Raw genomic sequence first — 144,179 nt, 5'->3', positions numbered from 1 at the left:
TGAAGAGATTTGGCCTTAGGGGTAAGCTAGCTCCGTGATACATTGGACCTTTCCAGATCTTGGAAAGGATTGGAGCGGTAGCTTATCGTTTGACACTACCACCGTCCCTGGCAGGTGTTCACGATGTATTCCATGTGTCTATACTGACGAGATATATATCCGACCCGACAAATGTGCTGATAGATATCTCAGTTCCTATTCAGCCTGACATTATCTACGAGGAGGTTCCGGTACGGATTCTAGACCAGAAAGAGCGTCAGCTAAGGAACAAGACTATCCAGCTAGTTAAAGTCGGATGACAGCATCATTCTGACGAGGAGGCTACATGGGAGCTCGAGGATACAATTCGAGCTCGATACCCCCATCTTCACTTGAGGTATGTGAGTTAATTTCCGTTCAGCATTTATACTATCTATTTATTATTAGTACTTGCTGATGGTAATATCGAAAATTTGGGGACCAAATTTTTATTAGTGGGGGAGAATGTAAAATACTGAAAAAGGGCGAATAACCATTAGGAAATTTTTCAGAATTTTTAGAAATTTTTCGGAGCCCGTATGGCTTAGGTTACGGGGATAAATATAGGTCACGGGAAATCCTGTTTAGGCTATCCCAATACAACGAGGAAATGTTTGATTTTTTCAAATATTTAGTTTTAATTTTATTTTCTTCTTTTTCTTTTATTTCCTCCCCATGCCCAAACCTCCTTCTCACCCGACGCCGTTTCTCCCACCGCCGCTGCTGCCGCTCACGTCCCTTCCGTTTCTTCCCCTCCGGTATAAAAGCAGTGGCAGAGGGAAGCTTCGAGTCTTCCCCTTTCCTCTTCCTCACGAGTTAGCCCTAGTCTCTCCACCGCCGCACCCCCCCTTTCCTCTTCCCCTTAGTCGAGCTTGCGCCACAGCCGACGCCGACCCTCGATCATGCCACAGTCGACGCTGGTGTGAAGATGCCTTAGGGCTTCGAGGGTAAGCAACCGAAACCCTTCTTCCCTCTTGATTCATTGTCGGATCCTTGTTGATTCACGTATTTCACTAGATTAGGGCTCTGTTCTATGTTAATCTTTCTTGCTTGGATTAAGGGAAGTGTCGGATCACTCCATTCCTTTTCCTTCTGATCAGATCTTGCACCATCTCTTCTTTACTACGCATTGAGGTCACGGGATTGGAGAAAAGAGGCAAGGTGCATAGTTGTTGCTGGAAATTAGTTGGTGATAGGTTGTTTTGTTGAATTCTGATCTCTTCTTCTTGATCCGGTTAGTGGACAGCAACTTGATCAGGGAAGTGAGGTAAGGTTCTGTTCTGTGGGTTCTTTTCTTGTTTTCGGCAGCACTCCAACCAGCAATAACCACCTGGTTCCAGCATCAACAGCAGCTGAGATTGAGGTAAGGTATAGGGTTTTTAATCTTGTGGTCGATGATTGATAGATAGGTTAGTAAATATTGTTAACCTAGGTATATGTGTTGAATTAGGAATGAATTGGATCTTATTGGTTAATTGTATTTAGATTAGAACATGTGGTATATCATGTTTTAAATTAAAGGTTATAATGAGTTGTTTATGTGTAGTGGATTTAGGTTTGGATTTCTAATCTAATGGGTTGTTTAGGATTAGGGTAACTAATCCTAATTAACCATTGGTTTAATTTAGGTAGGATGATGGTGATGTGATAAGGATTTTACCCTAAATTAGTCGTGTTGGGATTTTCGAGCCGCAAAAACTGTTTTTTGCGTTGCGAAAACCTCAAAATCCCATGCCACCGGATCCGTGCGTAGTTATAAAACAAAATTTTCGTGTACATGTTTTCTAAACCTAGATCTACTCTAGATCTACATGGTAGAGAGATTACCCTTGATGCGAAGCCCTTCGCTTATCCCTCTCGTCCAAGTTTGCCGGATCTCGAGAGTGTTCAAGTGGACACTCCTCTATACGTATCCACACGAATGATTAGGTGGAGAAAAACCAAACAAAAGGTGTGCTAGCACCTTTGAAGGTTCAGCCAAGGTGGAGGAGAGGGAGAAGAAGATGAGAGGAGGAGGAAGAAGGAGGTTACAAAAATCAAAATGAAACTCACACAAGAGTAAAGTGGCTGGCCACTTCACAAAGCTTTTAAACCTCCATGGGATATCAAGAGTCAAGGCTCTTGATCTCCCTCATGAGGTGGCACACACATGTGCTAGCTTTGATGATGTGGCACATCATCATTAGTCCACTTAATGCCAACTCACAAATAAGGTGGCAATGGTCAAGTCAAACTTGACCTTTCATCTTCCTCTCAAGTCAAGTCAAACTTGACCACTTCTCTCCCATGGTTGATCAAATCTAACCATTAGTTCAAGTTAATTTTAATTTAATGAATCTCTATTCATCGAATTAAATTGGTTCAATGAGTCTAAGTCCAAATTAGACTCATTTAACACATGAACCAAATTGAGTCCAACTCAATTAGTTTACTTTGGATTACTCTTAATCCAATTTGATTCATCAAATGAACCTAATCCTCTTGGTTCATCAAATGAACCTAATCTCCATCTAATTGCCCTTTGTGTGTGACCCTATAGGTTCTTGTAACGTTGGCAATGCTCCTAAACCCATTTAGAAGCATAAGTAATTAGCGGTATCTAGCAACACATCATTACTACCCAAGTAACAAGAATGTTGAGATCCAACATCACTTTGTGACTACTAATTGTGACTCTTCACAATATGTGACAATGTCCTTCTATCCTAGACATCTAGATTGATCAATGTGAGGCATAGATCGTGTCATCCTCTAATCAATCTAAATCTTGAACTCCAAGTAGACTCACTCAATCAAATGAGCTCAACATCGCATATTGACTCATTTGGGCATGACCATGCACTTAGTGGTCTCACTCTATCAAGAATAATGATGTCACTCCCGTTATATAGGAGGGATAGATCCCATCTACATCACTCACATTCCTCCGCATAATTTGTTACATACCCAGTAATCGCCTTTATAGTCCACCCAATTATGGGTGACGCTTGACGAAGCCAAAGTATGCAACTCCTTATGTAGGGAACCATGGTGACTTCAGGTCCAAGGACTAATAGTCATACTAATAGACACATGAGAAAGTATATGACACTCATATAACAATCCATGATACTTTCTCATGGCGGGTCATTCAGTATACATTCTCCAATGCATACCCATGTGTCAACTTGATATCTCTATATCCATGACTTGTGAGATCAAGTCATCGAGTTGATCTACATGCTAGTCTCTTCACATTAACATTGTCCCTGAATGTTAATACTTGACTAGGAATGATTAAGAGTAGTGTTCCCTATATCATCTCACTATCGATTCAACCAATCGATTGATATAGGTAAGAACCTTCTACTCAAGGACTCTATTATACTTAGTTATTTGGCACCAATACAAGTAAGTATAATAACCATAAACAAATGCCTTTATATACATAAGAAATATGATACAATGAGTCCATAGAACAATCATCAAATGATTGGCTCTAGGGCTCTAACTAATAATCTCCCACAAGCACTAGTGTCAATCAGTGTAGGCTCTAAGGCGTAATGACCTAGTGTGACCATCATGCTTTCTCTGTGCCAAAGCCTTGGTCAAGAGATTTGCGATGTTAGCCTCTGTGGGTACTCTACAAATCTTCACATCTCCTCTATCGATAATCTCTCGAATGAGATGGAAGCGCCATAGTATGTGTTTGGTCTGCTGGTGTGAGCGAAGTTCCTTAGCCTGTGCAATTGCTCAATTGTTGTCACAATAGAGCTCAATCGGATCAGCTATGCTAGGAACCACCCCAAGCTCAGTAATGAACTTGCGGATCCAAATTGCCTCCTTTGCTGCTTCTGATGCAACAATATACTCGGCTTCTGTTGTAGAATCTGCAACTGTGTCCTTCTTCGAACTCTTTCAGCTCACAACACCACCATTTATGCAAAACACGAACCCTGACTGCGATCGATAATCATCCTGGTTAGTTTGGAAGCTGGCATCACTGTAACCCTTTACAGTTAGCTCATCATCGCCTCCATATATCAAGAAATATTCTTTAGTCCTTCTCAAGTACTTAAGAATATTCTTGACCGCTATCCAGTGACTTTCACCTGGATCTGACTGGTATCTGCTCATCATGCTCAAAGCATACAAGATATCAGGACGAGTACATAGCATGGCGTACATGATAGATCCTATGGCTGAAGCATAAGGGATCTGATCCATGCGGTCTCTCTCCTCTCTAGAAGAGGGACCTTGAGTCTTCGAAATACTCACACCATGTGACATCGACAGAAATCCCTTCTTGGAGTTCTGTATGGCAAATCGTAGTAATACCTTGTCAATGTATGTACTCTGACTTATGCCAAGTAATCTCTTAGATCTATCTCTATAGATCTTTATGCATAGAATGCGGGCTACTTCACCTTAGTCCTTCATTGAGAAACAATTCCCCAGCCAAGTCTTTACAGACTGTAGCAAAGGGATGTCATTCCCAATGAGTAGTATGTCATCCACATACAATACTAGAAAGACAACTGTGTTCCCTACAACCTTCTTGTAGACATAAGGTTCATCTTCATTCTTGATGAAACCAAACTATTTGATTGCATCATCGAATCGAAGATTCTAGCTCCGAGAAGCATGCTTTAGTCCATAAATGGACCTATGCAGCTTGTATACTCTGCCAGTAAGATGTGGATCTACAAAACCCTCAGGTTGTGTCATGTACACATCCTTGAGCAGGTTTCCATTCAGAAACACGATTTTAACATCCATCTGCCAGATCTCATAATCGTGGTACGCTGCAGTAGCAAGCATGATCCGAATGGACTTAAACATCGCTATTGGAGAAAATGTTTCATCATAGTCAATACCATGAATTTGCTTGAAACCTTTAGCTACAAGCAACCCTTATAAATAAGTCCATCCATGTCAGTCTTTCTCTTAAAGACCCACTTACACCCAATGGGTTTAACTCCTTTAGGTGGATCAACCAAAGTCCATACTTAGTTGGTGTACATGGATTCCATCTTGTATCTCATGGCCTCTAGCCATTTCTTAAAATCTGGGCTCATCATAGCTTCCTGATAGGAGGTAGGCTCATCCTCAATGAGCACAACGTCATTATGGTTAGACAAGAGACCCTTGAACCGATATACCCTATCAGACCTGCGAAGAGGTATGACTACTTGAACTGGTTGTTGTTCCTCAACTCCTTGTGGAACAATCTCATCATCCACAACACTTTATGGTTCCAGTTCAACTTCCATCAAGGCTTCAGTGCTATGGTCTATATCCTAAACTTCTTCAAGATTGAACGTACTCCCACTAATTTTTCTAGAAACAAAGTCTCTTTCTAGAAATACCCCAGTCTTAGCCACAACTACTTTGTGCTGACTGGGAATGTAGAAATAATATCCCTTCGTTTTCTTGGGATATCCAATAAAATATCACTTATCGGATTTGGGTCCCAGTTTGTCCGAGATTTGACGTCGAACATAAGCCTCACAACCCCAAATCCTCATAAAAGACACCTGGGCATCTCTCCCAGTCCATATCCTATATGGTGTCTTTATCACAACCTTGGATGGAACACGGTTGAGTATGAAGGCTGCTGTGTCCAGAGCATAGCCCCAAAGAGATGTAGGAAGATCTGTGTGACTCATCATGGACCGTACCATATCTAATAGGGTACGATTCCTCCTTTCGGATACACCATTCCACTATGGTGTTCCAGGAGGAGTGAGCTAGGATAGAATCCCACACTCAGCTAGATTGTCACGAAACTCATGACTTAGGTATTCTCCACCTCGATCTTATCGAAGTATTTTAATACTCTTCCCAAGATAGTTTTGTACTTCATTCTTGAATTCTTTGAACTTTTCAAAGGATTCTGACTTATGTGTCATCAAATACACATAACCATATCTACTGAAGTCATCAGTAAATGCAATGAAGTACCTATAACCACCTCTGGCAGCGCCATTGAAAGGGCCACATACATCACTATGTACAAGTCCTAACAAGTCAATCGCTCTCTCGCTGTGTCCACTAAAGGGAGTCTTGGTCATCTTGCCTAGTAGGCTTGACTCGCATGTCTCATAAGATTCAAAATCAAATGAGTCCAGCAAACCATCTTTATGGAGCTGGGATAAGCGTTTGTCATTTATATGACCTAAGAGACAGTGCCAGATATATGTCTGGTTCATGTCATTTGACTTGAACCTCTTGGTACTTATGTTATAGATAGGGTTCTCAAGGTCTAGAATATAGAGTCCGTTATTTAGAGGTGCACTACAAAAGAACATATCATTTAAATAAACTAAACAACATTTGTTCTTTATTATAAATGAAAAGCCTTTCTTGTCTAAACAAGAAACTGATATAATGTTCTTAGTCAGAGCAGACACATAATAACAATCATCCAATTCTAGTACAAGCCCAGAGGGCAGAGATATAGAATAAGTTCCTACAGCAACAGCAGCAACCCGTGCTCCATTGCCTACGTGTAGGTCCACCTCACCCTTTGTCAATGCTCTGCTATTTCTCAATGCCTGCACATTAGTACAAATGTGAGAAGCACGTCCGATATCTAATACCCATGATGAAGAAATAGATAGATTGACTTCTATAACATATATACCTAAAGTGGAAGTCTCACTTCTCTTCTTCTTAAGATTTTCTAGGTACACTTTGCAGTTCCTCTTCTAGTGCCGGGTTTGATCGTAGTGGAAGCAGGTAGCATCCTTGGCAACCCCTCCTTTGGGTTTCAGTGCCTTGCCTTTACCCTTGGCTTGGGACTTTCCCTTACCTTTGGGCTTGCCCTTGCCCTTGTCTTTCTGAACCATCAGAATAGAGTTGGGCTTAACCTTCTTAAGGTTGAGCTCAGCAGTTCTTAACATGCGAAGCAGCTCGGGCAGTGGCTTGTCAATTTCGTTCATGTTGTAATTTAGAACAAATTGACTATAGCTATCTGGCAAGGATTGCAAGATCAGATCAGTGGCCAACTCTTGGCTAACTGGGAATCCCAACCTCTGTAGGTTTTCTATGTACCCAATCATCTTGAGTATATATGGGCCTACGGGAGTCCCGTCTTGCATCTTGCACTGAAACAGTGCCTTAGAGATCTCTAATCTCTCATGCCTCGCTTGTCCTTGATATAGTTGACAAAGATGTTCAACCATATCATAAGCACCCATCAACTCATGTTGCTTTTGAAGCTCAGAGTTCATGGTCGCGAGCATTAGACATGACACATCTAATGCGTCATCTTGATGCTTCTTGTAAGCGTCTCGATCAGCTCGTGTGGCAGTGGCAGGAGGTGCCTCGGGAATGGGCTGCTCTAGGACGTACAATTTTCGTTCCTGTGTGAGAACAATTCTCAGGTTCCTGTACTAGTCCAGGAAGTTAGCTCCATTGAGCTTGTCCTTATCAAGGACATAATGCAGGGAGAAGGAGTTCGTGTTTGACGACATGACAATCTACAACAAAAAAATATAGAAAATAAATATCATATTCTATTAATCATTTAATTAGGCCTTTAATTAAATGATGCTCCCATTGAATTATAGAACTTTTGTAGAATCAAGTTAGTGATGTGGTCAAACCACACTTACTAGATTCTAACCAACTAGCAATAATTTGTGTGGGACAAGATCCACATCATGCTATGTCTTGAGTTAGCTTTGGCTAAATCGCCCAAGACTTAGTATGATCGGTAGGTAACTAATTACCAATTACATCTCTATGCAACTCTTATTTATAGGATCAAGATCCGCATTTATATTAAAACATGAGTTAGCTTTGGCTAAATCGCCCAAGAGTTAATATAAATGTGATTTCGACCTATCTACCAACCATTAGAAAATGCCTATAGTTAAACTCGATCCAATTGAGTTAACTAGTTACTCAATCTAATTGAGTTGTACTCACCCATGCGTTGATAGGCGGGACCAAGATTGTCCCTCCTCACCCTACCAAGATAATATGCGTTGCTCTGCTTTGGCAGATTCAACAACAACATGTGATCGAGGTAGTGATGGGTATCACGACATGGTAGGCAGTTCGAGTTGACGCGATTGAGATCTAATCTAATCGATGATGTATATCATATACGCGATTTAGATCTAATCTATTCGTTAAGGAACATCATGTACATGATTTAGATCTAATCTAATCGTTAAGGCACTAATTAATTACTCTACTAGCATGCATCACATATACACACACAAGCAATTAATTAATTGTGATTAGTCATGACCCTACTACGATCTTCTCAAGCCAATGAGATGTTGGGTTTTTCGGGCCGCAAAAACCGCTTTTTGCGTTGCGAAAACCCCAAAATTCCCAAGCCACGGATCCGTACGAAGAAATAAAATTTCGTAAAGACTTTCACATACGAGTTTTCTAAGCCTAGATCTACTTTAGATCTACAAGATAAGAATTTACCCTTGATGCGAAGCCCTTCGCTTAATCCCGCTCGTCCACGGTTCGCCGGATCTCGAGAGTATCAAAGTAGATACTCCTCTATGTGTATCCACACAAGCAAGAGATGGAGAAGAAATCTTGAGTGTGCTAGAACTCCAAGAAGTCTCGGCCAAAGAGGAGGAGAGGGGGAGAAGATAAGAGAGCAATGAGGAAGAAGATGGGAGTTACACCAAGCACATCAAATGCACACATGAAGTGGCCGACCACTTCATGAGGGGATTTTATCTCCATGGGATACCAAGAGTCACAACTCTTGATCTCCCTCATGAGGTGGCACACCACTTAAGTAACCATGATGATGTGGAACATCATCATTGGTCCACTCCTTGCCAACTCACCAATGAGGTGGCAAATGGTCAAGTCAAACTTGACTCTTCATCTTCCTCTCAAGTCAAGTCAAACTTGACCACTTCTCTCCCTTGGTTGATTTAATCTAACCATTAGTTCAAGTCAATTTTAATTTAATGAATCTCTATTCATTGAATTAAATTAATTAAATGAGTCTAAGTCCAAATTAGACTCACTTAACACATGAACCAAATTGAGTCCAACTCAATTAACTCAATTTGGATTACTGTTAATCCAATTTGGTTCATCATATGAACCTAATCCTTTAGGTTCATCATATGAACCTAATCCTTTAGGTTCATCAAATGAACCTAATCTCTATCTAATTGTCCTTTGTGTGTGACCCTATAGGTTCTTATAACATTGGCATTGCTCCTAAACCCATTTAGAAGCATAAGTAATGAGCGGTATCTAGCAACACATCATTACTACCCAAGTTATAAGAATGTTGAGATCCAACATCACCTTGTGACTACTAATTGTGACTCTTCACAATATATGACATTGTCCTTCAATCCTTGACATCTAGATTGATCAATATGAGGCATAGACCATGTCATCCTCTAATCAATCTAAATCTTGAACTCCAAGTAGACTCACTCAATCAAATGAGCTCAACATCTCATATTGACTCATTTGGGCATGACCATGCACTTAGTGGTCTCACTCTATCAAGAATAATGATGTCACTCCCGTTATATAGGAGGGATAGATCCCATCTACATCACTCACATCTCTCCGCATAATTTGTTACATACCCAGTAATGGCCTTTATAGTCCACCCAGTTACGGGTGACGTTTGACGAAGCCAAAGTACGTAACTCCTTATGTAGGGAACCATGGTGACTTTAGGTCCAAGGACTAGTAGTCACACTAATAGCCACATGAGAAAGTATATGCCATTCATATAACAATCCAAGATACTTTCTCATGATGGGTCATTCAGTATACATTCTCCAATGCATACCCATGTGTCAACTTGATATCTCCATATCCATGACTTGTGAGATCAAGTCATCGAGTTGACCTACATGCTAGTCTCGTCACATTAACATTGTCCTTGAATGATAATACTTGACTAGGAATGATTAAGAGTAGTGTTCCCTATATCATCTCACTATCGATTCAACCAATCGATTGATATAGGTATGAACCTTCTACTCAAGGACGCTATTATACTTACTTATTTGGCACCAATACAAGTAAGCATAATAAACATGAACAAATATCTTTATATATATAAGAAATATGATACAATGAGTTCATACAACAATCATTAAATGATTGGCTCTAGGGCTCTAACTAACAATCTCCCACTAGCACTAGTGCCAATCAGTGTAGGCTTTAAGGCCTAATGACCTAGTGTGACCATCATGCTTTCTCTGTGCCAAAGCCTTGGTCAAGGGATCTGCGATGTTAGCCTCAGTGGGTACTCTACAAATCTTCACATCTCCTCTATCGATGATCTCTCGAATGAGATGGAAGTGCCGTAGTATGTGTTTGGTCTGCTGGTGTTAGCAAGGTTCCTTGGCCTGTGCTATTGCTCCATTGTTGTCACAATAGAGCTCTATGGGATCAGCTATGATAGGAACCACCCCAAGCTCAGTAATGAACTTGCGGATCTAAACTGCCTCCTTTACTGCTTCTGATGCAGCAATATACTCGGCCTCTGTTGAAGAATTAGCTACTGTGAACTCTTCCAGCTCACAACACCACCATTTATGCAAAACACAAACCCTGACTGCGATCGATAATCATCCTGATCAGTTTGGAAGCTGGCATCACTGTAACCCTTTACAGCTAGCTCGTCATCGCCTCCATATATCAAGAAATATTCTTTTGTCCTTCTCAAGTACTTAAGAATATTCTTGACCGCTATCCAGTGACTTTCACCTGGATCTGACTAGTATCTGCTCGTCATGCTCAAAGCATACGAGATATCAGGACGAGTACATAGCATGGCGTACATGATAGATCCTATGGCTGAAGCATAAGGGATCTGATCCATGTGGTCTCTCTCCTCTCTAGAAGAGGGCCTTTGAGTCTTCGAAAGACTCATACCATGTGACATCGACAGAAATCCCTTCTTGGAGTTCTGCATGGCAAACCGATGTAATACCTTGTCAATGTATGTACTCTGACTTAGGCCAAGCAATCTCGTAGATCTATCTCTATAGATCTGTATGCCTAGAATGCGGGATGTTTCACCTAACTCCTTCATTGAGAAACAAGTCCCTAGCCAAGTCTTGACAGACTGCAGTAAAGGGATGTCTTTCCCAATGAGTAGTATGTCATCCACATACAATACAAGGTTTATCTTCATTCTTGATGAAACTAAACTGTTTGATTGCATCATCGAATCGAAGATCCAACTCCGAGAAGCTTGCTATAGTCCATAAATGGACCTATGCAGCTTGCATACTCTGCCAGTATGCTGTGGATCTAAAAAATCCTCAGGTTGTGTCATGTACACATCCTCGAGCAGGTTTCCATTCAGAAACACGGTTTTGACATCCATCTGCCAGATCTCATAATCGTGGTACGCTGCAATAGCAAGCATGATCCGACTAAATTTAAACATCGCTATTGGAGAAAAAGTTTCATCATAGTCAATACCATGAATTTACTTGAAACCTTTAGCTACCAAGCGACCCTTATAAATAAGTCCATCCATGTCAGTCATTCTCTTAAAGACCCACTTACACCCAATGGGTTTGACCCCTTCAGGTGGATCAACCAAAGTCCATACTTGGTTAGTGTACATGGATTCCATCTCGGATCTCATGGCCTCTAGACATTTCTCGGAATATGGTCTCATCACAGCTTCCTGATAGGAGGTAGGCTCATCCTCAATGAGCACAACGTCATCATGGTCAGACAAGAGAAATGAGTATCTCTCAGGCTAACGATGTACCCTATCAGATCTGCGAAGAGGGAGGTCTACTTGAACTGGTTGTGGTTCCTCAACTCCTTGTGGAACAACATCATCCACAACACTTTGTGGTTCCAGTTCAACTTCCATCGAGGCTTCTGTGTTATGGTCCACATCTTGAACTTCTTCAAGATTGAACGTACTCCCACTAGTCTTTCTAGAAATAAAAGCCCTTTCTAGAAATACCCCAGTCTTAGCCACAACGACCTTGTGTTGACTGGGAATGTAGAAGTAATATCCCTTCGTTTCCTTGGGATATCCAATAAAATAGCACTTATCGAATTTGGGTCCCAGTTTGTCTGAGACTTGACGTCGAACGTAAGTCTCACAACCCCAAATCCTCATAAAAGACACCTGGGCATCTCTCGCAGTCCATATCCTATATGGTGTCTTTATTACAGCCTTAGATGGAATTCAGTTGAGAATGAAGGCTGCTGTGTCTAGGGCATAGCCCCAAAGATACATAGGAAGCTCTGTGTGACTCATCATAGACCGTACCATATCTAATAAGGTACGATTCCTCCTTTCGGATACACCATTCCACTGTGGTGTTCCAGGAGGAGTGAGTTGAGATAGAATCCCACACTAAGCTAGATAGTCACAAAACTCATGGCTAAGGTATTCACCACCTCGATCTGATCGAAGTATCTTAATACTCTTGCCAAGCTGGTTTTGTACTTCATTCTTGATTTCTTTGAACTTTTCAAAGGATTCTGACTTATGTGTCATCAGGTACACATAACCATATCTACTGAAGTCATCAGTAAATGTAATGAAGTACCTATAACCACCTCTAGCAGCGACATTAAAAGGGCCACATACATCACTATGTATAAGACCTAACAAGTCAATCGCTCTCTCACTGTGTCCACTAAAGGGAGTCTTGGTCATCTTGCCGAGCAGGCAAGACTCGCATGTCTCATAAGATTCAAAATCAAATGAGTCCAGCAAACCATCCTTATGGAGCTGAGATAAGCGTTTGTCATTTATATGACCTAAGTGACAGTGCCAGATATAGGTTTGGTTCATGTCATTTGACTTGAACCTCTTGGTACTTATGTTATAGATAGGGTTTTCAAGGTCTAGAATGTAGAGTCCGTTTATCAGAGGTGCACTACAATAGAACATATCATTTAAATAAACTGAACAACATTTGTTCTTTATTATAAATTAAAAACCTTTATTGTCCAAACAAAAAATTGAAATTATGTTCTTAGTTAAAGCAGGCACATAACAACATTCATCTAATTCTAATACAAGCCTAGAAGGCAGAGATAGATGATAAGTTCCTACAGTAATAGCAGCAACCCATGCTCCATTGCCTACTCGTAGGTCTATCTCTCCCTTCATCAATGCTCTGCTATTTCTCAGCGCTTGTACATTAGTACAAATGTGAGAAGCACATCCGGTATCTAATACCCACGAAGAAGAAATAGAGAGGTTGACTTCAATAACATGTATACCTGAAGTTGAAATCTTATTTCTCTTCTTCTTAAGATCTTCCAGGTATCCTTTTGGAGTTCCTCTTCCAGTGCCCGGTCTGACCGTAGTGGAAGCAGGTAGCATCCTTAGCGACCCCTCCTTTGGGTTTCAGTGCCTTGCCTTTGCCCTTGGCTTGGAACTTTCCCTTACCTTTAGGCTTGCCCTTGCCTTTGCCCATTTGCACCATCAAAATGGAGTTGGGCTTAACCTTCTTAAGATTGAGCTCAGCAGTTCTTAACATGCTAAGAAGCTCAGGAAGTGGCTTGTCAATTTCGTTCATGTTATAATTTAGAACGAATTGACTATAGCTATCTGACAAGGATTGCAAGATCAGATCAGTGGCCAGCTCTTGGCCAAGTGGGAATCCCAAGTTCTGTAGGTTTTCTATGTACCCAATCATTTTGAGTACATATGGGCCTACGGGAGTCCCATCTTGCATCTTGCACTGAAACAGTGCCTTAGAGATCTCTAATCTCTCGTGCCTCTCTTGTCCTTGATATAGTTGACGAAGATGTTCAACCTTATCATAAGCGCCCATCAACAAGTGTTGCTTCTGAAGCTCAGAGTTCATGGTCGCGAGCATAAGACATGACACATCTAATGCGTCATCTTGATGCTTCTTGTAAGCATCACGGTCAGCTCGCGTGGTAGTGGTAGGAGGTGCCTCCGGAATGGGATTCTCCAGAACGTACAGTTTACGTTCTTGTGTGAGAACGATTCTCAGATTCCTATACCAGTCCAGAAAATTAGCTCCGTTAAGCTTGTCCTTCTCAAGGACGGAACGCAGGGAGAAAGAGTTCATATTTGACGTCATGGTTATCTACAACATAAAAATACAGAAAAAAAATAAATATCATATTCTATTAATCATCTAATTAGGTCTTTAATTAAATGATTCTCCCACTGAATTCTATAATCCATGTGGGACAAGATCCACATCATACTATGCCCTGAGTTAGCTTTGGCTAAATCGCCCAAGACTTAGTATGATCGGTAGGTAACTAATTACCAATTACATCTCTATGCAACTCTTGTTTATAGGATCAAGATCCGCATTTATATTAAAACTCGAGTTAGCTTTGGCTAATACGCCCAAGAGTTAATATAAACGTGATTTTGACCTATCTACCAACCATTGAAAAATGCCTATAGTTAAACTCGATCCAATTGCGTTAACTAGTTACTCAATCTAGTTGAGTTGTACTCACACATACGTTGATAGGCGGGACCAAGATTGTCCCTCCGCACCCTACCAAGATAGTATGCATTGCTCTGCTTTGGCAGATTCAACAACAACATGCGATCGAGATAGTGATGGGTATCACGACATGGTAGGCATTTCGAGTTGATGCGATTGAGATCTAATCTAATCGACGATGCGTATCATATACTCGATTTAGATCTAATCTAATCGTGGAGGTGCATCATGTGCGCGACTTAGATCTAATCTAATCGTTAAGGCACTAATTAATTACTAATCTAGCATGCATCGCATATACACACACAAACAATTAATTAAATATTTTGTGATTAGTCATGGCCCTACTGCGATCTTCTCAAGCCAATGAGAAGATCGGATGGTCAACCTAAGGTCAACAGCTTCTCAAGCTCCTTCCTTTGACCACCTTGTGTTGCTCGCGCCCTCCTCGTAACTCCGTCTTGAGTGGACCTTCCACCGCTCCATTTTGTACATTACAAAAGTGAAACTCGAGTTACATTCGAGTCTAAACTATTTACAACAGGAATAAATAAAAAGAAAGGCACGACGCGCAGGTCGCGTATCAAATATACAACACGCACAATCACATGACGGCACGCAGGCCGTATTATGAATTACAACACACAATATCCAATCAAATTGGGTCTTCTGGGCCATGACCATCAAAAAATAATACATAATTCTAAATTATGTAATTTCTATAAATTTCTGTAATTTTTCTTACAATTTTTATAATTTTTATGAGTAAAAATTCCCGGCGGTCCCGTTTAGCGATTTTCGGGCGCAATCGCGGAACGAAGCCCCTTGCGGGGTCAGGGGCAGCACCCCTACCCACGATATTGTTGGGTTCTTCGGGCCACGAAAACTGCTTTTTCGCGTCGCGAAAACCCCGAGTCACCCAAAGCCATGGATCTCGTGCAAAGATTCGTAAACAAAATTATCGAAAAACCTTTTCTTGTACGAGTTTGTAAAAACTTTAGATCTACACTAAAGTTAAGATCATTACCCTTGTAGCGAAGCCCTTCGCGTTCCCGCTTGTCCAAGATGTCGCCGGATCTCTAGTTGTCAAAGTAGACAACCTCTATATGTATCCACACGGATACAAGAAGAAGGAGATGACCAAAACACAAGGTGTGCTAGCACCAATGGAGTGTTCGGCCAAGGAATGGGAGAAGGAGAAGAGAGAGCACCCAAGGGAGAAGAAGAGTGAATCAATCAATGAGAGGAAAATCAAAAAACCCCTTAGCCATCAAGTGGTCGGCCACTCTAGGAGGTGTAAAACCCCCACATTAATTCCAATTAATGTGGAGACCATTAAGAATTGTAACCCCCATGAGGTGGCACTCTAGGATGATGTGGATCAACACTATTGGTCCACATCTTGCCACCTCACTAAATGACATGGCAACAAGTGTAACCTCCTCATTTAATGTGGGTCAGCCACATTAAATGCTATGGAGGCTTGTAACCTCCATGAGGTGGCACACATTGATGATGTGGAGCAATCCTATTGGTCCACATCTTGCCAACTCACTAGTGATGTGGCAAAAAGTCAAGTCAAACATGACTTTTTCTCTTCCTCTCAAATCAAGTCAAACTTGATCAAATCTCTCTCATGGTTGATCTAATCCAACCATATGATTCAAGCCAACTTAATATAATGAATCTAATTCATTAAATTAAGTTGATTTAATGAGTCATAATCTAAATTAGACTCATTGAATACATGAATCAACTTGAGTCTAACTCAATTAGCCCAATTTGGATTACTCTTAATCCAATATGATTCATCAAATGAATTTAATCCTCTTGGTTCATCATATGAACCAAATCTCCATCTAATTGTCCTTAGTGTGTGACCCTATAGGTTCTTGTAACGTTGGCAATGCCCTAAACCCATTTAGGAGCATAAGTAATGAGCGGTATCTAGCAACACATCATTACTACCCAAGTTACAAGAATGTCGAGATCCGACATCACCTTGTGACTACCAATTGTGACTCCTCACAAAATATGTCAAATGTCCTTCTATTCTTGACATCTAGATTGATCAATATGAGGCATAGACCGTGTCATCCTCTAATCAATCTAAATCTTGAACTCCAAGTAGACTCACTCGATCAAATGAGCTCAACATCTCATGTTGATTCATTTGGGCATGGCCATGCACTTCGTGGTCTAACTCTATCAAGAATATTGATGTCGCCCCCGTCATATGGGAGGGATAGATCCCATCTACATCACTCACATCCCTTTGCATAATTTATTACATACCCAGTAATCGCCTTTATAGTCCACCCTGTTACGGGTGACGTTTGACGAAACCAAAGTACATAACTCCTTATGTAGGGATCCATGGTGACTTCAGGTCAAAGGACTAATAGTCATACTAATAGCCACATGAGAAAGTATATGACACTCATATAACGATCCATGATACTTTCTCATGGCGGGTCATTCAGTATACATTCTCTAATTCATACCCATGTGTCAGCTTGATATCTCTATATCCATGACTTGTGAGATCAAGTCATCGAGCTGACCTACATGCTAGTCTTATTGTATTAACATTGTCCCTGAATGTTAATACTCGACTAGGAATGATTTAGAGTAGTGTTCCCTATATCATCTCACTATCGATTCAACCAATCGATTGATATAGGTAAGAACCTTCTACTCAAGGACGTTACTATACTTATTTTATCTGGCACTAATACAAATAAGCATAATAACCAAAAACCAAATGCCTTAATATATATACATGAATATGATATACATGAGTCCATACAATCATCAAATGATTGGCTCTAGGGCTCTAACTAACAATCTCCCACTAGCACTAGTGCCAATCAGTATAGGCTCTAAGGCCTAATGACCTAGTGTGACCATCATGCTTTCTCTGTGCCAAAGCCTTGGTCAAGGGATCTGCGATGTTAGCCTCTGTAGGTACTCTGCAAATCTTCACATCTCCTCTATCGATAATCTCTCGAATGAGATGGAAACGTTGTAGAACTGCTGTGAACTCTGCCAGCTCATAGCACTACCATTCAAGCAAAACACGAACCTCGACTGTGATCTTTAATCTTCCTGATCGGTCTGGAAGCTAGCATCACTATAACCCTTTACAGCTTGCTTATCATTGCCTCCATATATCAAGAAATATTCTTTAGTCCTTCTTAAGTACTTAAGAATATTCTTGACCGCTATCTAGTGACTTTCACCTAGATCTGACTGGTATCTGCTCGTCATGCTCAAAGCATACGAGACATCAGGTCGAGTACATAGCATGGCGTACATGATCGATCCTATGGCTGAGGTATAAAGGATCTGATCCATGCGGTCTCTCTCCTCTCTAGAAGAGGGACCTTGAGTCTTCGAAAGACTCACGCCATGTGACATCGGCAGAAATCCCTTCTTGGAGTTCTGCATGGCAAACCGTAGGAGTACCTCATCAATGTATGTACTCTGACTTAGGCCAAGCAATCTCTTAGATCTATCTCTATAGATCTGTATCCCAAGAATGCGGGATGCCTCACCTAAGTCCTTCATTGAGAAGCAACTCCCTAGCCAGGTCTTGACAGACTGAAGCATAGGGATGCCCTTCCCAATGAGTAGTATGTCATCCACATACAATATGAGGAAGACAACTATGTTTTCTACAACCTTCTTGTAGACACAAGGCTCATCTTCATTCTTGATGAAACCAAACTGTTTGATCGCATCATCGAATCGAAGATTCCAGCTCCGAGAATGGCCTCTAGCCATTTCTCGGAATCTGGTCTCATCACAGCTTCCTGATAGGTGGTAGGCTCATCCTCTATGAGCATAACGTCATCATGGTCAGACAAGAGAAATGAGTATCCCTCAGGCTGACGACGTACCCTATCAGACCTGCCAAGAGGTATGTCTACTTGAACCGGTTGTTGTTCCTCAACTCCTTGTGGAACAGCATCATCCAAAACACTTTGTGGTTCCGTTCAATTTCCATCGAGGCATTAGTGCTATTGTTCGCATCTTGAACTTCTTCAAGATCGAACGCGCTCCCACTAGTCTTTCTAGAAACAAAGTCCCTTTCTAGAAAGACCACAACTACCTTGTGCTGACTGGGAATGTAGAAGTAATATCCCTTAGTTTCCTTGGGATATCCAATGAAATAGCACTTGTCAGATTTGGGTCCTAATTTGTCTGAGACTTGACGTCGTACGTATGCCTCTCAGCCCCAAATCCTCATGAAAGACACCTGGGCTTCTCTCCCAGTCCATATCCTATATGGTGTCTTTATCACGGCCATGGATGGAACTCGGTTGAGAATGAAAGTTGTCGTGTCTAGAGCATATCCCCATAGATATGTCGGAAGATCTGTGTGACTCATCATAGATCGTACCATATCTAATAAGGTATGATTCCTCCTTTCGGATACACCATTCCACTATGGTGTTCCAGGAGGAGTGAGTTGGGATAAAATCCCACACTCAGCTAGGTAGTCACGAAACTCATGGCTTAAGTATTCACCACCTCGATCTGATCGAAGTATTTTAATACTCTTGCCAAGCTGGTTCTGTACTTCATTCTTGAATTCTTTGAACTTTTCAAAGGATTCGGACTTATGTGTCATCAAGTACACATAACTGTATCTACTGAAGTCATCAGTAAACGTGATGAAGTACCTATAACCGCCTCTAGCAGCGACATTGAAAGGGCCACATACATCACTATGTATGAGTCCTAACAGATCAGTCGCTCTCTCGCTGTGCCCACTAAAGGGAGTCTTGGTCATCTTGCCTCGTAGGCATGACTCACATATCTCATATGATTCTAAATCAAATGAGTCCAGCAAACCATCCTTATGGAGCTGGGATAAGCGCTTGTCATTTATATGACCTAAGCGACAGTGCCAGAGGTAGGTTTGGTTCATGTCATTTGACTTGAACCTCTTGGTACTAATGTTATAGATAGGGCTCTCAAGTTCTAGAATATAGAGTCCGTTTATTAGTGGTGCACTACAATAGAACATATCTTTTAAATAAACAGAACAACATTTGTCTTTTATTATAAAAGAGTATCCTTTCTTGTCTAAACAAGAAACTGAAACTATGTTCTTAGTAAGAGCAGGCACATAACAATAATCATCTAAATCTAGTACAAGCCCAGAGGGCAGAGATAGCTGATAAGTTCCTACAGCAACAGCAGCAACCCGTGCTCCATTGCCTACTCGTAGGTCCACCTCGCCCTTTGCCAATGCTCTGCTATTTCTCAGCGCCTGCACATCAGTACAAATGTGAGAAGCACATCCAGTATCTAATACCCATGATGTAGAAATAGATAGATTGACTTCTATAACATATATACCTGAAGTGGAAGTCTCACTTCGCTTCTTCTTAAGATCCTCCAAGTATACCTTGCAGTTCCTCTTCCAGTGCCCGGTCTGACCGCAGTGGAAGCAGGTAGCATCCTTGGCGACCCCTCCTTTAGGCTTCAGTGCCTTGCCATTACCCTTGGCTTGGGACTTTCCCATGCCTTTGGGCTTGCCCTTGCCCTTGTGTTTCTGAACCATCAGAACAGAGTGGGGCTTAGCCTTCTTAAGGTTCAGCTCAGCAGTTCTTAACATGCTAAGCAACAGGAATAAATAAAAGTGAAACACATTGATGTGGAAAAAAGTCACACATTGATGATGTGGAGCAATCCTATTGGTCCACATCTTGCTAACTCACTAGTGATGTGGCAAAAAGTCAAGTCAAACATGACTTTTTCTCTTCCTCTCAAATCAAGTCAAACTTGATCAAATCTCTCTCATGGTTGATCTAATCCAACCATATGATTCAAGCCAACTTAATATAATGAATCTAATTCATTAAATTAAGTTGATTTAATGAGTCATAATCTAAATTAGACTCATTGAATACATGAATCAACTTGAGTCCAACTCAATTAGCCCAATTTGGATTACTCTTAATCCAATATGATTCATCAAATGAATCTAATCCTCTTGGTTCATCATATGAACCAAATCTCCATCTAATTGTCCTTAGTGTGTGACCCTATAGGTTCTTGTAACGTTGGCAATGCCCTAAACCCATTTAGGAGCATAAGTAATGAGCGGTATCTAGCAACACATCATTACTACCCAAGTTACAAGAATGTCGAGATCCGACATCACCTTGTGACTACCAATTGTGACTCCTCACAAAATATGTCAAATGTCCTTCTATCCTTGACATCTAGATTGATCAATATGAGGCATAGACCGTGTCATCCTCTAATCAATCTAAATCTTGAACTCCAAGTAGACTCACTCGATCAAATGAGCTCAACATCTCATGTTGACTCATTTGGGCATGGCCATGCACTTCGTGGTCTAACTCTATCAAGAATATTGATGTCGCTCCCGTCATATGGGAGGGATAGATCCCATCTACATCACTCACATCCCTCTGCATAATTTATTACATACCCAGTAATCGCCTTTATAGTCCACCCTGTTACGGGTGACGTTTGACGAAACCAAAGTACATAACTCCTTATGTAGGGATCCATGGTGACTTCAGGTCAAAGGACTAATAGTCATACTAATAGCCACATGAGAAAGTATATGACACTCATATAACGATCCATGATACTTTCTCATGGCGGGTCATTCAGTATACATTCTCTAATGCATACCCATGTGTCAGCTTGATATCTCTATATCCATGACTTGTGAGATCAAGTCATCGAGCTGACCTACATGCTAGTCTTATTGTATTAACATTGTCCCTGAATGTTAATACTCGACTAGAAATGATTTAGAGTAGTGTTCCCTATATCATCTCACTATCGATTCAACCAATCGATTGATATAGGTAAGAACCTTTCTACTCTAGGACGTTACTATACTTATTTTATCTAGCACTAATACAAATAAGCATAATAACCAAAAACCAAATGCCTTAATATATATACATGAATATGATATACATGAGTCCATACAATCATCAAATGATTGGCTCTAGGGCTCTAACTAACAGATATAACCATCGTGAGTGTTCCTAAGCGATCCTACAGTACCTTAGCCCGCTGTCCCAAAACGATTTGGGACGAAATCTTGTCATTTTGGAAATATTTTCTCGGTAGTCGAAGCCTACAAGTGTCTAAACACTTGTGCTTCGCTTCTACGAGAAAATTACCCATAAAATCTATAAAAATCAAAAAACACAGAAACTTACAGATCTGTAGAATTTCATAAAATTCAAAATAAAACTCGTACGCGCTTCGCACGTGGCTCTGATACCACTGTTGGGTTTTACAGGCAAAAAAAACTACTTTTTACGTTGCGGAAACCCCGTAACCCCGCCACCTGATCCGTGCGAAGAAATAAAATTTCGTAAAAACTTTCACGTACGAGTTTTCTAAACCTAGATCTACTTTAGATCTACAAGATAAGAATTTACTCTTGATGCAAAGCCCTTCGCTTAATCCCGCTCGTCCACGGTTCGCCGGATCTCGAGAGTATCGAAGTAGATACTCCTCTATGTGTATCCACACAAGCAAGAGATGGAGAAGAAATCTTGAGTATGCTAGCACTCCAAGAAGTCTCAGCCAAAGAGGAGGAGAGGGAGAGAAAAGAAGAGAGCAATGAGGAAGAAGATGGGAGTTACACCAAGCACATCAAATGCACACATCAAGTGGCCGGCCACTTCATGAGGGGATTTTATCTCCATGGGATACCAAGAGTCACAACTCTTGATCTCCCTCATGAGGTGGCACACCACTTAAGTAACCATGATGATGTGGAGCATCATCATTGGTCCACTCTTTGCCAACTCACCAATGAGGTGGCAAATGGTCAAGTCAAACTTGACTCTTCATCTTCCTCTCAAGTCAAGTCAACCTTGACCACTTCTCTCCCTTGGTTGATCTAATCTAACCATTGATTCAAGTCAATTTTAATTTAATGAATCTCTATTCATTGAATTAAATTAATTAAATGAGCCTAAGTCTAAATTAGACTCACTCAACACATGAACCAAATTGAGTCCAACTCAATTAGCTCAATTTGGATTACTATTAATCCAATTTGGTTCATCACATGAACCTAATCTTTTAGGTTCATCAAATGAACCTAATTCCATCTAATTTCCCTTTGGATGTGACCCTATAGGTTCTTATAACGTTGGCAATGCTCCTAAACCCATTTAGAAACATAAGTAATGAGCGGTATCTAGCAACACATCATTACTACCCAAGTTATAAAAATGTTGAGATCCAACATCACCTTGTGACTACTAATTGTGACTCTTCACAATATATGACATTGTTTTTTATCCTAGACATCTAGATTGATCAATATGAGGCATAGACCGTGTCATCCTCTAATCAATCTAAATCTTGAACTCCAAGTAGACTCACTCAATCAAATGAGCTCAATATCTCATATTGACTCATTTGGGCATGACCATGCACTTAGTGGTCTCACTCTATCAAGAATAATGATGTCACTCCCGTTATATAGGAGGGATAGATCCCATCTACATCACTCACATCCCTCCGCATAATTTGTTACATACCCAGTAATCGCCTTTATAGTCCACCCAGTTACGGGTGACGTTTGACGAAGCCAAAGTACCACTACTACAAATTGAGGCAAAGATATCACCCCAAAAGTGTTGTTTTTGGTCATATAAATGTTGCATTATACCTAAGATAACAGTTTTCATTCTATCTTATCAGGTCCTGTCATGTTATTTATAACGCAACACTTTCATTATTTTATGTAACACTTTCTTGAACTGTCGCAATACATAGCGAAGGCAACACTTCTCTATATGCAACACTTTTTTCTTCCAACAACAATACTTATTCTTTTGTCACTCTTAAACAATTGCAACACTTTTGACTATTAATAGCAACACTTTTTACAATTTTTTAACCCAATAATGCAACACTTTTTTAATTAAATGCATCACTTTTTATTAAAAATTTCACCTCTTAAACGCATCACTTATTGATACATATGCAACACTTATATTTGTGTTTTATTTTTTTAAATGTAACACTTTTATCCATTAATAGTAACACTTATTTTTTCACCAATATATTATTGATAATGCAATTATATTATCCAATCAAACACATTTGTATAAAATAGATTATTCTAAATATGATCATTGTATTACAAAAGTTGTACCACATTATATTCTGCTTAAGAATTTTACAAAAACCCAACAACTGTCATCTACAAATATATAGACAGCAAAAGTACTATACAAAAGCCACCAATTAATACCTTCATAAATTCCCCCAAAAAAGGCAACTATACATTTACAAAAAGTTAACAATACAAACTCTTTGCTTGCCTTAATAAAATTACATAGGTATCCAAAATGTAACACCCATTCCCATTTCCAACTATAATAGCTGCTTAACTATCCAAAATGCTTGCTGCCTACAAGAAAAGCATCACAATGTGGACAATAAAAGTAAGAATAGAGATTTAATCATGTAGCAAAAGTAATAACCTTTGTGCTCAATTGACAATATATCTAAACACACCTTATCCAACCACCATCCTTCAGCTGGAAAATAACATCTACTAAATTTAGTATGGGAATACTCAAATTTGGCAGTACACATTGCAATGAAAGTTAAAAATGAATATCAGAATAAGCAACCGCAAAGAAGTACCAAACCCCATAGCACAACTAGGAACCAACTATATAAAGAATGATAAACTAAGGCAGAGTTACCAGAATATGAAGTATTATTTTTTAGTCTGCTTTGTGAATTGTCATGATATGGATTGTTTTGGTCTCTCTGCTATTAAGACCAAGAATATGAAGTTACCAGAATACGTGATTTTCTCATATGGAGTAAAGGCAACTATACATTTACAAAGGCAACTATACAAATTTTTTGCTTGCCTTAAAAAAATGTTGAAGATCAATCAACAGAAAAGAGAACCACAAAAAAACATGGAAGATCAAGCAACAAAATATAGTTTACCTCTTTTGGATGTACTATGGGCATAGAAAAATATAAATAAATAAATTTTGACAATGAAACATCAATGATGTGATACTAACAGATGAAGACTTTCAAAGGTATTCATGATAGTAAAATGAGATATTAAAATGCCATAGTTTGGATTGCATGAGTTATCTAGAAAATAAGAACAGATAATAGAGTGCAGTAAAAGATACCTAAATATTGGACCAACAATATTGAAGTTGATATAAGAACTACTCTCTCAAAATCTCCAAAGATCACTAATTTACTCAAGTATCATCTATTCTGACTATTTTTGAAAGTTAATAAAATTATTCAGTAAACCATAATAACATGAAAGAATCTTATAAATCTTACACAAAAGGTTGGAACCTTATTATTAACATATGATCTAGTAACTGAAACATATAGGTAAGAAATTACATATAAAACTATAACATACCTTAGGAAAAATATTGTTTTGCAATTTCCGGAGGTAGTTTTGCAAGAACTTTCTGGATTGCATCTTCAACAATTTTGTCACGTTGAAGGTCAATGTCCCTTCGCATCTTTTCCAGCTCCAACCTTTGCCTTTCATTATTAGCTTCAATTTTTTTTTGCAAGTGCTCTAATTCTGCCTTATCTCTCTTATATCTTTGTTCAATCTCAGTGGTACTTCTTAGAGACTCAAAGACCTCCTCAGATACCATATATGATGGTGTCGGCGCACTGACCTTCTTCAACATCTTCCTAGTAACTCCTCTACCATAAAGTCTACAACGTCCATCATAATCCTTGCCCATAACGGCAAGAAAAGTATCTGCATCACCACTTTCCATAGCTGAAGGCTTGTAGTTCTTTATAGCTTCCTACAATATTATTAATAATAGATTTTTACATATATAATTAACTATTTCAGTCAAAACAATCCCAACAGTGAATACATATACATGTATATAAAGAGAAAGTGGAGTAATTTAGTTACAATAGTTTTCACGATGTCATCATATGGTTCATCATAATGCCTTCCCTCTACTCGTTGGCGTGTGCGCTCAAAAAGTTGAGCTAAAGAAGGTGGGTTATTGTCTGGATTTTCATTTTTCTGTTTTGATGATAAATGTATATAATATTAAAAAAATTGCTATCAAATGAAACCAAACAATAAGACGATAATAAAGTTTGAGAAAAAAAACCTTTACCATTTCCTCTTGAACCCTAGCAAAACTCTTCGGACCAGTCGTGTGCCTATTCCTTTGAGACTTACATCGTTCTCTTGCAATAGAAGAACATTTCTACCCAAAGAAGTATAACAACTTGGTATCTTATGTAATTAAGAGTTGAAAACAAGAAGGATAGTATTGAAAAAGAATATCAACAAGACTAGTACTAAATATACATTCACTTCCTTTTGGTTCCATACTCCCAACAGTTTAAGAAAATCCTTTTCTGGAATTGTCTAAGGTCGATTGTTCCATCTAGACTTGTTATCTTTGTACTTGGAGAAGTGTTTTCGCTTTACCCGACATTTGTACCCTCTCCATGCAGCACCGATAGATTTCAACACCCAACTTTTACATACATCAGGTATAATGTATTTCTCCTATGCACATAGTTAAAGATAGGTAGTTAAATAGGTGCCAAAAAAAAAAAAAAGGAATCAAGTAATTGGAATACATACCAACACATACTCCCACATCTTCTCTTTATCAGGTACCTTCTTCCAAGATTGATAAACCAAGGGTGCATATTTATACTCACGATCTATTGTGCCCAAAAATTGAGATAACTCAATCACAACATTTTTTTGTTGTATCACTGGTCCAATAGGTTGCCCAAACTCATTGCAAATGATGACTTTACGTTCATCCACTCCGCGAATGTGAACATGATGCATCATGGTTGGCCCTCGTTTTTTTGCATCATCTTTAGCTGAAATTAGAAACCATGACGTAAAGCTGAATCTTGCATATGAATATATATATATATATATATATATATATATATATATATATATATATATATATATATATATATATATATATATATATATATATATATATATATATATATATATATATATATATATATATATATATATATATATATATATATAACCACAATGAGTTATGCACTGAACACAACAAAATTCACAATCTTCTGAATAAAAACAATCCCTACGTTCTTGTTACAACCACTACTTTTCCCTGTTCTGCAGGCCAGTGTTGTTTTCCTTGCCAAGCTTTATTACGTTCTAGAAACTAATTCAGATAATGTAAAAATTACAAATATTTTAAAATTTTAATTTATTTAATAAACAAGTCGACCTGTCTATCGTAAAACATAATTGTCTCAAGTCAGTCTTGTGTTCTCTGTAACTTGTAGTTTAGGTCGCATGGGACAGTGTCATGACTTCCCAATACTGATAGGTCTAATTAGTTTCGGGCAATAAAATTTTGTTATCATTTTTTCTCTTCTTACTAGAGAGAGCAACAGGCAATGAGGAGTTAAAGATAAGGGATACAGTGCACTAGATCCCCTATAAATAGAAAATGCATAAATTCAAGAAAGAGGATAGTCTGATCATGGCCTACCGAGTGCAAATCTACACTGAATTAATCAATATATGAGGCATGGAAAGTTCAACGATAGACTTATTGGCATAAACACGACATAAAGTAACTTCTAAAAAAGTTGTTTACCTTTTTTGGTTAATTTATAATTTGTTTTTATTTTGTTTCAAAAAAATTTAGTCCACAAGATCTAACATTCAAAGAGGTGAAGTTCTAGTTCACTCAATTTGATAAAAGAGGTCGTCTAACACAATGTTGCATTATTGAACAATATTTCAATTTTCTATGTTCAGGTGCATAATTTCACAGATTGAGAACCCACAACACTATGAATCACTAATTGAGGAAAGCAACCACACCACTTCTACTATAATAGATACTAGTCCTGACATCATTGCTTAAGATACTAGGAGACAAAAAAGAGTAAAAGGTCTCACCCTACCCTTCAATGATAGAATAACATAGTGTTTTCATTATCACCACAAGCATATCTATCGTAGAATGTCCACATCTCATTTTAGCAATAAAGCCTAGTAATATGGAAAACTGAAAATAATGAAAGATAAACAAGGGGTTAATTGGTTGATTGAACCGTCTTATAGAGACGAATACTAGGAAGAAATTAGTACTTATTATTAAGAACTGCATCTTAGCCATATACTCACATTAAATGATACACAAAAGAGAAATAGTATGTTGTATATATATGATAACTATGAGGCTATATTTTTAAGGTTCACATAGGGGAATTTAGAGTTTAGGGACATATTTGAGTCATCCTCTCCATAGGAAGTTGCTAGATGAATCGAATCTCTTTATTAGTCACAAAGATGCCTATCAAATAAGACTATATTTACAAATATACTGATAGAATGTGAACATGATGCATCATGGTTGGCCCTCGTTTTTTTGCATCATCTTTAGCTGAAATTAGAAACCATGACGTAAAGCTAAATCTTGCATATATATATATATATATATATATATATATAGTTTTACTTGGTAATTCATGAATAAATATACCTGTAGGTTGTGACTGGATGTTTAAAAATGCTTGTTCATCAAGTTCATTGGTGTCATCTTCACTAGACACACTTTGTTCTTCAATGTTCATAGATTCACATCCAATGTCATTCACATTTCTGTCATTTGCATCATCTTCACCTCCAATCTGATTTTGCTCTTCATTATCATTGTTATCCCATGAATTCCCTTCTATATCATCCAGGTTAGCATCTAATTTCCATGAAATGTAAAATAATGCATTATCAATTTTTTACAAGAGTTAAAACATCCAGGTTAGCATCTAGATAGAATGGTCCTTAAATTAGTGTCAATAGTTAAAACAAATATATTAGAGAAAATATATACCTTTATCAGGAGATTCAGTTCTCATAAGTGATATCCTAGGCCTTGTTATGTCATGGAGCACTTGCACTGAATCTCCTTTCTTGGACTGCACAATTGGTGTTTTTAATTGTTTTGTCCGTGAGAGTATTTCACCAACAGTAGTTGCATCTCCACTCATTTTATTTTTTACAGCATTATCATGCACAACTTGACGAGAAGTCTGATTGTGTCTCGCCTTCACACGTGAAGCAATTGGTAACTCCTTGCTCATTGGAGGAGGTGTTCTATGTTTCTTACGTAACTCCATATATTTTTGGACTGACATCGGTGGAATGTATTTTTGTCTGGCAGTCTGTACCTATACAATACCATACACATCACAGAATGTGATCACACTGAATAACCAAATAAAGCAACAACAACTATTAATGTTATAAAACTGGACAAATAAGTTTTCAAGTTCTCATAAGTACATAACAGAATACTTGGTTACCTTTGTTGGAATAAAACCATCTGTGGAACTGCTTTCATCATCATTGCCACTACCATTTTCATCCAAAAACTGTTCAGTGTCATAGTCACTGGTACCCAATGATTTTTTTTTTGTTCTTCAATTTAGTACTGGTCGCCAAAGATGGCATAGTATTACCAATATCCTTTAGTCCAAGCTCTCTCATTTTTGCCTGGTTCTCTTGAACCCTTAGCATTCTAACTCTCTCATATGCAGTCATACTATTTTTCTCTAAATCATCCTTCTGGCGTTGAATTCCCATTAGTGATTGAATTGCTAGAATTGAAATCAGCAACTTTAATCATTAGTGTAAAGCATTTTGTAACATTATAAAATAAGATAAGAATACCCCAGCAAGATGATATAAAACATCATAATTTATTTAACATTTAAATCATTAACTGTCATTTGTTCGAGCATTACAATAGCATAACATTCAAATCATTAATTATCATGGGTTGATTACATATCACAGCATAACATTCAAATCATTAATTGCCATTTGTTCAAGCATTACAACATCACGATTTAATCATCATCGGCTTCTTGTTCTTCATCGGCATTCATCCAATCCCATAAAGTTTCATCAACAGAATCATCATCATCATTGTCATCATCTCCATTTATGTCTTCTAAATTTGTATTTGCACAAATAAAGATCGGACGCATATCCTATCTTGATAACTGAATGTCTTCAACCCCAACTTGTAAAACTGGATGTATCTCATTATCATGAAGTTCGGACCAGTATGTGTTTCCATCATTTATACGATAATCACCCTCATATAGATCTCTAGGAACACGATTCATAACATATTGAAGGTCGTCTACTAGAGGATCTGATACATAAAATACTTGATGTACTTGAGAAGGCATGACATAAGGATCATTCAAAGAGCACAACTTCTTCATATTAACACAAGGAAGACCATAGTCATCTTTCTCCACTTGGTACCACTCACAATGGAACAAAACTACTTTGGATATGGACCAATAATTGAGTTCTATTATTTCAATTATTGCACTATAGTAGTCAACATCTCCAACCACAGGATTTTTGTCCCTTGAGCTTGCAAAGCTAGGAGTTGATGCTCTTACAGAAACTCCACTATTCTGAGTCTTACATTTTGCGTCACGCACTTTTGTATAGAATCTACATCCATTGACATAATACCCAGTAAATCTCCTAGTCGTAGGACATGGACCTTTTGCTAACCAAAAAATGTGATATGAAACACTATGGTTAATCACTTTTTCTCTCAGCCAATTAGTAAACTGGTTGCTGTGGTTTTGTGCTCGTGCCCATCTACTTCTTCCTAGCTGTCTATTAATATGAATTTGATGTTCACTTCATTAATCAAGAACATGTACATTACCAAATGATGTACACTTCATTATACAATTAATTATTTATTGAAAAAATAGAAAAATCATGAAGCTAGTTTATAATGGCTAGTTAAAATATTTACCTTATATAATTGTCAAGCTCTTTACAATCAGAATTGAATAAGGCATATCGATGAGCTTGTTCACCACACACTGGATCTAGAGTGAAGAGTTTGCCTTTTCTTCTTTTCTTTCCTCCTAAAGGGTGTCCAGAATTTTTAAAAACTGTTGTGTTGGATTCATTTGAATAAACACAAGGCATATTTGAATCTTGAGCACCCTTGTTTAGTCTAGTCTTCACACCTTCATCCATATACCGTGAACAAAAAGTTGCACATTCTTCAATCAAATACCCTTCAGCAATAGACCCCTCTACATACCTTCGATTTCGTACATAAGACTTTAATTTACCGAGATATCTTTCGACAAAAAACATCCATCGATATTGCACTGGTCCACCAAGCCTAATTTCATTTACCAAGTGAATCGGTAAGTGCATCATAATATCGAAAAGGGATGGTAAGAATATCTTCTCAAGCTCACATAATATTTCAACAATTTCTGTTTCCAATTGATCGAGGTCTTCAAGCTTAACAACCTTACTGCACAAACATCGAAAGAAAGCACCCAATCTAATCAAAGGGATAGCAACATGTTTGGGGAGGGATTTCCTAACCGCTACTTGAAGCAGGTATTACAATAAAATGTGAGCATCATGACTTTTATAACCAGCCACTTTTCTTTCTGAAGTGCGTACACACCTTGCTATGTTTGATGCACACCCATAAGGCAATTTGACTTCCTTTATGGCATGACAGAAAATATCTTTTTCAATTTTAGACATAGCATAACATGCCTTTTGCAAAACAACATGCTCACCATCAAGAGATAGCTCAGTTAAAGTTTTTCTTTCATCCCCAATTCTATAAGGTCAAATCGAGCTTTTGCATGATCCTTTGACTTACCAGCTACATCCAACAATGTCCCTATCAAGCTATCACAAATATTTTTTTCAATGTGCATCACGTCAAGATTGTGCCGACATAAATTGAATTACCAATATGGCAATTCAAAAAATATTGACTTCTTTTTCCAAGGACATGTGGCATCATTTTTTTTCTTTCGAGTCTTCCCAAATTCATTCTTAAAGCTAGACAAGTCTCTCAAAGCCTCAACCCCGGACAAAGGGGTTGGAGGTGGCCTATTCTCAGTATTCCCATTAAAAGAACTCTTATTACGACGCCATGGATGGTCCAAGTCTAAAAATCTGCGATGGTCCATATAGCATGTTTTCCAGCTTTGACTCAAGTACAAAGAACTAGTTTCATAATTACAACAAGAGCAAGCAAACTTGCCTTTAGTTTTCCATCCCGACAACATTGAGTAAGCTGGGAAGTCATTAATGGTCCATGTTAGGGCTACATGCATTTGAAAAGTTTCATTTTTTAACTTATCATATGTTGCTAACCCATCATTCCACAACTCATTTAACTCATCAATCAAGGGTTGCAAGTAGACATCAATATTATTCCCAGGAGATTCAGGGCCAGGAATTAGCAAAGACAAAATAAAGTACTTTGGCTTCATACACATCCATGGTGGTAAATTATAGTTAACCAACACCACAGGCCATGTACTGTGAGCAATACTCATTGTTCGAAATGGATTGAAACCATCACTAGCAAAGCCTAGCCTTACATTTCTAGGTTCTTTTGCAAAATCAGGATACAACATATCAAACTCTTTCTAAGCTTTCCCGTCAGCCGGATGTCTTAAATTACCATCTTCAGGACGTCCTCTATCATGCCATGTCATATACATAGCAGATTCAACACACATAAATAATCTTTGCAATCGGGATTTTAGAGGAAAATACCACAATACTTTAGCTGGAATGTTTGACAGTTTTTTCTCAGCCTCATTATTTGGTTTTTTGCCATCTTTTTCTTGTGATTGTTTCCACTTAGAAGCATGACATGTATGAAACTCATTATCATTTTCATGCTCTTTCCAAAATAACATACAATCATTAGGACATGCATAAATTTTTTGACAATCCAAACCCAAATTTCTCAATATGTTTCTAGCTTCATTAAAATTTGGTGGAAGCTTTGCATCTGGAATCATTTCCCTTAAGAGCTGTAGAAGATCATTTAATGCTACATTACTAAGTCCATGAAGTGTCTTGTAAATAAACAACCTAATGATAAAAGAAAGTTTAGAAAAATTCTGGCACCTAGGATACAACTCTTGTTTACCCTCTTCAACCAACCTATAGAACTTTTTGGCTTCCTCATTTGGACCTTGTTGTACATTACTTGTTTCCTCTACGACATCTCTAAATCTATCATGCAATAATTCATCAATGTTATCATGCATTCTTGGAACATCGTCATCTAAATCTCTTGTAGTTTTCAATGATGATGGATCCTCTCCGTGAAAAATCTACAAATCATAATTTTCCACAAACCCCTCACTTTTCACATGATTATACACCTCATCTCTATGATACCAATATCGATTTTTACACCGCCTACAAAGACATTTAATTTGACCTCCCGAAGATGCTTTAGCAAATGATATGTTAAGAAAGTTCAACAACCCATTTTCAAATTCAGGCACACATCTAGAAAAATACATCCATCTTCTGTCTTCACCCATCACTCTAAAATTCTGCAACTACAAACAAAGAGCCATAAATTGCTAGAACAATCTTTAATAGTATGAGCAAATGACTTTTATAAACTGGCTTTGACAAATTTGGTCACCTATTAGGCATAAAACCACCATTGTTAAATAGAATGAAGATATTTTGAAGAATTTGATAAAGATATAAGCATTTGTAATAATGTCACATTAGTGCTTTCTATTAGTAACAGAATTACCCAAGTCAAAGCAAGACTGATAAAATGAATTAGGAGCCTCAAGGAATAAGAACAACAATAGAAGCTGAATCAAATGGTTTGATGCAATATGATCATGAAACTGAATCAAATACCTCATCAGTGTTCAATCTAAAGTTGTGGTTTCATTTTGCATAACTCATTTTGTAAAGCTTAGAATGGCAGATCCAACCTTAGAAGAAAGACAACATAATACAAGAAAAATAATACAAGAAGAATAAGGATTGGGAGAAAAAAAGCTTGAGGGAGCTGTAAAAACATAATACCCTTGGCAGCGGTCCAAGGTGTTCAACGGAAATAAAATACAAGAAAAACAAAAGCAAATAAGTGAAGATCTAACCTTAGAAAGACAGTGATTGCAAGAGAACTAAAAAAGGAGCCCGGTGAAGATGTTCAGTTCGCAGAGAGGGCATCGTCGGAGATGTTCGGCAAAGACAGAGTGAGGAGGTTGCGAGATTAGGGTTAGCGGGAGAGAAGTTCGGTGGAGGGAGGGGAGGAACTCGCGATTTAGGTTTTGTGAGTGAGATCGCGAAATTAGAGAAGTTGGTGTGAGGGAGGTCGCGATTTAGGTTTTGTGAGTGAGCTCGCAAAATTAAAGGGAGTTCGCTAGTATTTTGTTCACAAAGGCAGGCGGTTCCCGAGAGTTACTTGGCAAAAAATAATCCTACGCGCGCCATTCATCAATTGCAACAGTTCTACAAAAGTGTTGCCTTTACTAATAACAAAGGCAACACTTCTAAATAATGTGTTGTATTTTAGTTATAATGCAACACTTATTTGTAAGTATTGTATGTTTTTTCTAAAATTTGATATATAGCAACACTTTATTAAAGTGTTGCTTCTAAAGTGATACCTTAGGCTCATTTTGTAGTAGTGTACATAACTCCTTATGTAGGGAACCATGATGACTTCAAGTCCAAGGACTAGTAGTCATACTAATAGTCACATGAGAAAGTATATGACACTCATATAACGATCCATGATACTTTCTCATGGCGGGTCATTCAGTATACATTCTCCAATGCATACCCATGTGTCAACATGATATCTCCATATCCATGACTTGTGAGATCAAGTCATCGAGTTGACCTACATGCTAGTCTCGTCACATTAACATTGTCCTTGAATGCTAATACTTGACTAGGAATGATTAAGAGTAGTGTTCCCTATATCATCTCACTATCGATTCAACCAATCGATTGATATAGGTAAGAACCTTCTACTCAAGGATGCTATTATACTTAGTTATTTAGCACCAATACAAATAAGCATAATAACCATAAACAAATGCCTTTATATATATAAGAAATATGATACAATGAGTCCATACAACAATCATCAAATGATTGGCTCTAGGGCTCTAACTAACATGAGAAGATCGGATGGTCAACCTAGGGTCAACAGCTTCTTCAAGCTCCTCCCTTTGACCGTCATGTGTTGCTTGCACCCTCCTCGTAACTCCGTCTCGAGTGGACCTTCCACCGCTCCAATTTTGTACATTATAAATTTGAAACTCAAGTTACATTCGAGTTTAAACTATTTACAACAGAAATATAAAATAAAGGAAGACACGACGCGCAGGTCGCGAATCATGTACAACATGCACAAACACATAAAATGGCACGCAGGCCATATTATGAATTACAACACATATTTCCAATCAAATTGGGTTCTTTGGGCCATGACCATCACAAAATGATACATAATTCTAAATTATATAATTTTCATAAATTTCTATAATTTTTCTAATATTTTTACGATTTTATGAGTCGCAACTTCCCGGCGGTCCCGATTAGCTATTTTCGGGCGCGATCGCGGGACAATGCCCCTTGCGGGGTTAGGGGCAGCACTCCTTCTCGCGAAATGAATCTCATGAGTGTCCTACGATGATCTTACAGTGCCTTAGCCCGCTGTCCCAAAATATTTTGGGCGAGACCTTGCCGATTCGGAGGCTGTTTCTCGGTAGTCGAAGCCTACAAGTGTCCAAACACTTGTTGCTTCGCTTCTACGAGAAAAATACCCATAAAATACATAAAAATCATAAAATCACAGAAACTTAAAGATCCTTAATTTTTAATAAAAATTAAAATAAAACATGTACACGCTTCGCACGTGGCTCTGATACCAATATTGGGATTTTCGAGCCGCAAAAACCGCATTTTGCATTGCGGAAACCTCGAAATCCCATGCCACCGGATCCGTGCGAAGTTATAAAACAAAATTTTCATGTACATGTTTTCTAAACCTAGATCTACTCTAGATCTACACGGTAGAGAGATTACCCTTGATGCGAAGCCCTTCGCTTATCCCGCTCGTCCAAGTTTGCCGGATCTCGAGAGTGTTCAAGTGGGCACTCCTCTATACGTATCCACACGAACGATTAGGTGGATAAAAACCAAACAAAAGGTGTGCTAGCACCTTTGAAGGTTCGGCCAAGGTGGAGGAGAGGGAGAAGAAGATGAGAGGAGGAAGAAGGAGGTTACAAAAACCAAAATGAAACTCACACAAGAGTAAAGTGGTCGGCCACTTCACAAAGCTTTTAAACCTCCATGGGATATCAAGAGTCAAGGCTCTTGATCTCCCTCATGAGGTGGCACACACATGTGCTAGCTTTGATGATGTGGCACATCATCTTTAGTCCACTTAATGCCAACTCACAAATGAGGTGGCAATGGTCAAGTCAAACTTGACCTTTCATCTTCCTCTCAAGTCAAGTCAAACTTGACCACTTCTCTCCCATGGTTGATCAAATCTAAGCATTGATTCAAGTCAATTTTGATTTAATGAATCTCTATTCATTGAATTAAATTAGCTCAATGAGTCTAAGTCCAAATTAGACTCATTTAACACATGAACCAAATTGAGTCCAACTCAATTAGTTTACTTTGGATTACTCTTAATCCAATTTGGTTCATCATATGAACCTAATCCTCTTGGTTCACCAAATGAACCTAATCTCCATCTAATTGCCCTTTGTGTGTGACCCTATAGGTTCTTCTAACATTGGCAATGCTCCTAAACCCATTTAGAAGCAGAAGTAATGAGCGGTATCTAGCAACACATCATTACTACCCAAGTTACAAGAATGTTGAGATCCAACATCACTTTGTGACTACTAATTGTGAATCTTCACAATATGTGACAATGTCCTTCTATCCTAGATATCTAGATTAATCAATGTGAGGCATAGACCGTGTCATCCTCTAATCAATCTAAATCTTGAACTCCAAGTAGACTCACTCAATCAAATGAGCTCAACATCTCATATTGACTCATTTGAGCATGACCATGCACTTAGTGGTCTCACTCTATCAAGAATAATGATGTCACTCCCGTTATATATGAGGGATAAATCCCATCTACATCACTCACATCCCTCCGCATAATTTGTTACATACCAAGTAATCACCTTTATAGTCCACCCAGTTATGGGTGACGTTTGACGAAGCCAAAGTATGCAACTCCTAATATAGGGAACCATGGTGACTTCAGGTCCAAGGACTAATAGTCATAATAATAGCCACATGAGAAAGTATATGACACTCATATAACGATCTATACTACTTTCTCATGGCGGGTCATTCAATATACATTTTCCAATGCATACCCAAGTGTCAACTTGATATCTCTATATCCATGATTTGTGAGATCAAGTCATCGAGTTGACCTAAATGCTAGTCTTGTCGCATTAACATTGTCCCTGAATGTTAATACTTGACTAGGAATGATTAAGAGTAGTGTTCCCTATATCATTTCACTATCGATTCAACCAATCGATTGATATAGGTAAAAACCTTCTACTCAAGGACGCTATTATACTTAGTTATTTGGCACCAATACAAGTAAGTATAATAACCATAAACAAATGCCTTTATTTACATAAGAAATATGATACAATGAATCCATACAATAATCTTCAAATGATTGGCTCTAGGGCTCTAACTAACAAGTCGTAGGGATTTTATTTAGCTATTCATTGAATTTTAGCTAAATAAAAATGTATATATTAGTGACGCAGGACTCTGATTCGAGATGAGTATCTCGACGTCGGATTTGACTAGATTGGACCTTCTATTTGTGACAGGTACCTTGACTTATCTTTTATATAATGTCATGTTGATATGCTTAGTAGATTTTAATAAATAGTAATAATTATGTTTATATCTGCATCGGTATGTCACTATTTGTTTCCGAGCATGTTTTGTTTGTTACCTGTTTAGCATTCATGCCCCTGTATATTATTTATGTTATAGAGGTAGTGACATACCATGCCATATGATATACCGGACTAGTCATTTACCATATCTAACCTGTGTACCTAGATCTATTTATTTGATGCATTTATTTTTGGTATATGTTTTATGGAGGTAGATATGGTCAGGATTTATATGCTTAGTATCATGTACCATCTCGTATGATTACATGCTGTGCGATAGTGGGCTCCATTATTGTTGAGCACATCGCCAGTTACATGGATCTGCACACACAACCACTCATGGGTTAGTGGTTTTTATTCAGGTAGGGTGTGTTGCAGCAGATTGCTCTGTTTGGCTCCGTTGGTCTGCTCATGGGTAGTGTGACGTAGCGTTGTAACCGGCAGGGATCCCTCCTCTGGATTGTCTCAAGGAGATGAGAGCATTGCGCTCCCCTACTTATGATTTGGGGTAGGAGGATAGATGTACTCTGACAGCATCCCGTCCACTCAGTCACTCATCAGGAGCAGTGACGGCAGAGTGCACGGTTGTCACAGCCCTACCCACTCGGTCTCACCATGTGTGAGATAGCTAACTAGCGTCAGGGGTGACTAGGATATGTCCTTGGCATCATATGCATATTTGCATTTATTGCATGTGTTTGCTCCACTTTATTTGCTGCATATTGGATGGATGCATATGATTGACATGCATACAGGGACATGTATTTTCGGTCTAACGACCTTGTTATCCTGATAGGAGGTTCTGGTGAGTACAGCTTCTCCCCTTATCTTCCGTTTTGCATTATTTTATTACTTCTGGAGACTATATGTATATTTATCAGTGTTGGTTATTATTTACTATGCATGTCAACTAGGTATTTGCTGGGTGTTGGACTCACCCCCCGTTATTACCATTTCAGGTTGAGGCTGTTCGGAGGAGTTCCAATGGCTAGTTTCCCCCTCCAGGTTGCGAGGATTTCTGTTTTGGATTTTCTCTTTGGTTTTCTTATTATGTTATCATCTACGTTTCCAGACTTGTACCTTTTGGCATTTGGATCTTGTATGATCCCTTATTCTCGATTGGTTTTCGTTTGGATGTATACTGGTGATTTAAGTTTTATGGGTGTAGTTGAGTAGGATATAAGATTTGAGTTTTATGGGTGTAGTTGAGATGTTTTCCTTATCATTTCTTATGTTTGGTTTTTACTATTAAACTGCGTTGGTGCTTGCTTAATATATATTGTTATTGTTCCAGCCGTGTTGGCTGAGGTATATATGTGACCCTGAGGGCATTGTAGGAAGTTTCATATTATCACCCGTATAGGGGAGATGCTGTCGAAATTTCTTCTGGCAAAGACTACCTGGGGCGTGACAATATTTTTGGTATCAGAGCCCCGAAGCCCCAGAAGTACCCTGACCTGGCCGACTGCGACCACTCACTACACCAGATATGGGTCCAGAGACCACCTCACCACAGCCTGCTCCCTGGGGCAGTCAGTTTGCTTTTATTGCAAACTGCCTGGGCACCTGAGCTGAGATTGTTCGCTAAAGGCTCAGCATATGGCTTCTGGAGTGTCTGGTCATGGAGGATACCCCAGTCAAACAGGGACTTATCGAGGAGGGCAGAGAGCCCAATCTTCGCATAGCTAGCAGAGGACAGCTCCCCCGACAGTAGCTGCATATGGCATGCATGGACAGGAGCACTCCAGTGCCCTTATGGTACCACAGGGTTCTGATGTGGGACCTCGGTATCAGCTGTAGCCCCAGCCACTGGTACAGTACCAGTCATAGCCTCTAGTCCAGTATCAGCCATAGTCACAACCACTGGTCCAGTACCAGTCACAGCCCCAGCCGCCGGTCCAGTATCAGTGTCAGCCTACATATCCATCTCTGGCTCAGTACCCGGCACCGTCACAGTGTTAGGATCAGACTCAGGCGCAGTAGCCTTTTGCGACACTACCACCTCCACCACTGCAAGAGACTAGCCGTATTCATGCAGTTACTAGAGAGGATGCACAGCGGGCCGACGGATCCATTTTCTGCGGTATGGTTTTACTTTATGCATTATCCGCTGATATGCTGATAAATATTGTAGCTCACATTGTTTTATTTCTCGTGCCTTTTTGAGGGACATAGGTAGACTACCTACTCTTAGAATGCAGCGACTGACTGTCTCCCTACCGTCCGATGATACATTGGACGTCACATAGGAGGTCAGAGGTTATCCGTTAGACTTTGGCAACATGATAGTTACGGTAGATCTTTTAGTACTGGAAATGGTCGAGTTTTATATTATTCTTGGCATGAATTGGCTGTCAGCATATCATGCCACTGTTGATTGCCAGACGAGGGTGGTCACATTCCGGCCTCTGAACCAATCCTCATGGAATTTCACTGGCATCAGAGATGATGACATATCAACTATTTCGATGATTTAGGCTCAAAAGCTGCTGTCACATGGCTGTCAGGGTTTTCTATTATCTTTGATTACTATTGAAGACTGCAGTAGTTCTCAACTCTCCGATGTTCCAGTAGTCCGAGAGTATCCGGATGTATTTCCAAAGGAGCTACTAGGTTTGCCTCCCAGAAGGTAAGTGGAGTTTTCTATTGAGTTGATTCCGGGGACCGCACTAGCATCGAAAGCTCCATATCGTATGGCGCCGAAAGAGTTGGATGAGCTAAAGGTTCAACTCCAGGAGTTATTGAACAGGAGATTTATTCACCCTAGTGTTTCTCCGTGGGGTTCTCCGATATTGTTCATCAAGAAAAAGGATGTTACTCTGAGGTTATGCATCGATTACTGACAGCTAAATGCAGTGACTGTTAGAAATAAGTACCCTTACCATGGATGGTAGATTTGTTTGATCAGCTCAGGGGTACATCAGTATATTCTAAGATTGATCTGCGGTCTGGATATCATCAGCTGAGAGTTAAGGAATCTGATATTCAGAAGACAACATTCCGTACCAGATACGAACATTATGAATTCTTAGTAATGCTATTTGGGCTTACCAATGCTCCAGCGGTGTTTATGGATTTGATGAACCACATCTTTCTGGAGTATCAAGATCAATTTGTTGTTGTCTTTATCGACGACATTTTGATCTACTCGCGTTCTGAGGAGGAGCATGTGTTGGTTCTTTCGGGCCGCGAAAACCACTTTTTCGCGTCGCGGAAACCCCGAAACCCCCTCCATGAATCCGTGCGAAGAAAAAAATAAAAACAAAAATACGAGTACGAGTTTCTAAAGTCTATAGATCTACACTAGAACTATATGTTAAGAGTTTTACCCTTGATGCGTGCCTTTCGCGAATCCCGCTCGTCCAAGGTGTCAGATCTCAAGTTGTCAAGATAGACAACTCTCTATGCGTATTCACATGAACAAAGAGGGAGAAAAACCAAACTAAAGTGTGCTAGCACCTTAGTAGGGAGAGAAGAAAGAACTCAAGGAGGAAGAAGATGTCAATTAGCCTTGAATGAAAAAAAAAAATGAATTCCCATTCATTTTGAGTGGTCGGCCACATCAAGTGTAACTCCTCTCATTAATGTGGCCGGCCACATTAAAGCAAAGGAGAAGATGTAACTTCCATTAGGTGGCACACTTATGTGTTATCTATGATGATGTGGCACACCATCATTGGCCACTTAATGCCAAGTCACAAATGATGTGGCATAAAGTCAAGTCAAACTTGACTCTTCCTCTTCCTCTCAAGTAAAGTCAAACTTGACTTAATCTCTCTCATGGTTGATCTAATCCAACCATTTAATTCAAGCCAATTTAATATAATGAATCTAATTCATTTAATTAAATTGATTAAATGAGTCATAATCTAAATTAGACTCATTGAACACATGAATCAACTTGAGTCTAACTCAATTAGCCTAATTAGGATAACTCTTAATCCAATTTGATTTATCACATGAATCTAATCCTCTTGGTTCATCATATGAACCTAATCTCCATCTAATTGTCCTTAGTGTGTGACCCTATAGGTTCTTGTAACGTTGGAAATGCACCTAAACCCATTTAGGAGCATAAGTAATGAGCGGTATCTACCAACACATCATTACTACCCAAGTTACAAGAATGTTGAGATCCAACATCACCTTGTGACTACTAATTGTGACTCCTCACAATATATGACATTGTCCTTCTATCCTACACATCTAGATTGATCAATGTGAGGCATAGACCGTGTCATCCTCTGACCAATCTAAATCTTGAACTCCAAGTAGACTCACTAAATCAAATGAGCTCAATATCTCATATTGACTCATTTGGGCATGGCCATGTACTTCGTGGTCTCACTCTATCAAGAATATTGATGTCACTCCCTTCATATAGGAGGGATAGATCCCATCTATATCAATCACATCCCTCCACATAATTTGTTACATACCCAGTAATCGCCTTTATAGTCCACCCAGTTACGGGTGACGTTTGACAAAACAAAAGTACATAACTCCTTATGTAGGGATCCATGGTGACTTCAGGTCTAAGGACTAGTAGTCATACTAATAGCCACATGAGAAAGTATATGACACTCATATAACGATCTATGATACTTTCTCATAGCGAGTCATTCAGTATACACTCATATAAATATTTTTCGGAGATATTTATTTTCCTGGAGAAGCAGATAAGATATCTAGGCATAGTGGCATTTTTATACCACCGAAAACAAAAAAAAATTCTAAGGAATCAAAAAAATTGAAAAATTGGATCTATGTCCAACGGATCACACCCACAAAGAAAAAGTATTTTGTTTTGGTTCGACCCGTAGTCACATATGAAATAACTGATGGCATAAATTTAGCAACACTTTTTCCTCAAGATCTCTTGCGGGAAAAGGATAATGTCCAACTTAGAGTTGTCAATTATATCCTTTATGGAAATGGCAAGTCAATTCGAGGAATTTTTCACACAAGTATTCAATTAGTTCGCACTTGTTTAATATTGAATTGGGATCCAGAACAAAATGGTTCTCCGAAAGAGATTCGTGCTTCCTTTATTGAGGTAAAGGGAAATGATCTGATTCGAAATTTCATGAGAATTGAGTTAGTAAAGTCCAGCATTTCGTATATCGGAAAAAGATATGATAGGGCAAGTTCAGGATTGATTTCCGATAATGGATTAGATCGTACAAATATAAATCCTTTTTACTGCAAGGTTAGTATTCAATTACTTACACAACATCAAGGTACTATTGGTACATTGTTGAATCGAAATAAGGAATGCCAATCTTTGATAATTTTGTCATCATCCAATTGTTCTCGAATTGGTCCATTCAATGGTTCGAAATATAACATGATAAAAGAATCGGATCCCATAATCCCAATTAAGGATTTGTTGTGTCCTTTGGGGACTATTGTCCCTAAAATGGTAAATTTATATTCATTTTACCATTTAATAACTTATAATCAGATTTTGTTAAAGAAATATTTGCTACTTGGTAATTTTCAACAGACTTTCCAAGTACTTGAAGTACTTAAATACTGTTTAATAGATGAAAATAGGAGGATTTATAATCCCGATCCATGCAGTAACATCATTTTGAATCCATTCCATTTGAATTGGCATTTTCTCCATCACGATTATTGGGAAGAGACATCTACAATAATTAGCCTTGGACAATTTTTTTGTGAAAATATATGTCTATTTAAATACAAATCGCACATAAAAAAATCTGGGCAAATTATAATTGTTGATGTTGACGCTTTAATTATAAGATCCGCTAAGCCCTATTTAGCCACTCCAGGAGCAACTATTCATGGCCATTATGGTAAAATATTTTACGAAGGAGATACATTAGTTACATTTATATATGAAAAATCAAGATCTGGTGACATAACACAAGGTCTTCCAAAAGTGGAACAAATCTTAGAAGTACGTTCAATTGATTCAATATCAATGAACCTTGAAAGGAGAGTTGAAGGTTGGAACAAAGGTATACCAAAAATTTTTGGAATCCCCTGGGGATTCTTGATTCAAGCCGAGCTAACCATAGCTCAAAGTCGTATCTCTTTGGTTAATAAAATCCAAAGGGTTTATCGATCTCAGGGGGTACAGATCCATAATAGACATATAGAGATTATTGTACGTCAAGTAACATCAAAGGTGTTGGTTTCAGAAGATGGAATGTCTAATGTTTTTTCACCTGGGGAATTAATTGGATTGTTGCGAGCGGAACGAGTGGGGCGCGCTTTGGACGAAGCGATCTCTTATCGCGCAATCCTATTGGGAATAACAAGGACATCTTTGAATACTCAAAGTTTCATATCCGAAGCAAGTTTTCAAGAAACCGCTCGAGTTTTAGCAAAAGCTGCTCTACGAGGTCGTATTGATTGGTTGAAAGGCCTGAAAGAGAATGTTGTTCTAGGTGGAATTATACCTGTTGGTACAGGATTCAAAAAATTAGTGCACCATTCAAGTAAGGACAAAAACTTTTATTTGGAAATCAAAAGAAAGAATCTATTTGACTTGGAAATAAAAGATCTTTTGTTACACCATAGAGAATTATTTTGTTCTTATGTACCAAACAATTTCCATGAGACATTAGAACAATCATTTACGCGATTTCATGATTCCTAAGAGCGGATTCTTTTACTTTAACTATCTTTTAATTATCTGTTTTTTAATTATCTGGTCTGGCTTTTCTTTTAACTTAACTATCTTGTTCTTGTTTGAATATTGATAAAAAAATAAGTAATTAAAAGACATTAATGGTTTGTACTGTGTATTAAAGGTCAATTCCCGGCAGAAGGTTCCATCGGAACAATTACTTATTTCAAAGTACCTCGTCTCTTTGTTAAAGTTAAAAAAAAAACAAAAAGGAAGTGTGAGAAAAATGACAAGAAGATATTGGAACATTAATTTAGAAGAGATGATGGAGGCCGGAGTTCATTTTGGTCATGGTACTAAGAAATGGAATCCTAGAATGGCCCCTTACATCTCTGCAAAGCGTAAAGGTATTCATATTACAAATCTCACTGGAACTGCTCGTTTTTTATCAGAAGCCTCTGATTTAGTTTTTGATGCGGCAAGTAAGGGAAGAACCTTCTTAATTGTTGGTACCAAAAATAAAGCAGCAGATTCAGTAGCATCGGCTGCAATAAGAGCCCGGTGTCATTATGTTAATAAAAAATGGCTTGGTGGTATGTTAACAAATTGGTCTACTACGGAAACGAGACTTCAAAAGATCAGGGATTTAAGAGCAGAACAAAAGATGGGTAAACTCAACCGTCTTCCCAAAAGAGATGCGGCAATATTGAAGAGAAAATTATTTACCTTGCAAACATATCTCGGCGGTATCAAATATATGACGAGGTTGCCTGATATTGTGATCATCGTTGATCAGCAAGAAGAATATACGGCTCTTCGAGAGTGTGTAATTTTGGGTATTCCGACGATTTGTTTAATCGATACAAATTGTGACCCGGATCTCGCAGATATTTCGATTCCATCCAACGATGATGCTATAGCTTCAATCCGATTGGTTCTTAACAAATTAGTATCCGCAATTTGTGAGGGCCGCTCTAGCTATATAAGAAATCCTTGATTATGATTAAGGGGGGATTTTTGGATTCGGTTACTATTCTTGAATTAAATAAAAAAAGCAAAAAGGTAAGTGCGGGCATATTGATAATATGTTATTATATTACGTGATTTCTTGGTATCCTATGTAAATTCTTGATATCTTAAATATACAATTAATGAATACGATTTTTGATTCATATTGGTGAGTTGAAAAAGAGATAGAGATGGTTGAATCAAAATAATTTATTTTTTGAAGTTCAATTTCTGCTAGAGGACAATATGAATGTTATACCATGTTCCATTAAAACACTCAAAGGGTTATACGATATATCGGGTGTAGAGGTAGGCCAACATTTATATTGGCAAATAGGAGGTTTACAAATCCATGCCCAAGTACTTATCACTTCTTGGGTAGTAATTGCTATCTTATTAGGTTCAGTCATTATAGCTGTTCGGAATCCACAAACCATTCCGACCAACGGTCAGAATTTCTTTGAATATATCCTTGAATTTATTCGAGACTTAAGCAAAACCCAGATTGGAGAAGAATATGGCCCTTGGGTTCCCTTTATTGGAACTATGTTCCTCTTTATTTTTGTTTCTAACTGGTCAGGTGCTCTTTTACCTTGGAAAATTATACAGTTACCTCATGGAGAATTAGCTGCACCCACGAATGATATAAATACTACTGTTGCTTTAGCTTTACTCACGTCCGTCGCATATTTTTATGCGGGTCTTAGCAAAAAAGGATTGGGTTATTTTGGGAAATACATTCAACCAACCCCCATCCTTTTACCAATTAACATCCTAGAAGATTTCACAAAACCTTTATCTCTTAGTTTTCGACTTTTCGGAAATATATTAGCCGATGAATTAGTAGTTGTTGTTCTTGTTTCTTTAGTCCCTTCAGTAGTTCCTATACCTGTCATGTTTCTTGGATTATTTACAAGTGGTATTCAAGCTCTTATTTTTGCAACCTTAGCCGCGGCTTATATAGGTGAATCCATGGAAGGTCATCATTAACTAGCTTTTCAAATAGTCTTTTTTTTTTAATTCTATTATTAAGCAAGCTTATCCCACATGATTCATGATAATCCAATTGGATGGGTAAGATAATAGTGTATGATTCCATCATCTAGAATTGTAGGAGAAAAGATAGACAATATTCCAACAGAATTCTAAAAAAAAGAAGGGCTGGGGAGGTTATAGTTAGAGTATAATATATGTAATAATGTCTATAGGCTCTAAACCCCCGTCTATTTTTCTAGGAATTATTCTATTCCAGAATCAATTAAAAAAATTAGGATGGTTTACATTATGGAAGAAAAGAATGGATATGTGATATTAGAATCACATTAAATATTTTTTAGTTATATGAGATAAGTCTATCCATAATATCGCTATATTACATAACTATATAATATTTATTATTATATTTATTTTTTTATTTTTATTATAGTATTGTAAGGCTATAATTTATATTTTTCCTAATTACAACCAATCCTATAATCATAATCTGGATCCTCATTATTCATATTTGTTATGTTATATATGAACAATATACAACATAAAATAAATATATATATATTCTTAATTCCTTAATTCTTATATTTTTATATTAAAATATTCAAAAATTTTGTTATTATTTTATTTATTATTTGATAATATGTATAATATACAATACAAATTACAAATAATATAATTTATTATAATTATAAATAAATAATTAATATTATAAATAAATAATTAATAAATAAATTTTTAATTTAAGTTAAGATATTAATAATTAATATCTATTGGTACTTTTTTATTACTATTACATATTAATATATATATATTTTTTTATTATATTAATTTTTATTTATATTAATTTATATTTATATTGAATTAATTTGGTATTAAATTAATTTGATAATTTGATTGATATTGATTGCAGTTCACACTGTATTTAGATAGATTTCAATATCAGTCCTTCTCTTCTAGCAATTTTTTTTGAATGAAAAAATAAATAAACTTAACAATAGTGTAGTGTAGTAAAGAACGAAGAATTAAATGAAAGAATGGTTCGAAACAAAGAAATACAATAGTTACAACTGTATGCATATGGATTTACAAAAACTCTATGATAGTTAAAAACTAAAAACGAGATAGTTCTGATGATTCCGTTTTTTAATTTAAAAATTAATATTATTATTTCAACTTGTGGATCTTAATTAAAAGTAATAATTGATTGGTTGATTGTATCATTAACCATTTTTTCTTTTTTGTTTTGTGTGAGGAACTTACCATGAATCCACTGATTTCTGCCGCTTCCGTTATTGCTGCTGGATTGGCCGTGGGGCTTGCTTCTATTGGACCTGGAGTTGGTCAAGGTACTGCTGCAGGCCAAGCTGTAGAAGGTATTGCGAGACAACCGGAAGCAGAGGGTAAAATACGAGGTACTTTATTGCTTAGTCTAGCTTTTATGGAAGCTTTAACAATTTACGGACTGGTTGTGGCATTAGCACTTTTATTTGCGAATCCTTTTGTTTAATCCTCAAAATATAAAAAAAGTCTCTAAGAGACTTTTTTCTTATTAACTCTTAACTTGGAATTTTCCTTTGCTTCTTAGAATTATATTAACACGTTACTAAAAAATTACTTATTTATTGAGACAATACCTAGGAAGGGTTGATTTGAAGATGAGGAATTACCGCATTCACTTGCTTTCTTCCTTTCTGTCTTTAGCTTAGTACAATAGAAAACTTTTTTATTTTCATTGTTTGGAAGTGTTTCAACAAATGAAATATTTTTCAATTGATATCAGATCTAAAACCTAAGTCTAAAGTCTAAGTAAAGTATCTTATTAGAAAACTTTTAAAAATGTAAAAAAATTTAAACAAAACAAATGAAATTACTAGATTTCTTTTATTCTCATTAAATAAATAAAGTGGAAATAAAAAAAAAAAAGAAATCGATCAAAAAAAGGGCGATCGGAGTGATACAAAGAGAACTCTGTTCTTTGTTAGTCCTATCCAAAAGAAAAGAGAGGAGAATATATGAAAAATGTAATTGATTCTTTCGTTTACTTGGGCCACTGGCCATACGCCGGAAGTTTCGGGTTTAATACCGATATTTTAGCAACAAATCCAATAAATCTAAGTGTAGTGCTTGGTGTATTGATTTATTTTGGAAAGGGAGTGTGTGCGAGTTGTTTATTTCCAGAATAGGATGGATCCATCCATCTGCACTTATGGTATTTATAAGGGATAGGGGAAATAGTAAAAAAGTGCACAATCTCGACGAATTTCTTCTGAATAAATTAAGAAATTATATGCAAGAACCATAGCATTTCGTGATTTATTGGTAAATCCACTTTGATTCTCTATCAACCAATAATGCGAGACCTTTAACATGGTTAAAGCTAAATTGTTTAAAGTCCGGACAAAACATGGTATTCTTTCTACCACTACGTTAGTAACCAAATAGTTCAAAAAAATTGGTAATTTATTTGATTTTGATATATAACACTCATATCAATAAATAAATTGAAACTATTTACGAGATAAAAAAAGGAAACAAAGTTCCTTTTTTATCTAATGCCGAATCGACGACCTATGTATAAAAAAGAGGAATTTTTGGACTTGAAGAAACAAAAATATAATATAATTATTATTATTTTAATTTTTATTATCATATTTCCTTTTTTCATTCAAAAAAATGAAAAAAAAAAAGTACAAATAAAAAAACAACTTTGCTGACAATTTTAGATTTTGATCTGGTCTAGTCGGAAGAGTCTTCCTAATATTCTGGTTTTTTATTTTATAAGTTTTGATATGTTTAACTACAAACAGAAAAGAGAAGGTAGGCTCATTACATTAAAAAAGCTATGGGAATACTCATACCATAAATAAATAATTGAGCGTGAGAGCCAAATGAATCGAAAGATTCATGTTTGGTTCGGGAAGAGATCATGGAAGTTGTGAAATTAATGGTAAGATAATCTACTTTCATTAAATGATTTATTAGATAATCGAAAACAGAGGATTTTAAGTACTATTCGAAATTCGGAAGAATTACGTAAAGGGGCCGTTGAGCAGCTCGAAAGAGCCCGGACTTGCTTACGTAAAGTGGAAATAGAAGCAGATGAGTATCGAATGAATGGATACTCTGAAATAGAACGAGAAAAAGTAAATTTGATTAATGCCACTAGTGATAGTTTGGAACAATTAGAAAATTACAAAAATGAAACGCTTCATTTTGAACAAGAAAAAGCGATTAATCAGGTCCGACAACGAGTTTTCCAACAAGCCTTACAGGGAGCTCTAGGAACTTTGAATAGTTGCTTGAATAGTGAGTTACATTTCCGTATGATCCGTGCTAATATTCGCATTCTCGGAGCCATGCAAAAAATAACGGATTAGCCTTAGTTTCTAATTTAGGCATTATTTTTTTCCTTCCTAAAAAGAATAAAGAAACGCTAATGGTAACCCTTCGAGCCGACGAAATTAGTAATATTATCCGTGAACGTATTGAACAATATACTAGAGAAGTAAAGATTGTGAATACCGGTACCGTACTTCAAGTAGGCGACGGAATTGCTCGTATTCATGGTCTTGATGAAGTAATGGCAGGTGAATTAGTAGAGTTTGAAGAGGGTACAATAGGCATTGCTCTGAATTTGGAATCAAATAATGTTGGCGTTGTATTAATGGGTGATGGTTTGATGATACAAGAGGGAAGTTCCGTAAAAGCAACAGGACGAATTGCTCAGATACCCGTGAGTGAGGGTTACTTGGGTCGTGTTATAAATGCTCTGGCTAAACCTATTGATGGGAGAGGTGAAATTTCAGCTTCTGAATCTCGGTTAATTGAATCTCCTGCCCCAGGTATTATTTCGAGACGTTCTGTATATGAGCCTCTTCAAACGGGGCTTATTGCTATTGATTCTATGATCCCTATAGGACGCGGTCAGCGAGAATTAATTATTGGGGACAGACAGACCGGCAAAACAGCAGTAGCCACAGATACAATTCTCAATCAAAAAGGCCAAAATGTAATATGTGTTTATGTAGCTATTGGTCAAAAAGCATCTTCTGTGGCTCAGGTAGTGACTACTTTCCAGGAAAGAGGGGCGATGGAATACACTATTGTGGTAGCCGAAACGGCGGATTCACCTGCTACATTACAGTACCTCGCTCCTTATACGGGAGCGGCTCTGGCTGAATATTTTATGTATCGTGAACGACATACTTTAATAATTTATGATGATCTCTCCAAACAGGCACAAGCTTATCGCCAAATGTCTCTTCTATTAAGAAGACCTCCCGGTCGTGAAGCTTATCCAGGAGATGTTTTTTATTTGCATTCACGACTTTTGGAAAGAGCCGCTAAATCAAGTTCTAGTCTAGGTGAAGGAAGTATGACTGCTTTACCGATAGTTGAGACTCAATCTGGAGACGTTTCAGCTTATATTCCTACTAATGTAATTTCCATTACAGATGGACAAATATTCTTATCCGCCGATCTATTCAATGCCGGAATCCGACCTGCTATTAATGTCGGTATTTCTGTTTCCAGAGTAGGATCCGCAGCTCAAATTAAAGCCATGAAACAAGTAGCCGGCAAATTAAAATTGGAACTAGCGCAATTTGTGGAGTTAGAAGCCTTTGCACAATTTGCTTCTGATCTCGATAAAACTACTCAGAATCAATTGGCAAGAGGTCAACGATTACGCGAGTTGCTTAAACAATCCCAATCAGACCCTCTCGCGGTGGAAGAACAGATAGCTACTATTTATACCGGAGCGAATGGATATCTAGATTCGATAGAACTTGGACAGGTAAAGAAATTTCTCGGTCAGTTACGCAACTACTTAAAAAAGAATAAACCTCAATTTAAAGAAATTATATCTTCTACCAAGACATTCACCGAGGAAGCGGAATCACTTTTGAAGGAAGTTATTCAGCAACAGATCGAACTGTTTTTACTTCAAGAACAAACATAAATTTCTCACTTTTTTCTATTCTTAGTACAAGAATAATCGTTGAGAAATAGTTCTAATTCGAATGATTCAAAAAAGGTTTCTTGGTATAGCCATTTTTAAAATGGATGTAAATAAATTGCGTCCAATAGGATTTGAACCTATACTAAAGGTTTAGAAGACCTCTGTCCTATCCATTAGACAATGGACGCTTTTCATTCCTATTTTCTTCTTTTGTATTCTTAGTTCATATAAAAGATATTACCGGGAAAATCCTTTATAGAAAAAAGGATGTATATCTAAATTGATGGTGCATGTATTTATAATACATAATATGTAGCGGGTAGCGGGAATCGAACCCGCATCGTTAGCTTGGAAGGCTAGGGGTTATAGTCGACGTTGGTTGATCATTTTTAACGTCTCTAATTCAAAACTGAACATGAAATTTTTATTTCATTCGGCTCCTTTATGGAAGATTGATGTATTCATAGAGAAAGAATTACATCCATAACATCTATGTCAGCCTTTCTGTTTGAATGTATCCAAAACTATTTGCTTACTAGATGATCCCTCTAGAGGAGAGGGATTATATGAAATCCGTCTAGTCTAGTTACTTCGTTCTCTATTTCTACTGGCAGGATCCTGAGGAAAAGAATTTCGTTTCCACCGAGCTGAAACAATATGCGATGCGGATGGTTCTAGTAAACCAAAACCACTCTCTTCCAGCTTGTTTGGCTTCAATTTCCCTTTTACAACACCAAAATAGAAGATCTAGTTACGATTGGAACTAAATTTTTGTATCTTCATCCATGGATCCTTAGTCATACTTATTCAATTGGAAGACTGGATCCAGTTCAAAAAAATTATGTTTCACGACTACATAATCCATTTTTATTTTTAATAGGACTTTGGATACAAATCGTGAGAATGTATGTTCTTCCTCAAATATGCTATTGAGAGGTAAAGGATTAAACCTTTTTAAGAAATAAAGTTTTTGATCGGAGTATGAAAAAAAACGGAGATACCCCTTCCCTTAACTATTTAAGTTTTTAATAGAACGAATCACACTTTTACCACTAAACTATACCCGCTACATATACATTATTGTATATAAATGGACTATTTGTCGAACAAAGGAGTGAGACGCAATCAAGATAGGATCCAAATTATGGTGTTGACGCATATTTAGTCCTGTTAGCCGGGGACTTAAAAGGGTAAAGGGCCCAAAGCTTTTCAAATTTTCGAATTTTTTAAATAACATACATAAATTTCAATAAGACTATATATATCCTTGTTTTGTTGGATTGCTAGTATTTTCGGATTGAAAGGGTCATTGAAGCTAGACAAAAAGAGGTACTGGCCTGGCCGGTACTTAACTAAGACCCGGCCTGGGCCGGGGGAATAAATCTTTCGTACAAAATCAAAGAAGTAAGGTATTCTTTCTATTGTATTGTAGATACTTGTTTCGAATCATTATCTAAATGTAATTCCTAATCAAATTCGTTCTTTATTTACTCTGAACTTACTTATTTTATATTAATGAAAAATAGGAAATTCCTAATATAAAATTTTATAATTGCATTTTATTTAATTATAAAATAATAATTTATTTATAATATATACATATATATTTATATATTATAAATATATACTATATATGTAATAGTAATATATATGTAATAGTAATATATATTAATTAGTAATATATATTAATTCATAATATATGATATGAAATATGAAAATAAAATAAAGAAAATATTGAATTTTCCGTAATTTCTTTAATTTAAATTATTTCGATTTTCTTTTCCATTTGGAGTTTGGAGAGATGGCTGAGTGGACTAAAGCGTCGGATTGCTAATCCGTTGTACGAATTATTCGTACCGAGGGTTCGAATCCCTCTTTCTCCGCTCGCTCTGATTACTCGACCCGCTTGATACTTTCAATTTCGAACTTTCAAAAGGAATTGAAATTCCTTGAATTTATCATAGGTAAATTTATAGAATAGATAAAATAATAAGAAAAGTTTAGTAAGAAAAGTTTAGAAAAAAAAAATTATTCCTCACGTCCAGGATTACGTCCTGGATCATTAGATAAGAATCCGAAGATGAAGAGAGAAACAAAGAATATCACTACTGTGTAAACAAAGAGTTTAAGACTAAGCATTACACAACCTCCAAAATAATCTTATTTTCGAAAAAGGGAATAGATTACCTATTTTTTCTTTTCAACACATCTACTATTTTGTTTAATTTGTTTGTTTAATTTTACACGATCCCCTGCAAAAAAATTCAATTTTGGAAAAGAAAGTCATTTTTACAAATTTCTTTGTATTGTATGTAATAAGATTTTTCTTTCTTACTTACAACTTACAAAAAACTTCTTGTCATATCGACAATTAGGTATTGTAGGGGACCTAGACCCAGTAAACTCTTTGCTCACTGAAAGGTGAGAACGAGTAAATAAGCTGATCCAAATTCATCTTTGCGGTTATTTAATTAATATACAATAATTGAAATTTTTGAATCGAGGGTTTATAATAATAATGTAATACTTAGTCGATCTTATTCATTTTTCGAATTTTATTATCGAATAAATTATGAATCGATTTGGATTTGGCAAAATGAGTCTATTTGGCAAAGTATTAAAAATTTTATCGAAAACTTACAGCAGCTTGCCAAACAAAGGCTAATAGAAAAAAGAAAAGAGGTATAACAGGCATAACATCTACGATTGGATTGAAAACCGCATAAGCTTCAGGCAATTTGGCAAAGAAAAAACTGTTCGAATAAAGGACAGAATTAAGACAGATACAGATTAAGCTAAAGATATTAAGCATAACAAACATTTCGTTCTTGTGTATTAGATAATTTTATTTTGATTGAATTATTTTTATAAGGGAAAAATGAAAAAGAAAGGAATTCTACTTTCATACATTATCTTAATTGAATTCTACGTAATGATCAATGAATTTTTTACATTATATATAATTTATATGTCTTAAATCCTAGCAACAAAAATATGCTACATATGTATTTCATATATATTTATTTTTCATATGTATTTATTTATGTATTACGTATTATGTAATGTACTTTTTTAGGTATTTTTTTTGGGGGGGGTTGACCAATAACTAATAAGACTAGTAGTCTTTATTAGTGCCAAAGGATAAAAATGGGGCGTGGCCAAGCGGTAAGGCAGCGGGTTTTGGTCCCGTTATTCGGAGGTTCGAATCCTTCCGTCCCAGATCCTATCTATCAGAAACAGAAGATAGGATCACACTGTATCCCACATAAAAAAATCTTTAAGAGAACAAAAAGTTGTTCTGAATTCTTAGAATGTATTTTTTTTTTTCATTTTTAATTAAAATTATTTTTTGGTTTATCATTCACATTCAGAATATGCTCGTACTATGTTATATTCATTTTGAAGACTATGTTATATTCAATTTTAAGTTAGTTACCCATTTAACTAAATTGAATATAACATATTCATAAAATGTGAATTATCACATAATGCATTCTGAATTGCAGCGTGAAACAAAGGCATCCCTCTTCCCTTCCATACAACGCCTAAAGTAAAAAATCGATATCCCAATTTTTCTATGTGGAGATGATACTAAAAAGTAGCGAGTTTTTGTTACTAATTTCATCAGTTTCATCATCAGTCTTAGAAAACCTCTAAAGTTGTGGTATGGTAACAAAATAGGAGAATTGTCGGAATTCCATTTCTTTCTATCTTATATCTTAGATTCCTCAAATAAAAATTTTTGGAAATATATGTTTGTAAATCCATGTAATGTAAAGTAAGGATTGGGGGAAATTAGTATATTTCATATACTTGTACTTGAACTTTTTTATGAAATTGATGGAAAAATTCTCGAACCTGAAGTAAAAAAATAAAAAAAAATCCATATGATCATATAAAATAAACAAGGTAAAGTCCTATACTCATATATATAATATAATTGTAATTATATAATATATAATTTATATAATTGTAAATAATTACAATATGTTTAATAATATTTTTTTTATTTAATATTAATAATATTTAACATTTTTTTTATGAACTCTTGGTTGGTACTTGAAAAAGTATGATAAATCAATAGTTTCTAGAAATTTACGACCTTTTCTTTTGTTTTGGGGTCGTTGGACGAGTTTATTTGATTAATAATGGATTTTGCTCCAGTTTTTTAAACTAAACATATTAAATTAAAATGAAGAAATTTTAGTTTTATAGTTTTTTTGTTTGTTATATTATATAAATATGTATCCTTCGTGATTGACTATCCTGAACAATCTGTTGGAGATGTAAATGAGTCTTTAGCAAACGTTTTTTTTTATAAATATGTTTTATTCATATGATAGAATATCGAGGTAAATAAATTTGATCCTTACTGAACTTTACCCTTATCCCAGATTTGCAAAAAGTATATAGAATACTTTTCTATCCATAGCTAGAAACTATCCATAGGTAGAAAGTATGGACTATTATATACTGCTTGTTGAGCCAATGACTATTCATGATTACACATATTAAATGAAATATAGTTAAGGTTAAATATATTTCATCGTGGTTTGAAATTCAATTGAATTTTATTTTTTTATATTAGAGGAATGTTATGGTAAAACTTCGTTTGAAACGATGTGGTAGAAAGCAACGTGTGACTTGAAGGACATGATCGGCTGTGGATTTTTACATCCACCATTTTCCATAAAAATGAAGATGCTCTTGTCTCGACATAATTTGTTCTGTTCCATTAGGAATCTAATTTGTCTTAGATTGATAGTACGTGATGGAGCTCGAGTAGAAAAGATTGATTTATTTATCAAGGGGAAGAATCTAGGGTTAGTGCTAATCAATCAATAAGTTCGACCAACTTTGTAAATATATCCTCAATATCAATATAAAAAAATCGAAAGGTTTAAACTTGAAACAAGTTAAAAAAAAAGTTTTTTTCTATAAAAAGAAAGGTGTATCCTAGGAAATCAATTCTTCGTATTCTATTTCTATAGGTATTCCATTTATATAGAAGAAAATAACAAAAAACAAAAGGTATGTTGCTGCCCTTTTGAAAAAGGAGTAAGGATCACCGAAGTAATGTCTAAATCCAATGATTTTACAAAGGAAAGATAAAGGATTCCGGAACAAGGAAACACTATTTTCAATTGTCTCAAGAAAGGGATCAGAATAATTGACTCGGATGAGACAAACAAAAGAGGTTAGAGACGGCTCAATAAATGTTTAAGGATTGACTATGTCAGAATTACCCAACTTGAGTTATGAGTACGAATGAAAATTTTTTTTCTCGAGTTCGAGCCGTATGAGGATAAAACCTCTTATACGTTTCTGGGGGAGATTGTTTATGTGCATCTATCCCAATGAGCCATCTATCGAATCGTTGCAATTGATGTTCGATCCCGACGAGAAGGGAGAGATCTTCGAAAAGTGGGTTTTTATGATCCGATAAATAATCAAACTTATTCAAACGTTCCTGCTATTCTATATTTCCTTGAAAAAGGTGCTCGACCAACAAGAACTGTTTCTGACATTTTTAGGAAAGCAGATTTATTTAAAGAAAAAATTTCGAGTTAGTTAAAGTTAATTAGTTAAAATGAAAAGTTAATTAAAAGAAAAAAGACCAAAATAAAGAAAAAAGGGGGGAGGAATAAATATATATAGTGTAATTATTTACATTTACCTACAATTTATTATCTATAATTTGTCCTTTTCCTGTTATAGGAATCCAGCAACAAACAAGGAATTAATCTTGTTTATCCTTTATTGATTGAATAAACCTGTCTGTCTTTATCTCTTCCTTATTTTATAAAAATTTATGATTTATTTATATTTTTTTGTTTGTGCCAATCCAACAAAAATATTTATTTGATTTACTTCAGTTTTTTATTCGTTTTATCACCATTCTAGTCATATTTATATTGACAATGTTATATTAAACAAATATAATTGATCGTAGATAAAGAAATCTTCTTATCCCGACCCTATCCTATATTGTATTATTGGATTTGGTTTTCAATTCACTTCAGTCAAATGACGGGTTTGTATTGCCGGGTTTACTGTCATAGAAGATGTTTTTTTTTCCTTAACTCGGGTTAAATAAAAAAATGTATAAATAAATGGTTGGTCCGTCGGAATTTTGGCATTTCTATTAGGAATTTAGTGCTTTTTACTATGATCTATACATTTTTTCTAATTGATCAATAAATCAACAAGAAAGATTTGTTCTTAGTTCAATGTTTTGATGGGGTCGCGCAGTCTAATTCAATTGGTTTTTTATTTCGATCGTATCTACATATCCGACTTTAATTTTGAAGGGTTGGGTTGCTAACTCAACGGTAGAGTACTCGGCTTTTAAGTGCGACTATGATCTTTTACACATTTTGATGAAGCAATAAATTCGTCCAGACTTTTGGTAGAGTCTATAAGACCACGACTGATCCTCAAAGGTAATGAATGGAAAAAGCAGCATGTCGTAATACATAATATAATAAAAATAAAACTATAAATCTATTATTTTATTTTTATTGAAAAAAATTCAAATTTATAGTTTGGTCTAGTGAATAAATGGATAGAGCTTCATGGCTCCAATTCCAATTCTGATAAACCAAAAAGCAACGAGCTTATGTTCTTAATTTGAATTAAATGATTACCCGATCTAGTTTTAGACGTTAAAAATGGATTAGTGCCTGGTACGGGAAAGGATGGGGTCTCCCGTGAGGAGACCATTGATTCTTTTTCTTTTATGAATCCTAAATATTTATTATTATGGGTTAGAGACGATTGTGTAAAAGAAACAGTATACTGATAAAGATAATTAATTCCAAAATCAAAAGAGCAATCAGGTTGCAAAAATAAAGGGTCATTATCCTCTTGTAATTATAACGAAGATAAACCATTTTTGCTAGAAAAAGGGGAGTAAAAAAACCTATTGATTGGATTTCCTCTTTCCTTTACAGGTTTATTATTATTATTGTAATTGTATATATACATAATCTTCTTTATTATACATAATATACATAATACTCTGTTTTGACCATATTGCACTATGTATCAGTTATTTTATAACTCAAGAAATTCTTTCTACCTTTGCTTCACGTGGAAATATAAATGGAAGAATTACAAGGATATTTAGAAGAAGATAGATCTCGGCAACAACAGTTTCTATATCCACTTCTCTTTCAAGAATATATTTACGTATTTGCTTATGATCATGGGTTAAATAGTTCAATTTTTTATGAACCCCAAAACTCCTTGGGTTATGACAATAAATTTAGTTCAGTACTTGTGAAACGTTTAATTATTCGAATGTATCAAAAAAATTATTTGATTTATTCGGTTAATGATATTTACCAAAATATATTTGTCGGGCATAACAATTATTTTTATTTTAATTTTTTTTCTCAGATTCTATCTGAAGGTTTTGCAGTCATTGTAGAAATTCCATTTTCGCTGCAGTTAATATCTTCCCTTGAAGAAAAAGAAATACCAAAATCTCACAATTTACAATCTAGTCATTCAATATTTCCTTTTTTAGAGGATAAATTATTGCATTTAAATTATCTGTCCGATATACTAATACCCTATCCCGTCCATATGGAAATCTTGGTCCAAATACTTCAATCCTGGATCCAGGATGTTCTCTCTTTACATTTATTGCAGTTCCTTCTCCACGAATATTATAATTGGAATAGTCTCATTATTCCGAAAAAATCTATTTACGTATTTTCAAAAGAAAATAAAAGACTATTTTGGTTCTTATATAATTTATATATATATGAATACGAATTTCTATTAGTGTTTTCTTGTAAACAATCCTCTTTTTTACGATTAATATCTTCTGGAGTCCTTCTTGAGCGAATACATTTTTATGTAAAAATAGAACATCTTGGAGTGTACCGAATTTTTTGTCAGAAGACTCTATGGATTTTCAAGGATCCTTTCATACATTATATTCGATATCAAGGAAAATCGATTCTGGGTTCAAGAGGGACTCATTTTTTGATGAAGAAATGGAAATACCACCTTGTTAATTTTTGGCAATATTATTTTCATTTTTGGTCTCAACCATATAGGATTGATATAAAGAAATTATCAAACTATTCTTTTTATTTTCTGGGTTATTTTTCAAGTGTACAAATTAATTCTTCGATGGTAAGGAATCAAATGCTAGAGAATTCATTTCTAATGGATACTCTTACTAAGAAATTTGATACTATAATCCCGATTATTCCTCTTATTCGATCATTGTTTAAAGCTCAATTTTGTACCGTATCTGGGTATCCTATTAGTAAACCAATTTGGACCGATTTAGCGGATTGTGATATTATTAATAGATTTGGTCGGATATGTAGAAAGCTTTCTCACTATCACAGTGGATCCTCAAAAAAACAGAGTTTGTATCGAATGAAGTATATACTTCGACTTTCATGTGCCAGAACTTTGGCCCGTAAACATAAAAGTTCAGCACGCAGTTTTTTGCAAAGATTAAGTTCGGGATTATTAGAAGAATTCTTTACGGAAGAAGAACAAGTTATTTTTTTGATCTTTCCAAAAATAATTTCTTTTTATTTATATGGATCATATAGAGAACGTATTTGGTATTTGGATATTATCCGTATCAATGACCTGGTAAATTGTTTATTAGTCACGACATAATACAATACAATATAAATATAAGATCCATAGAAGATGTACAAATGATCTATATTTATACTATGGATCAAGAGAAAAAATATTCAGAGAATTATCATTCTGAAATGCTCATGTAGTACTGTACTGCTTGAATCAACTGAGTAGTAAAAATTCTTATTTGCACTTTACTTTCTTCTCGGGATGTTTTTTATTTATATGTATACATAGGGAAAGTCGTGTGCAATGAAAAATGCAAGCACGTTTTGGGGAGGGATTTGTTACCTATTATACTAAAAGGAAAAATATCTACTCCATCCGACTAGTTCCGGGTTCGAGTCCCGGGCAACCCATAGAAAAAATACAAAAAAATATTTATTTTTTTTATTCACTTCATTTACAAATTGTTTAGTCGTAGATATATAAGATGGATATACGTCTGTTCGGTTGATATTGGTTGACATTGACATATAAATCGTGTTATACTGTTAGATAACAAGCCTTCTATTATCTAACTCATAATTATGAATAGTTAATACATATGCTTGGGAGTCCTTAATAAATTGAATAAACCAAGATCTTACCATGACTGCAATTTTAGAGAGACGCGAAAGTACAAGCCTATGGGGTCGCTTCTGCAACTGGATAACCAGCACTGAAAACCGTCTTTACATTGGATGGTTCGGTGTTTTGATGATCCCTACCTTATTGACCGCAACTTCTGTATTTATTATCGCCTTCATTGCTGCCCCTCCAGTAGATATTGATGGTATTCGTGAACCAGTTTCTGGTTCTCTACTTTATGGAAATAATATTATTTCTGGTGCCATTATTCCTACTTCTGCAGCTATAGGTTTGCATTTTTACCCAATTTGGGAAGCAGCATCCGTTGATGAGTGGTTATACAATGGCGGTCCTTACGAGTTAATTGTTCTACATTTTTTACTTGGTGTAGCTTGTTACATGGGTCGTGAGTGGGAACTAAGTTTCCGTTTGGGTATGCGTCCTTGGATTGCTGTTGCATATTCAGCTCCTGTTGCAGCAGCTGCTGCTGTTTTCTTGATCTATCCTATTGGTCAAGGAAGTTTTTCTGATGGTATGCCTTTAGGAATATCTGGTACTTTCAACTTCATGATTGTATTCCAGGCAAAACACAAGATCAATTCGTTCTTTTTTCTCTGACAGATGGTCAGAACTTCATCTGGGTTCAGGGTTTAGGGTTTAGGGTTTAGCTGCAGAGAAAAAAGAATTGATCTTGTGTTCCGCCTGGAATACAATCATGAAGTTGAAAGTACCAGATATTCCTAAAGGCATACCATCAGAAAAACTTCCTTGACCAATAGGATAGATCAAGAAAACAGCAGCTGCTGCTGCAACAGGAGCTGAATATGCAACAGCAATCCAAGGACGCATACCCAAACGGAAACTTAGTTCCCACTCACGACCCATGTAACAAGCTACACCAAGTAAAAAATGTAGAACAATTAACTCGTAAGGACCGCCATTGTATAACCACTCATCAACGGATGCTGCTTCCCAAATTGGGTAAAAATGCAAACCTATAGCTGCAGAAGTAGGAATAATGGCACCAGAAATAATATTATTTCCATGGTTCACGAATACCATCAATATCTACTGGAGGGGCAGCAATGAAGGCGATAATAAATACAGAAGTTGCGGTCAATAAGGTAGGGATCATCAAAACACCGAACCATCCAATGTAAAGACGGTTTTCGATACTTTCGCGTCTCTCTAAAATTGCAGTCATGGTAAGATCTTGGTTTATTCAATTTATTAAGGACTCCCAAGCATATGTATTAACTATTCATAATTATGAGTTAGATAATAGAAGGCTTGTTATCTAACAGTATAACACGATTTATATGTCAATGTCAACCAATATCAACCGAACAGACGTATATCCATCTTATATATCTACGACTAAACAATTTGTAAATGAAGTGAATAAAAAAAATAAATATTTTTTTGTATTTTTTCTATGGGTTGCCCGGGACTCGAACCCGGAACTAGTCGGATGGAGTAGATATTTTTCCTTTTAGTATAATAGGTAACAAATCCCTCCCCAAAACGTGCTTGCATTTTTCATTGCACACGACTTTCCCTATGTATACATATAAATAAAAAACATCCCGAGAAGAAAGTAAAGTGCAAATAAGAATTTTGACTACTCAGTTGATTCAAGCAGTACAGTACTACATGAGCATTTCAGAATGATAATTCTCTGAATATTTTTTCTCTTGATCCATAGTATAAATATAGATCATTTGTACATCTTCTATGGATCTTATATTTATATTGTATTGTATTATGTCGTGACTAATAAACAATTTACCAGGTCATTGATACGGATAATATCCAAATACCAAATACGTTCTCTATATGATCCATATAAATAAAAAGAAATTATTTTTGGAAAGATCAAAAAAATAACTTGTTCTTCTTCCGTAAAGAATTCTTCTAATAATCCCGAACTTAATCTTTGCAAAAAACTGCGTGCTGAACTTTTATGTTTACGGGCCAAAGTTCTGGCACATGAAAGTCGAAGTATATACTTCATTCGATACAAACTCTGTTTTTTTGAGGATCCACTGTGATAGTGAGAAAGCTTTCTACATATCCGACCAAATCTATTAATAATATCACAATCCGCTAAATCGGTCCAAATTGGTTTACTAATAGGATACCCAGATACGGTACAAAATTGAGCTTTAAACAATGATCGAATAAGAGGAATAATCGGGATTATAGTATCAAATTTCTTAGTAAGAGTATCCATTAGAAATGAATTCTCTAGCATTTGATTCCTTACCATCGAAGAATTAATTTGTACACTTGAAAAATAACCCAGAAAATAAAAAGAATAGTTTGATAATTTCTTTATATCAATCCTATATGGTTGAGACCAAAAATGAAAATAATATTGCCAAAAATTAACAAGGTGGTATTTCCATTTCTTCATCAAAAAATGAGTCCCTCTTGAACCCAGAATCGATTTTCCTTGATATCGAATATAATGTATGAAAGGATCCTTGAAAATCCATAGAGTCTTCTGACAAAAAATTCGGTACACTCCAAGATGTTCTATTTTTACATAAAAATGTATTCGCTCAAGAAGGACTCCAGAAGATATTAATCGTAAAAAAGAGGATTGTTTACAAGAAAACACTAATAGAAATTCGTATTCATATATATATAAATTATATAAGAACCAAAATAGTCTTTTATTTTCTTTTGAAAATACGTAAATAGATTTTTTCGGAATAATGAGACTATTCCAATTATAATATTCGTGGAGAAGGAACTGCAATAAATGTAAAGAGAGAACATCCTGGATCCAGGATTGAAGTATTTGGACCAAGATTTCCATATGGACGGGATAGGGTATTAGTATATCGGACAGATAATTTAAATGCAATAATTTATCCTCTAAAAAAGGAAATATTGAATGACTAGATTGTAAATTGTGAGATTTTGGTATTTCTTTTTCTTCAAGGGAAGATATTAACTGCAGCGAAAATGGAATTTCTACAATGACTGCAAAACCTTCAGATAGAATCTGAGAAAAAAAATTAAAATAAAAATAATTGTTATTCCCAACAAATATATTTTGGTAAATATCATTAACCGAATAAATCAAATAATTTTTTTGATACATTCGAATAATTAAATGTTTCACAAGTACTGAACTAAATTTATTGTCATAACCCAAGGAGTTTTGGGGTTCATAAAAAATTGAACTATTTAACCCATGATCATAAGCAAATACGTAAATATATTCTTGAAAGAGAAGTGGATATAGAAACTATTGTTGCCGAGATCTATCTTCTTCTAAATATCCTTGTAATTCTTCCATTTATATTTCCACGTGAAGCAAAGGTAGAAAGAATTTCTTGAGTTATAAAATAACTGATACATAGTGCAATATGGTCAAAACAGAGTATTATGTATATTATGTATAATAAAGAAGATTATGTATATATACAATTACAATAATAATAATAAACCTGTAAAGGAAAGAGGAAATCCAATCAATAGGTTTTTTTACTCCCCTTTTTCTAGCAAAAATGGTTTATCTTCGTTATAATTACAAGAGGATAATGACCCTTTATTTTTGCAACCTGATTGCTCTTTTGATTTTGGAATTAATTATCTTTATCAGTATACTGTTTCTTTTACACAATCGTCTCTAACCCATAATAATAAATATTTAGGATTCATAAAAGAAAAAGAATCAATGGTCTCCTCACGGGAGACCCCATCCTTTCCCGTACCAGGCACTAATCCATTTTTAACGTCTAAAACTAGATCGGGTAATCATTTAATTCAAATTAAGAACATAAGCTCGTTGCTTTTTGGTTTATCAGAATTGGAATTGGAGCCATGAAGCTCTATCCATTTATTCACTAGACCAAACTATAAATTTGAATTTTTTTCAATAAAAATAAAATAATAGATTTATAGTTTTATTTTTATTATATTATGTATTACGACATGCTGCTTTTTCCATTCATTACCTTTGAGGATCAGTCGTGGTCTTATAGACTCTACCAAAAGTCTGGACGAATTTATTGCTTCATCAAAATGTGTAAAAGATCATAGTCGCACTTAAAAGCCGAGTACTCTACCGTTGAGTTAGCAACCCAACCCTTCAAAATTAAAGTCGGATATGTAGATACGATCGAAATAAAAAACCAATTGAATTAGACTGCGCGACCCCATCAAAACATTGAACTAAGAACAAATCTTTCTTGTTGATTTATTGATCAATTAGAAAAAATGTATAGATCATAGTAAAAAGCACTAAATTCCTAATAGAAATGCCAAAATTCCGACGGACCAACCATTTATTTATACATTTTTTTATTTAACCCGAGTTAAGGAAAAAAAACATCTTCTATGACAGTAAACCCGGCAATACAAACCCGTCATTTGACTGAAGTGAATTGAAAACCAAATCCAATAATACAATATAGGATAGGGTCGGGATAAGAAGATTTCTTTATCTACGATCAATTATATTTGTTTAATATAACATTGTCAATATAAATATGACTAGAATGGTGATAAAACGAATAAAAAACTGAAGTAAATCAAATAAATATTTTTGTTGGATTGGCACAAACAAAAAAATATAAATAAATCAGAAATTTTTATAAAATAAGGAAGAGATAAAGACAGACAGGTTTATTCAATCAATAAAGGATAAACAAGATTAATTCCTTGTTTGTTGCTGGATTCCTATAACAGGAAAAGGACAAATTATAGATAATAAATTGTAGGTAAATGTAAATAATTACACTATATATATTTATTCCTCCCCCCTTTTTTCTTTATTTTGGTCTTTTTTCTTTTAATTAACTTTTCATTTTAACTAATTAACTTTAACTAACTCGAAATTTTTTCTTTAAATAAATCTGCTTTCCTAAAAATGTCAGAAACAGTTCTTGTTGGTCGAGCACCTTTTTCAAGGAAATATAGAATAGCAGGAACGTTTGAATAAGTTTGATTATTTATCGGATCATAAAAACCCACTTTTCGAAGATCTCTCCCTTCTCGTCGGGATCGAACATCAATTGCAACGATTCGATAGATGGCTCATTGGGATAGATGCACATAAACAATCTCCCCCAGAAACGTATAAGAGGTTTTATCCTCATACGGCTCGAACTCGAGAAAAAAAATTTTCATTCGTACTCATAACTCAAGTTGGGTAATTCTGACGAATCCTTAAACATTTATTGAGCCGTCTCTAACCTCTTTTGTTTGTCTCATCCCGAGTCAATTATTCTGATCCCTTTCTTGAGACAATTGAAAATAGTGTTTCCTTGTTCCGGAATCCTTTATCTTTCCTTTGTAAAATCATTGGATTTAGACATTACTTCGGTGATCCTTACTCCTTTTTCAAAAGGGCAGCAACATACCTTTTGTTTTTTGTTATTTTCTTCTATATAAATGGAATACCTATAGAAATAGAATACGAAGAATTGATTTCCTAGGATACACCTTTCTTTTTATAGAAAAAAACTTTTTTTTTAACTTGTTTCAAGTTTAAACCTTTCAATTTTTTTATATTGATATTGAGGATATATTTACAAAGTTGGTCGAACTTATTGATTGATTAGCACTAACCCTAGATTCTTCCCCTTGATAAATAAATCAATCTTTTCTACTCGAGCTCCATCACGTACTATCAATCTAAGACAAATTAGATTCCTAATGGAACAGAACAAATTATGTCGAGACAAGAGCATCTTCATTTTTATGGAAAATGGTGGATGTAAAAATCCACAGCCGATCATGTCCTTCAAGTCGCACGTTGCTTTCTACCACATCGTTTCAAACGAAGTTTTACCATAACATTCCTCTAATATAAAAAAAATAAAATTCAATTGAATTTCAAACCACGATGAAATATATTTAACCTTAACTATATTTCATTTAATATGTGTAATCATGAATAGTCATTGGCTCAACTATAAGAAACCCACCGATCCACATGTGATGGGTGAACAACGAAAGTTGTGTACCATAGTCAATAGCTAGGTATGGATAGGGAGGCATGGAATACATATGGTGAGCTACAACAATGGTTAAAGAACCTAACATAGCGAGGTTAAGAGATAATTGAGCATGCCACGATGTTGTTAGGATTTCATAGAGTCCCTTATGGCCCTGCCCTGTAAATGGACCTTTATGAGCCTCTAAAATATCTTTAAGGCCATGACCAATGCCCCAGTTAGTTCTATACATATGACCTGCGATCAGGAAAAGAATTGCGATAGCTAAATGATGGTGTACAATATCGGTCAGCCATAGACCACCCGTTATTGGGTCTAATCCTCCACGAAAAGTCAGAAATTCTGCGTATTTTGACCAATTCAAGGTGAAAAAGGGGGTTGCTCCCTCGGCAAAACTAGGATAAAGTTGAGCCAAAAGGTTCCGATTTAAGATAAATTCATGAGGAAGTGGTATTTCTTTAGGATCAACTCCAGCGTCGAGAAATTGGTTAATCGGTAAAGATACATGGATTTGGTGTCCCGCCCAAGAAAGAGACCCAAGTCCTAATAACCCCGCTAGGTGGTGATTTAACATGGATTCCACATCTTGGAACCAAGCCAATTTTGGGGCGGCTTTATGATAATGGAACCAACCGGCAAAAAGCATTAACGATGCAAAGACCAATGCCCCAATGGCGGTACAATAAAGTTGTAATTCATTAGTTATTCCAGATGCTCGCCAAATTTGAAAAAAACCGGAGGTTATTTGTATTCCTCGGAAACCCCCACCCACATCACCATTCAATATTTCTTGACCCACTATTGGCCAAACTACCTGGGCACTGGGTGCAATGTGAGTAGGATCACTTAGCCATGCTTCATAATTTGAAAAACGGGCGCCATGGAAGTACATCCCACTCAACCAAAGAAAGATAATGGAGAGTTGACCGAAATGAGCACTAAATACTTTTCGAGAGATCTCCTCCAAATCACTGGTATGACTATCGAAATCGTGAGCATCAGCATGTAGGTTCCAGATCCAAGTGGTAGTATCGGGGCCTTTAGCTATTGTTCTTGAGAAATGGCCGGGTCTGGCCCATTCCTCGAAAGAGGTTTTTATAGGATCCCTATCTACAACAATTTTAACTTCTGGTTCCGGCGAACGAATAATCATTAAGTCCTCCTCTTTCCGGACAACACATACAAAGAGACCCGCCAATCATCAAGTTTTTAGTGAACCTCCGAAAGATAGCTATTTTTTTTATGATTAATCCTTTTTTTCCTATCTCTCATCCATCTATTTAGTTATTCACTAGAGCAATTATGATATGTCAATCCGAGGCAAGTGTTCGGATCTATTATGACATAACGATTAGGTGCCCAAGGGGCCTGTTTTTCCTTGGAAAGTACTTTCCCGGCGAAACGAAAAAACAATTTTTTTTGCAACCTAAACTAGTACACTTATATCTGAATGTATAAGTACCCATATGAATCTACTTCTATAAAATATTCTATTCCTTTACTAGAAATCACAAGATCATTCATTAGAATTAATAAGATCCATTGCTATATCTTATCCATATTTAGTCATTCCACTGTATCTTGTATCTTTCTTTTACTAGCTTTATTAGTTTTATTCTATACCGTTTTATCCCTATGAGATACCATACAATGATTTTATAAAGAAAGGATATAATGAAACTCTTGGTTGGATCTTTTCATGGGAACACGATCTATTTTATTTGATTGATGGATCCAACAACTAATTTTAATGAATTAAAAAGGGGAGTGGTCTTATTCAAAACGCCTCGTGATCTTCAACCAATTTTGTGCTTCAATATAATTACCCGGACTAAGCGCTATAGCTTGTTTCCAATACTCAGCAGCTTGATCGGACCAAGCCTCTGCAATTTCAGAATCACCTTGTAGAATGGCCTGTTCTCCCCGGTCGGAATAGGTAACTCCTTCCCTTCGAACCGTACTTGAGAGTTTCCTACCTCATACGGCTCGACAATCGATTCTTTTTGCTTGCGCCCCGTCTTAATCTACCTTATGTTAATATGTTAATTGAATTAAATTTGTCATATTGTCATAAAAGTATCCCATTTTTGTTGGGTTAGCCAGAAGAAATTAATTACATAAGTTTAAAACTCTAATTTTTTGATCAATAAAAAGCTTTATCTTTTCTCCCACCTTCAGAGGAATGAAGTATGGATCGACCCTATATCCTATATATAATAGTGTTAAAATATAGTGTTAGAATTCTCTGAAAGGTAACTATCTCGATTGCATATATGGAATTTATATAATATAGATATAGAATTTTTGAAAAAGACTTTCCTCCCTAATATCCTAACTAATATAATATAAGAAAAAAGAACTTACGATCTTTGGGATCTGATGCTACACCGCTGCTCAATACCTTAGTGGATCAACTCTATTACATAATTTGATTCCTAACTTTTATCCTGTATCACGGGATAAGTAAGCAAAGCAGTTCTTAACTCTATCAACCAAATAGCTTGCTAATTGATCTTTACGGTGCTTTCTCTATCAATTCAATCCTTTATCCATGGAGTATATAGGCTTTATCCATTTCTTCTTAATTTTGGTTCTCGTGAAGTCTCTTTACTTGCTACAGCTGATAAAAACCGTTGCTTTAGACGACGCATATGTAGAAAACCTATTTCATTCTAGTATTTACTAGTTAATTGGATCTTTTTTTCTTCTTTCTATAGTAGAGATAGTCGCACGTAATGACAGATCACGGCCATATTATTAAAAGCTTGTGGTAAGAATGGATTTCGTTCCAGTGCCCGGAAATAATATTCCAAAGCCCTTGTATGCTCTCCGTTGCTTGTGTGTATAAGTCCTATGTTATAGAGTATATAACTTCGATCATAGGGATCAATTTCTGGTCGCGTAGCTTCATAATAATTTTGTAAAGCTTCTGCATAATTTCCTTCGGATTGAGCCAACATCCGTTACGGTCGTTCATTCTATTCAAAGAATCTCCGTTCCAGAACCGTACGTGAGATTTTCATTTCATATGGCTCCTCCCTTCTTTCTGCGCATAGTACTAAGGGAAATAATCCATGAAATTCAAATTTGACTATTCTCATTATGAACTGAAAGGAGCTAGTATTTTTACAAGAAATCTCTAGCCAGCCTTCCTGCAAGAGGTTTTTTATTAACACCAACTGTATTAGTATATTAGTACTAGATGGAAATGGTAACTCCAACAATTTCTTTGTCCTCAACGCCCCCTATTTCCAGGAATTAGTCACTTCAACGATCTTTGATGGTTATACGGATACCCAAAGTACAAACGAGATGGATGTTTGTTGTCCCAACCATTCTTGTTAGCCCCGATACCGATAAGGAAAAGGGTAATTTATAACAAAGTTTTCATGTTGTTGATTCCTAGGTGTAGTGCTTCTTCCCCTATGCTGCCTATTGGTACTAGTGGAGTAGGGTTGACTCACAATATGGAACCCATAGGTGTAACCTTTCGCTAAATACTAAAATCAACAATTGAAGCATCCGAGGCAGCATCAATCGAGGATACACGACAGAAGGAATTGTTCTATCTAGAAACTTCACCTTCACCAAGCGTGGGTTTATTTTAATAATTTGGTTTTTTCTATCTCGAACTATGTCTCTTTTTAATACTGGACCTAAAAAAAAGAATCAAATCGCACCATCTCTGTAATAGGTAAATGCCTTTTTTTCTCCGGAAGTTGTCGGAATTATTCGTAATAAGATATTGGCCACAATTGAAGAGGTCTTATCAATAAAATTTGCATTTATCTGAGATCTTGGCATAATTAACAATCCATTCTATAATTCTTTTCATTACCCTTAGGGTAAGGGGAAAATGATCCCGCAAACTAAAGGAATTGTACGGTACGAAATAACATAAAATAAAAACAGGCTAATTATAAAAAAAGATGTTGACCTTTTGTTTGGATTGGACAAGGAGAGATATGAAATATTAAAATCAGATTCGATTTCATTCGAATTTCGTAGTATAACAACGAACGGAACTATAATAAATATTTCATCTAAGTTGAATAACCGAGGATTGTACTGCGGATTCTGATAATTCGAGAAGTTTTTATTTGGTTATGATCCAAAGAAGAAACAAAAAAACAAAAAGGATACTTACCTTAGTCTAATCCATTTTTTTTATAGAAAAATTATTTCATTTTGTTTTTTTGTTTGCATAACATGCATATGTCATGTCATACAATTTAAATATAAAAATACACGGGACGATTCAATAATTTGTATTAGATCTATGGGATAGCTAATGAGCTAAATTTTTGTTGAGAAATAGAAAATTTTATTTGATTTGAAAGGAATTTTTCCTATGGAACTATTCATCAGTCGCACTTGTACTGCAATAATATGAATGACTCGCTATTCACTATTCACTCGGTTTCTGGTCAATAATAAGATTATGTAGGAGAGATGGCCGAGTGGTTCAAGGCGTAGCATTGGAACTGCTATGTAGACTTTTGTTTACCGAGGGTTCGAATCCCTCTCTTTCCGTTTATCTTAATTCACCAACGTTACTGAATCAAATCAAATACCATCATCTCAACAAGAGGACCCTTATTTGATATAAATTCTCAATTCCTAATAACATTACTTTGATACGTAAAATACAAATATCGGAAAAAGAAAGAGCAAAAAATATTACCGCTTGTCCGTTTGTGATAGGTGAATAATAAAAATTCGGACCAAGGCCCTTAGATCTATTTATTTTTATTTCGGCGAAAACAGACAAAATTCTATGAATTTTTCTTTGTTATTTTTGTGAGGTTCAAGTCTGACGGGAATAATATTCTACGACTAACAACTCATTTATTTTCAAACCAATCCATTTACTATCTACTATTTGATTTACTACTCCTTTATATTGGAATGAGTCAAAAGTCAAATGTTTTGGCAATTCCTCGTGAGGGGATAAAGAAATATAATTTTTAATCAGAGTTTTCGATCTTTGTTTATCCTTCGTAGTAATAATATCTCTCGGTTTACAACGATAACTTGGTATATCCACTATACCACCATTAACTAAAATATGTCTATGGTTAACTAATTGCCTGGCTCCAGGAATCGTCGAAGCTATACCCAATCGGAAAAGGATATTATCCAAACGCATCTCAAGTAATGTAACAACCACCCAATTTCTTTCCTACTACTCTGAGGGTGACCGCTACTGTTTCTACTAACTACTGTAACTTGTACTACTTGCATTAAGACTAGGGAAAATTTAAACTATTGGGAACATATCACATATCAGAACATGCCTCTTATTAGTAGCATAAAATTTCTTGATACTTTTTTTTTTTCCAAGATTTAACATGCAACATGTGTAACAGCAAGTATAACATATAGACAACTAATGCTCAAGTGTCTCTACTGCTTATTACTTCCTTAACTATATTGCATTTATATCATTCTAAATCTTAACAGGAATGAAAAGAAATTACTTAAACCTTCTGTTCATTCATTCCAACAAAACCGAACAGCACACATATATCATGCAATTTCTATTTGGTATGGCAAATGAGCATGCAGATTTTTCTGTATTTAAGCAGCAGTGTATCCCAACACAAATAATGCTACAACGTTGATAACAGAACAACACGTACATGGCAGCTCAAATGCAAGAAATTTCAGAAATAACTAAACTCCATTAGTGCAAGGAATTACAATACTGCACCAAATTTTAGCATGCAACCAAAGCAATCAAGTCCGGACACACTTTCAGCAACATCTAACAATCCTTTAACAGATTAGCATATATGGCTATTACTCATCTTTAGCAACTCATGCATATCAGTGTTCACAGAAATTTCTTTGCAAATAAAAAGAAACAAATTTCCAGCAGCAACAGATAACACAATAGCAGATAAGTATCACAGCCGAAACAGTTCCCAAGCTTAAGCAATGCAAATCAGGCTACAATAATATAGAACCTTACAGTTTTAAGCAACATGAAGGATCTGAATTTACCAAACTCCACGGCAACAAACTAAAACTCCAGATTTAAGCAATGCACCAAAACCGAATTCCATATAACTCAAACAATTCATATTGTACTCAACAGAACCAACGTATTTAATCAACTTCAAAACAGTAAAATAGGGAGAGCATAAAGAATCTGAATTTTTTATTAATCCTCCTAGTTATTTATGAAGAAACCTAAATAACTTAACTTGCAGAAATTTAAAAGCCAGGTCCCCAAATCTTCCATCCCCGCCATCCACACACACATCACCAGTGTCTCCTTGTCGCCTTCTTCTATGCCATTTTAGCCTTTCCTTTATTTTTATCTATATCTGCAGTAGGAGGAAAAAGTAGTATCTATAAGCATAAAGCTTAGTAAGTGCTTTCTACTCACAAAATCCGATACGGAATGCATAAGCATAAAAGAAAGCAGGGAAATACATGCTCAACATGAAAAATAGCAATTAACTACATCATGCATCTCTAAAGGAAACAATAATTTAACTTGCTAAAATTTGCAACTTAGATAAAGGAACTCGTTCTATTTGTTTCCAAATTTATACTTTTATACTTTAAAATAATATTCAACTTAACTTGGGCCCGACATTGTACCACTTTGCGCGCCTTTCTTAATGAGAATTGAGGTAGCTAATCCCAAAACCATTAAGACACTTCTAGACCTTATGTCTAGGGGCAACTTGGAGCCCATCCCTTGGACATTGTGTCCGGTACATGCCTTTTAAAAGTAAAATACTTTTCTTTATATCTGTCTTTTAATACTCCTTCTAATAAAAATGCCTTGGCATTTATTAGAGGCAATTTAAGCAACTCATTTAGCAGCTCAATCACATGCCACGTTCACATTAAGGGTTTAAGCAATTTAAGCATATCCCTGTTTCACTTTAAGCTACAGAACTAACTCCAATACCAACTTTTCATACCTAACAGATGTAAAGGTAAGAATTCTAGAAATAATCCAAAAATATAGCCTCATGAGACATGGCTGAATCAACTCAATATATATCACATCTCAAGAAATCAGTTTTCTACTGCGAAACTATCCATAACCAATTATGATCAATTTGCATGCTTTAACATGATTGAATTGCTAGGAAGACTAAAGTTCGAACCTACTGCATTCATCACTACAACTAGTTTCTATTGAACTAAAATTTGCTTCCAATAGAAAACATCTGAGGATGATGGCATCCAAACAAAGCACTACTACATCAGCACTAGCATTTCTAATTCGGTACTAATACATGAGGTTAGCCAATTCTATCAACAATAATATTCCAGGTAATGCAAGATAGCATAATTCCAGTGGTAACACAACAGGCTTAAACTAGAATATATCTACTTAAACATGCTTAATGTGTAAGGTAAATACACCTAACTAGCATGCTGTAGTAATCAAGGAAAACCCTCAAAACTTCGGTTCGTGCCCTAAATAAAACACATTAACAGATTAAAATCAACTTAAACCGAATTGGCTAGAGCAAGGATCAAATCCGAAACCATATGCTAAGATGAAAGGCTACTGTTATCATTTTACAACAAAACGCAAGATAACAACCCGAGAGCTACTCCTACCGCAGGTGAGAAGCACTTACTTTGGGTTCTTGGACTTACAACCGAAGAGATAGGGTTGCTAGGGTTCGGAGAAGTTGTTTCCTCAACGATCTCTTGGTATCTACTTGTTCTTCTCGACGAGGGAATCACGAAGGTGTGGAGATCTCGTCGGAAGAAGTCCTCGCCGGCCGCCGAAGACGAGCCCTAGATTCGGCTCTGTTTCCGCCCGAAAGAGTCGGCGCCGTCGCGAGAGAGAAGAGGAGTTTAGGTTTTTGTCCGAAAATCACTAAAGTCCTCTCTTTATAACTTAGGTAAATTGTTCTCTGTTAACCCTTAAATATTGTCCGTTCTCTCCTTAATTAACTATAGCCGCTGGCACAGTTGGTTGGCTGCGTTCTGCTTAATACGCGGCTCGCGGGTTCGAGTCTCAGCTGCCACTATTTTTCTTCCTATTTATTCTCTATTCATTAACCACTGCTTAGATATCATTCGCTCCATATAAGGTTAACAGAAATCGTGTAGCTCAGTTGGTTGGTTGGGCCGATTACAGCTTGGGCCCGAGAAGCTGGGTTCGAATCCTAGCTCTTGCAAAATTTTTTTTTTTTTTTTTTTTTTTTAAACTTTCTCCACTCGGTAATAATACCAAACGGACTCCAAAAATTGCATAAAAATACTCTAAAAATTCCTAAAAATCTCTAGAATATTTTAAAAGCATTTTCAAATATTTTTAAAGATATTCAGAATTCAAAATAGGGAAAATTGGGTCGTTACAAGTAATTGTAGTAAAACCTGACCTATTGACCCTTTGGCTTTTCCAGCAATATGCACATATTTAAGTAATTGTCGCTCTGTCAGACCATAATGAAACCGCAATTTCTGTTTTTCTTCTAGGCGAATACGATATTGCGATCTTTTACCAGAACGCAATTGGTTTTTAGGATCACTTCTGGAACTAGGTCTTTTACTAGTTAGTCCTGGTAAAGTCCCCAGACGACGTATTTTTTTGAAACGAGGTCCTCGGTAACGAGACATAAAGACTCCTTTTTTATTTTATTGAAATTTCATTGTTTAAGAATAAACAAAAATGAAAACTGAACTCTAAATTAAGACTGAACTAAAGGATAAACAAAGCAAAGTTAAATTTATTGAAATACTACAAAAAAGTAGAATAAAATATAAAATAAATTGTATCACTATCCGTATTTTTGGTATATATGTATATATATATATAATTTCTATATTCTATATATAAATATAATTTTAAAATTTTTTGTATATATAGGAAGTTGTGGCTACGTTTTATAATTTGTTCTTTTATGATTTGTTCTGTAGAAAGACCACGACATAATAGATGGATCAGTTATTCAACATTTTGATAAAATGGGGAGAGAGACTCTCAATCACGTAAAAAATCGATAGAAAAAAGCCGGCTATCGGAGTCGAACCGATGACCATCGCATTACAAATGCGATGCTCTAACCTCTGAGCTAAGCGGGCTCACATATTACATACACATATCACATAACATAAGAGAAAAATAGTATATAGAAATCAAAGAAGCTACCGGATTTCATCTATTAGCCAATCTTAGCTTAGTTATTTATTTTAATTTTATAATACTAACTATATTTATATTTAATATGAACTAGAACCATATAGTTGTATATAGTTCATATTTTATTATATAGTATAGAACTTAGTATAGAACTAACTATATCTAACTATAGAACTAATCTAACGATATAGATAGAATAGTTAGAATATAATATATAGAACTACTTCTAACTATAATGTTCTAACTATAATGTATAACATAATGTATTTACATATATACATATATGTATTTTTTTTATTTTCCAAATAATTTCTATATTAGATAGATTTTATCTATATCTTTTATAAAAAAATGATATAAAATAAAAAAAAATGGAATTTTACTTATTTAATTTAATTAATTATAATATGATGAATATCAATTTAATCAAATTGTAATTTACAATTTGAAAAAATCGAACTCTTTCTGAAAACTTAAAATTTTTTAAAGCAGTTCTATAAAATTATAGAAATTTAATAGTTATTAACTAGTAACTTATAATTTAATTGTTAATTATATATAGTTATAGTGAATAATAGGTGCTAAGATAAGAAAAGGATAAAGAAAAGATACAATCTAAATTAAAATGAGACATTCCTCTGGTTTGATTCGGAAAGGGAAGAGATAGGACGAAAAAAAAGAATGAATATCGACCGTTCCACTATTTAAATTCGCACTGTAAAAATGAAAGGTAGGGGGAAAGGTATATATGTTGGATATACCTATCCATATTGAATTCCGAATACATCAATGATAGAATCAATTTCTTATTGAAACAAAAAGTTCATCCAATAAAAAATATATATATATATGAACTGATGGGGGATAGACAAAAAAACTAGATAGGAGCATACAATACACTTTTTCAATATAGAAAAAATTATCTAACGAATTAAACAGGTCCAAACAAACAAAATAAGTAAAAGAAAATTCCAACTGGATCTTGGTATCAAGGGGGATATGGCGAAATTGGTAGACGCTACGGACTTGATTGGATTGAGCCTTAGTAAGGAAACCTGCTAAGTGGTAACTTCCAAATTCAGAGAAACCCTGGAATTTAAAATGGGCAATCCTGAGCCAAATCCTTAGTTTTATCAAACTAGAATAAAAAAAAGGATAGGTGCAGAGACTCAATGGAAGCTGTTCTAACGAATGAAGTTGACTACGTTTCGTTGGTAGTTGGAATCCGTCTATCAAAATTACAGAAAAGATGTTCCTATATACCTAATACATACGTATACATACTGACATATCAAATCAAACGATTAATCATGACTCGAATCCATTATATTATATGAATAATTATAATATGAAAAATTCAGAATTAGAGTTATTGTGAATCCAGTCCAATGGAAGTTGAAAGAAGAATTGAATATTCAATTCAATTATTAAATCATTCATTCCAGAGTTTGATAGATCTTTTGAAAAACTGATTAATTGGACGAGAATAAAGAGAGAGTCCCATTCTACATGTCAATACCGATAACAATGAAATTTATAGTAAGAGGAAAATCCGTCGACTTTAGAAATCGTGAGGGTTCAAGTCCCTCTATCCCCAATAAAAAGGTAATTTTACTTCCTAAATATTTATCCTCCTTTTTTTCATCAGCGATTCAGTTCAAACAAAATTCACTATCTTTCTCATTCACTCCACTCTTTCACAACACAAATGTATCCGAACTAAAATTCTTGGATCTTATCCCAATTTTGATAGATACAATACCTCTACAAATAAACATATATGGGCAAATAATCTCTATTATTGAATCATTCACACACAGTCCATATCATTATCCTTACGCTTACTAGTTAAATTTTTTACTACTTTTTAGTCCCTTTAATTGACATAGACACAAACACTACACCAGGATGATGCATGGGAAATGGTCGGGATAGCTCAGTTGGTAGAGCAGAGGACTGAAAATCCTCGTGTCACCAGTTCAAATCTGGTTCCTGACATGTAAATAATGTATCGGATAGATATTCATACAAATTCATCGTAATCAAGATGGATCGGGATACATTTTCGTTAATAGTATAGAGCATACAGTTACTAATCTAGATGTATAGATATATATATTTCCTCTTGGAGGGATTAGTAAAAAATATATGTATGGTTGTGGTAAAGAACAAAGTGAGATTATAGTGCCGTCTCCTTTTTCTTTCTTGTTTCATCATACTGTATTTTCTTTCATTTCTTAATTTCATATTTTTTTTACATTTATTCCATTTCTTCACTCTTGCTTACGTTACTTTGACTTTCCGGGGTCCATCTAAGTAAGTTATGTGCGCGGTACAAAGTTCATGGTGCAAAACTCTTTTGATTCATTCTATTGTTTCTGCTCATATGAAATGGATATAACCTTTTCCTAATTTTTGAATATAAATGAAGTTTTTTTAGGTTATTCATAATATGAATTAAAGTCCGGTTACTTTCTTTCATCTAGAACGGGGCGTAAAAATCTTCCTTCGCTTGAATGAAATCTGGAATCGTGTCATAGTCGTATAACTAAACATTAGTTTCTTATTCTTATCATTTAATGAGCATCTTGTATTTCATAGAAATTGGGGATAATATAGTCCTTACGCAGGGGCCAACCTATCCAACTTTCAGGCATCAAAATACGTTTAAGGCGTGGATGATTATAATAAAGGATTCCCAACATATCATAAGATTCACGTTCTTGAAAATCAGCACTTCTCCAAATCCAGAAAACAGACGGGATTCTAGGATTATTCCTAGGGGCAAATACTTTTATGCATACTTCTTCGGGTTTATCTATATCATACTCTATTCTCGTAAGATGATACACACTGGCTAAAAATCCCCCCGGTGCTACATCATAGGCACACTGGGAACGTAAATAATTGTAACCATATACATATGAAATGACAGCAATGGAATCCCAATCCTCGGTTTTTATTTGTACTATTTCTATTCCTTGGCAATCGAAGCCCAAAGATCTATGAACTAGCTCATGTTTTACTAACCAATCAGATAAACGATCCTGTTGCATCTTCTTGATTTCTCCCACATTTGTATTTATTTGTATTGAGTATTTTACAATGAAATTTTTAAAGAGTGACTCTTTTTTTTTCTTATTCTGCACAAAAGAACCTTACCTTTCCTGATTCACTAATTCGGGGGGAGATACTGAACTTTTGGATTGAAAAAATGTTTTAGAAGGTATCTCTGAAGTAGATGCGGATTTATAGAGCAATTCTTGATCATAATTTCCAGTATGAATACTACGCCGAACATAAAACTTATGATTGGTAGTAAAACATCGATTTTCCTGTTGAGACACAGTTCTATCTTCAAGGATTTCTCTAGATATCTTCTTACGAAGTTTCGTTATAGGATCTATAACAGCCTCTGGTTTAGGTGGGCAGCCCGGCAAATAGACATCGACAGGAATTAGCTTATCGACTCCACGAACAGTACTATAAGAATCAGTACTGAACATACCTCCTGTAATAGTACAGGCTCCCATAGCAATGACATATTTTGGTTCAGGCATTTGCTCATATAATCTTACTAAAGAAGGAGCCATTTTCATTGTTACTGTGTCGGCTGTTAAAATTAGGTCTGCTTGCCTAGGACTCGATCTTGGTACCAATCCATAACGATCAAAGTCGAATCGCGAGCCTATTAATGAAGCAAATTCAATGAAACAACAACTGGTACCATAGAGAAGTGGCCATAAACTGGAAAGTCTTGACCAATTCAAAAGATCATTCAATGTAGTTGAAATAACTGAATTGGTAGTTATTTTGTCAAGTAAGGTAAACTCAATCAAATTCATAACTGTCTCAATGTAATCTTTTCCTTCCTTTTTATTTTGATTGTATGAATATTTAGTTAAGACCATTCCAATGCTCCTTTTCGCCATGCATAAACTGAACCAATAATTAAGATAAGCACGAAAATAAAAGCTTCAATAAATACGGATACACCCAATACATCGAAACTCATTGCCCATGGATAAAGAAATACCGTTTCAACATCAAAAACAACAAAAACTAGAGCAAACATGTAATAGCGGATTCGGAATTGTAACCAAGCATCCCCTATGGGTTCTATACCCGATTCATAACTAGATAGTTTCTCCGGTCCTTCCCTAACCGGGGCTAAAACTCCGGAAATTACAAATGCCAAGATAGGAATAATGCTTGATATTATCAGAAATGCCCAGAAAATATCATATTCGTGAAGCAGAAACATAAATGTACTCCTATTAATGTGGAATATGCTGAATTATTCGATTCGAATCGGAAGTGTCAATTTATCCAGAACTTCTTATCTTAGTTTAGGCGAAAGAAGAATATATTTTGATCAAACGGCATAGTTTAGAGTTTCTGTGGGACATATCTTGTTTAAAGATTCACCTAATAAAATCCCACTTACATTTTTTATTTCGATTCTATATTCGATTCTATATAGGGTGCTCCTTCTTACAAAAACAAGATTCTCTCACTTTGTCTTGGGTTCTCTATCCTCTATAAAAAGATAATTCTATAAAAACAAGTTAATAAAATACTAAAATATCCTATATTATCCTATATATCCTAATATTTATAATATCCTACCTAATATATATATTTATATATTATTATGATTAATATCTATATTATAATCCTAATACCTAATATATCCCAATAATAATTAATTAAATACTATGAATAGTCTATAATTAGTATATTCAAATTATTTATTTCATTTCCTTTTTTCTTAATTAATTTGATTCAATCCGTTGAATTGAGAGGTGACATATAACAAGTTATATCTTTCTCTACAAAAACAAAAAAATTGGAAACTTTGAACCTGTACCATCCCACCTTATCAGAAATAAATAAGAAGGATGGAGTTATTTCATTAGAGTTAGAATAAAAGATTCTTTCTATTTTGGAACAATCTCTAGTAATAAACTAGATTACGATTTGGAATGAATCAAAATACTCGTTTGTTTTGTTATGGCAATAACACTTAATATTAATAATATAATGATAACACCAAACAATGGGGTAGATTCCGACACAAAAAAACTTTTACAGTACACCTATACTAGATACTAGACAATGAAACATAGCAAAGAGTGGAGTAATCTAATCGACGGAATCATAAAAGATTTACATAACATTACATTTTCTAATGAAAGAATTACATATTATCGAATGATTCAATAGACCAAATCAAACCCCCAACCCAACCCCCCCAACTCATAAAATATAGAATAAGAAACGTTAATCCTTTAGTACCAATTCATTATCTCTCCATTATTTGTGAATCAATCAATAAGGTTTCTCTTGTTCTGCCAAAAAAGATTAGTGATTAGTCAGGACAGGGGTTTTCTACAAATACAAGACCTAAGACCAAGAAAAGAATACGTCTTAGACCCATGCTACTTAGGATTAGATTTCGTTGGGTCAGGTTGAAGTTTTTAGTCGGAATCATGTCATGATTTCCACTTCCTAAATTGATTGGGATTCGGTATACAAAAACAAAAGCGTGTCGCTAAACTCTTTGATCATGTACAGGAAAAGAGAAAAAGTAATATTTAATTCATCCACAATTATTAATGAAAAAGGGTGAGTAATTTATACAAAATTTGAGAAGTACAGATTAGATCTATTGAAATTTTTTTCTGTACTTATCTTATGTATTTACATGAAGATTTGGTAATGCTTTCATTTCTACGATATCTGGCCACAACTATGAGGAAATGAAAGCTATACTAAAATAATATAAAATATATTAGATAAAATATATTAGGATTATAGGGCTATACGGACTCGAACCGTAGACCTTCTCGGTAAAACGGATCAAACTTATTATTATCGAAATGATTTGAACTGTTTCAAAGACCCAACATGCATTTTGTTGCATTGGGCTCTTCCATCAACTGATGTAAAGATCAGTTATTCTACCATATTTTATCTTTAGAGGAAGATAATGAGATGGCTCCATGTGCTATGATTCATTATTTGTATTCTGATCTAGGAGCAATACCAAAGTGTTTCAAGGAAGTATTACGTTGACTTAGGTCTGCCTTCGGCCTAGATTAACCTAAGTTAAATAGAATCTCTATCGCCTCGCTGGAACAGTCGAATATGAGACTTCATACACCTTCAAGTTCATTGTAACGACCACCCTTCTTACTACTACTACTATTCTCTAAGAGTGACCGTTACTTAACTACTAACTCTACTTAACCGGTATAATTAAAAACCACGAGGAATCTCTACCGAAAAATTTCGACAGAGTCTCCCCTGTACCGATGACTAAATCATCAATACAAACAAACTATACTCAGCCACAGGCGGCTGGAACATATATCTTCACAACCACGCAGTATAATATCACAAATAAAGGAAGGAAACTACCCTAATAATAGCAAACAACAATATCACTCCATCAATAGAACCCAACTACAAATGCGGAATAAACTTAATTACAATCTTGACTCATAATAGCATTTAAAGAAAACCAAAGAACTCTAAACAGAAAAGTCTTAACAATTCCTTAGCAAACTCTTGATCTCCCCATAGTCCGGCCATCACACACCTTCATCACCACCATCTTGTCGCCTTCCTTGCTAAATCTTTTCCTTTCCTTTATCTGCAGTAGGAGGAAGTGCAGTCTATAAGCATAAAGCTTAGTGAGCGCTATCTACTCACAAAAACTCGATATGCATGTATGTAAATAAAAACATGCTAAAACTGAATGCTAACATGTAAAGCTACTCATGCTCATAAATAGCAAAGGAATCATACTATCTGAAATACTAAACATGTATAGCTAATCATGCTCATAATCCAATGAAGGAATCATACTAACTGAAATACTAAACATGTATAGCTAATTATGCTCATAATCCAATAAAGGAATCATACTAACCGAAATACTAAACATGTATAGCTAATCATGCTCAAAATCCAATAAAGGAATCATACTAACTGAAATACTAAACATGTATAGCTGATCATGCTCATAATCCAATAAAGGAATCATACTAACTGAAATACTAAACATGTATAGCTGATCATGCTCATAAACCAATAAAACTATAACTGCATGCTGAGAGCAAATAAAGCTAAACATGCTGAATAATCTAATAGCAAGAAACAAATAAAACTACTACTGCATGCTTCAAATAACAAGAACTAAACTTTCTAATTCTAAACATATTTAAAGCTTGTTTCATTTGTTTCAAAACTTATACTTTAATACTTTAAAATAATAATCAACTTCTCTTGGGCCCGGCATTGTACCACTTTGCGCGCATTCTTAATAAGAATCGAGGTAGCTAATCCCGAAACTACTAAGATACTTCTAGGCCTTGTGCCTAGGGGCAACTTGGAGCCCATCCCTTGGACCTTGTGTCCGGTACATGCCCTTTAAAAGTAAAATACTTATTATCTTAATTACTTCTTCTTTAAATGCCTTGGCATTCTAATAAGCACCTTGTGTGCCAAAAAAATCCCTAAAGTCTTGACTTTGGGATCTACTTAAGGCCTTGGCCTTTTTCTTTCTTTTCTTTATCTTTCTTATACTTGTTAATACTTCTAACAGAATACTTCTTTAAAGAGAAACTGAAATGTTTAAGCAAATTCTATCTTTGAAAAACCAAAAACCTGCCTAATATGCCAATAAAATTCTGCATATTAAGCTTAATAAAAATCTGTCCTAAAATTGAAGTTCTGCATGCAATACTTATCAAAATCAGATAGCAATACTTATGAAAATCTGCTTATTAAAAATCTACATACTATACTTATAAAAATCTGCATGCTATACTTATAAAAATCTGCTTATTAAAAGTCTGCATACTATACTCAACAAATCTGCTCATGCACATCTATTAGCAAAAGAAAAGAAATTTGCTCATGCTCGAATATTAGCAAAATGGTAAACTGATCATGCTTAATTATTAGCAAATGGAAAATTTCTCATGTTTTACTAACAGCAAGTAAAACTAACTACATGCTCCAAAATTTAATCAAGCTATCTTATGTTCATGGCTTATTAAAGTAGCAAATGAAACTAAGGATAGATCTACTCATGCTTCACTCAAAACCTGTTCAAAAACCCAACAGCAGTAACGTTAGCAAGGAAGAAGGAAATCCAATTGAAAGTATTCTTAAGCCTGATCAATTGTATAACAACAGTAACCCACAAAATGGCAACAATAGATCTATCCAAATATACTAAGGTACCAAGTTGTGCCTGCTCATTAAGGAAACTACACTACTGTTCATGCTCAATTAATTAGCAAGGAAGAAAAATCAAGAAAATCAACACTGCAAGCTAAAGGCCGACTGTTCATTCTCGTGCAGTAGCAAAGAAAGGAATTTAAAGATATCAATGTTGCAAACTAAAGGATCGACCGCTCATGTTCAACTAGTAGAAATCGAAACCACATGTTAAACCTAAACAACTTATTCATTTATCTCAGATTTCAACAAAACTAAATCTGCACTAAACATGCTCAACTGAACTAACACTTCCCTTTCTTTCTTTAGGGTTCACGGCAGCAAGTAAAAAAAACAAAAGCTCCATGAAACATGCTCCGAATTCAACACAATAACTAACATAAATCCGAAACAAAAGACATGCTGCGGATGATAAGGAATGAAATCGAATTCCGAAATCAAAAGGAAAAGAAGATCGATGTCGCGGAACTACTCCTACTGCAGGTGAGAAGCAACTCACCGAGCAATCTTGGACTTACAACCGGAAAGGAGAAGTCTAGGGTTCCGGATAGGTGAAGATTCCCGTGATCCCTTGCGGCGACACCTTCTCCTCAATGAAGGGGACTCGCGATTGTGAAGATCTCACCGGGAAAAACCCTCGCCGGCCGCCGGAGACGAAGCTAAAGCTTCGTATTTCCTTCGCTCGGCAGAAGCGGCGCCGTCGCACGCAAGGAGAAGAGGAAAAGAATTTTGAGAGAAAATTTTAGGTTTTCGAAATAAGATTTAAATCTTATACCTTAGGTTATTTTCATTTCTAACTTTACCTTATATACTTGTCGCTGCATATCTGATCAGCAAAGACCGCTGGCGCAGTTGGTCCGTTGAGTTTTGCTCGAAGCCACAGGTCTGGGCTTCGATTCTCAGCCGCGCCCCTTTTATTTCCAATTTATTTTACTGTTCCTAACTACTAGTTAAATATATATCGCTCCATATATGATTAACAAAAATCGTGTAGCTCAGCTGGTTGGGCCAGTTTTGCTTGGGTCAGTCCGACCCGAGATCGTGGGTTCGAATCTCACCTTCAACATTTTCTTTTAAAACTTCTTTCTTTTTGTAACCCTACTAAACGACCTCCAAAAATTACGTAAAAATACTCTAAAAATTCCTAAAAATCTCTAGAATATTTTAAAAGTATTTCCAAATATTTTTATGGACTTTTAGAACTTGAAATAGGGAAAATTGGGTCGTTACAATTCCCCATACCTTATAAAAAGTTCGTCCTCGAACTTAGAATAGCTCTGGATACTTCTGTCTCATACTGTCCTCCCGCTCCCAAGTGACTTCCTCGTGCTTCTGGTTCTGCCAGATAACCTTCACTAGTGGCACTTCTTTATTTCTTAGTCTCTTGACTGCTCTGTCCACTATCTGTGTAGGTCTACTCTCATAACTAAGATCCTCTTGGATCTGCACTGACTGAGGCTCAATCACTTGACTAGGGTCGTGGAGGCACTTCTTTAACATGGAGACATGAAACACATTGTGTGTTGTTGACATGTCTTGTGGTAAATCCAGCTTGTAAGCTACTTTCCTAATCCTTTCTGTGATCAGGTAAGGTCCTACACAACGAGGACTTAATTTGCCCTTCTTGCCAAATCTCATCACTCCCTTCATAGGAGCGACCTTAAGAAAGACTGAATCCCCTACTTGGTATTCAAGTGGCCTACAGCGTGTTTTTTCTGCCTACTCTGGGCAGTCTCAATCCTCTGTCTAATCTTCTAGATAGCCTGAGTGGTCTCATCTATCATCTCAGTCTAAATGCCCAGCTCTACTTCCATTTCTTTTCTTTCACTCGCTTCTTGCCAGCAAATAGGTGATCTGCACTTCCTGCCATACAGTACCTCATAAGGAGCCATCTTGATGGTGGCTTGATAGTTGTTGTTGTAGGCAAATTCAGCTAAGCATAGATACTTGCACCAACTTCCTTTGAAATCTAGTGCACAAGCTCTGAGCATATCTTCTAGAATCTGATTTACTCGCTCTGTCTGTCCATCAGTCTGAGGATGGAAGGCTGTGCTGAACTTGAGTTTGGTGCCTAGTACATTCTGAACACACTCCCAGAAGTGTGAGGTGAAGCGTCCATCTCTATCAGAAACAATAGATTTAGGAACTCCGTGAAGTCTGATCACCTCTTTAACATGCAGCTGTGCTAACTGCTCTATAGAGTGGGACACCTTGATGGTTAGAAAATGAGCGGACTTGGTCAATCTGTCCACTACTACCCATATTGCGTCATATCCATTTGTAGTTCTTGGAAGGCCTGTTATGAAGTCCATGGATATGTCTTCCCACTTCCACTCTGGTATAGGAAGAGGCTGTAGAACTCCTCCTGGTCTCTGGTATTCTGCTTTGACCCTCTGACATGTCAGGCAGGTACTGACATACTTAGCTACATCTCTTTTGAGTCCAAACCACCAGAACCTCTGTTTCACGTCTTGGTACATCTTGGTAGAACCAGGATGCATGGAGTAGGGTGTACTATGAGCTTCTCTATAATCTTCTTTCTCAACTCTTCGTCATTAGGGACACAAAGGCGGTTCCCCTGGTAGAGGATTCCACTATTTGATACCCGAAACTCTGAATTTTCTCCTTCTTGTATCCCTTGCTTGATCTTTTGGGATATCTGGATCTTCACTTTGCTTTCTCTGTATATCCTCAAGCAGGGTTGACTCTAAGGTCAATGCAGAGAGTTGCCCATAAATAATTTTGACTCCAAAGTCTGACAACTCTTCCTGCAGTGGTAGGGCTAATGATGACAGAGACATCAGGGATGCACTGGACTTTCTGCTTAGTGCATCTGCCACTTTGTTAGCTTTACCTGGGTGTATTACTTCCTTTCGCTTTCAACTGATGATACCTAGAGCGCAGGTCTATCTTTGAGAACGTTGTTGCCCCTCTTTAGCTGATCAAATAGATCATTTATTCTGGAAAGAGGGTACTAGTCCTTAACTGTTACTTTGCTCAGCACTCTAAAATCTATGCACATTAGCATAGATCCGTCTTTCTTCTTGACAAACAATACAGGAGCTCCCCAAGGTGAGTGACTAGGGCAGATGAAACCCTTGTCAAGTAGCTCCTGAAATTGTTCTTGTAACTCTTTTAGCTCTGCTAGAGAAATTTGATACAGGGCTTTTGAAATTGGGCTGGCGTCAAGAACCAATTCAATTTCAAATTCCGCTTCTCTGTTGTGAGGTAGTCCAGGTAGCTCTTCTAGAAATACCTTTGGATACTCACAGACTACCCGAACATCTTCCTGCTTGGGTCTTTCTTGTTCTTCTGTACTCCAGTTCTGATTACTTGACTAGGGTCTCTGTTTCCCCACTGTATTGTCTTCTATCTTGACTGGCTTGTGTTGTGTTTGTTGTGCCTTGTTGCTGTTCAGATAGTGCTCACTAATGCCCTGCTGACTAGCTCTTCACCAATCTATGGTCGGTGAGTTTCATTACATCACATTAGGTGTTATTTTTGGTCTCAGCATTAGGAGCATCAGTCTGACTCATTCTTTCACTGTACTTACTAACTCTAGGCAAAGGTGAGCTAGCCTGTTAAATCTTTTAACCGCTTCTTCTACTGGTAGGTCACCTTATCTGAATTCCATAAGCTCCTCATACTGTTTATTGGTGATCCGTTGACGGAAGACTTCTTCGTAAAACTCTGTCTCGAAATCAGCCCAGCTCATCCGGTTGATGCTCTCTTACTCTTAACTCGCTCCCACCACATACGAGCATCTCCAGATAGGTAGAAAGAGGCACACTTGACCTTCTCGACTTCGGCCAGTCAAGAAGCTTCATGGTGCTCTCCGTGTCTTGAACCAAGCCTGGCATCCTGGGGCTCGATCGTGCACGAGAAGCTTTCGGTTTCGGTTTCACCCATGGATGAGGTATGCTTCTTGTCTTCTAGGTGTTGTGGCGACTTCCAGGGCAACTGATGGGACTTCAGTCACCACCAGGGTCTCTACATTAATGGTTGGGGGAGTGGGAGGAGCCGACTTCTGATTGGCCATTAGATTGGCAATCACTTGCTGCTGCTCGCTACTTGTCTCTGAAGTTGAGCAACAACTGCAGAGAGAATAGGCCCAGGGGTTCTGGGCTCTTCGTTCTCCTGAACTCGATCCTCAGTACGAACGGTACGGGGACGTCCTCTTCTTGCCATCAAGTCAGGCAGAGGAAAAGAAAACTTAAAATTATCACTATACTTTCTAGATATATCTTACTTATACATGATTCTTGACTATCAACACCTATGAGTAGGTACTTCTAAACATTTCTCTATCCTTTCTAAACATACATATTTGTATATGAAGAAAGAAAACAGCAAAAACTCTTATCTTACTTAAGCACTTATAAGCAATCACTCTATACTGCAAATAATAATAAAGGAAAGCAATAAAGAAAGAACTTAAATACTTTCTTACTTGAAGACGGCAAGGATGATGCTGATGTGTGTGTGATGCTGGAGAATGGGAACTGCTCTGATACCAACTGTAACGACCACCCTTCTTACTACTACTACTATTCTCTAAGAGTGACCGTTACTTAACTACTAACTCTACTTAACCGGTATAATTAAAAACCACGAGGAATCTCTACCGAAAAATTTCGACAGAGTCTCCCCTGTACCGATGACTAAATCATCAATACAAACAAACTATACTCAGCCACAGGCGGCTGGAACATATATCTTCACAACCACGCAGTATAATATCACAAATAAAGGAAGGAAACTACCCTAATAATAGCAAACAACAATATCACTCCATCAATAGAACCCAACTACAAATGCGGAATAAACTTAATTACAATCTTGACTCATAATAGCATTTAAAGAAAACCAAAGAACTCTAAACAGAAAAGTCTTAACAATTCCTTAGCAAACTCTTGATCTCCCCATAGTCCGGCCATCACACACCTTCATCACCACCATCTTGTCGCCTTCCTTGCTAAATCTTTTCCTTTCCTTTATCTGCAGTAGGAGGAAGTGCAGTCTATAAGCATAAAGCTTAGTGAGCGCTATCTACTCACAAAAACTCGATATGCATGTATGTAAATAAAAACATGCTAAAACTGAATGCTAACATGTAAAGCTACTCATGCTCATAAATAGCAAAGGAATCATACTATCTGAAATACTAAACATGTATAGCTAATCATGCTCATAATCCAATGAAGGAATCATACTAACTGAAATACTAAACATGTATAGCTAATTATGCTCATAATCCAATAAAGGAATCATACTAACCGAAATACTAAACATGTATAGCTAATCATGCTCAAAATCCAATAAAGGAATCATACTAACTGAAATACTAAACATGTATAGCTGATCATGCTCATAATCCAATAAAGGAATCATACTAACTGAAATACTAAACATGTATAGCTGATCATGCTCATAAACCAATAAAACTATAACTGCATGCTGAGAGCAAATAAAGCTAAACATGCTGAATAATCTAATAGCAAGAAACAAATAAAACTACTACTGCATGCTTCAAATAACAAGAACTAAACTTTCTAATTCTAAACATATTTAAAGCTTGTTTCATTTGTTTCAAAACTTATACTTTAATACTTTAAAATAATAATCAACTTCTCTTGGGCCCGGCATTGTACCACTTTGCGCGCATTCTTAATAAGAATCGAGGTAGCTAATCCCGAAACTACTAAGATACTTCTAGGCCTTGTGCCTAGGGGCAACTTGGAGCCCATCCCTTGGACCTTGTGTCCGGTACATGCCCTTTAAAAGTAAAATACTTATTATCTTAATTACTTCTTCTTTAAATGCCTTGGCATTCTAATAAGCACCTTGTGTGCCAAAAAAATCCCTAAAGTCTTGACTTTGGGATCTACTTAAGGCCTTGGCCTTTTTCTTTCTTTTCTTTATCTTTCTTATACTTGTTAATACTTCTAACAGAATACTTCTTTAAAGAGAAACTGAAATGTTTAAGCAAATTCTATCTTTGAAATGCTTAAACCAAAAACCTGCCTAATATGCCAATAAAATTCTGCATATTAAGCTTAATAAAAATCTGTCCTAAAATTGAAGTTCTGCATGCAATACTTATCAAAATCAGATAGCAATACTTATGAAAATCTGCTTATTAAAAATCTACATACTATACTTATAAAAATCTGCATGCTATACTTATAAAAATCTGCTTATTAAAAGTCTGCATACTATACTCAACAAATCTGCTCATGCACATCTATTAGCAAAAGAAAAGAAATTTGCTCATGCTCGAATATTAGCAAAATGGTAAACTGATCATGCTTAATTATTAGCAAATGGAAAATTTCTCATGTTTTACTAACAGCAAGTAAAACTAACTACATGCTCCAAAATTTAATCAAGCTATCTTATGTTCATGGCTTATTAAAGTAGCAAATGAAACTAAGGATAGATCTACTCATGCTTCACTCAAAACCTGTTCAAAAACCCAACAGCAGTAACGTTAGCAAGGAAGAAGGAAATCCAATTGAAAGTATTCTTAAGCCTGATCAATTGTATAACAACAGTAACCCACAAAATGGCAACAATAGATCTATCCAAATATACTAAGGTACCAAGTTGTGCATGCTCATTAAGGAAACTACACTACTGTTCATGCTCAATTAATTAGCAAGGAAGAAAAATCAAGAAAATCAACACTGCAAGCTAAAGGCCGGCTGTTCATTCTCGTGCAGTAGCAAAGAAAGGAATTTAAAGATATCAATGTTGCAAACTAAAGGATCTAGTAGAAATCGAAACCACATGTTAAACCTAAACAACTTATTCATTTATCTCAGATTTCAACAAAACTAAATCTGCACTAAACATGCTCAACTGAACTAACACTTCCCTTTCTTTCTTTAGGGTTCACGGCAGCAAGTAAAAAAAACAAAAGCTCCATGAAACATGCTCCGAATTCAACACAATAACTAACATAAATCCGAAACAAAAGACATGCTGCGGATGATAAGGAATGAAATCGAATTCCGAAATCAAAAGGAAAAGAAGATCGATGTCGCGGAACTACTCCTACTGCAGGTGAGAAGCAACTCACCGAGCGATCTTGGACTTACAACCGGAAAGGAAAAGTCTAGGGTTCCGGATAGGTGAAGATTCCCGTGATCCCTTGCGGCAACACCTTCTCCTCGATGAAGGGGACTCGCGATTGTGAAGATCTCACCGGGAAAAACCCTCGCCGGCCGCCGGAGACGAAGCTAAAGCTTTGTATTTCCTTCGCTCGGCAGAAGCGGCGCCGTCGCACGCAAGGAGAAGAGGAAAAGAATTTTGAGAGAAAATTTTAGGTTTTCGAAATAAGATTTAAATCTTATACCTTAGATTATTTTTATTTCTAACTTTACCTTATATACTTGTCGCTGCATATCTGATCAGCAAATACTGCTGGCGCAGTTGGTCCGTTGAGTTTTGCTCGAAGCCACAGGTCTGGGCTTTGATTCTCAGCCGTGCCCCTTTTATTTCCAATTTATTTTACTGTTCCTAACTACTAGTTAAATATATCGCTCCATATATGATTAACAAAAATCGTGTAACTCAGCCGGTTGGGCCGGTTTTGCTAAGGTCAGTCCGACCCGAGATCATGGGTTCGAATCTCACTTTCAACATTTTTTTTAAAACTTCTTTCTTTTTGTAACCCTACTAAACGACCTCCAAAAATTACGTAAAAATACTCTAAAAATTCCTAAAAACCTCTAGAATATTTTAAAAGTATTTCCAAATATTTTTATGGACTTTTAGAACTTGAAATAGGGAAAATTGGGTCGTTACAATTCCCCATACCTTATAAAAAGTTCGTCCTCGAACTTAGAATATCTCTGGATACTTCTGTCTCATACTGTCCTCCCGCTCCCAAGTGACTTCCTCGTGCTTCTGGTTCTGCCAGATAACCTTCACTAGTGGCACTTCTTTATTTCTTAGTCTCTTGACTGCTCTGTCCACTATCTGTGTAGGTCTACTCTCATAACTAAGATCCTCTTGGATCTGCACTGACTGAGGCTCAATCACTTGACTAGGGTCGTGGAGGCACTTCTTTAACATGGAGACATGAAACACATTGTGTGTTGTTGACATGTCTTGTGGTAAATCCAGCTTGTAAGCTACTTTCCTAATCCTTTCTGTGATCAGGTAAGGTCCTACACAACGAGGACTTAATTTGCCCTTCTTGCCAAATCTCATCACTCCCTTCATAGGAGCGACCTTAAGAAAGACTGAATCCCCTACTTGGTATTCAAGTGGCCTACGGCGTGTGTCAGCATAACTTTTCTGCCTACTCTGGGCAGTCTCAATCCTCTGTCTAATCTTCTAGATAGCCTGAGTGGTCTCATCTATCATCTCAGTCTAAATGCCCAGCTCTACTTCCATTTCTTTTCTTTCACTCGCTTCTTGCCAGCAAATAGGTGATCTGCACTTCCTGCCATACAGTACCTCATAAGGAGCCATCTTGATGGTGGCTTGATAGTTGTTGTTGTAGGCAAATTCAGCTAAGCATAGATACTTGCACCAACTTCCTTTGAAATCTAGTGCACAAGCTCTGAGCATATCTTCTAGAATCTGATTTACTCGCTCTGTCTGTCCATCAGTCTGAGGATGGAAGGCTGTGCTGAACTTGAGTTTGGTGCCTAGTACATTCTGAACACACTCCCAGAAGTGTGAGGTGAAGCGTCCATCTCTATCAGAAACAATAGATTTAGGAACTCCGTGAAGTCTGATCACCTCTTTAACATGCAGCTGTGCCAACTGCTCTATAGAGTGGGACACCTTGATGGTTAGAAAATGAGCAGACTTGGTCAATCTGTCCACTACTACCCATATTGCGTCATATCCATTTGTAGTTCTTGGAAGGCCTGTTATAAAGTCCATGGATATATCTTCCCACTTCCACTCTGATATTGGAAGGGGCTGTAGGACTCCTCCTGGTCTCTGGTGTTCTGCTTTGACCCTCTGACATGTCAGGCAGGTACTGACATACTTAGCTACATCTCTTTTGAGTCCAGACCACCAGAACCTCTGTTTCACGTCTTGGTACATCTTGGTAGAACCAGGATGCATGGAGTAGGGTGTACTATGAGCTTCTTCTATAATCTTCTTTCTCAACTCTTCGTCATTAGGGACACAAAGGCGGTTCCCCTGGTAGAGGATTCCACTATTTGATACTCGAAACTCTGAATTTTCTTCTTCTTGTATCCCTTGCTTGATCTTTTGGATATCTGGATCTTCACTTTGCTTTCTCTGTATATCCTCAAGCAGGGTTGACTCTAAGGTCAATGCAGAGAGTTGCCCATAAATAATTTCGACTCCAAAGTCTGACAACTCTTTCTGCAGTGGCAGGGCTAATGATGACAGAGACATCAGGGATGCACTGGACTTTCTGCTTAGTGCATCTGCCACTTTGTTAGCTTTACCTGGGTGTATTACTTCCTTCCGCTTTCAACTGATGGTTCCCAAAACGCAGGTATATTTTAGGGAACACTGTTGCCCTCTTTAGCTGATCAAATAGATCATCTATTCTGGAAAGAGGGTACTAGTCCTTAACTGTTACTTTGCTCAGCACTCTAAAATCTATGCACATTAGCATAGATCCGTCTTTCTTCTTGACAAACAATACAGGAGCTCCCAAGGTGAGTGACTAGGGCGGATGAAACCCTTGTCAAGTAGCTCCTGAAATTGTTCTTGTAACTCTTTTAGCTCTGCTAGAGAAATTTGATACAGGGCTTTTGAAATTGGGCTGGCGTCAAGAACCAATTCAATTTCAAATTCCGCTTCTCTGTTGTGAGGTAGTCCAGGTAGCTCTTCTAGAAATACCTTTGGATACTCACAGACTACCCGAACATCTTCCTGCTTGGGTCTTTCTTGTTCTTCTGTACTCCAGTTCTGATTACTTGACTAGGGTCTCTGTTTCCCCACTGTATTGTCTTCTATCTTGACTGGCTTGTGTTGTGTTTGTTGTGCCTTGTTGCTGTTCAGATAGTGCTCACTAATGCCCTGCTGACTAGCTCTTCACCAATCTATGGTCGGTGAGTTTCATTACATCACATTAGGTGTTATTTTTGGTCTCAGCATTAGGAGCATCAGTCTGACTCATTCTTTCACTGTACTTACTAACTCTAGGCAAAGGTGAGCTAGCCTGTTAAATCTTTTAACCGCTTCTTCTACTGGTAGGTCACCTTATCTGAATTCCATAAGCTCCTCATACTGTTTATTGGTGATCCGTTGACGGAAGACTTCTTCGTAAAACTCTGTCTCGAAATCAGCCCAGCTCATCTGGTTGACTGCTCTCTTACTCTTAACTCGCTCCCACCACATACGAGCATCTCCAGATAGGTAGAAAGAGGCACACTTGACCTTCTCGACTTCTGGCCAGTCAAGAAGCTTCATGGTGCTCTCCAGTGTCTTGAACCAAGCCTGGCATCCCAGGGCTCAGTCGTGCCTGAGAAGCTTTCTGGTTTCAGTTTCAGCCACTGGATGAGGTATGCTTCTTGTCTTCTAGGTGTTGTGGCGACTTCCAAGGCAACTGATGGGACTTCAGTCACCACTGGGGTCTCTACAGAAATGGTTGGGGGGAGTGGGAAGAGCTGACTTCTGATTGGCCATTAGATTGGCAATCACTTGCTACTGCTTGCTACTTGTCTCTGAAGTTGAGCAACAACTACAGAGAGAATAGGCCCAGGGGTTCTGGGCTCTTCGTTCTCCTGAACTCGGTCCTCAGTACGAACGGTACGGGGACGTCCTCTTCTTGCCATCAAGTCAGGCAGAGGAAAAGAAAACTTAAAATTATCACTATACTTTCTAGATATATCTTACTTATACATGATTCTTGACTATCAACACCTATGAGTAGGTACTTCTAAACATTTCTCTATCCTTTCTAAACATACATATTTGTATATGAAGAAAGAAAACAGCAAAAACTCTTATCTTACTTAAGCACTTATAAGCAATCACTCTATACTGCAAATAATAATAAAGGAAAGCAATAAAGAAAGAACTTAAATACTTTCTTACTTGAAGACGGCAAGGATGATGCTGATGTGTGTGTGATGCTGGAGAATGGAAACTGCTCTGATACCAACTGTAACGACCACCCTTCTTACTACTACTACTATTCTCTAAGAGTGACCGTTACTTAACTACTAACTCTACTTAACCGGTATAATTAAAAACCACGAGGAATCTCTACCGAAAAATTTCGACAGAGTCTCCCTGCACCGATGACTAAATCATCAATACAAACAAACTATACTCAGCCACAGGCGGCTGGAACATATATCTTCACAACCACGCAGTATAATATCACAAATAAAGGAAGGAAACTACCCTAATAATAGCAAACAACAATATCACTCCATCAATAGAACCCAACTACAAATGCGGAATAAACTTAATTACAATCTTGACTCATAATAGCATTTAAAGAAAACTAAAGAACTCTAAACAGAAAAGTCTTAACAATTCCTTAGCAAACTCTTGATCTCCCCATAGTCCAGCCATCACACACCTTCATCACCACCATCTTGTCGCCTTCCTTGCTAAATCTTTTCCTTTCCTTTATCTGCAGTAGGAGGAAGTGCAGTCTATAAGCATAAAGCTTAGTGAGCGCTATCTACTCACAAAAACTCGATATGCATGTATGTAAATAAAAACATGCTAAAACTGAATGCTAACATGTAAAGCTACTCATGCTCATAAATAGCAAAGGAATCATACTATCTGAAATACTAAACATGTATAGCTAATCATGCTCATAATCCAATGAAGGAATCATACTAACTGAAATACTAAACATGTATAGCTAATTATGCTCATAATCCAATAAAGGAATCATACTAACCGAAATACTAAACATGTATAGCTAATCATGCTCAAAATCCAATAAAGGAATCATACTAACTGAAATACTAAACATGTATAGCTGATCATGCTCATAATCCAATAAAGGAATCATACTAACTGAAATACTAAACATGTATAGCTGATCATGCTCATAAACCAATAAAACTATAACTGCATGCTGAGAGCAAATAAAGCTAAACATGCTGAATAATCTAATAGCAAGAAACAAATAAAACTACTACCGCATGCTTCAAATAACAAGAACTAAACTTTCTAATTCTAAACATATTTAAAGCTTGTTTCATTTGTTTCAAAACTTATACTTTAATACTTTAAAATAATAATCAACTTCTCTTGGGCCCGGCATTGTACCACTTTGCGCGCATTCTTAATAAGAATCGAGGTAGCTAATCCCGAAACTACTAAGATACTTCTAGGCCTTGTGCCTAGGGGCAACTTGGAGCCCATCCCTTGGACCTTGTGTCCGGTACATGCCCTTTAAAAGTAAAATACTTATTATCTTAATTACTTCTTCTTTAAATGCCTTGGCATTCTAATAAGCACCTTGTGTGCCAAAAATCCCTCAAGTCTTGACTTTGGGATCTACTTAAGGCCTTGGCCTTTTTCTTTCTTTTCTTTATCTTTCTTATACTTGTTAATACTTCTAACAGAATACTTCTTTAAAGAGAAACTGAAATGTTTAAGCAAATTCTATCTTTGAAATGCTTAAACCAAAAACCTGCCTAATATGCCAATAAAATTCTGCATATTAAGCTTAATAAAAATCTGTCCTAAAATTGAAGTTCTGCATGCAATACTTATCAAAATCAGATAGCAATACTTATGAAAATCTGCTTATTAAAAATCTACATACTATACTTATAAAAATCTGCATGCTATACTTATAAAAATCTGCTTATTAAAAGTCTGCATACTATACTCAACAAATCTGCTCATGCACATCTATTAGCAAAAGAAAAGAAATTTGCTCATGCTCGAATATTAGCAAAATGGTAAACTGATCATGCTTAATTATTAGCAAATGGAAAATTTCTCATGTTTTACTAACAGCAAGTAAAACTAACTACATGCTCCAAAATTTAATCAAGCTATCTTATGTTCATGGCTTATTAAAGTAGCAAATGAAACTAAGGATAGATCTACTCATGCTTCACTCAAAACCTGTTCAAAAACCCAACAGCAGTAACGTTAGCAAGGAAGAAGGAAATCCAATTGAAAGTATTCTTAAGCCTGATCAATTGTATAACAACAGTAACCCACAAAATGGCAACAATAGATCTATCCAAATATACTAAGGTACCAAGTTGTGCATGCTCATTAAGGAAACTACACTACTGTTCATGCTCAATTAATTAGCAAGGAAGAAAAATCAAGAAAATCAACACTGCAAGCTAAAGGCCGGCTGTTCATTCTCGTGCAGTAGCAAAGAAAGGAATTTAAAGATATCAATGTTGCAAACTAAAGGATCGGCTGCTCATGTTCAACTAGTAGAAATCGAAACCACATGTTAAACCTAAACAACTTATTCATTTATCTCAGATTTCAACAAAACTAAATCTGCACTAAACATGCTCAACTGAACTAACACTTCCCTTTCTTTCTTTAGGGTTCACGGCAGCAAGTAAAAAAAACAAAAGCTCCATGAAACATGCTCCGAATTCAACACAATAACTAACATAAATCCGAAACAAAAGACATGCTGCGGATGATAAGGAATGAAATCGAATTCCGAAATCAAAAGGAAAAGAAGATCGATGTCGCGGAACTACTCCTACTGCAGGTGAGAAGCAACTCACCGAGCAATCTTGGACTTACAACCGGAAAGGAGAAGTCTAGGGTTCCGGATAGGTGAAGATTCCCGTGATCCCTTGCGGCGACACCTTCTCCTCAATGAAGGGGACTCGCGATTGTGAAGATCTCACCGGGAAAAACCCTCGCCGGCCGCCGGAGACGAAGCTAAAGCTCGGCAGAAGCGGCGCCGTCGCACGCAAGGAGAAGAGGAAAAGAATTTTGAGAGAAAATTTTAGGTTTTCGAAATAAGATTTAAATCTTATACCTTAGGTTATTTTCATTTCTAACTTTACCTTATATACTTGTCGCTGCATATCTGATCAGCAAAGTTTTGCTCGAAGCCACAGGTCTGGGCTTCGATTCTCAGCCGCGCCCCTTTTATTTCCAATTTATTTTACTGTTCCTAACTACTAGTTAAATAAATATCGCTCCATATATGATTAACAAAAATCGTGTAGCTCAGCTGGTTGGGCCAGTTTTGCTTGGGTCAGTCCGACCCGAGATCGTGGGTTCGAATCTCACCTTCAACATTTTCTTTTAAAACTTCTTTCTTTTTGTAACCCTACTAAACGACCTCCAAAAATTACGTAAAAATACTCTAAAAATTCCTAAAAATCTCTAGAATATTTTAAAAGTATTTCCAAATATTTTTATGGACTTTTAGAACTTGAAATAGGGAAAATTGGGTCGTTACATTCATAGAGCGAAAAGAGGTTTTTTTGAGTCCCTTATACTCATTATGCCTAGCATTGAATGGGATGGGTATTTACCTTATCAAGTATCAAATCACCGGCGGGTTCTATTTGATTTGGCAACTTAATTAGCGCCTGAATCGGACCAAACCAAATATTTGTCAGGTCAGGCTATTGTTCTCTTGTTCCCTCGAACCTATGGAATGGAGTAAGACATCAATTTTTCAATTTTTCAATACGATCAATTATGTTCATTGCATAATTGGCTCCTTTGAAAAGCATTGGCGCACGTGTAAACGAGGTGCTCTACCAACTGAGCTATAGCCCTTGTTATAGACATCTTAACATATAGACAATTTCTTGTCAAGATAGATATTTCATAATCCCACATGATAGCTCTCTGATTTATTTATTTTATTTAAGCTTAACAGAAAGAAATTAGTATTGCTTGGAAATCCTATTCTATCTATAATTCCCGAAGTGATGGGTTCCTATTTGTAGTGATAAATGACCTACTTAACTCAGTGGTTAGAGTATTGCTTTCATACGGCGGTAGTCATTGGTTCAAATCCAATAGTAGGTAGAACTTATTAGATACTGGAGTCGATGAAATGATATCTAATAAGTTTTTCTACCCATCTTCTTTTTTTTATCAGATTAGACTTGAATTGTGTTCAATTAGCAAAATCAACATGTGGTGTATATATAAAGAACTTTTAAAAAACTTATTCTTTTTATTTTGATCTAATGACTTAACTAGTATAGGAAATAACATTGACAGCCTCCACTCGTGTCCTAGCTCGTCTGAGAGCTAGATTCGCTTCAATTGCTTGTCTCTTACCCTCAGCTCCACTCAAATTAGCTTCAGCTATTTCAAGAGCTTGTTGAGCTTCTTGCGGATCAATGTCAGTACTTATTTCCGCATCATTTCCTAAAATGGTGATTTCATTATTACCTATTCTAGCAAAACCACCCATCAGAGCCACCGTTAACCATTGGTCGTTGTTAAGGCGTATTCTCAAAAGACCTATATCTACAGCCGTGGCAATGGGGGCGTGGTTTGGTAATACGCCAATTTGACCACTATTAGTAGATAAAATGATTTCTTTCACTTCTGAATCCCAAATAATTCGATTAGGAGTCAGTACACAAAGATTTAAGGTCATTTCTTTAATTTGCCCTCCTCTTCTAAGTTTATAGCTTTCGCGGTAGCTTCATCGATGTTACCCACCAAATAAAAGGCTTGCTCGGGAAGACTGTCTAATTCTCCGGAAAGGATCAGTTGAAACCCCCTAATTGTTTCTGCAAGACCGACATATTTTCCTGGAGAACCAGTAAATACTTCTGCCACGAAGAAGGGTTGTGATAAGAAACGCTCCATTTTTCGTGCTCTGGCTACAGTTAAACGATCTTCTTCGGATAATTCGTCCAACCCAAGAATAGCTATAATGTCCTGAAGTTCTTTGTAACGTTGTGAAGTTTGCTTAACTCTTTGCGCAGTTTCGTAATGTTCCTCACCAACGATTCGAGGTTGTAACATAGTTGACGTTGAATCTAAAGGATCCACTGCAGGATAAATACCTTTGGCAGCTAACCCTCTTGATAGTACGGTAGTAGCATCTAAATGTGCAAATGTCGTGGCAGGAGCAGGGTCGGTCAAATCGTCCGCAGGTACATAAACGGCTTGTATCGAAGTTATGGATCCTTTTTTGGTAGAAGTAATTCTTTCTTGCAAAGAACCCATTTCTGTACTAAGGGTAGGTTGATAACCCACTGCAGAAGGCATTCTCCCCAATAAGGCGGATACTTCTGATCCCGCTTGGACGAAACGAAAGATATTGTCGATGAATAGAAGTACGTTTTGCTCATTAACATCCCGGAAATATTCCGCCATGGTTAGTGCAGTCAAACCGACTCTCATACGAGCTCCCGGCGGTTCATTCATTTGACCATAGACTAGAGCTACTTTGGATTCTGCAATATTTTTTTCATTAATTACTCCGGATTCTTTCATTTCTATGTAAAGATCATTTCCTTCACGAGTACGTTCGCCTACTCCGCCAAATACGGATACGCCTCCATGAGCTTTGGCAATGTTGTTGATCAATTCCATGATGAGTACTGTTTTACCTACTCCAGCTCCCCCAAATAGTCCTATTTTTCCTCCACGGCGATAAGGAGCTAAAAGATCCACTACTTTAATTCCTGTTTCAAAGATTAAGAATTTTGTATCCAACTCTATAAAGGCGGGTGCGGGTCTATGAATAGGAGATGTTGTGCTAGTATCTACAGGACCTAAATTATCAACAGGTTCCCCAAGAACGTTGAAAATTCGTCCGAGTGTAGCTCCGCCGACTGGAATGCTTAGAGGAGTTCCCGTATCAATTACTTCCATTCCTCTCGTCAATCCATCCGTAGCACTCATAGCTACAGCTCTAACTCGATTATTTCCTAATAATTGTTGTACTTCACAAGTCACATTAATTTGCTGACCGACAGTATCTCGACCCTTAACTACTAAAGCGTTATAAATATTAGGCATCTTGCCCGGAGGAAAAACAACATCTAGTACTGGGCCAATAATTTGAGCGATACGCCCTAGGTTTTGTGTGGAAACCGCAGGACTAGAAGGGGTAGGATTGATTCTCATAATTATAATTAAAGTGAAATATGTCGAAAATTTTTTTGTAATAGTGCCATGCCAAGGGGAAAATAAATGTCCGATAGCAGATTGATCGGTTAATTCAATACAATAAGAAATAAATGGGAGTTAGCACTCGATTTAGTTGGTGTCACCCAACCGAATACGATTCAATCATATACTCATTGAATGAGTAAAGAGTAAATTTTAAAGTTCAGCCAATCCCTCTTTTTTTTCAAAAGAAATATCAAGTACATGAAATCACGAGTAAATCTCTTTAATTTCTCTATCATTATAGAAAAGATCATCCATATTGGATTCCAATATATATAGAATTTGAACCCAAACTACATTTATGATTCAGTATTTCGATCTCGTTGGCTATTGTTCTTTCTATTTTTTTTAGATATTTGATTTCTGCCTATCTATTCTTTATACCCTTTTTTGGATGAATTATGCCTATTTTCACATCTAGGATTTACATATACAACATATATCACTGTCAAGAGGGAATTTTTCTTAGTATTTAGATATTTAGATTAGATTCAAAAGAATAAGGAGATAAATTTAATTGTAAATTTGCAAAACAAACATTAGGTTGCGTCATATATATCAAAGAGTATACAATAATGATGTATTTGATTCATCAAATACATGGTCTAATAACGAACCATTTCATTTTAACATAACATTGAAATTTGTTGATAATATTAGTTGAATATTATTTTTTTTGAAAGATTTTTGTCAAAGGTTTAATTCACGCATAATCCATATCGAGTAGACCTTGTCGTTGTGAGAATTCTTAATTCATGAGTTGTAGGGAGGGACTTATGTCACCACAAACAGAGACTAAAGCAAGTGTTGGATTTAAAGCTGGTGTTAAAGATTACAAATTGACTTATTATACTCCTGACTACGAAGTCAAAGATACTGATATCTTGGCAGCATTCCGAGTAACTCCTCAACCTGGAGTTCCACCCGAAGAAGCAGGGGCTGCGGTAGCTGCCGAATCTTCTACTGGTACATGGACAACTGTGTGGACTGATGGACTTACCAGTCTTGATCGTTACAAAGGGCGATGCTACCACATCGAGGCTGTTATTGGGGAGGATAATCAATATATTGCTTATGTAGCTTATCCTTTAGACCTTTTTGAAGAAGGTTCTGTTACTAACATGTTTACTTCCATTGTGGGTAATGTGTTTGGTTTCAAAGCCTTACGAGCTCTACGTTTGGAGGATCTGCGAATTCCTACTTCCTATTCCAAAACTTTCCAAGGCCCGCCTCACGGCATTCAGGTTGAAAGAGATAAGTTGAACAAGTATGGTCGTCCCCTATTGGGATGTACTATTAAACCAAAATTGGGATTATCTACAAAAAACTATGGTAGAGCAGTTTATGAGTGTCTACGTGGTGGGCTTGATTTTACCAAAGATGATGAAAACGTGAACTCACAACCATTTATGCGTTGGAGAGACCGTTTCCTATTTTGTGCTGCAGCACTTTTTAAAGCGCAGGCCGAAACAGGTGAAATTAAAGGACATTACTTGAATGCTACTGCAGGTACATGTGAAGAAATGATGAAAAGGGCCATATTTGCCAGAGAATTAGGAGCTCCTATCGTAATGCATGATTACTTAACTGGTGGATTCACTGCAAATACTAGCTTGGCTTATTATTGCTGGGACAATGGCCTACTTCTTCACATCCATCACGCAATGCATGCAGTTATTGATAGACAGAAAAATCATGGTATGCATTTCCGTGTACTAGCTAAAGCATTACGTATGTCTGGTGGAGACCATATTCACGCTGGTACAATAGTAGGTAAACTGGAAGGGGAACGCGAAATGACTTTAGGTTTTGTTGATTTATTACGTGATGATTTTATTGAAAAGGATCGAAGTCGTGGTATTTTCTTCACTCAAGATTGGGTTTCTATGCCAGGTGTTATACCCGTGGCTTCGGGGGGTATTCATGTTTGGCATATGCCTGCGCTGACCGAAATCTTTGGGGATGATTCCGTACTACAGTTTGGAGGAGGAACTTTAGGACACCCTTGGGGAAATGCACCTGGTGCAGTAGCTAATAGGGTGGCTTTAGAAGCGTGTGTACAAGCTCGTAATGAGGGACGTGATCTTGCTCGTGAAGGTAATGAAATTATCCGTGAAGCTTCCAAATGGAGCCCTGAACTAGCCGCTGCTTGTGAAGTATGGAAAGAGATCAAATTCGAATTCGAACCAGTAGATAAGCTAGATAAAGAGAAAAGCTAAGTGTGCATAATTCAGTAATTCCTGTTTGTTCTCCTAATTGATTGCAATTAAAGTAGGCTCAATCTTTTCCTAAAAAAGATTGGGCCAATTACCGAATAAAAAAAAAAGAATGAGCATCCTATATATACTATATATTTGCATATATGTTTCTGTTTCTTTTACTTTATATGATATCTAAATAAAATATATAATATAAGATAAGATCTAAATAAAAGATCGAAGACTAAACAACTCAATACTTCTATTGTTTGTTGTTGGATCTATAACGAATTTAATCCAATTTTAGGGATCCTCGGGAGTGGTGGACTTTTTTATATCTCCTCATTTCGGTCCATAGATCAAGCCAAGGGAAAGACTCCTTCTACCCATCATCCTATATATTGTCTTTTTCGTTGCATGTTGAAATAGAAACTTAATTTTTTTTTATTATATTATATGGTAAATGAGACTGAGAAATGAGAACAAATTGTTTATTTATAGAAATAGAAACTTTTCACAATTCTTTGGTTTGGATTTCATGGTATTTTATACATCATATGGGAAAAAGCTGTGTCTTTTTATTTTTTATTAAAGACAAAAGTTGAGAAAAAGATTCTATTAATATATTGAAGTAATACTTCGAATTTCCACAAAAGATAATTTTTTCTTTCAATACTTACTCCTCATTAGTTAACAATTCTAATGCTTAGATTCGTATGCTTAATTCTGCATAGTTAAGGTCAAATGATTATTCATCAAATTTTTTGTATTTTCATTAAATAGGAGGTATTTCTATGTTCAAATGGCGGTGCAATTTTTTATTTTCCAACGAGAAGGTAGAACATAGATGTGGGCCGAGTAAATCAATAGATAGTGTTGATAGTATTGGACATACAGATAGAAGTGAACAACCTATTCTAAATGATATGGAGAAAAAGGTTCCTAGTTGGAATCGTATTAGTAATTATAGTTTCAATAATGTTGATTATTTATTTGATATCAGGAATATTTGGAGTTTGATCTCTGATGACACTTTTTTTGTTAAGGATAGTAATGGTGATCATTACTCTATATTTTTTGATATTGAAAATCATATTTTTGAGGTTGACAATGATAGTTCCTTTATGAGTGAACTAGAAATTATTGTTTCTAGTTATTTGAATAGGGGGTCTAAGTCTAAGAAAAAGAATCATACATGTAATGATACTGAATCCAGTTGGAAAAAGAACATTATTAGTAGCATTGATAGTTATCTTCGTTTTGAAGTCAGTATTAATAGTTCTATTTCGAGTAGTACCAACAATTACAGTGAAAGTTACATTTATAATTTCATTTGTACTGAAAATAAAAATAGTAGTGAGAGTGATCGTTCTAGTATAAGAACTAGTCAAAATATCGATGATTTGGATATTAGAGTAGAATCCAATCATAATGATAATCCTTTCCATAAATTCAGACATTTATGGGTTCAATGTGAAAATTGTTATGAATCACATTATAAACAATTTTTTGGTGAAAAAATGTATATTTGTGAATTTTGTGGATATCATTTGAAAATGAGTAGTTCAGATAGAATTGAACTTTCGATTGATCCCGGAACTTGGGATCCCATGGATGAAGATATGGTATCTGTAGACCCCATTGAATTTGATTCACCCGTTGAATTTGATGAAGAACCGGATTCTGATAGAGATCATATCGATTTTTCAGAAGAAGAACTGGATTCTGATTCTTATATAGATCGTATCGATTCTTATCAAAGAAAGACAGGTTTAACTGAAGCTGTTCAAACAGGCATAGGTCAACTAAATGGTATTCCCGTAGCTATTGGCGTTATGGATTTTCAGTTTATGGGGGGTAGTATGGGATCCGTAGTAGGCGAGAAAATTACTCGTTTGATCGAATATGCTACTAATCGATCTCTACCTGTCATTATTGTGTGTGCTTCTGGAGGAGCACGCATGCAAGAAGGAAGTTTGAGCTTGATGCAAATGGCTAAAATTTCTTCTGCTTTATATAATTATCAATTAGATAAAAAGTTATTCTATGTAGCAATTCTTACAGATCCTACAACCGGTGGAGTAACAGCCAGTTTTGCTATGTTAGGAGATATCATTATTGCTGAACCTAATGCAACCATTGCATTTGCGGGTAAAAGAGTAATTGAACAAACATTAAATACGACAGTACCCGAGGGTTCACAAACATCTGAGTATTTATTCGAAAAAGGTTTATTCGACCTAATAGTACCACGTAATCTTTTAAAAGGTGTTCTGAGTGAGTTATTTCAACTCCACGGTTTCTTTCCTTTGAATCACAGTTCCAAAAATTAAAGTATAGCACTAAATTCGCTTATTTTATTTGTAGCGAACAAAAATAAATATTTAATTCATCGTAATCGTAATTAAAAGAAACAATATATATATTGTTTTCCTTGTTGACATAAGTTCTCCTTGTAGATAGACAGAGTTTTCGGATAATTATATTTTTTCTTTTGTTTTTTATTTATAATTATTTATTTAACTTATATTATAATATTCATTATTATATTACTTATTATTTAAATATATATATATTCTAAATATTATAGTTTCTATCTAATCATACAGTTAATAGAATTATAGTTGATATTATTTATCACTTATAAATAATATTATTTACAATATAATAATAACTTGATATTACTTATGATAGATATATCCTAAATAAGCATAAGAGGATATCTTTTTAATAGATAGAAATATTAATAGATAGAAATAGTAAATCGAGGCATCTATTCTATGACAGATTTCAACTTACCCTCCATTTTTGTACCTTTAGTGGGCCTAGTATTTCCGGCAATTGCAATGGTTTCTTTATTTCTTCATGTCCAAAAAAATAAGATTGTCTAGACCCAATGGTAATGAATCTTATCAAGTGATTTCAACACTGTATGATAATACGGATATTTATTTCGTGTAATATGGTATGATATGTGGCTTTTGCCAAACACACAAGTGAAAGAACTTTTATGCGGATATATAATATCTGTATAAATGCATGTATATGTGGATATAGCTGGTTCAAAATGAATTAGCGAATATAAAAAATGGAAAGTCAATGTATCTAACTAATTACTCCCGATGTTTCACATAACAATAGTGCTAGTTGGTGAAAGTTACTTCGGGGTCAAGAAAGGTAAAGTCAAATTTATTTGGGTTATTCGCTCAATTCCAATCGAATGCAACTGAATGCAGTATAGTATGAATTGGCGATCAGAACATATATGGATAGAACTTATAACGGAATCTCGAAAAACGAGTAATTTTTGCTGGGCCTGTATCCTTTTTTTAGGTTCACTAGGATTCTTAGTGGTTGGAACTTCCAGTTATCTTGGTAGGAATTTGATCTCTGTATTTCCATCTCAGCAAATCGTTTTTTTTCCTCAAGGGGTTGTGATGTCTTTCTATGGGATCGCGGGTCTGTTCATTAGCTCCTATTTGTGGTGCACTATTTCGTGGAATGTAGGTAGCGGTTATGACCGATTCGATAGAAAAGAGGGAAGAGTGTGTATTTTTCGTTGGGGATTTCCTGGAATAAATCGTCGCATCTTCCTTCGGTTCCTTATGAGAGATATCCAATCAATCAGAATAGAGGTTAAAGAGGGTCTTTATACTCGTCGTGTCCTTTATATGGAAATCAGGGGCCAAGGAGCCATTCCCTTGACTCGTACTGATGAGAATTTGACTCCACGAGAAATTGAACAAAAAGCTGCTGAATTAGCCTATTTTTTGCGCATACCAATGGAAGTACTTTAAAACGAACTCGAACTAAAGTAAAGAATAAATATCTTCTCAAGGTGGGGAAAAGAACTTGCTAATTCCCCTTTTTAATAAAAGGCAAGTTTCCTGATTCTTTTATACTAGAAGTCTAATCTAACTAACTAATCTAATAATAAATTTATATCTATAAATTAATCAAACCTATCCGAACATGTATTTCGTAATACATAATTCATCTTTTTAGACCCATGATTTTTAATTGATACCCTTTTTCTGATTATACAGTAAAAGGTTTCGTTTCGAAAGAATTAATGTAAGTTTTTTGGTCTCGAAACTTGATTCGTTACTTAAAGTGGGTTTTGGAGTATTCATCGAAAGGAACAAATGAAAATGAAATTGGTTTGAATTTGCCCAATTGAGATATCTTAAATATATTACAAATAAAAAGGGAAAGGGATAGATCCAGAGGTCACTACTTTGTTATACAACTCGTGCTTCAGAGAAATATCAGATAAAGTCGACGAATGAAGCAGGTTCATTAAAAAAAATTCAATTCACAGATCAAAATGAAAAAAAAGAAAGCATTGGCCTCCCTTCCCTATCTTGCATCTATGGTATTTTTGCCCTGGTGGGTCTCTTTCTCTTTTAATAAATGTCTGGAACCTTGGGTTACTTATTGGTGGAATAGCAGACAATCCGAAACTTTTTTAAATCATATTCAAGAGAAAAACGTTCTAAAAAGATTCATAGAATTAGAAGAACTATTCCTATTGGATGAAATGATAAAAGAGTACCCGGAAACACATATACAAAAACTTCATATAGGAATACACAAGGAAACAATACAATTGGTCAAAGCATGCAATGAATATGATCTCCATATTATTTTACATTTCTCGACAAATATAATCTGTTTCACTATTCTAAGTGGTTATTTTATTCTGAGTAATGAAGAACTCATTATTCTGAATTCTTGGGTTCAGGAATTCCTCTATAACTTAAGTGACACAATAAAAGCTTTTTCGATTCTTTTAGTTACTGATTTATGGGTCGGATTTCACTCGACCCGTGGTTGGGAACTAATGATAGGTTTGGTTTACAACGATTTTGGATTGGATCATAACAATCAGATTATATCTGGTCTTGTTTCCATTTTTCCAGTTATTCTAGATGCAATTGTTAAATATTGGATTTTTCATTATTTAAATCGTGTATCTCCTTCGCTTGTAGTAATTTTTCATTCAATGAATGAATAAAGAACTTATTTGATCTCATCATATCAATAAAATTAGAATCCTTCTTCCTTTATAAATAAATAAAAATTAAGCATTAAATTAAAAATTTTACTTAATTCCTGTCACGCCCCGGAGGAGTCTCTGTCCGAAGAAATTTCGGCAGCATCTCCCCTGTACGGCGGACAATCTGAAACTTTTCTACAAGCACTATATACCTCAGTCACATGCGGCTGGAATAATAACAATAAAAGAAAACAAACACCACGCAGTTAATAATAAAGCAGCCCACTCGGCTGTACCAAAACCAAAACACAAAACTGCTAGCCGACTAGGCTTACACAACCAATAATAAACACAAAACACCACATAACAACATCAACTCTCCAAAAATAAAACCAGAGTACCGAGCTAAACAAACTGATACATAAAAACAAGCAAAACATATGTGAAACCGATAAGTCCTCTGATGTGACGTGGGGACCAGCAGACAGGATGCTCCAAGCGACACCATAAATAACCTGGTACCTGAAAAAGATAGTGTCAACGGGGGTGAGTTCAACAACTCAGCGAATACCAATAGACATGCCTAGTAAGATATATCTAACAGCAATAAACATGGAATACAGCTTCCTAATCATATATCTAGGAAAGATGCAAAACTGAAAGGTAACTAAGGAAGCTGTACTCACCAGGAACTCCTATCCAAACAAAAGGGTCGTCAAACCGAAAGTGCCCTAAATCCTGTATGCATGTCAAACATATGCATCCAACCAAATGCAGCAAATAAATGCAGCAAACACAATCACAAGAAATAAATGCATCAATGCATATGATGTCAATGATGCGTCCTGGTCACCCCTGACGCCAGTCAGTCATCTCACACACAGTGGGTAGGGCTGTGACAACCGTGCACTCTGTCGTCACTGCTCCTGATGAGTGACCGAGTGGACGGGATGCTGTCGGAGTACTCCTGTCCTGTGACCCCAAATCATAAATGGGGGAGCTCAATGCTCTCAACTCCCGGTACACGATGACGGGGAGGAATCCCCGCCGGCTAACACGTTGTGTCACACTACCCATGAGTGGACCAACGTAGCCAAACAAAGTCCCTGCTGTAACACACACTGCCTGAATCGACCACTAACCCATGAGTGGTGGTGTGTGCAGATCCATGTAACTGGCGATATGCTCAACGACAATGGAGTCGACTATCGCACAGCATGCAATCATGATGCATGACACTAAGCATGGCAAAAACTGATCAACATAACCATATCCATACATACAAAATGGGTACTGTAAAAGCGATGGTCACATACCAAGATCTAGAGTACACAGGTCAGATAGAATATCAATAACCCTATGTCCTGAACATAATAAGTATGGAATATCCTGATCAGCATAGAAAAATCCATATATATACATAATATGGGTACCACAGTATCAGTAAGTCAAATCCACGGATCTATGGTATACAAGTCCTCTAAGGTATAACAACCTAGACCCAAATCATATCCCTCTTCCATAGCATATGTACCAACAATATACACAGATCAAAGAATCAGGGTCTAAACACCCGAATGAATCATATATGATATACAAATAGAGGTACACAAATCTGATATAGCACAAAAACCTAAGTATCAGATAATCTAGATACATAGGCCAGAAACAACAATCCAAATCCTAGTCCTAACCTCAGTAAGCATGGTATGTCACTCTAGAAACTAAGATACTCATGGTAACAAGATAATCATGGCAACAAATCACGAGATATAATCACGGATACATCACAGGTGACAAATCCTACATGCTATGGATATCAAACAGTGACATACCAAAGGCAAACATGTTCATTGCATGTAGTTATAAAATACTATACATATCCAATGACAATATCATAAAAGATAAGTCAAGAGGTACCCGCCTCCAATAGGAAAGATCCAATCAGTCCAAATCCGGACGTTAAGAAACTTGTCTCGCGCCAAGGTCCTGTGATAAATAGTATAATTTAGCTAAGTATAAACAAATAGCTAAATAAATTTCTAATCCATCGACCATCTAAGGTTAGTTTTATTAACCCTAATTACACCAAAAATCAACCAACATATTTAATTGTATTCATTAAGCCTTACCTCTGGATCACACAAAAGGAAGATCACAGCGATTAGGGCTTTCTCCAACAATGTCTGCAAAGGAAATCACCATATAAGGTCTACACAGGATTTAATATAATTAACCCTATGCTTACATAACAAAAGTAATACCAATAGCTCAAACCATCGAAATCATCAAGTTCATCTTCCCATACTCACCTCAATAGTAATTAACTTAACACCAACCTTACCCATATTCCCTGATGCCTCAACACTGCTCAAATCCTATAGAACTTACTGCCAAGATCCGGAGAAGCTGCTGTGAGAAATCAGTGACAAATACCACTGTTATCAGCCAACAAATCCAACATAAGATCCGGAGAAGCAGCTGGTGGCGCAGTAGGAAAAATTACCAGTCGGGTAGGCTGACCACAACCCAGCCCAGAGGAGTTAGGGTTCGGATCCAGCAACAAGAGGGAACCTAGGACAAAGGAAGGAGTCGGCTAGGCACTGCACAGTGGAGGAGTCGGCTAGGCACTGCACAGTGGAGGAGTCGGCTAGGCACTGCACAGTGGAGGAGTCGGCGTCGGCAGAGGGAGGACAGCCGGTTGCCGGTTGTGGTAGCGGTGACACTGTGCAAAACTAGGGCAGAGAGAAACGGGAGAAGGGCGTCGGCGGCGCTGGGATCCCCACGGCGACAGCGGCCTGGGTCGGTCCTAGTGGCCGGCAATATCCCGTGCGGCGGCTAGGGCTGAGGAAGAGCGGCAGTGCTCGGCGTCGGCACCAGTGGGCATAGAGCAAGCTTTCGGCGATTTTATGGCAGGGGAAAGCTTCGGCTCGGGTGGAGAAGAAGATGAAGAAAAGGTCTTCGGGTGTGCGGCTCGGGAGGAAGAAACCGCCGGTCGGCGGTTAGGGCCGGCGTCGGGCGCGAGAGAAGAAGAGTGGAGTGGATGAGGGCTCGGGCTCGGCACAGTAACGAGGAGAGAAAAAAAATATAAGGAAAAAGAAAAGGGAAAAGGAAAAGAAAAATAAAACTTTTCCTTATTAAAACTGGGTAGCCTAAACAGGCTTTTCCGGTCCCCGTTTTTATCCCCGTTAACTCGTCCGTACGAGCTCCGAAAAATTCTTGAAAAATGTCCAAAAATTTCGAAAAATTCCCTTATTAATATTCGTCATTTTTCCGATATTTTACATTCTCCCCCACTAATAAAAATTTGGTCCCCAAATTTCAGTATCTACCGTCAGCAAGTACTAATAATAGATAATAATCATTAATGCTGAACGGTAAATAAACTCACATACCTCAAGTGAAAAGATGGGGATATCGAGCTCGGATCGTATCTTCAAGCTCCCAAGTAGCCTCCTCATAAGTAATGTCAGGCTGAACTGGAACTGGAATATCTGTCAGCACATCCGTCGGGTCGGGCACGTATCTTCTCAGCATGGATACGTGGAATACATCGTGCACGCCTGACAGGGACGGTGGTAGTGCCAGTCGGTAAGCTACTGCTCCGATCCTCTCAAATATCTCGAAAGGGCCAATATACCGCGGAGCTAGCTTACCTCTGAGACCAAATCTCTTCACCCTTTTCGTGGATGAAACTCGCAGAAATACATGATCGCCAACAGAGAACTCTAGTGGTCTGCGTCTCCGATCAGCATAACACTTCTGGCGATCCTGCGCCTTTAACATTCTCCGTATGATAATACGGACCAACTCTGCCTCATGTTGTGCTCCATGAGGTCCCAACAGCTGGACCTCTCCAATCTCATCCCAAAGGACGGGTGTTCGTCAAGGTCTACCATACAACGCCTCAAACGGTGCCATCTGGATAGCCGAATGAAAGCTGTTGTTGTAGACGAATTCTACCAATGGCAAGCGGTCCTCCCAACTGCCTCGAAAAACCCAATACACCTGACCTTAACAAGTTCTCCAGAATCTGATTGGTCCGCTCTGACTATTCATCTGTCTGCGGATAAAAACTAGAGCTGAGTGACCAAGACCTACTGCAGACTCTGCCAGAATCGAGACGTGTACCGGGGTCTCTATCCGATATAATACTCAAAGGAACACCATGTAGTCTGATGATCTCTCGGCAGTACAGATCTGCCAATCGATCCAAGGAATCAGTCCTCTGAATCGTTAAGGAATGCACGGATTTGGTTAATCGATCTACGATTACCCAAATCGCGTTATGGCCTCATCGTGTCCTCGGTAAACTCAACACAAAGTCCATGATAATATGTTCCCATTTCCACTCGGGAATAGGAATCCACTGAAGTAAACCAGCTGGTCTCTGATGCTCGGACTTCACCAACTGACAGACAGACATCTCGCCACAAATTCTATGATGTCTTTATTCATACCATTCCACCAATAGGAACACCTCAAATCTTGGTACACACGGGTACCGCCTAGGTGGACAGCAAATTATGAGCGATGAGCCTCTGACAGTAACCCCTATAAGACCGGATGAGACTGAAGTACGCATAATCTGCCTCGGAAGTGTATAACACTCTCCTCGTCTCGTGTGAACTCGGTCTGTTGCCCGGAAGCTATCTGGTTGCAAATAAACTGCAAATACCAACAGTCTAGGGCTTCCGGATCCTCGTCCTGATTGACGACTGAGCAACCGTGATAACCAGAGTACCCTGCTCTGTCGGTCCCTGCTCCTCAAGGTCTAACTCAGAGAAACCCTGAATCAAGTCCGTGACTGAAGTCCGGTGGCAAGCCAAAGTCGCTCTAGACTTCCTGCTGAGTGCATCAGCATCCACATTAGTTTTCCCAGGGTGGTAGCTAATTGTACAATCGTAGTCCTTCAGGAACTTCATCCATCTCCTCTGTCGGAGATCAAGTTCCTTCAGAGTGAACAGGTATTTGAGATTTTTATGATCAGTGAGAATCTCAAATATAATACCATATAAATAATATCGCCAAATCTTCAAGGCAAAAATAATGGCGGCCCACGACAAATCATGTACTGGGTAATTCTCCTCATGCTCCTTCAACTGCCGAGAAGTAGGAGACTACCCTATCGTGCTGCATCAGAACAGCGCTCAAACCCTGAATAGATGCGTCGGCGCAGAGGACATATCCGTTCTCTCCAGAAGGTAAAACCCAAAAATCGGAGCCGACACTAGTCTCCACTTCAGCTCTTAGGAGCTGGTCTTGTCATCCTCAGTCCAAGTGAACTTCACGCCTTTCTAGGTCAGGCGTGTAAGTAGCATAACTATGCGAAAGAAACCCTCGACGAAAGGTCTGTAATATCCTGTCAGTCCCAAGGACTGCGGATCTCCTGCACTGATTTCGGCTGCTCCCAACGGTAACAACCTCTATCTCCTGTGGAACCACGGTACACTCCTACTGGTGATCGTGTGTCCCAAACATCATCTCATAAGACAATCCAAATCAGCACTATTGATAATCACATATAGATATTCTCGTCGAATCATCTCTAGATCTATGCAAAGGTGGTGCACGTGACTCACCTCGGATCCGAAATAGATCACCACATCGTCAACAAAGACAATGGAAACCAATCTAAACATCCTAGGAATACCCATATCATCGAGTCTATGATAACATCTAGGGCACCACAAGCACTAATGGTAAAACCAAGACACAAAATGTCCGTATCACAGACATTCCTAACCATGAGATCCTCAACAATAAATAGATCTAATCACCAACGATTTATAATCATCAAAGAATAGAACCTCCAGTGTGAGAGCAATGCTCTATCACACGAAATATCATACATGTGGGAGCAACGCTCTACCACAAGAAATCCTCCATATGTGGGAGCAACGCTCCACCACAAATAATCCAGAATATATATCCACAATAAATATGGGAGCAATGCTCCGCTACAAATAATCCGTAATATGTGGGAGCAACGCTCCACCACAAACAATCCAGAATATGTGGGAGCTACGCTCTACCACAAACGATCCATAACATGTGGGAGCTACGCTCTACCACAACAATACATAAGTGCCCAAGCACCTAACTATCTAGCTAGAGACTGCACAAGATCTCTCTACCACAGATCAATGTGGGTAGCCTAGGGTATAACCACCCAGTAAGCAAATCTAATCCATAGTCAACTCTATCATCCTCCTAGTGGGTCGGTCACCCACTAATGGGAGAATTAGTTGACAGGGTATAACGACCAATATCATAATGTAGACATTTAATATTCTACATTTAATATAGGTAGAATTATCATGATGCTACCAACCATACATCTGACACACGTGCACGCACAATGTAAAATACCGGAAAATGACGAATATTAATAAGGGAATTTTTTTAGAATTTTTGGAAATTTATCGGGAATTTATCGGAGCTCGTATGAACGAGTTAGCGGGGACAAAAATGGGGCCCGGAAAAGCCTGTTTAGATTACCCCATTTAATCGAGGAAAAGATTATATTTATATATCCTTTTCCTTTTATTTTGTTTTATTTCTTTTTATTTACTTGTGTCGCCGTTTCTTCCCGAACCAATCCCCCGCGCGCCCCTCTTTTCTCCCCGACGCCGCCGACGATCCGAGCCCTAACCGCCGGGTCGGCGGTTTCTTCCTCGCCGCCCTTCCTTTTCTTCTTCACAACAGCGACGCCGAGCACGAGCCACTGCCGGCCGAGACATCGCCGCCTGATTTTGCCGATTTCCTGAGCCCTATATTGGGTTCACAACCTGACCGAGTCTCCACTCCCTCTCCTTCCTCTCGAGTCGACGCTGCTTGATGCTGCGCTGCCGGCGGACATCGTCCGATCACATAGGTGTTGTGCAGTCACTGATCCTGCTTTCTTCTCCGCTGATCACCGGAGGTTATTGGGTCATCTTCCTCTCAAGGTTGTCGCCTGCACAGGAAGATCTTCGGCAAGGAAGGGGGAGCCAAGCCCTAGCATCGATCTTCGCTCGCGATCAACCCATTTCCGGACAAGCCTTCCCTGATTCCATCTTTGGCCGATCTCCTCTCGTGCCTTGTTTCCTCCACAGAGCAGAGACATTGCGGAATTGATGTTGCATCACCGGAACAGCAGGTTCTAACCGAGAAATCATGGCTGTATCCTTACCCTTTTCCTCCTCTTTGTTCTGTTCGAGTGCCACCACCAGAGGGTGATCAATTTAGGTAAGCTTGTCTGGAATCTTGAAGAATTCATTGATAATGGTCTCATTAGTTTCCGTTGTGATGTTCTTCCTGATGTTGGACTCGTGGGAGGCATAGGAACAACTCCTTGATGGACTTCCTCTAGGCAGATTTCTATCCTATGCATTTTTGCGGCTGAGTAAGGTTTCGGTTGAAGTTTTGGGGGCTGTTTGAGGTGAGTGTGGTTATGTTTGTTGGATTCTAGAAGATATATTCTTGTACAAATTGCTTATTGGATTTATCATCTACTTTGGTTTGGATATTTATGTGGAATTAAACAGGGTGACCTAATCGACGTTGGATTAGGTTCTAGGTTTAGCTAGTTGTTGATTTTGTAATTAGCTAAATCTGTATATCGTGTTGTTACAGGACTGTGATTCGAGACGGGCGTCTCGACATCGGATTGGTTCGATTCGATCTATATCGGAGGCGGGTACCTCTTGACTTATCTTTTATGATATTGTCATTGGATATGCATAGTATTTTATAACTACATGCAATGAATATGTTTGCCTTTGGTATGTCACTGTTTGATATCCATAGCATGTTAGGTTTGTCACCTGTGATGTATCCGTGATTATATATCGTGATTTGTTGCCATGATTATCTTGTTACCATGAGTATCTTAGTTTCTAGAGTGACATACCATGCTTACTGAGGTTAGGACTAGGATTTGGATTTTTGGTTCCTGGCCTGTGTATCTAGATTATCTTATACTTAGGTTTTTGTGCCATATCAGATTTGTATACCTCTATTTGTATATCATATATGATTCGGGTGTTTAGACCCTAATTCTTTGATCTGTGTATATTGTTGGTACATATGCTATGGAAGAGGGATATGATTTGGGTCTAGGTTGTTATACCTTAGAGGACTTGTATACCCTAGATCCGTGGATTTGGCTTACTGATACTGTGGTACCCATATTATGTATATATGGATTTTTCTATGCTGATCAGGATATTCCATACTTATTATGTTCAGGACATAGGGTTTTGATATTCTATCAGATCTGTGTACTATAGATTTTGGTATGTGACCATCGTTTTACAGTACCCATTTTGTATATATATGGATATGGTTATGTTGATCGGTTTTTTATGCATAGTGACATGCATCATGATTGCATCTTAGCGATAATCGACTCCATTGTTGTTGAGCACATCGCCAATTACATGGATCCGCACACACCACCACTCATGGGTTAGTGGTCGATTCGGGCGAGTGTGTTGCAGGATGGCTACGTTGGTCGCTCATGGGTAGTGTGACACAGCGTATTAGCAGGATTCCTCCCGTCATCGTGTACCGGGAGTTGAGAGCATTGAGCTCCCCATTTATGATTTGGGGTCACAGGACAGGAGTACTCCGACAGCATCCCGTCCACTCGGTCACTCATCGGGAGCGGTGACGACAGAGTGCACGGTTGTCACAGCTCTTGAGAGGACTGACTGGCATCAGGGGTGACCAGGACGCATCATTGGCATCATATGCATTGATGCATTTATTTCTTGTGATTGTGTTTGCTGCATTTATTTGTTGCATTTGGTTGGATGCATATGTTTGACATGCATACAGGATTTAGGGCACTTTCGATTTGACGACCCTTTTGTCTGGATAGGAGTTCCTGGTGAGTACAGCTTCCTTAGTTACCTTTCAGTTTTGCATCTTCCCTAGATATATGATTAGGAAGCTGTATTCCATGTTTATTGCTGTTAGATATATCTTACTAGGCATGTCTATTGGTATTCGCTGAGTTGTTGAACTCACCCCCGTTGACACTATCTTTTTCAGGTACCAGGTTATTTATGGTGTCGCTTGGAGCATCCTGTCTGCTGGTCCCCACGTCACATCAGAAGACTTATTGGTTTCACGTATGTTTTGCTTATTTTATGTATCAGTTTGTTTAGCTCTGTACTCTGGTTTATTTTTGGAGAGTTGATGTTGTTATGTGGTGTTTTGTATTTGTTATTGGTTGTGTAAGCCTAGCCGGCTAGCAGTTTTGTGTTTTGGTTTTGGTACAGCCGAGTGGGCTGCTTTATTATTAACTGCATGGTGTTTGCTTTCTTTTATTGTATTATTCCAGCCGCATGTGGCTGAGGTATATAGTGCTTGTAGAAAAGTTTCAGATTGTCCGCCGTACAGGGGAGATGCTGCCGAAATTTCTTCGGACAGAGACTCCTCTGGGGCGTGACAATTTAGTGGTATCAGAGCAGGTATACGATACTTGCTATGTGTTCTGGATTTTTAGGATTTATCTGATACCAATTTATTGGTATCAGAGATCGACTTACGTGTCTTATTTTTCCGGTATTTTTGATTTTGTGTTTTGGTCTTCTCGATGTGACTTTTCGGATTTTGGGACCTGGCAGCAGCAGGACATCTCCAAGCTATAGGAGGTATGTTGGTATACTGTTGTCCTACCTTTTTGTTAGTATATGCCCTGTTCACTATTACAGTTTATGACCTGTATTAGCATTATTTATTGGTACTTGTCTAGTTGATATATCATATAATTTATGTGTTAGGTAAACCACTGATCATGGTAGATCGGAATAGAGATCAAGGATTACAGGTCTCTGCTGATTTTTCATATCACACCATTAGTAGTATTAGCTTCTATTACTACTAGTTGATTAGCATATTGATGCACATACCAGCCTCTGCTAGTATTAGCTGGGTAGTGGATAATATCTATATCTTCATGTTGATCTAGCCAGTAGTATATCATTTTATCTTAATTAATTACATCAGTAGATAACTGGTTTACTCTTGTTAGATGGGTCAGTGAAAGACTGACTTACGCTTGTCGACTTGGGTAGTCGTAGATTGATATACCTTAGTAGCTTATGGAGGATTAAGGTATTCTTGATTAGTTAAGAGATGACCGATTTAGCTTTATTGGTCCGATCTGAATCTTTGGGTAGTTTGTGCTTAGTTTGGTATCTAAAGTACATTTGAGTACATGTTTTGTACTGATGTGGAAAAGACAGAGTTGATCGTATATCATTGTCGATTTTGGTCAGTCTATGGAGGATCGATGTATCATATTCTATGGATACTTTAATTTTAGACTGTATGTACCTGATTGGATAACTTAGAAGGTGACATATGATTTGTGTGATAGATTGGATTAAATATGTTGATTATGCATATATATGAAGTGTACATATGGTTGTTATGAGTTGAAGGAGTTCTATGATGGATAGTTCATTTGTGGATAGTGTGGGTATTCCCATCTAGATATGGTTATTGTAGGTTCCTTGTGGATTATAGCTATTTAGTTAGTTGTACGTGTCTGATTGACATATTGGAGGTATCTTGTTGATTATGTGCGATTTGTAAATGCACCTGGGTTTTAGTATGCCTTATTGGAAGTATATATTGATTATACTCTTGGCATATGTGTATATTTGTCATGTGAGTGTTGTTTGGGGGTATTGTTGATTTTACCTACGATGATATATGCACACGGGTTCGGTATGTATTGTTGGAGATATCACGGTGATTTACACCTATATTGTGAGTATGTTGGGTGTGGACTAATTAGAGGATTATGTTGATCATACCTATGTTGTGTGTGCACGTGTGTTAGATGTATGGTTGGTAGCATCATGATAATTCTACCTATGTTAAATGTAGAATAGTAAATGTCTACATTATGATATTGGTCGTTATACCCTGTCAACTAATTCTCCCATTAGTGGGTGACCGACCCACTAGGAGGATGATAGAGTTGACTATGGATTAGATTTGCTTACTGGGTGGTTATACCCTAGGCTACCCACATTGATCTGTGGTAGAGAGATCTTGTGCAGTCTCTAGCTAGATAGTTAGGTGCTTGGGCACTTATGTATTGTTGTGGTAGAGCGTAGCTCCCACATGTTATGGATCGTTTGTGGTAGAGCGTAGCTCCCACATATTCTGGATTGTTTGTGGTGGAGCGTTGCTCCCACATATTACGGATTGTTGGTAGCGGAGCATTGCTCCCATATTTATTGTGGATATATATTCTGGATTATTTGTGGTGGAGCGTTGCTCCCACATATGGAGGATTTCTTGTGGTAGAGCGTTGCTCCCACATGTATGATATTTCGTGTGATAGAGCATTGCTCTCACACTGGAGGTTCTATTCTTTGATGATTATATATCGTTGGTGATTAGATCTATTTATTGTTGAGGATCTTATTGTTAGGAATGTCTGTGATACGGACATTATGTGTCTTGGTTTTGCCATTAGTGCTTGCGGTGCCCTAGATGTTGTCATGGACTCGATGATTTGGGTATCCCTAGAATGTTTGGATCAGTTTCCATTGTCTTTGTTGACGAGGTTGTGATTTATTACGGATCTGAGATGAGTCACGTACACCACCTTTGTATAGATCTAGAGATGATTCGACGAGAATATCTATATGTGATTATCAATAGTGCTGATTTGGATTGTCTTATGAGATGATGTTTGGGACACACGATCACCAGTAGGAGTGTACCGTGGTTCCACAGGAGATAGAGGTTGTTACCGTTGGGAGCAGCCGAAATCAATGCAGGAGATCCGCAGTCCTTGGGACTGACAGGATATTACAGACCTTTCGTTGAGGGTTTTTCCACGCGTTGTTATGCCACTGACACGCCTGACTAGGAAAGGCATGAAGTTCATGTGATCCGAGGACTACGAGACCAGTTTCCAAGAGCTGAAGCGGAGATTAGTATCGGCTTCAGTTTTGGTTTTGCCTTCTGGAGAGGACGGATATGTCCTCTACACCGATGCATCTATTCAGGGTTTGAGTGCTATTCTGATGCAGCACGATAGAGTAGTCTCCTATGCTTCTCGTCGGTTGAGGGAGTATGAGGAGAACTACCCAGTACATGACTTGTGACTGAACGCCAGTATGTTTGAGTTGAAGATTTGGCAGCATTATCGGTGCGGTGTTACAATTGAGATTCTCACTGACCATAAGAATTTCAAATGTCTGTTCACTCAGCAGGAACTTAATTTCCGACAGAGGAGATGGATGGAGTTCCTGAAGGATTATGGTTGTACCATTAGCTATCACCCGAGGAGAGCTGATGTTGTTGCCGTTGCACTTAGCAGGAAGTCCGGATGGACTTTAGCTTGCCACCAAGTTGTGGTCACGAACTTGATTCTGGGTTTCTCCGAGTTAGACCTTGAGGAGCAGGGACATACAGAGCAGGGTATTCTAGTTACCATGGTTGCTTGGTCGTTGATCAGGACGAGGATACGAGAGCCCTAGGCTGCTGATCAGTATTTGCAATTTATTTGTAGCCAGATAGCTTCTGGGTAGCAGACCGAGTTTACCGAGATGAAGCGGTGGTTATATATTTCCGAGGTCGCTTATGCGTATCTCTATTTCACCCGGTCAGGGAGGAGTTACTTCAGGAGTTGTACCAAGATTTGAGGTGTTTCTATTGGTGGAACGACATGAAGGAAGACATCGCGGATTTTTTTTTTGTAGCTAGATGTCTTGTATGTTAGCAAGTGAAGGCCGAGCACCAGAGACCTGCCAGCTTACTACAGCGGATTCCTATTCCCAAGTAGAAATGGGAACACATTACCATGGACTGGTGGTGGGTTTGCCGAGGACACGATGAGGCCATGACGCGATTTGGGTAATCGTCGAGCGATTAACCAAATCTGTGCACTTCTGAGCGATCCGGAAGACTGATTTCCTGGATCGATTGGTAGATTTGTTTTGTCGGGAGATCATCAGATTACATGGTGTTTCTTTGACTATCATTTCGGATAGAGGCCCCGGTTCACGTCTCGTTTCTGGCAGAGTCTGTAGCAGGCCTTGGGCATTCAGCTCTGTTTCAGTATAACTTTCCATCTACAGATAGATGGACAGTCGGAGCGGGTCATTCAGACTCTAGAGGTTTTGCTGAGGTCTAGTGTATTGGATTTTGGAGGTTGGGGAGGCCCAGATGTTGGGACCTCATAGAGCTCAGCATGAGGCAGAGTTGGACCGTACTGTCTGACGGAGGATGTCAGAGGCGTAGGACCGCCAGAAGAGTTATGCTGATTGGAGACGCATATTCTTAGCCTTCTCTATTTTTGATCATGTATTTCTGCGAGTTTCATCCACGAAAAGGGTGAAGAGATTTGGTCTCAGAGGTAAGCTAGCTCCGCGGTATATTGGCCCTTTCGAGATATTTGAGAGGATCGGAGCAGTAGCTTACCGACTGGCACTACCACCGTCCCTGTCAGGCGTGCACGATGTATTCCACGTATCCATGCTGAGAAGATACGTGCCCGACCCGACGGATATGCTGACAGATATTCCAGTTCCAGTTCAGCCTGACATTACTTATGAGGAGGCTACTTGGGAGCTTGAAGATACGATCCGAGCTCGATATCCCCATCTTTTCACTTGAGGTATGTGAGTTTATTTACCGTTCAGCATTAATGATTATTATCTGTTATTAGGACTTGCTGATGGTAGATAACGAAATTTGGGGACCAAATTTTTATTAGTGGGGGAGAATGTAAAATACCGGAAAATGACGAATATTAATAAGGGAATTTTTTAGAATTTTTGGAAATTTATCGGGAATTTATCGGAGCTCGTATGAACGAGTTAGCGGGGACAAAAATGGGGCCCGGAAAAGCCTGTTTAGATTACCCCATTTAATCGAGGAAAAGATTATATTTATATATCCTTTTCCTTTTATTTTGTTTTATTTCTTTTTATTTACTTGTGTCGTTGTTTCTTCCCGAACCAATCCCCCGCGCGCCCCTCTTTTCTCCCCGACGCCGCCGACGATCCGAGCCCTAACCGCCGGGTCGGCGGTTTCTTCCTCGCCGCCCTTCCTTTTCTTCTTCACAACAGCGACGCCGAGCACGAGCCACTGCCGGCCGAGACATCGCCGCCTGATTTTGCCGATTTCCTGAGCCCTATATTGGGTTCACAACCTGACCGAGTCTCCACTCCCTCTCCTTCCTCTCGAGTCGACGCTGCTTGATGCTGCGCTGCCGGCGGACATCGTCCGATCACATAGGTGTTGTGCAGTCACTGATCCTGCTTTCTTCTCCGCTGATCACCGGAGGTTATTGGGTCATCTTCCTCTCAAGGTTGTCGCCTGCACAGGAAGATCTTCGGCAAGGAAGGGGGAGCCAAGCCCTAGCATCGATCTTCGCTCGCGATCAACCCATTTCCGGACAAGCCTTCCCTGATTCCATCTTTGGCCGATCTCCTCTCGTGCCTTGTTTCCTCCACAGAGCAGAGACATTGCGGAATTGATGTTGCATCACCGGAACAGCAGGTTCTAACCGAGAAATCATGGCTGTATCCTTACCCTTTTCCTCCTCTTTGTTCTGTTCGAGTGCCACCACCAGAGGGTGATCAATTTAGGTAAGCTTGTCTGGAATCTTGAAGAATTCATTGATAATGGTCTCATTAGTTTCCGTTGTGATGTTCTTCCTGATGTTGGACTCGTGGGAGGCATAGGAACAACTCCTTGATGGACTTCCTCTAGGCAGATTTCTATCCTATGCATTTTTGCGGCTGAGTAAGGTTTCGGTTGAAGTTTTGGGGGCTGTTTGAGGTGAGTGTGGTTATGTTTGTTGGATTCTAGAAGATATATTCCTGTACAAATTGCTTATTGGATTTATCATCTACTTTGGTTTGGATATTTATGTGGAATTAAACAGGGTGACCTAATCGACGTTGGATTAGGTTCTAGGTTTAGCTAGTTGTTGATTTTGTAATTAGCTAAATCTGTATATCGTGTTGTTACAGGACTGTGATTAGAGACGGGCGTCTCGACATCGGATTGGTTCGATTCGATCTATATCGGAGGCGGGTACCTCTTGACTTATCTTTTATGATATTGTCATTGGATATGCATAGTATTTTATAACTACATGCAATGAATATGTTTGCCTTTGGTATGTCACTGTTTGATATCCATAGCATGTTAGGTTTGTCACCTGTGATGTATCCGTGATTATATATCGTGATTTGTTGCCATGATTATCTTGTTACCATGAGTATCTTAGTTTCTAGAGTGACATACCATGCTTACTGAGGTTAGGACTAGGATTTGGATTTTTGGTTCCTGGCCTGTGTATCTAGATTATCTGATACTTAGGTTTTTGTGCCATATCAGATTTGTATACCTCTATTTGTATATCATATATGATTCGGGTGTTTAGACCCTAATTCTTTGATCTGTGTATATTGTTGGTACATATGCTATGGAAGAGGGATATGATTTTGGTCTAGGTTGTTATACCTTAGAGGACTTGTATACCCTAGATCCGTGGATTTGGCTTACTGATACTGTGGTACCCATATTATGTATATATGGATTTTTCTATGCTGATCAGGATATTCCATACTTATTATGTTCAGGACATAGGGTTTTTGATATTCTATCAGATCTGTGTACTATAGATTTTGGTATGTGACCATCGTTTTTACAGTACCCATTTTGTATATATATGGATATGGTTATGTTGATCAGTTTTTGTTATGCATAGTGACATGCATCATGATTGCATGCTGTGCGATAGTCGACTCCATTGTTGTTGAGCACATCGCCAGTTACATGGATCTGCACACACCACCACTCATGGGTTAGTGGTCGATTCAGGCAGTGTGTGTTGCAGCAGGGACTTTGTTTGGCTACGTTGGTCCGCTCATGGGTAGTGTGACACAACGTATTAGCCGGCAGGGATTCCTCCCCGTCATCGTGTACCGGGAGTTGAGAGCATTGAGCTCCCCCATTTATGATTTGGGGTCACAGGACAGGAGTACTCCGACAGCATCCCGTCCACTCGGTCACTCATCAGGAGCAGTGACGACAGAGTGCACGGTTGTCACAGCCCTACCCACTCGCTCTCGCCATTTGTGTGTGAGAGGACTGACTGGCGTCAGGGGTGACCAGGACGCATCATTGGCATCATATGCATTGATGCATTTATTTCTTGTGATTGTGTTTGCTGCATTTATTTGTTGCATTTGGTTGGATGCATATGTTTGACATGCATACAGGATTTAGGGCACTTTCGGTTTGACGACCCTTTTGTCTGGATAGGAGTTCCTGGTGAGTACAGCTTCCTCAGTTACCTTTCAGTTTTGCATATTCCCTATATATGATTAGGAAGCTGTATTCCATGTTTATTGCTGTTAGATATATCTTACTAGGCATGTCTATTGGTATTCGCTGAGTTGTTGAACTCACCCCCGTTGACACTATCTTTTTCAGGTACCAGGTTATTTATGGTGTCGCTTGGAGCATCCTGTCTGCTGGTCCCCACGTCACATCAGAAGACTTATTGGTTTCACGTATGTTTTGCTTATTTTATGTATCAGTTTGTTTAGCTCTGTACTCTGGTTTATTATTGGAGAGTTGATGTTGTTATGTGGTGTTTTGTATTTGTTATTGGTTGTGTAAGCCTAGCCGGCTAGCAGTTTTGTGTTTTGGTTTTGGTACAGCCGAGTGAGCTGCTTTATTATTAACTGCATGGTGTTTGCTTTCTTTTATTGTATTATTCCAGCCGCATGTGGCTGAGGTATATAGTGCTTGTAGAAAAGTTTCAGATTGTCCGCCGTACAGGGGAGATGCTGCCGAAATTTCTTCGGACAGAGACTCCTCTGGGGCGTGACACACAACATAGGTATGATCAACATAATCCTCTAATTAGTCCACACCCAACATACTCACAATATAGGTGTAAATCACCGTGATATCTCCAACAATACATACCGAACTCGTGTGCATATATCATCGTAGGTAAAATCAACAATACCCCCAAACAACACTCACATGACAAATATACACATATGCCAAGAGTATAATCAATATATACTTCCAATAAGGCATACTAAAACCCAGGTGCATTTACAAATCGCACATAATCAACAAGATACCTCCAATATGTCAATCAGACACGTACAGCTAACTAAATAGCTATAATCCACAAGGAACCTACAATAACCATATCTAGATGGGAATACCCACACTATCCACAAATGAACTATCCATCATAGAACTCCCTCAACTCATAACAACCATATGTACACTTCATATATATGCATAATCAACATATTTAATCCAATCAGGTACATACAGTCAAAAATTAAAGTATCCATAGAATATGATACATCGATCCTCCATAGACTGACCAAAATCGACAATGATATACGATCAACTCTGTCTTTTCCACATCAGTACAAAACATGTACTCAAATGTACTTTAGATACCAAACTAAGCACAAACTACCCAAAGATTCAGATCGGACCAATAAAGCTAAATCGGTCATCTATTAACTAATCAAGAATACCTTAATCCTCCATAAGCTACTAAGGTATATCAATCTACGACTACCCAAGTCGACAAGCGTAAGTCAGTCTTTCACTGACCCATCTAACAAGAGTAAACCAGTTATCTACTGACGTAATTAATTAAGATAAAATGATATACTACTGGCTAGATCAACATGAAGATATAGATATTATCCACTACCCAGCTAATACTAGCAGATATGTGCCTCAATACGCTAATCAACTAGTAGTAATAGAAGCTAATACTACTAATGGTGTGATATGAAAAATCAGCAGAGACCTGTAATCCTTGATCTCTATTCCGATCTACCATGATCAATGGTTTACCTAACACATAAATTATATGATATATCAACTAGACAAGTACCAATAAATAATGCTAATACAGGTCATAAACTGTAATAGTGAACAGGGCATATACTAACAAAAGGTAGGACAACAGTATACCAACATACCTCCTATAGCTTGGAGATGTCATGCTGCTGCCAGGTCCCAAAATCCGAAAAGTCACATCGAGAAGACCAAAACACAAAATCCGAAACACCGGAAAAATAAGACACGTAAGTCGATCTCTGATACCAAATAAATTGATATCAGACAAATCTCGAAAATCCAAAACACATAGCAAGTATCGTATACCTGCTCTGATACCACTAAATTGTCACGCCCCGGAGGAGTCTCTGTCCGAAGAAATTTCGGCAGCATCTCCCCTGTACGGCGGACAATCTGAAACTTTTCTACAAGCACTATATACCTCAGTCACATGCGGCTGGAATAATAACAATAAAAAAACAAACACCACGATTAATAATTTAACAAACTGAAATAGTGATAAAATGATAAAATCAACCCTACTCAACAAAACACAAAACTGCTAGCCGGCTAGGCTTACAAAACCAATAACAAACACAAAACACCACATAACAACATCAACTCTCCAAAAATAAAACCAGAGTACCGAGCTAAACAAACTGATACATAAAAACAAGCAAAACATACGTGAAACCGATAAGTCCTCTGATGTGACGTGGGGACCAGCAGACAGGATGCTCCAAGCGACACCATAAATAACCTGGTACCTGAAAAATATAGAGTCCACGGGGGTGAGTTCAACAACTCAGCGAATACCAATAGACATGCCTAGTAAGATATATCTAACAGCAATAAACATGGAATACAGCTTCCTAATCATATATCTAGGAAAGATGCAAAACTGAAAGGTAACTAAGGAAGCTGTACTCACCAGGAACTCCTATCCAAACAAAAGGGTCGTCAAACCGAAAGTGCCCTAAATCCTGTATGCATGTCAAACATATGCATCCAACCAAATGCAACAAATAAATGCAGCAAACACAATCACAAGAAATAAATGCATCAATGCATATGATGTCAATGATGCGTCCTGGTCACCCCTGACGCCAGTCAGTCATCTCACACACAAATGGCGAGACCGAGTGGGTAGGGCTGTGACAACCGTGCACTCTGTCGTCACTACTCCTGATGAGTGACCGAGTGGACGGGATGCTGTCGGAGTACTCCTGTCCTGTGACCCCAAATCATAAATGGGGGAGCTCAATGCTCTCAACTCCCGGTACACGATAACGGGGAGGAATCCCTGCCGGCTAACACGTTGTGTCACACTACCCATGAGCGGACCAACGTAGCCAAACAAAGTCCCTGCTGCAACACACACTGCCTGAATCGACCACTAACCCATGAGTGGTGGTGTGTGCAGATCCATGTAACTGGCGATGTGCTCAACAACAATGGAGTCGACTATCGCACAGCATGCAATCATGATGCATGACACTAAGCATGGCAAAAACTGATCAACATAACCATATCCATACATACAAAATGGGTACTGTAAAAGCGATGGTCACATACCAAGATCTAGAGTACACAGGTCAGATAGAATATCAATAACCCTATGTCCTGAACATAATAAGTATGGAATATCCTGATCAGCATAGAAAAATCCATATATATACATAATATGGGTACCACAGTATCAGTAAGTCAAATCCACGGATCTATGGTATACAAGTCCTCTAAGGTATAACAACCTAGACCCAAATCATATCCCTCTTCCATAGCATATGTACCAACAATATACACAGATCAAAGAATCAGGGTCTAAACACCCGAATCATATATGATATACAAATAGAGGTACACAAATCTGATATAGCACAAAAACCTAAGTATCAGATAATCTAGATACATAGGCCAGAAACAACAATCCAAATCCTAGTCCTAACCTCAGTAAGCATGGTATGTCACTCTAGAAACTAAGATACTCATGGTAACAAGATAATCATGGCAACAAATCACGAGATATAATCACGGATACATCACAGGTGACAAATCCTACATGCTATGGATATCAAACAGTGACATACCAAAGGCAAACATGTTCATTGCATGTAGTTATAAAATACTATACATATCCAATGACAATATCATAAAAGATAAGTCAAGAGGTACCCGCCTCCAATAGGAAAGATCCAATCAGTCCAAATCCGGACGTTAAGAAACTTGTCTCGCGCCAAGGTCCTGTGATAAATAGTATAATTTAGCTAAGTATAAACAAATAGCTAAATAAATTTCTAATCCATCGACCATCTAAGGTTAGTTTTATTAACCCTAATTACACCAAAAATCAACCAACATATTTAATTGTATTCATTAAGCCTTACCTCTGGATCACACAAAAGGAAGATCACAGCGATTAGGGCTTTCTCCAACAATGTCTGCAAAGGAAATCACCATATAAGGTCTACACAGGATTTAATATAATTAACCCTATGCTTACATAACAAAAGTAATACCAATAGCTCAAACCATCGAAATCATCAAGTTCATCTTCCCATACTCACCTCAACAGTAATTAACTTAACACCAACCTTACCCATATTCCCTGATGCCTCAACACTGCTCAAATCCTATAGAACTTACTGCCAAGATCCGGAGAAGCTGCTGTGAGAAATCAGTGACAAATACCACTGTTATCAGCCAACAAATCCAACATAAGATCCGGAGAAGCAGCTGGTGGCGCAGTAGGAAAAATTACCAGTCGGGTAGGCTGACCACAACCCAACCCAGAGGAGTTAGGGTTCGGATCCAGCAACAAGAGGGAACCTAGGACAAAGGAAGGAGTCGGCTAGGCACTGCACAGTGGAGGAGTCGGCTAGGCACTGCACAGTGGAGGAGTCGGCGTCGGCAGAGGGAGGACAGCCGGTTGCCGGTTGTGGTAGCGGTGACACTGTGCAAAACTAGGGCAGAGAGAAACGGGAGAAGGGCGTCGGCGGCGCTGGGATCCCCACGGCGACAGCGGCCTGGGTCGGTCCTAGTGGCCGGCAATGTCCCGTGCGGCGGCTAGGGCTGAGGAAGAGCGGCAGTGCTCGGCGTCGGCACCAGTGGGCATAGAGCAAGCTTTCGGCGATTTTATGGCAGGGGAAAGCTTCGGCTCGGGTGGAGAAGAAGATGAAGAAAAGGTCTTCAGGTGTGCGACTCGGGAGGAAGAAACCGCCGGCCGGCGGTTAGGGCCGGCGTCGGGCGCGAGAGAAGAAGAGTGGAGTGGATGAGGGCTCGGGCTCGGCACAGTAACGAGGAGAGAAAAAAAATATAAGGAAAAAGAAAAGGGAAAAGGAAAAGAAAAATAAAACTTTTCCTTATTAAAACTGGGTAGCCTAAACAGGCTTTTCCGGACCCCGTTTTTATCCCCATTAACTCGTCCGTACGAGCTCCGAAAAATTCTTGAAAAATGTCCAAAAATTTCGAAAAATTCCGTTATTAATATTCGTCATTTTTCCGATATTTTACAATTCCTTATACTTTCATCTGCTCAAGGTATTCATCGTATATTCCAGTACAATTATTCTAGTACAATGCCAAACTCGTGTATAGGTAACTATACTAGTTACCTATCTAATTTATTGTAGAAACTCCGAAATTAATGATTGGACATGCAAAATAAAAATGCTTTTTCTTGGGTAAAGGAAGGGATGACTCGATCCATTTCTGTATCGATCATGATATATGTAATAACTCGGTCATCCATTTCAAATGCATATCCCGTTTTTGCGCAGCAGGGTTATGAAAACCCGCGAGAAGCAACGGGACGAATTGTATGTGCCAATTGTCATTTAGCTAATAAACCCGTGGATATTGAAGTTCCGCAAGCTGTGCTTCCTGATACTGTATTTGAAGCAGTTGTCCGAATTCCTTATGATAAGCAACTGAAACAAGTTCTTGCTAATGGTAAAAAGGGAGGTTTGAATGTAGGGGCTGTTCTCATTTTACCCGACGGATTCGAATTAGCCCCCCCTGATCGTATTTCTCCCGAATTGAAAGAAAAGATTGGAAATTTGTCTTTTCAGAGTTATCGTCCTAATAAAAGAAATATTATTGTGATAGGTCCTGTTCCTGGTCAGAAATATAGTGAAATCATCTTTCCCATTCTTTCCCCCGACCCTGCTACGAAGAAAGATGTTCACTTCTTAAAATATCCCATATATATAGGTGGGAACAGAGGAAGGGGTCAGATTTATCCTGATGGTAGCAAAAGTAACAATACAGTCTATAATGCTACATCAGCAGGTGTAGTAAGTAGAATAGTACGTAAAGAAAAGGGTGGATATGAAATAACCGTTGTTGATCCATCGGATGGACATCAAGTAGTTGATATTGTACCTCCAGGACCAGAACTTCTTGTTTCAGAGGGTGAATCCATCAAGCTTGATCAACCATTAACAAGCAATCCCAATGTGGGAGGCTTTGGTCAGGGAGATGCAGAAGTAGTGCTTCAAGACCCATTACGGGTCCAAGGTCTTTTATTCTTTTTTGCATTTGTTATTTTGGCACAAGTTTTTTTGGTTCTTAAAAAGAAACAGTTTGAAAAGGTTCAATTATACGAAATGAATTTCTAGGTGCGGGGATTTCTTGTTGATCCATCCATATATATGGATAAACAAGAAATCTCCAAACCCTTTTTGTTGCTTTGTTTATACTTTTTTTCGTTTTGTGGGATGCCTGGAATTCATTACTTGTATCCTATTCTTTGTAATAGATATACAAACGAAGAGAATACAAGGGAAGGATGGCAAACCGGAACTCTTTTGTTTAGATTGATAGGAAGTTGTGGACAAACAAAAAGAGAGAAAAGATTATAGGGAAATAATTGATTGAACAAATAGAACTTCTTCTATTAACTTAAACTTATAACTTAGAGAAATTATTCAAACAAATTTAAATTTCAAATTATATTATAGAGTAAGTTCCATTAGTAGTTTACTATAGAAATAGAAAGAAAGAATTTGGAGGATATCTCATGCGTATAAATCCATAGAATATTGTAGTATCCAGAGATTACTCTTTTCTTCTTGCTTCGTATCGTAAGAATTAATTAGAGGAAGGACAGAGACTATGAATCAATCAATGGCTTCAATTCTTCAAAAACATTATTAAGAAACAAAAGAATAGAGTAATATTTAAAACATCAGAGCAAAAGATCCATTTTGTCATTTTTTTCTACAAAACAAATATAATATTTTTATTATGTTGACTGTATAACTTTCCAATTTGAATTTGTATGTTATGGAATAGATCAAAGTCTTCTTATATTCCTATATCTTATAAGATGTGGGACCTTACCCTCCTTTGTCTGTCTGATTAGAGTGGTAAGGTCCGCTGAGTTCTTACTCTTTCATGTCTACAATCTGGTTCATACGATTACTAGAGAGATGAACCCAACCCAGAATATGAACCGTAAAAGAAAACACCTATTAAACCGATCACAGGAATACCAGTTACAGTACCCACCAACCAAAGAGGAATCCTTCCAGTAGTATCGGCCATTTCCCCTACTTTCCTCCACATTTTTCAAATGGTCATGCTATAGACAAAAACAGCCATTGATAATTATGAAGATGGTATCTTTCCGAATGGGATAAGAGAATTCCTACTATTCTCTTTCTCTCAATTGAAGAAATAATTGGAAAATAAAACAGCAAGTACAAAAATGAGTAATAAACCCCAGTATAGACTGGTACGATTCAATTCAACATTTTGTTCATTCGGATTTGATTCTGTCATAGCTCTATAATTCGAATTAGGTTTATCGTTGGATGAACTGCATTGCTGATATTGATCCCAAAAAAGAAACAGTAGGTACAGCTAGTCCGTGAACAGCCAACCATCGTACTGTAAAAATGGGATAGGTTCGATCTATGGTCATTGGGGGCCTCCTAAAAGGATTTACTAAATTCATCGAGTTGTTCTAAAGAATCAAAACGGCCAGTTATCAATGGAATCCCTTGTTGGCTCTCTGTGAAATACTCATTTGGCCGAGGACTTCCAAACACATCATAAGCTAAACCCGTACTGACGAATAACCAACCCGCAATGAATAGGGAAGGTATAGTAATGCTATGAATGACCCAATATCGAATACTGGTGATAATATCAGCAAAAGAACGTTCTCCCGTGCTTCCGGACATTCTGAGCTCCACAAATTTTTGTACATTTAAAAAAAAGGGGGGTCGATTCTTTGAAAGATGGGATCAGTAAATGGAAATGGAAAACTACTGATATTGCATCTTTGTGAGATCGTCAATTTTGTACCAAAGGTTTATTTAAAGTATACCGAATCAGTATAGCTATACTCCCTCTGGCACAGCAACGCTGTCTAGATCGGTACCAAAATGCTACACAATTCTTTTCTTCTTTTTTTGTTCCTTATTTATGCATAACTCCACGTCATTCAATATATGAATAGAAAGTTACTCAAATTCCTTATAAGATTTCCATTATTGGATTCATAATAGAAAATAAACAAACATCTTGAAAAAATGTGAATCAATAGTTTTTTGTTTCTAATAATTCACGAAAGATATTATTAAATTATATTTACTCTTTACACAATTAAATTAATTTAATTTATACGTATAATATAATGGATCTTAAATCCATTAACAATTCTTTTTGTTGATTATAAAATTTTTTGTTTGAATCTTTTTATTTCAAGTAATTGGTTGGTCGTAGTCGTATAGTCGTATATAGTCGTAATAATGATATACATATATAATGTAATAATATATAATGTAATTGTATGTAATAGTAATAATATATATATAATGTAATAATTCTATGTAATATAGAATACATTATGTAATGTAATATAAAATAGTATATAATACTTAATGAAAGAAAGAAATGAAAGAAAGAAAACCCGGCGATAACAATCTATATTCATAATGCAACTGTTAGATCCAAAATAAAGGTCTTTCTTGACCGAAGTTAGAAGTATAGAACTCTCCGATATGGAAAGACGGAATATAGAATCTAAAAGGATAATGAAAGTTGTTCGTCTTTGAATCGGGTTGGACCTGAAGAAAAAAGAATTAAAATAGAAAAATAAAGTAAAAGTTCTATTTTTCGATAGATTGTGGGGCACCTTTTTCTTCTTTTCCTTCGAAATATTATGTTATGGGCAATTAAGCAACCTATTACTGGACTGAGTCCAATGAAAAAAATAAAAAGGTAATTAGTATCAGGCATTCGTTCCAAAACGGATTATATCCTCTTGAAAAAGAAGGGAAATGATCAAAATTTAATTTTCAATTGGAACTAAACTGATTCTGTCAATTGATTTTTTCTTACCGTCATATTTTCTAAAAATTTTAATTTAGGTAAGTGCTTTATCAGCATATGTAGCAAAGGAACATATCTAATTTAGCTCTTTCATGCTTACTATAACTAGTTATTTCGGTTTTCTACTGGCTGCTTTAACTATAACCCCAGCTCTATTCATTGGTTTAAACAAGATACGACTTATTTGAAATAAATTGAATGAAAAAATTGATAAAAACGAATATTTCTCTGAGATTCTTGGTATTCTATGGTTCTTTTACACACCAATTGTCAATTCTTGGTCATTGAGATTCATGGATAATTCAGATTAATATTTTTAAATGTATCTTACCTATTTTTTATCCCCTTAAACAAACCGAAATGATTGAAGTTTTTCTATTTGGAATCGTCTTAGGTCTAATTCCTATTACTTTAGCAGGATTATTCGTAACCGCATATTTACAATACAGACGCGGTGATCAGTTAGATCTTTGATTGAGTAATATTTATTTATTTTTTATTGACCTCCTTCCCGCAGGAGGTCCAATGCAAGTTGCAATTAAACTTTTTTTTTTTTTTTTTTGTTCAAATATTTTATTGTGATTCGACATCAAATAAACTGACTCACGCTCTGTAGGATTTGAACCCACGACATCGGGTTTTGGAGACCCGCGTTCTACCGAACTGAACTAAGAGCGCTTTCTTATGTTTATGACAGGGGATACAACTATACTGTAAAGAAATCTACCCCAATGCATCTTGCATACATATAGTATAAAAAACGGAAAATTATGTACAATTTGAATCGTTCTCAATTAATCCTCGTTACTGTCCATAGAAGAAGTAATAGGTAGGGATGACAGGATTTGAACCCGTGACATTTTGTACCCAAAACAAACGCGCTACCAAGCTGCGCTACATCCCTTTTTTTCAATTGTCGGGCAGTCTCATTCTACAAAATACCTGTCTTGTTTTCCATATCTTCATTTTTTCCTCCATCTATATACAATTTTCTTATCATTTCTTCTCTTCCTTTTGGTTTCATATAAGAAAATCTTATACATATCATAAATATAAGAATTATATACATCTGAAACCTAACGTATAAAAAAGTTTTATCAGTAATGTTCAGGAACAGGGGATTAAATGAAAATCTCATCTATTGATTAATTGTACATATCTATTTTAGCATTTAGTTCGGAATTCTGTGTAAAATAAATACAAATGATCTTGAACTACAACATCTGACCATATACACATATGTATTACAATCCATAGGAAAGGAGGATTTTCAATGCGAGATATAAAAACATATCTCTCCGTAGCACCTGTGCTAAGTACTCTATGGTTTGGGTCTTTAGCAGGCCTATTGATAGAGATTAATCGTTTATTCCCGGATGCCTTGTCATTCCCATTTTTTTGATTCTAGTTATTGATTATGTGAAGAAATAAATAAAATTAGAGATACAATTTTACATGACTCAAATTTCGAATTTCCTCCCTCCTTTTTCAGTTCTTTCATTTCAGTTCCTTAGCTTTAGGATAAGGAGAAAAGAAAAAAGTGTATGGAACCTCAACAAAAATGTGATAGATCGAATTTTGGAGACCTAAAATTTAAATGTGGATCCAGTCTAGGGAGGGTTCCGCGAGAAAGAAGATACTTAAATTAAATAAGAATAATAATTTAGTGGATTTAGGATAGGAACAATTGATAGTTAGAAAGAAATTGTATTACTTAATTATTACTTCATAAAATAAAATTATTATTTTATTACTCTATAAAATATAAAATGAAAATTTTTACTTAATTACAATTACATTAATATTAATTTTTAAATTTGAATAAATAAGAATTTAATGATAATTGCAACGAAATTTTTAGAAAATTCTATTTCTAGTTAGTAACTTCTATTTAATTTATTTTTGTTTTCTTCTTCAGCTCGGATCGAAAATGTAAGAGTTAAGCCGATACAAAATTCAAAGGGGGTTTATGGCTAAGGGTAAGGATGTAAGAGTTATAGTTATTTTAGAATGTACCGGTTGTGCCCGAAATGATGTCAATAAGGAATCGCCGAGTATTTCTAGATATATTACTCAAAAGAATCGACACAATACGCCTGGTCGATTAGAATTGAGAAAATTTTGTCGCTATTGTCACAAGCATACGATTCATGGGGAAATCAAGAAATAGATTGAACGGAACACATGTGTTCTTTTCAAGTCAAAGAAGAAAAAGAGCTTAACATATATTTAATTTTAATTTTTAATATAGAATATGAATAATAGAATATGAATAATGTGTATACATTATGCATACAAATCAAAGCCTATTTTGGTAGGATCTGAAGTAAATAAAATAAAGAAATAGAATTTTAGAGATAAGGAATAAACCATGGATAAATCCAAACAATCTTTTCGTAAATCCAAGCAATCTTTTCGCAAATCCAAACGATCTTTTCGTAGGCGTTTGCCCCCAATTAGATCGGGGGATCGAATCGATTATAGAAACATGAGTTTAATTAGTCGATTTATTAGTGAACAAGGGAAAATTTTATCTAGACGGGTGAATAGATTGACTTTGAAACAACAACGATTAATTACTATTGCTATAAAGCAAGCCCGTATTTTATCTTTGTTACCCTTTCTTAATAATGAGAGACTATTTAAGAATAAAAAATCGGAGTCGATCCCCCGAACTCGAATTACTCGTCCTAGAAAAAAAAAATAGACATACTCCTCAATTGACTCCAAACTCCAATTGTAACTCAAGCTCAGATGTGTTTTTTGTTCGAAAAGGCCTAGAATCTAGAAGAGTGGGTTCCAAGTGTTAAAAGAAAAAAAATTCCCATTTTTTTTAAACATGTTCGTTCATTCCTATTACTTATTTTTTTATTTTTTAAGTGATTTTTATTCTATCTTCCCGGAGAAGTCACTCCGGGGAATTCTGTTTCGTTTCAATCATTCCTTTACTGTACATGACTTTATAATCTACTTTATTTGAATTTGATTTGATGATCTTATCTTGTTGGAAATCATGTAAAGACAATTCTTATTTGATATAGCTATTTGTGCAGGTATTTTACGATTAAGAAGCAATTGCTTCTTGTACAGATTATGTATTAATATACTATAACTATACAATACTGACTTTTCACGAGTTATTGCATTTATCCGAGTGATCCACAAACGACGAAAATCCCTCTTTTGCCTACCTCTATCTCGATGAGAGGAAGCCAAAGCTCTAATTTTTTGTTGAGTAATCGTTCGAATAAGTCTCGAATGAGCCCCTCTAAAGGTTGACGCAAAAAAATGAATTTTTGTTCGACGTCTACGAGCTATATATCTCCGTCTAACTCTTGTCATTGAATCAAATTAAACCTTAATGAATAACTAATTGATTTCTATTCTTTCAGCCATCCTTTTATCCCCCTTGGTCGATGAATAACAAAACGGATTATTCCGATATATAAAATATGAATTCGAATGGCTTTTGCTACTATAACCTTCCTTACCACCATTTTTTATTCCTTTCAGGCATTTCACCTGAAAATAATAAATTCTAATGATACTAAAAAAAAGTGGGTTCCTTCGTTTCTATGGTTATTTCTTAAACGGCGAGGTCCTCTCTATACACCGGAGCTTCTTCTTTCATTTAATCAAATGGTATTGTGAACTTGTATAGTTCACACTCTTTGGCTCTACCCATCAATTATCAATTATAGAGTAATAGCTCTTTTCACAATAAGAGTTATCTACCCATGTGTCAACTTGATATCTCTATATCCATGACTTGTGAGATCAAGTCATCGAGTTGACCTACATACTAGTCTTATTGCATTAACATTGTCCCTGAATGTTAATACTCGACTAGGAATAATTAAGAGTAGTGTTCCCTATATCATCTTACTATCAATTCAACCAATCGATTGATATAGGTAAGAACCTTCTACTCAAGGATGCTATTATACTTAGTTTATTTGGCACCAATACAAGTAAGTATAATAACCAAAAATAAATACCTTTATATATATAAGAATATGATACAACAAGTCCATAATACAATCATCAAATGATTGGCTCTAGGGCTCTAACTAACAACATGTACAACCTCTTCGCATAGTCTTGGAGACTCTTTATTGACATCGTCTATACGTGAAGTTCAGCAAGTGTGCCTTTTGGCTATCTTCAGTTGGTTTTCTGGGTCACGTAGTTTCTAGCCGAGGTATTTTCATAGATCTCAGAAGATCAAGGCTGTCACCAGTTGGGAGCAGTCGAAATTTGTACAGGAGATTTCGCAGTTTCTTAGGACTGGCACGATATTACAGATGTTTTGTCAAGGGTTTCTCCCGCATAGCTATGCCATTGACACATTTGACAAGGAAAGGTGTGATGTTTACATGGTCCGAGGCCTATAAGACCAGCTTCCAGAAGCTGAAGCGGAGATTAGTGTCTGCTCCAGTTTTGATTTTACCCACTGGAGAGGATGGATTCATACTTTACACTAACGCATCTCCTCAGGGTTTGAGTGCTGTTCTGATGTAGCACGGTAGAGTAGTCTCCTATGCTTCTCGTCAATTGAAGGAGCATGAGAAGAACTACCCAGTTCATGATCTGGAGTTGGCCGCCATTATATTTGCTTTAAAGATTTGGCGAGATTACCTGTACGATATTACCTTTGAGATTCTCACTAACCATAAGAGTCTCAAATATCTCTTCACTTAGAAGGAACTAAATCTCTGACTGAGGAGATGAGTGGAGTTCCTATTGGATTACAATTGTTCCATTAGCTGGATTACGATTGTTCCATTAGCTACCTCCCAGGGAGAGCTAATGTGGTTGCTGATGCACTCAGCAGGAAGTCCAGAGGGATTTTTTCTTGCCACCGAGCTTCAGTCACGGACTTGATTCAAGGTTTCTCTGAGTTGAGCCTTCAGGAGCAGGGTTGGACAGAGCAGGGTATGTTGGTTACCATGGTTGCTCAGTCGTCGAACAGGACAAGGATTCGAGAGGTCCAGGTCGGTGATAAGCACTTACAGTCCATTGGCATCCAGATAGCTTCCAGGCAGTAGACCGAGTTCACACGAGATGAGGAGGGTATTATATATTTCCAAGGCAGATTATGCGTACCTTAGTCTCATCCGGTCTTGCAGGAGTTACTTCAATAGGCTCATCACTCTCGATTTGCGATCCACCCAGGCAGGATTTGCATGTATCGAGATTTGAGGCGTTCTTATTGGTGGAACGACATGAAGAAAGACATTGCGGAATTTGTAGTTAGATGTCTAGCATGTCAACAGGTGAAGGCTGAGCACCAGAGACCTGCTGAATTACTTCAGAAGATTCTAATTCCAGAGTGGAAATGGGATCACATCACTATGGATTTTGTGGTGGGATTGCCTAGGACACGACGAGACCATGATGCGATATGGGTAATCGTTGATCAATTAACCAAATCCATGCACTTCTTAGCGATCCGGAAGACCGATTCTCTGGATCGATTGGTAGAGCTGTACTGACGAGAGATCATCAGATTGCATGGTGTACCGTTGAGTATTATATCGGATAGAGACCCTCGGTTCACGTCCCGATTCTGGCAGAGTCTGCAGCAGGCCTTGGGCACTCAGCTCCATTTTAGTACAGCTTTCCATCCGCAGATTGATGGATAGTCAGAGCAGACCATTCATACTCTAGAGGACTTGCTGAGATCTTGTGTATTGGATTTCAGAGATAGTTGGGAGGACTATTTGCCATTGGTAGAGTTCGCCTACAACAATAGCTTTCATTCGGCTATGCAGATGATACCGTTGGAAGCGTTGTATGGTAGACCTTGTCGGACACCCACCTTTGGGAGGAGGTCGGGGAGGCCCAGCTGTTTGGGCCTCATAGAGCTCAGCAGGAGTTAGAGTTGGTCCGTACTATCAGATGGAGGATGTCAGAGGCATAGGACCGCCGGAAGAGTTATGCTGTTCAGAGACGGAGACCACTGGGGTTCTCTACTAGCGACCATGTTTTTCTACGTGTCTCACCCACGAAAGGGGTGAAGAGATTTGGTCTCAGGGGTAAGCTAGCTCCGCGATACATTGGACCTTTCCAGATCTTGGAAAGGATTAGAGCGGTAGCTTATCGTCTGGCACTACCACCGTCCCTGACAGGTGTTCACGATGTATTCCATGTGTCTATGCTGGCGAGATATATATCCGACCCGACAAATGTGCTGACAGATATCTCAATTCCTATTTAGCCTGACGTTACCTACGAGGAGGTTCCGGTACAGATTCTGGACCAGAAAGAGCGTCAGCTACCGAACAAGACTATCTAGCTAGTTAAAGTCGAATGGCAGCATCATTCTGACGAGGAGGCAACATGGGAGCTCGAGGATACAATTCGAGCTCGATACCCCCATCTTTTTCACTTGAGATATATGAGTTAATTTCCGTTCAGCATTTATACTATCTATTTATTGTTAGTACTTGCTGATGGTAATAACAAAAATTTAGGGACTAAATTTTTATTAGTGGGGGAGAATGTAAAATACCGAAAAAGGACGAATAACCATAAGGGAATTTTCCAGAATTTCTAGAAATTTTATGGGAATTTTTCGGAGCCCGTATGACTTAGGTTACGGGGATAAATATAGGTCACGGGAAATACTGTTTAGGCTATCCCAATATAACGAGGAAATGTTTGATTTTTTAAAATATTTCTTTTTAATTTTCTTTTCTTCTTTTTTTTTTTATTTCCTCCCCTTGCCCAAACCTCCTTCTAACCCGACGTCGTTTCTCTCGATGCCGTCGCCGCTCATGTCCCTTCCGTTTCTTCTCCTCCGGTACAAAAGCAGTGGCAGAGGGAAGCTTCAAGTCTTCCCCTTTCGTCTTCCTCACGAGTTAGCCCTAGCCTCTCCACCGCCACACCCCCCCCCCCCTTTCCTCTTCCCCTTAGTCGAGCTTGCGCCATAGCCGACGCCGACCCTCGATCATGCCACAGTCAACGGCGGTGTGAAGATGCCTTAGGGCTTCGAGGGTAAGCAATCGAAACCCTTCTTCCCTCTTGATTCATTGTCGGATCCTTGTTGATTCACGGATTTCACTAGATTAGGGCTTTGTTCTATGTTAATCTTACTTGCTTGGATTAAGGGAAGTGTCGGATCACTCCATTCCTTTTTCTTCTAATTAGATCTTGCACCTTATCTTCTTTGCTGTGCATTGAGGTCACGGGATTGGAGAAGAAGAGGTAAGGTGCATAGTTGTTGCTGGAAATTAGTTGGTGATAGATTGTTTTGTTGAATTCTAATCTCTTCTTCTTGATCCAGGTAGTGGACAACAACTTGATCAGGGCAGTGAGGTAAGGTTCTGTTCAGTGGGTTCTTTTCTTGTTTCCGGCAGCACTCCAACCAGCAATAACCACCTGGTTCCAGCATCAACAGCAGCTGAGATTGAGGTAAGGTATAGGGTTTTTGATCTTGTGGTCGATGATTGATAGATAGGTTAGTAAATATTGTTAACCTAGGTATATGTGTTGAATTAGGAATGAATTGGATCTTATTGGTTAATTGTATTTAGATTAGAACATGTGGTATATCATGTTTTAAATTAAAGGTTATAATGAGTTGTTTATGTGTAGTGGATTTAGGTTTGGGTTTCTAATCTAATGGGTTGTTTAGGATTAGGGTAACTAATCCTAATTAACCATTGGATTTAATTTAGGTAGGATGATGGTGATGTGATAAGGATTTTACCCTAAATTAGTCGTAGGGATTTTATTTAGCTATTCATTGAATTTTAATTAAATAAAAATGTATATATTGGTGACGCAGGGCTCTGATTCGAGACGAGTATCTCGACGTCGGATTTGACTAGATTGGACCTTCTATTTAAGGCGGGTACCTTGACTTATCTTTTAGATAATGTCATGTTGATATGCTTAGTAGATTTTAATAAATAGTAATAATTATGTTTATATCTGCATCCGTATGTCACTATTTATTTCCGAGCATGTTTTGTTTGTTACTTGTTTAGCATTCATGCCCCTATATATTATTTATGTTATAGAGGTAGTGACATGCCATGCCATATGATATACCGGACTAGTCATTTACCATATCTGACCTGTGTACCTAGATCTGTTTATTTGATGCATTTATTTTTGGTACATGTTTTATGGAGGAAGATATAGTCAGGATTTGTATGCTTAGTGTCATGCACCATCTCGTATGATTGCATGTTGTGCGATAGTCGGCTCTATTATTGTTGAGCACATCGCCAGTTACATGGATCTACACACACAACCACTCATGGATTAGTGGTTTTTATTCACACAGGGTGTGTTGCTGCAGTATGCTCTGTTTGACTCCGTTGGTCCGCTCATGGGTAGTGTGACGCAGCATTGTAACCGGCAGGGATCCCTCCTTTGGATTGTCTCAGGGAGATGAGAGCATTGCGCTCCCCCATTTATGATTTGGGGTAGGAGGATAGGTGTACTCCGACAGCATCCCGTCCACTCGGTCACTCATCAGGAGCAGTGACGGCAGAGTACACGGTTGCCATAGCCCTACCCACTCGGTCTCACCATCATGTGTGAGATAGCTGACTAGCGTCAAGGGTGACCAGGACATGTCATTGGCATCATATGCATATTTGCATTTATTGCTTGTGTTTGCTCCACTTTGTTTGTTCCTTATTGGATGGATGCATATGATTGACATGCATACAGGGACATGTATTTTCAGTCTGACGACCTTGTTATCCTGATAGGTGGTTCTGGTGAGTACAACTTCTCCCCTTAATTTCAGTTTTGCATTGTTTCATTACTTCTGGAGACTGTACACATATTTATTACTGCTGATTATTATTTACTATGCATGTCAACTAGGTATTTGCTGGATGTTGGACTCACCCCCCGTTATTACCATTTCAGGTTGAGGCTATCCAGAGGAGTTCCAGCCGCTAGTTTCCCTCTCTAGGTTGTGGGGATTTCCGTTTTGGATTTTCTCTTTGGTTTTCTTATTATGTTATCGTCTACGTTTCCAGACTTGTACCTTTTGGCACTTGGATCTTGTATTATCCCTTATTCTCGATTGGTTTTTGTTTGGATGTATGCTGGTGATTTAAGTTTTATGGGTGTAGTTGAGTAGGATATAAGATTTGAGTTTTATGGGTGTAGTTGAGTAGGATGTTTGAGATGTTTTCCTTATCATTGCTTATTTTTGGTTTTTACTATTAAACTGCGTGGGTGCTTGCTTAATATATATTGTTATTGTTCCAGCCGTGTTGGCCGAGGTATATGTAGCCTTGAGGGCATTGTAGGATGTTTCATATTGTCCCCCGTATAGGGGAGATGTTGCTGAAATTTCTTCTGGCAAAGACTACCTGGGGCGTGACAATATTTTTGGTATCAGAGCCAAGGAGCCCCAGAAGTACCTTGACCTGGTCGATTGCGACCACTCACTGCACCAGATGTGTGTCCAGAGACCACCTCACCACAGCCTGCTCCTTGGGATAGTCAGTTTGCTATTATTGCAAACTGCCCGGGCACCTGAGCTGAGATTGTTCGCTGATTGCTCGGCATATGGCTTCTAGAGTGTCTGGTCATGGAGGATAGCCCAGTCAGACAGGGATTTATCGAGGAGGGCGGAGAGCCCAATCTTCGCATAGACAGCCAAGGACAGCTCCCCCGGCAGCAGCTGCATATGACATACATGGACAGGAGCACTCCAATGCCCTTATGGTACCACAGGGTTCTGATGTGGGACCTCAGTATCAGCTGCAGCCCCAGCCACTGGTACAGTTCCAATTATAGCCTCTAGTCTAGTATCAGCCACAGTCACAGCCACTGGTCCAGTACCAGTCATAACCCCAGCCGCCGGTCTAGTATCATTCGTAGCCTACATATCCATTTATGGCTCAGTACTCGGCATCGTCACAGTGGCAGGCTCAGACTCAGGCGCAGTAGCCTTTGGCGACACTACCACCTCCACCACTGCCAGAGACTGAACGTATTCATGCAGTTACCAGAGAGGATGCACAGCGGGCTGACGGATCCATTTTTCGCGATATGGTTTTACTTTATGGATTATCCGCTGATATGCTGATAAATATTGGTAGCTCTCATTCATTTATTTCCCATGCCGTTATAAGGGACATAGGTAGACTACCTACTCTTAGAATGCAGCGACTGACCGTCTCCCTACCATCCGGTGATACATTGGACGTCACCTAGGAGGTCAGAGGTTACCCGTTAGACTTTGGCAACATGATAGTTACGGTAGATCTTTGAGTACTGGAAATAGTCGAGTTTTATATTATTCTTGGCATGGATTGACTGTCAGCATATCATGCCTTTGGGCTTACCAATGCTCTAGCGGTGTTTATAGATTTGATGAACCTCATCTTTCTGGAGTATCTAGATCAGTTTGTTGTTGTCTTCATCGACAACATTTTGATCTACTCACATTCTGAGGAGGAGCATGCACATCCACTTCGCATAGTCTTAGAGACTCTTCGACGACATCGTCTATACGCGAAGTTCAGTAAGTGTGCCTTTTGGCTATCTTCAGTCGGTTTTTTGGGTCACGTAGTTTCTAGCCAAGGTATTTCCGTGGATCTCAGAAGATCAAGGCTATCACCAGTTGGGAGCAGCTGAAATTTGTACAGTAGATTCCACAGTTTCTTGGGACTGGCAGGATATTTCAGATGTTTTGTCAAGGGTTTCTCCCGCATAGCTATGCCACTGACACGCTTGACAAGGAAAGGCGTGAAGTTCACGTGGTCCGAGGCCTGCGAGACCAGCTTCCAGGAGCTGAAGCGGAGATTAGTGTCTGCTCCAATTTTGGTTTTACCCACTGGAGAGGATGGATTCATACTTTACATTGATGCATCTCTTCAGGGTTTGGGCACTGTTCTGATGAAGCACGACAGAGTAGTCTCCTATGCTTCTCGTCAGTTGAAGGAGCATGAGAAGAACTACCCAGTTCATGATCTGGAGTTGGCCGCCATTATATTTGCTTTAAAGATTTGATGGCATCACCTATACGGTATTACCTTTGAGATTCTCACTGACCATAAGAGTCTCAAATATTTGTTCACTCAGAAGGAACTAAATCTCCCACTGAGGAGATGAGTGGAGTTCCTGAAGGATTACGATTGTACCATTAGCTACCTCCCAGGGAGAGCTAATGTTGTTGTCGATGCACTCAGCAGGAATTCCAGAGGGACTTTGGCTTGCCACCGAGCTTCAGTTACGGACTTGATTCAAGGTTTCTCCGAGTTGGGCCTTCAGGCGCAGGGACGGACAGAGCAGGGTATGTTGGTTACCATGGTTGCTC

The 144,179-nt window shown here is 37.3% G+C and overlaps 11 protein-coding genes, 1 long non-coding RNA gene, 6 other non-coding genes and 3 pseudogenes across 18 annotated transcripts; 12 read left to right on the top strand and 9 right to left on the bottom strand.

The window, feature by feature from the left end:
* The first annotated feature begins 40,383 nt into the window (after positions 1-40,383).
* On the top strand, positions 40,384-43,935 carry LOC122033858 (annotated as a pseudogene).
* Positions 43,936-44,191: 256 nt separating this feature from the next.
* LOC122034582 (30S ribosomal protein S2, chloroplastic) lies at positions 44,192-44,902 on the top strand. The gene has a single exon (XM_042593889.1). The coding sequence runs from the start codon at positions 44,192-44,194 to the stop codon at positions 44,900-44,902; it is 711 nt and encodes a 236-aa protein (XP_042449823.1).
* Positions 44,903-45,126: 224 nt separating this feature from the next.
* On the top strand, positions 45,127-46,461 carry LOC122034581 (ATP synthase subunit a, chloroplastic). Its single transcript, XM_042593888.1, has one exon. It carries the CDS (start codon positions 45,160-45,162, stop codon positions 45,901-45,903), a length of 744 nt encoding a protein of 247 aa, XP_042449822.1. The 5' UTR covers positions 45,127-45,159; the 3' UTR covers positions 45,904-46,461.
* Positions 46,462-46,742: 281 nt separating this feature from the next.
* LOC122035353 (ATP synthase subunit alpha, chloroplastic) lies at positions 46,743-54,699 on the top strand. Its single transcript, XM_042594757.1, has one exon. The coding sequence runs from the start codon at positions 49,343-49,345 to the stop codon at positions 50,864-50,866; it is 1,524 nt and encodes a 507-aa protein (XP_042450691.1). The 5' UTR covers positions 46,743-49,342; the 3' UTR covers positions 50,867-54,699.
* Positions 52,662-52,749, top strand: TRNAS-GCU. The gene has a single exon. It is a non-coding gene; the product is annotated as a tRNA-Ser (tRNA).
* A 1,376-nt stretch (positions 54,700-56,075) lies between the features above and the next one.
* On the top strand, positions 56,076-59,894 carry LOC122035351 (maturase K). The gene has a single exon (XM_042594756.1). It carries the CDS (start codon positions 57,971-57,973, stop codon positions 59,516-59,518), a length of 1,548 nt encoding a protein of 515 aa, XP_042450690.1. The 5' UTR covers positions 56,076-57,970; the 3' UTR covers positions 59,519-59,894.
* An 18-nt stretch (positions 59,895-59,912) lies between these two features.
* On the top strand, positions 59,913-60,673 carry LOC122033857 (photosystem II protein D1-like). The gene has a single exon (XM_042593015.1). The coding sequence runs from the start codon at positions 60,077-60,079 to the stop codon at positions 60,671-60,673; it is 597 nt and encodes a 198-aa protein (XP_042448949.1). The 5' UTR covers positions 59,913-60,076.
* A 39-nt stretch (positions 60,674-60,712) lies between these two features.
* Positions 60,713-61,259, bottom strand: LOC122033855 (annotated as a pseudogene).
* Positions 61,260-61,452: 193 nt separating this feature from the next.
* On the bottom strand, positions 61,453-64,621 carry LOC122034194 (annotated as a pseudogene).
* Positions 64,622-65,415: 794 nt separating this feature from the next.
* Positions 65,416-67,524, bottom strand: LOC122034195 (photosystem I P700 chlorophyll a apoprotein A1-like). Its single transcript, XM_042593328.1, has one exon. It carries the CDS (start codon positions 67,181-67,183, stop codon positions 65,951-65,953), a length of 1,233 nt encoding a protein of 410 aa, XP_042449262.1. The 5' UTR covers positions 67,184-67,524; the 3' UTR covers positions 65,416-65,950.
* A 147-nt stretch (positions 67,525-67,671) lies between these two features.
* LOC122034196 (photosystem I assembly protein Ycf3) lies at positions 67,672-70,218 on the bottom strand. The gene is made up of 3 exons (XM_042593329.1): positions 69,711-70,218; positions 68,763-68,992; positions 67,672-67,956 (listed from the first exon to the last, which is right to left on the bottom strand). Exons 1-3 carry the CDS (start codon positions 69,832-69,834, stop codon positions 67,804-67,806), a joined length of 507 nt encoding a protein of 168 aa, XP_042449263.1. The 5' UTR covers positions 69,835-70,218; the 3' UTR covers positions 67,672-67,803.
* A 258-nt stretch (positions 70,219-70,476) lies between these two features.
* Positions 70,477-70,563, top strand: TRNAS-GGA. Its single transcript has one exon. It is a non-coding gene; the product is annotated as a tRNA-Ser (tRNA).
* A 4,463-nt stretch (positions 70,564-75,026) lies between these two features.
* On the bottom strand, positions 75,027-75,099 carry TRNAT-UGU. The gene has a single exon. It is a non-coding gene; the product is annotated as a tRNA-Thr (tRNA).
* Positions 75,100-77,082: 1,983 nt separating this feature from the next.
* Positions 77,083-77,155, top strand: TRNAF-GAA. The gene has a single exon. It is a non-coding gene; the product is annotated as a tRNA-Phe (tRNA).
* Positions 77,156-98,816: 21,661 nt separating this feature from the next.
* LOC122033397 (ATP synthase subunit beta, chloroplastic) lies at positions 98,817-100,898 on the bottom strand. The gene has a single exon (XM_042592402.1). The coding sequence runs from the start codon at positions 100,433-100,435 to the stop codon at positions 98,948-98,950; it is 1,488 nt and encodes a 495-aa protein (XP_042448336.1). The 5' UTR covers positions 100,436-100,898; the 3' UTR covers positions 98,817-98,947.
* Positions 100,899-101,065: 167 nt separating this feature from the next.
* Positions 101,066-102,970, top strand: LOC122033398 (ribulose bisphosphate carboxylase large chain-like). The gene has a single exon (XM_042592405.1). The coding sequence runs from the start codon at positions 101,236-101,238 to the stop codon at positions 102,697-102,699; it is 1,464 nt and encodes a 487-aa protein (XP_042448339.1). The 5' UTR covers positions 101,066-101,235; the 3' UTR covers positions 102,700-102,970.
* A 150-nt stretch (positions 102,971-103,120) lies between these two features.
* On the top strand, positions 103,121-105,177 carry LOC122033396 (acetyl-coenzyme A carboxylase carboxyl transferase subunit beta, chloroplastic-like). Its single transcript, XM_042592401.1, has one exon. The coding sequence runs from the start codon at positions 103,473-103,475 to the stop codon at positions 105,009-105,011; it is 1,539 nt and encodes a 512-aa protein (XP_042448335.1). The 5' UTR covers positions 103,121-103,472; the 3' UTR covers positions 105,012-105,177.
* Positions 105,178-105,584: 407 nt separating this feature from the next.
* On the top strand, positions 105,585-130,994 carry LOC122033399 (cytochrome f). The gene is made up of 2 exons (XM_042592406.1): positions 105,585-107,793; positions 129,058-130,994. The coding sequence occupies exon 2, from the start codon at positions 129,196-129,198 to the stop codon at positions 130,156-130,158; it is 963 nt and encodes a 320-aa protein (XP_042448340.1). The 5' UTR covers positions 105,585-107,793; positions 129,058-129,195; the 3' UTR covers positions 130,159-130,994.
* LOC122033400 lies at positions 127,714-128,392 on the bottom strand. Its single transcript, XR_006126528.1, has 3 exons — positions 128,301-128,392; positions 127,927-128,206; positions 127,714-127,783 (listed from the first exon to the last, which is right to left on the bottom strand). It is a non-coding gene; the product is annotated as an uncharacterized LOC122033400 (long non-coding RNA).
* Positions 130,995-133,484: 2,490 nt separating the features above from the next.
* Positions 133,485-133,558, bottom strand: TRNAW-CCA. Its single transcript has one exon. It is a non-coding gene; the product is annotated as a tRNA-Trp (tRNA).
* A 152-nt stretch (positions 133,559-133,710) lies between these two features.
* On the bottom strand, positions 133,711-133,784 carry TRNAP-UGG. The gene has a single exon. It is a non-coding gene; the product is annotated as a tRNA-Pro (tRNA).
* Positions 133,785-144,179: the final 10,395 nt, after the last annotated feature.

The sequence above is a fragment of the Zingiber officinale genome, chromosome 11B (genome assembly GCF_018446385.1).
Source record: "Zingiber officinale cultivar Zhangliang chromosome 11B, Zo_v1.1, whole genome shotgun sequence".
Classification (NCBI taxonomy): domain Eukaryota; kingdom Viridiplantae; phylum Streptophyta; class Magnoliopsida; order Zingiberales; family Zingiberaceae; genus Zingiber; species Zingiber officinale.
The sequence above is the reverse complement of the archived record's forward strand: the minus strand, read 5'-3'. Positions and strand labels throughout refer to the sequence as shown.

Bases quoted from the DNA above. Each gene is read 5' to 3' on its own strand.
- LOC122034582 (XM_042593889.1), top strand. From the start codon at position 44,192: ATGACAAGAAGATATTGGAACATTAATTTAGAAGAGATGATGGAGGCC.
- LOC122034581 (XM_042593888.1), top strand. From the start codon at position 45,160: ATGAATGTTATACCATGTTCCATTAAAACACTCAAAGGGTTATACGAT.
- LOC122035353 (XM_042594757.1), top strand. From the start codon at position 49,343: ATGGTAACCCTTCGAGCCGACGAAATTAGTAATATTATCCGTGAACGT.
- LOC122035351 (XM_042594756.1), top strand. From the start codon at position 57,971: ATGGAAGAATTACAAGGATATTTAGAAGAAGATAGATCTCGGCAACAA.
- LOC122033857 (XM_042593015.1), top strand. From the start codon at position 60,077: ATGACTGCAATTTTAGAGAGACGCGAAAGTACAAGCCTATGGGGTCGC.
- LOC122034195 (XM_042593328.1), bottom strand. From the start codon at position 67,183: ATGATTATTCGTTCGCCGGAACCAGAAGTTAAAATTGTTGTAGATAGG.
- LOC122034196 (XM_042593329.1), bottom strand. From the start codon at position 69,834: ATGCCAAGATCTCAGATAAATGCAAATTTTATTGATAAGACCTCTTCA. The intron at 68,993-69,710 runs GTGCGATTTGAT...AACGACCGTAAC, and splicing joins ATTTACCTATTACAGAGATG to GGATGTTGGCTCAATCCGAA. The intron at 67,957-68,762 runs GTGCGACTATCT...ACCTATTCCGAC, and splicing joins TGGCCGTGATCTGTCATTAC to CGGGGAGAACAGGCCATTCT.
- LOC122033397 (XM_042592402.1), bottom strand. From the start codon at position 100,435: ATGAGAATCAATCCTACCCCTTCTAGTCCTGCGGTTTCCACACAAAAC.
- LOC122033398 (XM_042592405.1), top strand. From the start codon at position 101,236: ATGAGTTGTAGGGAGGGACTTATGTCACCACAAACAGAGACTAAAGCA.
- LOC122033396 (XM_042592401.1), top strand. From the start codon at position 103,473: ATGTTCAAATGGCGGTGCAATTTTTTATTTTCCAACGAGAAGGTAGAA.
- LOC122033399 (XM_042592406.1), top strand. From the start codon at position 129,196: ATGCAAAATAAAAATGCTTTTTCTTGGGTAAAGGAAGGGATGACTCGA.